This window comes from Hemitrygon akajei, chromosome 10 (assembly GCF_048418815.1).
Source record: "Hemitrygon akajei chromosome 10, sHemAka1.3, whole genome shotgun sequence".
In the NCBI taxonomy this organism is placed as follows: domain Eukaryota; kingdom Metazoa; phylum Chordata; class Chondrichthyes; order Myliobatiformes; family Dasyatidae; genus Hemitrygon; species Hemitrygon akajei.
Window position 1 is genome coordinate 37,459,064 of NC_133133.1, and position 129,839 is coordinate 37,588,902.

The following is a 129,839-nucleotide window of genomic DNA, read 5'->3' on the forward strand; positions in this document are numbered from 1 at the left end:
TTTTTCTTTTCTCCATTCTCTTCCTGAATGTCCTGACCCCTGGCTCAGAACATGGTCTTTTTTAATGTCCCACTCAAGGGGCCATTCTTCATGTTTGAATCTTGACAGTAAGCATTAGTTAGTATGCTTATCAACAGCAGAGTAATATATATGCTAAATTCTGTACTATTTCATCTCATGGCCACACATATACACTTTCTGGTGAAGGTTACTAAATAGGAGTTGGGACCAAGTATTCATGGGTTTGAGCCTATGACCATCTGCAGTGGTGTGGATGCTATCCCAGCTGTGATAAACTAATGTAGCGCAATACTTGCTGATCCGAATGGACAAATGCACCTGTCCACATGTTCAGCTTGTGTGTTAATACAGTCCTCTTGCTCCCCCTCGTGGAATCAACAAAATTAATTAATATTTTCCCTGGAGTGTTCCAACTGTTGGAGAAAAGAGAGGACTAAAAGTACAGTATTCAAATTTTGTAATTAGCTTTGCATTAACTTTTTAAACATTACCGATGAAGGCCTATTATTTTATATTTTAAACATTTATTTCATTCATGTACTATACTGAAACCCTAAAACCAAATTAGTTTCTTCTTTAATTAAGACTATATTTTCAAAGGAATTGCCTCCTGAACATACCTGAGCCCAGCTTTCTACTGCAAACCCTGGATCAGCCCTCCTAACAGCCACCTGTCATCCCTGCTGCCTGATTCTGTCAATAACAATCCCACACGTTGATCCTACATTCTGCAGCATCAGCAGTATTCTCAAATCATCCTTGAGATGCACTAAAATTTCTTGCCTATAAGTGAAATCTAGACCCAGTAATCTGTTTTTTTCTTAAATTTGAAATGTTCTTTTGACTCCTTGTATGCTAATATGTGTCCCTTTGTGTCTCTGAGCATTGTTTATGTATTTGGTAGCAGAATCATAACTTTGATAAAATTCACTGTAAAATATATAGAATGATTTAAGCTTTACAATGAACTTGTAGGTGTGTGTATACACACACACGCACGCACGCATCGGCATCCGTTAGTCTCGTGAGCCCATGGATCTGCGCCTGGATGGTTTCCGGGGGGGAGGCCTGGGCAAGGTTGTATGGAAGACCAGTAGATGCCTGTGCAGCAAGTCTCCCCTCTCCACGCCACTGATGTTGTCCAAGGGAAGGTCGAGAGCCGATACAGCTTGGCACCAGTGACATCACAGGAGTTGCCAGAATGAGGTTGAAGACAACGTCGGACTGTCTTAGGGACTCCAGCTCCGGATTTGTCCTCAGGGTTTACTCCCGAAGCCTTTCCCATCACTGGGTATGGCCGCAAGGCAGTGGAGATTTGAAATCAGAGCTTTCCCTCTCTTAGATGGACTGCCTTCCCAGGCTGACGAACTCCATCTACCCGAAATATATATACATTTTGGGTAGATATAAATATATATATATTTTTTCGATATATCATTTCACACGGGCAATCATGGTCTTTCTATGATCATTATTGTTGTTAGGAAGTTTTTACAAAAGTGATTTGCCATTGCCGCTTCTTTACAAGACAAGAGACCCCAGTGTATGTCAAGACTCTTCAGAGAACATCTGCCTGGCATCAGTGGTCACATGACCATAACTCTGATATGCACCAGCCGCTCTTTCTTTTCTTCACATGCTCCCATGGCTTCACATGACCCTGATCGGTGGGGGGGGGGAGAAGATGGGGCAGGGCTAAGCAGGTGCTACACCTTACCCAAGGGTAGCCTGCCGGCTAGTGGAGGGAAGGAGCGCCTTACATTTCCTTTGGTAGAGACGTATCTCCATCCTGCCACTATCTATCTCTATCTCTATCTCTATATATATATATATATATATATATATATATATATTTATAATAGAAGAATTTCTCAAAACACACACGAAGCGCTGGCAGAACTCGAAAGGCAAGGAAGCATCTATGGAAAAGATGTTTTGAGCTGAGACCTTTCAGCAGGACTGGAGAAAAAGAGAGAAGGAGTGAAGTTAAAAGGTGGGAGGAAGAATTTCTCTTCTCTAATTTTAAGCAACAGTGTTCCACTCACAACTCTCAGATGCCACCACATAACTGGGAAAATAACATGAAGGAGGATTAAGGATTAAGATTGCTAGAAAAAGCCAGTAGTAGTGTGATCACTTGAGTCAAGTACAACATTCTTGCAACGGTTTATTCGTTATTCTCTTAACGGAGAACACCTATGTGTGACTTTGTTTGATATGGGGAGGCTGATGCACTGGCAGCCACCGCATGGTCCTTGACAGATTGGGGTCAGGGTCCAGTGGCATGGAGTGCAAGACAAATGGGCACCACTCATTGCTGCAGCCTTTCTCGGCCTTCGCCACTATTGTGATGTGTTATCTTCTTCCACCAGATCCACTGGTTGGATTACTCTTCATCTGGATCCTCGACCCTTGACCGTACTGCCATGGGTAATCCTACCTGGAGCTAAGTTGCAGATGGCATCTCAGGAACTCACAGGCCTCTCCACCTTGACAGGGTGATGATCCTTGGAGAAGATATCTAGAGAAAGTTATTACTGTAGACAAAACAAGGCTTATAGTTATAATCATAACAGATTATAATCTGTTATGCTAAATTTAAAATGCTTTTCTAATAATGTGTAAATAACCTGAAACTTTAATTCAAGTTGTCTCCACTCAGATGCTGCCTGAATTGCAGGCTATTTCTTTTTACTATTTTTTAATGGATCTTGCGTGTCTTGAGATCATCGAAAGACAACATTTTAAATGACATTTTAAACCCACATTTTTGATCATATGTTTTGGAATTAACATGTTAAGTATTTTGTATTTTAGATTCTGAATGGGAGAATAGTATTGGATTTTTTTTTGTGAGGAACTATATGGTACATAAACTCGAGATTCTACAGATACTGCGAAGCTTGAAGTACACATACAAAATTCTGGAGGAATTCAGCAGGGCAGGCAGCAGTTATCAAAAGAAATGAACAGTCGACGTTTTGGGCTGAGACCCTTCATCAGGTCTGGAGAGGAAGGGGGAAGAAGCCAGTATAAGAAGGTAATTGAGGTATTGAGTTCAAAAGTCATAAATTTATGTTGCAGCTTTATAAACTCTAGCTAGGCTACATCTGGATTATTGCATACAGTTCTGGTTGCCCCATTGTTGGAAGGATGTCAAGGCTTTGGAGAGGGTGCAGAAGAGTTTTCCAGGAAATTGCCTGGTTTAGAGGGTATGTGATATAATGAGTAGACAAACTTGGATTGTTTTCTCTGGAGCAGCGGAGGCTGAGGGAAGACCTGTTAGAGGTTTATAAGATAATGAGAGGCATAGATTGAGTGGACAGACAATATCTTTTTCCCAAGGCTTGAAATGTCGAATATAAAAGGAAATGCATTTAAAGTGAGAGGGGATAATTACAAAGGATATGTGATGGGCATTTTTTTTTTACACAGAGAGTGGTGGATGCCTGGAATGTGCTGCCTGGGGTGATGGTAGAGGCAGAAACATTAGAGACTTTTAAGGTATATGGCACATGAATGTGAGGAAAATGGAAGGATGTTGACATTGTGTAGGCAGAAAAGATGAGTTAGCTATCTTATTACTAACTTAATTAATATGACACAACATTGTGGGGCAAAGGGCCTATTCCTCTGTTGTATTTTATGTTCTAAGGTAGGGGGAGGGGAAGGAGTACAAAATGATAGGTGATGTGAAACCAGGTGAGGAGGAAGATGGGTGGAGGGATTAGGGGAGATGAAGTTTGAAGCTGGGAGGTGAAGTAGGAAATCGGGAAGTGATATGTGGAAGAGGTAAAGGGCTAAAAAAGTAGGATTGGTAGGGAAGAACAGTGGACCATTGAAGAAAAGGAAGGAGGAGGGACACTAGACGGAGGTGATGGGCAGGTAAGGAGAAGAGAAGGGGTAAGAAGGGAGCCAGAATGGGGAATGGAAAAAGAGAGGGAAGGGGTGGAGACATTACTGGTTTGATAATTTGATGTTATACCATCAGGTTAAAGGCTATAGCACAGGGGTTTCCAGCCTTTTTTATGCTATGGATTCCAGGTTGGGATTCTCAGACAGAATATGAGGTGTTGCTTCTCCAGCCTCATTGTGGCAGAATGGGAATGGGAAGTTGAACTGAAATAGGGGATCATTGGGAAATCATGCCTTTTGTGGCAGACAAAGTGAAGGTGCTCAGCAAAGTGCCCCAATCTAAATCGGGTCTCGCCAACATAGGGGAGCCCGCACCATGAGCACCAGATACAGATGGCCCTAAAAATCTCACGGATAAAGTGTTGCCTCACCTGGATGGACTGCTGGGGCCCTGAGTTGTGGTGAGGGAGGAGATCTAGGGACCGCTGTGGCACTTGTCATCTTTGCAGGGATATGTGCCAGTGGGGAGGGACGTGGACAAGTGTTCACTCTTTTTAAACTAGTGTAATCCAAACTGATGGACTAAGAGGGTAATAACAGTTTACATGAAATAAACAACTGCTCCTTTTCAGTATAGAATTACATCATAAAACTTCACAGTTAATTAATATTAAGTATAAGGTTTAAATGGGCACATTGTCACTGACAATTTGACAGTTGTTTCCATATTTTATGTTCTAAATCTATTTTAGGATGCGAGTATGAGTCCATTAGCAGAACTAATCTTTGAAACAATATATAAGCTGCACAATTGAAACAGCTTCTTATATATTTGGTCGCCAAAACCAACTTCTACTTGTGGAGAGAATTTAACATGGAAATGTATCAGAGGCAAGTCACAGGTGCAGTATCACACAGAGTTTGACACCATGCTGTCTGGATCTGTGACAAAAACTTTGTGAACTACATTATGATCTCCTAAGGAGGAGCAAAATGCAGTTTGGTAGAGAACATAAGGGAGAAAATTGAATAGCTAAGGATGCAGGCAACTAAGAGAATGGCCAACATCTTTTGAAACAATTAAAACTGATGACATACAAGAGGCCATAATTGGTAAAATGCAGAGATCACTTCAAAGTACAGGTCTGATGAAAGCTAGAAATGTTTCCCAATCAATCAACAAGAAATAAACTGGTTTGATCTGGTCAACCATGGTCTGTATTTTGTTGTGGGGCGGGGGGGGGGGGGCAGAAGTGATAGTCTGGTATGCTTCTGTAAATCATTGACTTTTAAATTAAGTGTAAATGTGTAAAATGGCAGAAAACATGCAAATGCTAAATACCGACCTCCATCAACTTTTTTTCCAATTTCAATTATATACATCATGCAATCAGCAGTTTGTAATTATCACATTCTAAGTTGAGATGAGATTTAATCATAATCTTAAAAATAGTTTTATTGGTTTCTAATATTTCTCAGTTTCATCTATGGACTTCTACACTGCATCTTTAATATCTTCAATTTTTACTAGTCTCATTGCTTGATTCAGAAATATTACATATGTATTTTCAGACACCCACTACACATTACTGTTTGATTTTTATATATGACTGAGTTGTAGAAAATTAGATTATCTTCAACGTCAGGATCTCCATGTAATATACAATCCAAATATATATCATGACTATACTTTCAACCAAACTGTAAACTTAACGTTCAATTAATTTACTTGCAGCATCTAAGAACTGGCTGGCTGAATTTTTTCAAAATCACATCTCTTGTACAGCTACTCTTGTTACTGACATTAATTGATAATTTGGCAGTCTTTGAGCTTAATTGGATGTGCCAAATATATTATAGTACCAAGATTTTTAGTTGAAAAGATTGTACTTAAATTTTGTGCTTACAGAAGTATATTGGAAATTAATGGAAATCTCCCAAAATAATAACTCAGTTTACACTTACAGGGACCAATAGCTTTTTATTTCTACAGAATTATGACAAGAAGTTGGTTGTTAACTCATCATTTCAAAGGGGGCCATTTGTAATATCAGTGGTTATTCAAGTTTGGTATCATGAGGGATAGAAAGCTTCTTCTAATTAAGACAAAATTTGTGCAAACCAAGAAGGTATTGGATGGGACAGAATAACTGGTTAATAAGTAGAGGCACTTTTAACTGGCACTAGAATCCCTGGATTGTGAAAAAGTCTTTGACATTTCCTGAGCCCTGCGCCTAGTTATAGACCTGCTGAAAAATACACCCGATTTAATGGAAACAGTAATCCATTCATTTTAAACAGGCTACCTTTAACATTGCAATAATATTCTTCACATCCCCAATCACATCTCTGGATGAATGTGCAATTATTAAGCGCGCAGGGCAATAATGGAAGTATCAAAATGAATGGTAACACCTTACTCATGTGGAATTGAAAAACATCTCCAATTTTACTGAATGCATCATATAGCAGCTGACATTTCAACAGCAGATTTTGCACACTGTTCTCTGATGACTCTCTAGTAACCATGTCTGATGTGAGTCAGAATTTGAAATAGCGAGTGAGAGTGACATCATTGCAGAGCAGGAGCCATTTGAAAAGAACAAGTCTTGTTCGGAGTGAGTTTTATTTCAGTGCCCATTCCCGACACTCGGCTTCCAGATCATCTGCGCCATTATTTAAACTGTCCAAGCACTGGGTAGTACCTCACTCTAAGACCCAGACCCTAGTGCCACGATGTTTGGGCCGCCCAGCCTGAAGCCATTCTTGATCACACCAAATCAGCTCGGTGCTTGGAGAAATCCAACCTCGCACTTGGGTTAGGTGGCCAGGCATCGAAATTCTTCTGCACTGACTCCTCTCCAAGTCATTCGCTCCATCTCCAGCAGTGACCGAAACCCTATCTGCGACCCCAGTTCAAATACATTGTGCCTTGTAATGCCCTAACATAGATCATCACCCAAACCAGCCTCGCTTCCACCTGCCTTCTCACTGTGTACAGTGATATCCCTCGTGCTTATGCTGCATCTGCCTACACAAGCCACCAGCTGAAAATGACAATAACAGTAAGATTCATGCTGGCTCGGGCGTCTCCTGGATTAACAAGGTAAGCGCCATTGCTTGGGGAGAAATTGGCTACTGAAACAAACCCTAATGGATGAGACTGGACAACATGGAATTAATGGAATGCTACTTTATCAACAACCCACATGAAAGAAGGTACATCAAGCACATGTGAGGACTCTGGTAACAATGAAGACCACCACCCACATTCATAGAAAAACAACTGGTTACCCAGCAAACACTGTCAATGTTTGCTATCACAACTTAAACTGTAAGACATACAATCACGATGCACCACAGCAACATCACTGCAGAAACAAGCCAATTGGGAAATACAAGTTCAAACCTCACCTCCACAACTCACAGATGGCGTAAAGGTAATAGCATTACCTTGAACACAGGAAATGGAAATCCAAACCTCTCCTCGGGGCATATCGTGCTGGCTGCTGCAATCAAAGAGATCATTGCTCAACTAGCCACTGTCAATCAACAAACCAGACTTAGTGATAAAATTCCATAAGGCAGCATACTAGAAGCAGCCAATGAAGCACTACTCACAAATGCAACCTCCAACATAACTGAGACCAATAACCTGATGCATCGGCAGCTGCAGTCCTAAGAAAAGCTGGGCAACAAAATGAAATACAGAGATGATGATTGGAAGCCAAGATGAAAACCACAAGGATGGAGGTCGGCAGACTAACTGAGCTGCAGAAAGGTGGGAAAACCAGACTCATCTCGGCTACTAAGGAAGTACAGAGATATGTCCATAGCCGAAGCCCTGGAAGCTGCCAAGTAGCAGTTAACAGTTCTGACTACAAGACTACAGAGATACACTGAAGACACAGAGGCCAAGCAAATAAATGCACTCTTCTCCAAATAGGAAAAGTATTTGCACATTTCCAGAGCAACAGTATGCCAGTACCTGTACCTACCAAAACAGCAACTGATGAGAACTGGAAGAGTACATGGGAGAAAGAAGCATCACATAATACAAGTGCCCAATGGCTGAAAGACCTACAAGCAAGCCTCTACAACCTCCCAGAGGAAGAACTAGTCATCATCACAGCAGCAGACATCCAGGAACAGGTAGCAAGTATGAGGAACTGGACATCAGCAGGGCCTGACATGATTCACACCTATCGGCTGAAGAATCTAAGAGCATTACATACAAGCCGGCAGCTCAAATGAGCCGGCTGCTTGAAGCAGGCTCCCATTCTGACTGGCAAACTCAAGGAAGGACAGTACTCATAATGAAGGATCCTCATAAAGGAGCAACACCATACCATCCTATAACCTGCCTGTCAATAACATAAAAGCTCGTTTCAGGCATCATAGCCACCACACTGAAGGAATGTGTGTAAACTCCTGAGCCCTGCTCAGAGAGGGATTGGTAATGAACCAGAGGCTCCAAGCACCAGCTACTTGTAGACAAAGCAGTCATGTGAGACTTCAAGACCAGACAAACCAACCTAAGCTCAGCCTGGATCGACTACCAGAAAGCATATGACTCCATGCCCCACACATGAATCCTGGAATGCTTGTCTTTGTACAAGGTCAACAAGACACTAAGGACCTTCATCAAGAACTCAATCAGCCATTGGAGGACAATGCTAGATGTGGAATATACCAGGGTGATGCCCTATTCCCACACTGCTGTTCTGCATAGGCTTGAACCCCCTCAGCCAGATCATCTCAAAGAGTGGATATGGGTACAGGCTCAGGAGTGGAGTGACCATCAGCTGCCTCCTATACATGACATCAAGCTGTATGCCAGAAATGGAAGAGACACTGACTCACTATTCCACCTAACAAGTGTGCACAGCAGAGACATCAGAATGTCATTTGGACTTGAAAAGTGCAGCTGGATGGCAGTGAAAAGAGACAAACTGATCAAGACAGAAGGAATCGAGTTACCTGAAAGCCACATACCAGATGTACAGGACAGCTACAAATACCTGGGGATCCTGCAGGTATACGGAAGCCATGATGAAGACACAAGTAAGGCCTCCACATCCAAGTATCTCCAAAGAGTGAGACATGTCCTAAAAAGCCAGCTGAATAGGAAAAAACAAGATCAGAGCCATCAACACATTTACCTTACCAGTCATCAGATACCTAGCCACAATAGTGAGCTGGCCAAGGAACAAACTGGAAGTCGCTGACATCAAGACCCAAAAACTACTAACAATACATGGAGGATTCCATCCAAAGTCCAACCTTGAGCAACTGTACACCCACCAGAATAAAGGAGGACGGGGACTTGGAAGAGTCAAGGACACAGTCCTGGAAGAAATGCAAAATTTCCATGAGTATGTCGGGAAGATGGTCCGAGGATGACCTGCTAGAAGAATACCTCAGACAGCAGTAGGGGATATGGAAATGGGGAATGGGTGAAGCAGAGCACAGGAGCAATAGAACCAGGAGTCTGATTTAGCCAGCCATTTCTGCTTTGTTTTATTATGATTATCACCCCCCAATACTCGCTGTTTATGAACCTGTGAATTTCATCCATTTTCTGCCTTTATTTTAACTCAACCTCATGTGAAAAAAGTATGCTGCGTTTTTTTTTTAAACTCAAACGTCTCACTGCACTTTGTTTTTTAAACTGGAACATCTCGTTGTTCTTAAACAGGCAGAGTTGGCTTTGTTTTAAAACTTACTCATCATCACTGTTTGTTTTCTATTTCCAAAACATAAAATTGAAAAAACCATGGAGCCAGAGATGCATGTCTTAGCTTTGTTTTACTTTAGTGAGGACCACAGTTATGTGTTGCTGTAATGACATACGTCATCCATGTACAGTTCATTACATAAAATCTGTAATGAATTATATAAACAAAAAGAATGTTTAATCAAACAATACATTTACAATATTACTCAATTATTACTGAAATATTAAATACACAGCAAGGACCACTTAAGAACAAAGGGAGGAACATTAGACAAAATGTGGAAGATGTGGGTGAGGTCCTTAATGAGCATTTTACATCAGTATTTACCAAGGAAAAGGATGTGGAGGATAGGAAGATCTGTGATGAGTGTATTAATATGCTCGGGCATTTCAAAGTAAAGGAGGAGGTTTTGTTGGGTCTCAAAGAGCATTAAGATGACTAAGTCTCTATGACCTGATGGAATATATTGCAGATTACTGAGAGAAGCAAGAGATTGCTGGGGTCTTGACCAATATCTTGGTGTCACTTTTAGCCACAGGCATGGTCCTGGAGGAAATTATTAGGGATAGGAAGAAGAGTTATTCAGGATAGGATTTATGAGCATTTGGAAAACCATGGCCTAATTAGGGAGAGCCAACATAGCTTTGTACAGGGCAAGTCATGTCGCACTAACTTAGTTGAATTTTTTGACAAGATGACAGGAGTGAATGATGAAGATAGAGCTATCGGTGTTGTCTTGATGGATTTTAGTCCAAAAGATTTAGATGCATGGGGACCATGGTGAATTGGCTTAATTGGCTATTTGGATTCAGAACTAGCTTGTCCATAGAAGACAGAAGATGGTGGCCAAAGAGACTTATTCCAGCTGGAGATCTGTGATTAGTAAGTGTTCTGCAGGGATCTGGGATCTCTCCTGTTTATGATGTAAATATGAATGATCTGAATGAAGATGCAGATGGGTGAGCTAGTCAGTTTGCTGATGATATGAAGATTGGCAGTGTTGTGGACAGTGTAGAAGACTGGCAAAGAATATCATAAGACATAGAATCAGAATTAGGCCATTTGACCTATTAAGTCTGCTCCACCAGTCCATCATGACGTTTTTCTTATCCCTCTCAACCTCATTCTCCTGCCTTCTCTCTGTAACCTTTGATGGCTTAACTAATCAAGAACCAATCAACTGCCACTTTAAATGTATACAATGTCTTAACCTCCACAGCCGTTTGTGGAAATGAATTCCACAGGTTCGCCATTTAGAAAATAGTCTATGCCTTTATTTCTACTACCAAAGTGCATGACTATACACTTCCTCACACTATATTCCATCTGCCCATTCTCCCAATCTATCTGAATCCATCTGGAGATTCTCTGCTTCTCCAACACTACCTGCCTCTCCACCTGTCTTCGTATTATCCACAAACTTAGCCACAAAGCTACCAAATCTGCCATCCAAACCATGTCATATCATGTGAAAAGAAGCAATCCCAATACTGACTCCTGTGGAACACTACTAGTCTAACCAGCAGCTAACTAGAATAGGCCTCTTTTATTCCCATTCTTTGCGTCCTGCCAGTCAGTCAATCTTTTATTTATGCTAGTATCTTTCCTGTAATACCATGCATGGGCTCTTATTAAGCAGCCTCATGTGGCACCATGGCTAAGGCATCCTGAAATTCTAAGTAAACAACATCCAACGACTCTATCTATTCTGCCTGTTATTTCCTCAAAGAATTACAACAGATTTGTCAGGCAAGATGCCCCCTTAAGGAAACCATGCTGACTTTGGCTCATTCTATCATGTGCCTCCAAGTACTCATTCTTCATAATGGACTCCAACATCTTCCCAACCTCTGAAAGTAGGATAATTGGCCTATAAGTTTCCTTTCTGCTGTCTCCCTCCCTTCTTAAAGAATGGAGTGCCATTTGCAGTTTTCCAATCCTCTGGAACCATTCCAGAATTTAGTGATTTTTGAAAGATCATTACTAATACCCCCACAATCTCTTCAGATACCTTTCAGAACCCTGACGTGTATTCCATTGGGCCCAGGTGACTTATCTACCTTAATGCTTTTCAGCTTCCCAAGCACCTTCTCCTTAGTAATAGCAACTGCTTTTACTTCTGCTCCCTGACACTCTTGAAATTCTAGCATAGTGCTAATGTCTTCCACAGTGAAGACTGATACAAACTACATAAGTTTATCTGTCACTTCTTTGTTCCCCATTGCTACCTCTCATGTTCAAATATTCACCCTTCCCTTCTTTACTCTTCATATTTCTAAAAAAACTTTTGCTATCCTCTTTTACATTATTGGATGATTTACTTTCATGTTTCATCTCTCCTTTCCTTATGGCTTTTTTAGTTGCCTTCTGTTGGTTTGTAAAAGCTTCCCAATCCTCTCACCTCCTGCCAATGTTTGCTATATTATATACCTATATTTATTGTATGTGGTTTTTGACTTTGTCAGCCACGCTTGCCTCAACCTTTTAGAATACTTCTCAAACATGGAATGCATCTAATTTCTGCCTTCCATATTTGCCCCCAAAACTCCAGCCATTGATGTTCTGCCATCATTCCTGATAGTGTCCCCTTCCAATCAACTTTGGCCAGCTAATCACTAATGCTTCTGTAATTCTCTTTACTCCACCATAATAACGCTACATCTGACTTTATCTTCTCCCTGCAGGAATAATTCTATCATATTATGATCACTGCTTCCTAATAGTTCCTTTACCCTAAGCTCCCTAATTGAACCTGGTTCGTTACACATCAAATCCAGAACTGCCTTTCCCCTAGTGAACTAAACCACAAGCAGCTCTAACAAGCAATCTCATAGGGATTCTACAACTTGGGATCAAGCACCAACCTGGTTTTCCCAATGCACTTGCATATTGAAATCCCCCATGACTATCATAACATTCCCCTTATTACATGACTTATTTTCTCCCTTTGTAATTTATATTCCACATCCTGGCAACTATTTGGAGGCCTGTATACAGTTCCCATCATGGTCTCTTTACCTTTGCAGTTTCTTAACTCTACCCACAAGGATTCTACATCTTCTGATCCCATGTCAACTCTTCCTAAGGATTTGATTTCATATTTTACCATCAGAGTCATCCCAACTCCTCTGTCTACCAGATATCATACAGTTATGCAGCTATGGGCAGGTCAAATGTAAAGAGGCAGCAAGTTAAGGCAAGACCGTTAACACCGCTGAAAAGTAGATGGATTTTGGAGCCAAGTTCATAGCACTCTGAAAGTAGTTACACAGGTTGATAGGGTGGTTAAGAAGGCATTTGGCCTGCTTGCCTTTATTAGTTGAGGCATTGAAGTTAGATTGCAGCTTTATAAAATCTAGTTAGGCCTCATCTGAAGTATCACATACAGTTCTGGTTGCCCCATTATAGTATGGCTGTCAGGGCTCTGAAGAGGGTACAGAAAAGGTTTACCAGAATGCTGCCTGGATTAGAGAGTATGTCTTATGAAGATGGGTTGAGCAAGCTAGGGAATTTCTCTTTGGAGCGAAACAGGATGAGAGATAACCTGATAGAAGTGTTCAAGGTGACATAAAAATTCAGCGCTATTCATCCTTCCAACATTCCTTTAGCATGAATGTTGGAAGTAAGGATGATTCTGCATTGACACTCTAACCCACTTGCTCCTTATAATCAAGTAGGCTTAAACAGATCCAAGACAAAATGAAATACTTCTGAAGATTTTACAGACAGCTAAGAAAGGACAGTGACTGATCCATTGGCATCAACGGAGATTTCAACACTGGAGCAACTGGTGTACAGTGGAAGTCGTGAACCCAAGAGCTCCAATTCCTTATAATTTCACAAGTTATCCAAGAATGGATAAGGTAGGATCAAAATGGAATTGTTAGCAAAGCAAACTTCATAAAGAAAACCCACCAATTTTTTCAGAGAAATATTAGTACAAAAATATGATCTTCCCAAATGCATTGTGCATTAGAGAATATACAGTATACACTGAAAGAATATTCCAGTTCAGATATATGTTGCTTTCCCTCCAATAGACAGCATTATGTTATTTTACATTTAAAACTGCACAATAAGAGGGAAATATCCAAGAAACAAGTTTTATTTTTTCTTTTAAATGATGCAGGTTTTGAAAAACCAACCCAGAGATCCAAACAAATACCTTGCTGAGTATCCCAATTTGCTTCAATTTCCAGTCATGTACAAACACAGGCTCCATGATTTTATCTTAAACAACCAATATATTAAAATGCATGCCAGTAGATTACTGTACAGACAACTGCAAGACAGACATAAAATATTGGAATGACACAGACATTTAAAAACAAAAATAAGCATTCACTGTTTGGCACAAAAAATCGTGTTTCCAAATGTATTTAAAATTCTTTGAGATTACTGAAACTGCATCCTATTTTTTCCAATTAATATACAAGGCAGAAAAGCAACAGAAAAGAAACAATAATGTTTAACCAAGATGCAGTCTTCATTTGAATACTGATTTAATTCTTCATTTTTTTCCAATCTTTTCGTCCAGAAGTTTCTGGAGTTGGCTCTGCTTTTCTCTTCTGTGCCTAATAATAAAGAAAAAGTTATATTTTATTAAAAGAATAACAGTATAAATATTGATATAAAATCATGACATTTTGCATGGAAACAAACAGATTAAAGTATAGATTGTAGATCTTGTTCTGACGAAAGGTTTCTGCTCATCAACCTGCCTTCCTCCATTAGTACTAAAAGAATTTCAGAGTATTTATTTTGTTTCTCTCACCAAATTAAACTGTACATTACAACATTCAAATCTTAACTTTTCTATACAGGTTAAATGGACAACATGAGTGCAGCATCAGTGCTTAAAAAAACAACCCCCATTCCAAATTTACCATTTCCATACAAGCATTGGGTTAACTATAACCTAGAAAATCAATCCCACTCATTTTTGTTGTGATAAATGTATGTTTTGACCATGATACACAATCAGCATGATCCTACCACCAAAAAAAATTACTAGCTCTGTCTTTCAAACAAACTTTATGGTAATTCACTCCTGTTTTGGTGCAGAATATGTGATTCCTAATGGCAGTTGTCCACAGAGAATGCAATTAGTAACACAGTAACTAGCTATACTACATTTCATATGATTTCATATACTCACCTATTTCCACACTATATGTAGCAACAAGCTATTATGAGTTATACTTCCAGTGACCAGAAGTGTGTTCTCTTCGGAGAAAAGCTACCACATTTAAATTCACAGAACAGATTTGATATGTAACCATATCTGCAATCAGTGAAGCTGGGTGAATGGACAATCTAAGTATTTATATCCCATTTGAGGCATTTTCTGTGGTTAAGGATTCAGTGCAATGTTTCTTCCTTATTTTGAGCAAAGTTACAGAAAAGAGAAATCTCTACCTCAACTCATCTCTGCTGAGCGATTTGCCTACCTGAGCTAGTCTCATTTACCTGTCTATGGTTCATATCCCTCAAATCACTTCTCATCCATGTCTTTTACATGTAATTGTATGTGCCTCTACCACTTCCTCTGGCAGCTCAATCCTATGCCCACTACTCTCTGTGAGGAAAAAAAATGTACCTTAGATGCCCTCTAAATATTATTCCTCTCACTTTAAACCTATGTTCTCTAACTTTAGACTCCCCTTCCCGGGGGTGGGGGGGGGGGGGGCTGGGGGAAAGACTATAATCATTCACATTATCTGCACTCTTAATTTTTTAAACCTCTCTGAGGTCACCCCTCAGCGTCCTTCACTTCAGGATAAACAGTCCTAGTCTCTCTTTATAGGTGACCAGAACTGCATACATTACTCCAGGTGTAATCTCACCAACACCGTGTACAACTGTAACATAACTCCTGAACTCAATGCCCCAACCAATGTGGGCAAGCATAGTATGCACTTTCTTCACCACCTGTGTCATCACTTCAGAGAACCATGTATTTGTAACCCCTAGGTGTTTTTGATCTACAACACTCCACATTCACTGTGCATGCTCTGACTTGGTTTAACTTACCAGAATGTAGCACTCTGCATCTGCCAGAGTTAAATTCAATTTGCCATTCTTTTACCCACTTTTTCCAGTTGATCTAGATCCTGCTGTAATCTTAAACAACCTTCTTCACTGTTCAATACACTACCGAATTTGGTGTTACCGCAAACATTAAAAAAATGTGAAAAATACAGGCTATGGGTTGTACACTTTTGCACTAATTTCAGTTGTTAATGAGGAAAGAAGCATCATGTAGCTTGATGACATTATTGTGAATAAATGGCACCACAGACAATGAACCTATTCTGGTTGGAAGAGCCCAATACAACTACTTGATGGGCAGGATTTCAAGAGGAAGCAGAATAATTGAGTTAAAACATAAGCAAATCAATATGCTTAAAAAAAGCAACTGCAATTGTGCTCAAGTTTCCAGCAGTAATCATTAAAAAGGATTTCAGACCCTTTTCACTGATCTCTATCAAGTGACTAGTTTTGGGAGTAGCAACTAATCTTGGCATAAACTAGAACAGAAATTGCTGAGTATTCTCAGTTAGAGTGAAAGATCGCCAAACTGAAATATTCCCCATAGGAGTGGCTCACCTCCTCCACATTTCCAGGATTATCTACCCTTATGTCAGATTTTCAGCATCAATAGTTTTTTGTTCTTGTACGATCGATCTTGGACCTCAGGTCAAAGAAGGTAAGATGAAAAAAATACATTTTCCACAGTTCTTTTGCCAGATTGTTATCCAAGAAAGAACAATGGGAGGAATGAATGCTTAAATAGAACCAAATACATTTGATTCCATAGATTGTTCCTATCAACTGGATTGAATACCATAATCTCTCAGTGACTGCATGGACTTTCCCTGAGGTGGATTCCTCCTACACCCCAAAGACAGGCTTCTTTATAGGTTAATAGGCCCCTTTAAATTACCCCTTATAGTAATGCTGGATGGAGAGTTGAAAAGTAGCTGAGAGAGAATAGATTGCAAGGAATAAGTGGCGAACACTTCAAGATGGTGGCGCGATGCAGCGCGCAGCGGCCACTTTGGAATGAATATCTGTAATCTGTCAAGTAGGGAGCCGTCTACAATCCTGATTTGATGGAGACGGACGTGTGAAGCACGGAGGAACATCTGGTTAAACTTTTGAAATGCCTGTTTCGCTGCCGCTGCTACTGTGCAATCCAAAAATCTCTAGGAGGAAGGCCCCAAATCCTCAGCTTTGCCTGTTGCTTGGCGGCCGGTGCCGGGGTCGAAGCGCTCAGCAGAGATGGTGCTTGGTGCTCGGTGTCGGAGGCCTGAAGTTTTCAGACGGACTCAGAGTTGGCTGTCGTCGGGGCTCCCAAAGTCTTGCATCGGCAAGCTGCGGCACTGGAGGTTCATGGCAGGAAGAGTTTTTCTTCCTTCTACCGGCTGCGTGAGATGATGGGCTGTCGGGACTTTGAGACTCTCTTTTAAACCGTGCCATGGACTGCTCTTTATCAGATTACAGTATTGCTTTGCCCTGTTGAAACTATATGTTAACTATAACTATATGTAACTATGTGGTTTTGTGTAGGTCTTGTAGCTTTAGTTTTGTCCGATGGGTTTGTAGTTCCTTTCCGGGGAACGTGCTAAGACAGCAGTGCGATATCGATACGCAGCAGCCTCTCCGGATTCTGGATTGGGGATTACCAAACATAATGTGGTTTTTCTTGTGTGGTCTGTTTTGTGCTTTTTTGTGATATCATTCTGGAGAATGTTGTCTCATTTTTAACTGCATTGTATTTGTGGTTATAAATGACAATAAACTGAATCTGAATCCGAAATGGAATTGTACTGCATTGATTTAATGGGTCAAAATCCCCCATTTATAAAGAAATAATTATCTCTAAACACTTACAATCATGGCCCATACGTCATGAATGGTTGTTTTATTGCCATACTGTAAGGCAAACATCAAATAGAGAAAACCAGATCAAATAGGATTAGCAACTTGAAAATAATGTAAAAAAATTGGGGAGAAAATATAAAAAATTTGTGCAGTAGAGATCATCATTTAAAAATTGGCCTTTTCTCATTTATCTCTTTAACCAAAAAGTGAGTACTAACAAGCCAGCTGGGATGTATTACTGAACCAGATGGTGTGTGGAGGTAGAATTAACACCAAAGAAATTCAATCATTAAAGGTATTACAAATGAACAGCAGGATTCCTCCTTGTCATAACACCTCTGTTGCTGCAGAGGCACACCAGTGATACTGTATAAGACTGCTATAAAAAGTGACTCTCCGCTGAAAAAGAAAGTCTATATTAACTCATCAAAACTGGATATTTGAAGGTGGCAATTCATATTGGCTTTCTCATATTAAATGGACATTGGATATTAGCCCCAACTGCACTCTGTGTCTTCCATCTCAAACTAGTTCTTTGACATTAAACGGTCCTAATGGCCAAAGATATATTTTTATATATGGGCAAAAAAACAGCAGATGGAATACAGTGTTGGGAAATGTATGATAATGCATTTTGGTAAAAAGAACAATAGTGCAGACTATTATCTACATAGGGAGAAAACGCAAACATCAGAGGTGCAGAGAGATCTTAGAGGAGTCCTCGTGCAAGACTCCCAGAAGGTTAATTTACAGGTTGAGCCTGTGGTAAAGAAGGCAAACACAATGTTGGCATTTACTTCAAGGGGAATAGAAATTAAAAGCAAGGAGATAAAACTGAGGCTTTATAAGACATTATTTAGGCTGCACTTGGAGTAATGTCAACAATTTTGGGCCCCATATCTCAGAAAGGATGTATTGTCATTGGAAAAAGTCCAGAGGAGGTTCATGAGGATAATTCCAGCAATGAAGGGGTTAACACATGAGGTGCATTTGAAGCTTTCGGCCTGTAACTCACTGGAATTTAGAAGAATGCAGGGTGGGAGGGGAGAGATCTCATTGAAGCCTACTGAATGTTGAAAGGACTAAATAAGATGGATGTAGAGAGAATGTTTCCTCTGGTGGGGTTATCCAGAACTAGAGGGCATAGCCTCAAAATTGAGGGGTGACCCTTTAGAACAAAGATAAAGAGGAATTTTTTTTAGCTAGAGAGTAGTGAATCTGTGAAATGCTCTGCCACAGACTGCAGTGGAGGCCAAGTCCGTGGGTATATCTAAAGTGGAAGTTGATAGATTCCTGATCGGTCAGGGCATCAAAGGATATGGCAAGAAAGCAAGTGTATGGAGTTGAGTGGGATACAGGATCAGCCATGATGGAACGGGGAGAAGACCTGATGGGCTGAATGGCCTAATTCTATTCCTATGTCTATGGTCTACCCATTTATTTCTCTCAGGTCTATATTTGAAATGGAAGAGAAATGGAGATTTATGGCGCATAACCCTGAAGTGTGTTCTCTCAATCATTTTCCAAAACATTAGTTTGGGTAATCAGAATAAATACTGCACTGAGATAGATGACACCTGGTTCCTGCCTAGAAATTACTTTTTTCTCTAGAATCCACTCGAGAAAATGTGATTCAAACATTGTAAAGTTCAATTTTATTCCAAATTATTTATCCAAATTATCCAAATTAAAATCATCCAAATAATTTTAATTATTCACTTTTTAAAATATAAGATCTATTTTATTCATCAATGGTGATTTTCCTGCTTTTATTCAATCAAGTAAATGCAACAACAGTGGAAACCTGATGTCATATTCAAGCCAATTTTTTTCTTAGTAGGATTATCAATATCATCATTATCATATCTCTGGAACACGGAAACAACAATTTTTTGGTGTGTTGATTTATATGAACTTTGTATGAGAGAACTGAATACTTCTGTTTACCAAATGTGTTCAAAGTGGCCAAACTAACATCTCTCTGGCATTAGGGGGAGGGAGATTAATAGCCTTATAGTCCTTGTAATCACTGGCAACTGTAATCCCTTTGTAATCAATGCTGAGTCAGCCTGCTTCAGGCAACAGAAAGTTCGGGCATGTGATAGGAGCTCAATTGATATTGTTAGAAGTAGTTAGAACATAGTAATCAGCAACAACCAGTGAGGGAATCCTAAGTGTCAAGCTTATCATCTATTGAAGATGTTTTTGTTATATAAAATGCAACTGTCCCATAGCAGAAGTAAATAAATTAGTTCAAATGTTTTCAGGTGTTCTGACAAACATTAGTCTAGAAGTCTTTTATTAGTCTATATATGATTAAAAGAGCCAACAGCTTACTATATACAGTGCACAAAAATAATCAATAATAAATTATATGCACAATCAGAGTGGAAAGAGCAGGATCAAGAAACCCATAGCAAAGGTTTAGTTGTTGATAACCTTGTATGATATAAGGTCCCATTGACTAATGTGATTGATTCTTAAACACCCCCTGAAAAGGCTGAGCAAGCTATTTGGTTTTATCACACCTGCTACATTGAAACCAGAAAATGATTAAAACAGATGGGCCACCAGGCATCAGTTCCTAAAGAACACAGTCAACAACCACAACAAGACCTAGTATGCGAGTTGCAAAGCCAACAGCACCAAGTAAGTAATTTTCCTCCTAAGACCCCTGATACAGGCTGACTCAGCAACACAGAGACTCTGTGTTGAGCAAATTCAGGAAATGGCTGAAAGTGCTGGATACAGCATCGAGCTAGACAACATCCTTAATGCAATGGTCTTTAACAAACTGTCTTTCATTGCTTCACCAATGTCTTTCCTTCCATCTAAAGGTCAGAAGTGAGGAATGTTTGCTATTGATTGTACAATATTCAACCTCATTGCAATTTCTCAGCAAATAAATTAGTCCATACCCTAATTCAGTAGGACCAAGATGATATACAGTGCCGTGTAAAGTAATCAGTTCCCAATTCTTTGTTCACATAAATGAGTATTATAACCAGAGATATTGATCAATTTAACTGAGAATTTTTATTTTTGAATCACGTGCTCCTTTTTTTCCAAAGCAGAACCCCAAAACAAAGAAAATTGTGAAGCATGAAAAACTAAACAAACAAATACTGAAGTATCAGTAGTTCAAAAGTATTCATCCCTCTTTGCTCACTACTTAGTTGAACCACCTCTCGTAGTTACTACAGCTAGATCTGCCCATTTCTCCTTGCAAAATTTCTCAAACTATGCTATGTTAATTGGGAAGTGGCAGTGGACAGAGACACTCTGTCGGGCTAAGGTCAAGACTCTGACTGGGCCACTCAAGGACATCAATTTTCTTCACGTAATCAACTCCATGGTTGCTCTGGCAGTGTGTTCTGGGTCATTGTCCTACTGAAAGACAAGCTTCCTTCCCAGTTTAAGATTTCTGGCAAATGCTAGCAGGTCTTTACCCAAAATCTCGCTGTATTTAGCAGCATTCATCTTTCCATCAATCCTGATGTTCTCAGTCCCTGCTGCTGAAAAGTATTTCCACAGCTTGCTGTTACCTGGCTACTACACAGTATTAGATTTACGCCACACATACTGCTTCATGTTGAGGTCAAGAAGTTCTATTTTAGTCTCATCCAACCACATCTTTGAAGTATCTTCTAAGTGACACTTTCAAAGTCTTTACAAGCAAAGATTTGCTTTTTGTTTAGCTAGTGCTTCTTTCTTGCCACTCTTCCACATATATCCTTTTTGTGCAAGGCCTTAAGAGATTGTGGAGCCATGAACTTCATCTTCAGTTGCAGCCACTGACTTTTGCAGCTCACTCAGAGTGACTGTTGGCGTCATAGTAGCCTCTCTTCCGAGTGCCATTCTTCTCCAGCGACTAAGTTCAGAAGGGCAGCCTGATCTAGACAGTGTGGCTATGTTTTCATATATTTTCCACGTTTTCATGATGACCCCTAAAGTATGTTCAGTGTTTTTGAGATGGTCCTGTTCCTTCCCCAACTTTGTGCTTTTCTGTTATCATTTCCCTGACTTGTCTTCAATGCTCTTTTGACTTCATTTTAGTTCGGTTTGGAGCTTACAGAAAGAGGGAGTATTTATTCCTATGAATTCGTTGAAAACAGGTGATCCTCCAATTTTCTACATCAACAGACTGGGTGAGTTGATAAGGTAATATATTGCACCTGAGGAAAGTTAGTGTAGTAATTATAAAGGGGAGGATTATTTTTTCAGCCTCACAATTTTGGTTTTTAATTTTTAGTAAATTGTTTACAGGTTTTGAAATTTTACTTTTGATTTGATATGATGCACAAATATTTAATTCAAAATCCTACTTCAATATATTTTAACTTTAGAAAATAGGACAGTAAAGTGTGAAAATAGTTGAGGTGGCTGAATACCTATTCAAGGTACTGTACAGACATAAGCAAGTAATGTTAATGTTGAGTCCTCTACCATCAAAATCCTGGAGTTACTCCATTGTTCTTAAACTGGACCAGAACTATACTGCAGATGCAAGAGTAATCAGAGGCTCATCTGCTGAGACCTCAAACGTTTTCCACCATCTACAAGGCATAGGTCCAGAGTCTGACAGAAGTGATCCTGGATGTGTGCCATTAGAAGCTCAACTATACCAGTAACAAACTTGATTGGTATTATGATAACGGCTCATTTTCTCTATTGTCACACCATGGCTGGAGTGTGTAGAATGCACTGCAATCATTTGTTTAGGCTACTCCAATAGGAGCTGGCAAATCTCTGTCCTCCAGCACAAAGGAGGACAAGAGCTTTATGCCCATGGGATACCATCACACACATGTTCCTCTCATCACAAACCATCTTAACATAGAAATATAGTTTCTACCACCCACATGTTTGTCCTTACCAGCAATGGCAGATCCTGCAAAAAAAAAAGGCTATATCTGATGTTTCATAACTATACCAGAAAATTGTTCATTAATGCATCAGTATAACTTAAATACTTATTTTCCAGATCAGTCATTCTATAACATTTCTGAATGAGATTAAAACCTAAACATGGTACCATGTCAGGAATATGACTAAAATAGAAATTATATCAAAATTACAAGGCTAGCTTCAGAGAGGAATCATACAGCCAGTAAAAAGAGGCAGAGATCAGCTGTGAGTGGGCTGGATTCAAAATCTTGATGTTGAAGTGACCTTTTTAGCAAGCATGAGGTGCTCTATTGTGGCTTCTGCATGTGAAAGCAGCATCTGGCTAGAACTGCACCTGTTTGTCAAAGCTTCTAAAACTCCTCATCTAGTTTCTCCCAAAAAAAAAGAACTTTGAATACCGTTCCTATCTTTGGTCCTCGCCGTTTCTTTTCAGCACGCTCCTTTTCTTCAAGTTCTGAGTTTTCTTTCTCTATCAGTGATATCAATGTATTGCATCGCCTCTGAAGTTCCTGATTTAAAAATAAAATGCAGAGACAAAAGTTTAGTCAACAATGCCAAAAGGAGGATAGGAAGACCCCAAATGTGCAAAGCCAGTGCCATGCCTACGCTTCATATTTAGCTGTAGTAGCCTAAACCCTACAGCAAATTGCTGTCTCTAAGAATAGTACTCCAATACTTGTCTTTACGAGTCAACTTCTGCTGGTCAGAAGCAGCTGCTTATCGTATATACATGTGAGCAGTGGACTGATTCTGGCATGAAACAGGAACACCATATTTACACACCGGGAAAGAAAGGTTTGCACTCAAAAATATCGAAAAGTATTCTGCTTAAGATAATTTACTTTACACACCTATTTCACACCTGTCAGTCTTAATAATCCAAAGTGTTAAATACATTTAGTATGAATTTGTAAAGTATTATGTTTCCAGGCTACTTTGCCAAAATAAGCCTTAAACCCATTAATCATGAAAATTAATAGGGGGGAAATAACTGCACATAGAAATACAAAACAATTTACCTTAAAAAGGCCAAATATGCATCCAAACATTAATGATGGACTCATCCTTTACACCCAACATTGAATTCCCTCACCACCACATCAAACTGAAAGTCCATTTCTTCTTGCAGGCGCCCCTTCTATGATCCTTGTACCTGACATCATTCCCATACATGCTGGTGAAGATCCCCAATCCCCACTTTAGGATGTTACTGCAACTCTGCCCCATAAATGCCATAGCCTTGACAACCAATCAGTCTTGATGCTCAGAAAAATAACCAGATCCTAAACACCAGGACCTGCCAGTATCCAACTAACTGGCTTCAGCTCTAAGTCCTACAGAGACAGAAAGAGAAGGAGAGTGGGGAATATAGGAGAGAGAAGGTTCGTACGGGGGAATAAGTGAGGAGTGGAAAGAGGAAATGACAGATTGGTAGAAAAGGGTTGTTCATCAGGGGAGTGGGGGAATGAGAGGAAATATGAGAAAAACAGGTGTGAGGGGAAGGCGAAGAGAAGAGCAAGGGGAAGGGAGCAAGTTCAGCAACATCAGACATGCATAATTGTCTCCTATTCAAAGCCATGGCAATGTTTCAGAATCAGGTTTAATATTATTGGCATATGCTGTGAAGTTTGTTGTTATGCAGCAGCAGTACATTGCAATACATAATATTTTTATTAATAATTACAGTAAGTATATATATTTAACAAGTTAAATTAAATAATAGTGCAAAAAGAGAGGAAAAAAGTAATGAGGTAGTGTTCATGGGTTCAACGTCCATTCAGAAATCTGATGGCAAAGGGGAGGAAGCTATTCCTGAATCATTGAGTGTGTGTCTTCAGGCTCCTGTATGTCCTCCCTGATGGTAGCAATGGGAAGAGGGAATGTCCTGGGTGATGGGGGTGCTTAATGATGGATGCCACCTTTTTGAGGTATCACTCCTTGAAGAGGTTTTTAAATTTTTTCTTTTGGGTTGATATGATGCACAGATATTTGGGGATGTTGGGGAGGCTAGTGCACATGATGGAGCTGACTGAATTTACAACTTTCTGCAGCTTACTTCAATCTTGTGCAGTGGCCCCTGCAGACAGCGATGCATAAAGACTAAAGATGGCGGCGCGACGACGCAGGGCGCAGCGGCCACTCCAGTAAGGAATATCCGTTATCTGTAAGTAGGGGCCGTGCACAATCCTGATTTGATTGAGACGGATGTGTGAAGCACGGAGGAACATCTGGCGAAACTTCTGACATGCCTGTGCTGCTGACGCTGCTACTGAGCGATCGGAGAGATCTCCAGAGAGGAAGGCCCCGAATCCTCGGCTTTGCCTGTTGCTTGGTGGCCGGAGCCGGGGTTGAAGCACTCGGCAGAGATGGTGCTCGGTGTCGGAGGGCTGGTCGGAGGCACGAAGTTGTCGGAAGTTTTCGGACGGACTCACAGTTGGCTGTGCTCGGGTGCTTCCAGAGGCTGCATCGGGAAGTTTTGCCACGTTGGAGGTTTCTTCCTTCTGCCATCTGCGTGAGATGATGGGCTATCTGGGACTTTGAGACTTTTTTTTACCGTGCCCATGGTCTGCTCTTATCAAATTATGGTATTGCTTTGCACTGTTGTAACTGTATGTTATAATTATGTGGTTTTTTTGGTCAGTTAGTCTTGGAACTGTATGTTATAATTATGTGGTTTTTTTGGTCAGTTAGTCTTGGTCTGTCTTGTGTTTATGTGATATCATACTGGAGGAACATTGAATTTCCCCTTGGGGATGAATAAAGTATCTATCTATCTATCTATCTATCTATCTACCAGATGTATTGCAGCTAGTTATAATGCTCTCCATGGTACATCTGTAAAAATTTGCCAGTGTTCTTGGTTACACACCAAATCTTCTTAGACTCAATGAAATATAGCTGCTGTTGTGCCTTCTTTGTAATTATATCGATAGGTTGGGCCCAGGATAGATCCTCAGAAATGTTGACACTCAGGAACTTGAAATTATTCACCCTTTCCATTTCTTATCCTTCAATAAGCACTGGTGTGTGTTCCCTCATCTAACCCTTCCTGAAGTCCACAATCAATTCTTTGGTCTTAATGACATTGAGTGCAAGATTGTTGCTATGACACCACTCAACCAGCTGATCTATCTCGCTCCTGTACGCCTTCACATCACCATCTGAAATACTGCTAACAACAGTTATGTTGTCAGGAAATTTATAGATGGCACTTGAGCCACACAGTCATGGGTGTAGGGTGACTAAAGCAGTGAGATACACATAAATCCTTGAGGTGCACCAGTGTTGATTATCAGTGAGGTGGAGATAATATTTCTGATCCAAACAGACTGTGGTCTTATGGTGAGGAAGTTGAGGATCCAGTTGCAGAAGTCCAGGTTTTGGAAATTTTTGATCAGAATTATAGGAATGATTGCATTAAACGCTGAGCTGTAGTCAATAAGCAACAGCCTTACGTAAGTATTATTGTTGTCCAGGTGATCCAAGGCTGCGTGAAGAGCCAATGAGATCACATCTGCTTTAGACATATTATGGCGATAGGCAAATTGCAGTGGGTCCAGATCTTTGCTTGAACAGGAGTTGATTTTAACCATAACCAACCTCTCAAAAAAACATTTCAACACCATAGATGAGTGTTACTAGACATTAGTCATTAAGACAGCTCACCTTGTTCTTCTTGGGCACTAGTATGATTGTTGTCTCAATATAGTTTGTGTCTCTATCTACCCAGCCACTGGTCTATGTAGCATGGCCTTGTTCCTCTCTGAACAGCACCTCTCTTTCATTACTCTTCACCCCCTCCAATCCTTCTCAACCTTGATCTACCACCATCCCTCTCTTCTCCCTTTTTCTTTCTCTATATTCCTCTTTTTTTTTATAGCCCACTTCCTCTCCTCCCTTTCCTCTCTCATTATTCCCTTTTCTCTCCCACTAAAAAGCAAAGAATTTTCCTTCAAAAAATACTGGGAACTGATTATGTGTTTAACCATATAACTATATAACCATACAACAATAGACAATAGACAATAGGTGCAGAAGTAGACCATTCGGCCCTTCGAGCCTGCACCGCCATTTTGAGATCCTGGCTGATCATCTACTATCAATACCCGGTTCCTGCCTTGTCCCCATATCCCTTGATTCTCCTATCCATAAGATACCAATCTAGCTCCTTCTTGAAAGCATCCAGAGAATTGGCCTCCACTACCTTCCGAGGCAGTGCATCCCAGACCCCCCACAACTCTCTGGGAGAAGATGTTTTTCCTGAACTCTGTCCTAAATGACCTACCCCTTATTCTCAAACCATGCCCTCTGGTACTGGACTCTCCCAGCATCTGGAACATATTTCCTGCCTCTATCTTGTCCAATCCCTTAATAATCTTATATGTTTCAATCAGATCCCCTCTCAATCTCCTTAATTCCAGCGTGTACAAGCCCAGTCTCTCTAACCTCTCTGCGTAAGACAGTCCAGACATCCCAGCAATTAACCTCGTGAATCTACGCTGCACTTCCTCTACAGCCAGGATGTCCTTCCTTAACCCTGGAGACCAAAACTTGTCACAATACTCCAGATGTGGTCTCACCAGGGCTCTGTACAAATGCAAGAGGATTTCCTTGCTCTTGTACTCAATTCCCTTTGTAATAAAGGCCAACATTCCATTAGCCTTCTTCACTGCCTGCTGCACTTGCTCATTCACCTTCAGTGACTGATGAACAGCACTCCTAGATCTCTTTGTATTTCTCCCTTACCTAACTTTACACCATTCAGATAATAATCTGCCTTCCTGTTCTTACTCCCAAAGTGGATAACCTCACACTTATTCACATTAAACGTCATCTGCCAAGTATCTGCCCACTCACCCAGCCTATCCAAGTCACCCTGAATTCTCCTAACATCCTCATCACATGTCACACTGCCACCCAGCTTATTTGCTGATGTTATTCTCAATGCCTTCATCTAAATCGTTGACGTAAATCGTAAACAGCTGTGGTCCCAATACCGAGCCCTGTGGCACCCCACTAGTCACCACCTGCCATTCCTAGAAACACCCATTCACCGCTATCCTTTGCTTTCTATCTGCCAACCAGTTTTCTATCCATGTCGATGTCTTCCCCCCAATGCCATGAGCTTTGATTTTACCCACCAATCTCCTATGGTGGGACCTCATCAAATGCCTTCTGAAAATCGAGGTACACTACATCCACTGGATCTCCCCCGTCTAACTTCCTAGTTACATCCTCGAAAAACTCCAACAGATTAGTCAAGCATGATTTACCCTTGGTAAATCCATGCTGGCTCGGCCCAATCCTATCACTGCTATCTAGATATGCCACTATTTCATCTTTAATAATGGACTCTAGCATTTTCCCCACTACTGATGTTAGGCTGACAGGTTGATAGTTCTCTGTTTTCTCCCTCCCTCCTTTCTTAAAAAGTGGGATAACATTAGCCATTCTCCAATCCGCAGGAACTGATCCTGAATCTAAGGAACATTGGAAAATGATTACCAATGCATCCGCAATTTCCAGGGCCACCTCCTTTAGTACCCTAGGATGCAAACCATCTGGACTTGGGGATTTGTCAGCCTTCAGTCCCATCAGTCTACTCATCACCGTTTCCTTCCTAATGTCAATCTGTTTCATTTCCTCTGTTACCCTATGTCCTTGGCCCATCCATACATCTGGGAGATTGCTTGTGTCTTCCTTAGTGAAGACAGATCTAAAGTTCTTATTAAATTCTTCTGCCATTTCTGTTTCCCATAACAATTTCACCCAATTCATTCTCCAAGGGCCCAACATTGTTCTTAACTATCTTCTTTCTCTTCACATACCTAAAAAAGCTTTTGCTATCCTCCTTTATATTCCTGGCTAGCTTGCGTTCGTACCTCATTTTTTCTCCACGTATTGCCTTTTTAGTTAAGTTCTGTTGTTCCTTAAAAACTTCCCAATCATCTGTCCTCCCACTCACCTTAGCTCTGTCATACTTCCATTTTTTTTTAAATGCTATGCAATCTCTGACTTCCTTTGTCAACCACTGTGGCCCCTTTCCCCCCTTTGAGTCCTTCCTTCTCCGAGGGATGAACTGATTTTGCACCTTGTGCATTATTCCCAAGAATACCTGCCATTGCTGTTCCACTGTCTTTTCTGCTAGGATATCCATCCAGTCAACTTTGGCCAGTTCCTCCCTCATGGCTCCATAGTTTCCCCTGTTCAACTGCAATACTGATACCTCCGAGCCGCCCTTATCCTTCTCAAATTGCAGATAAAAACTTATCATATTATGATCACTACCTCCTAATGGCTCCTTTACTTCAAGATCGCTTATCAAATCCTGTTCATTACATAACACTAAATCCAGAATAGCCTTCTCCCTGGTCAGCTCTCGTACAAGCTGTTCCAAGAATGCATCCCGTAGGCACTCTACAAACTCCCTATCCTGGGGTCCAGCACCAACCTGATTCTCCCAGTTCACCTGCATGTTGAAATCCCCCATAACTACTGCGACATTACCTTTGCCAAATGCCAATGTTAACTCCCTATTCAACTTGCACCCAATATCCATGCTACTGTTTGGTGGCCTGTAGACAACACCCATTAGGGTCCTTTTGCCCTTACTGTTCCTCAGTTCTATCCACACAGACTCTACTTCTCCTGATCCTATGTCCCCCCTTGCAAAGGACTGAATCTCATTCCTCACCAACAATTACAACACAGAAACGGGCCATCTCGGCCCTTCTAGTCCGTGCCGAATGCTTACTCTCACCTAGTCCCACCGACTTGCACTCAGCCCATAACCCGCCATTCCTTTCCTGTCCATATACCTATCCAATTTTACTTTAAATGACAATATCAATGGAATTATAATGGAATTAAAATTACGCTGTGTGCATACATCTACTGATGCTTCTGGATGTTCCTGGAATCATTGGGTGTTTCAGGTCTTTCAACATCATACACCCTTCTCCAGGCGACCCAGCCGGGGCTGATCAGACCCCAGCTTGTGTCCAGATGGCTAGCTACACATGACTCCATGGCTCCCCTCTCTTGAGCCACAGCCATCTTGAGGCTCTCTCTACCGCATCGGTGGTACTGTAGATGGCTCTCCTCTTCCTCTCTCACTCAATGCCCAAATTGCTGTAGGCTCTGGCTAAGGAACGGGCTGCGAATCCCCCACAACCAACTTCCACTGGGAGACACCTCGCTCTCCATCCAGCCTGCTGGCAGTTGCTGACCAGTCCTGCATACTTAGATAGCTTCCTTTCAAAGGCCTCTTCCAAGTGATCTTCCCATGGGACTGTCAGCTCCAGCATCACCACCTGCTTCGTAGACTCAGACACAAGGACAATGTCTGGTTGCAGGGTGGTGGCTGCGATATGGTCGGGGAACCTCAGCTGCCTTCCGAGGTCCATCAACAGCTGCCAGTCACTTGCAGAGGACAGGATACCTGCCGATGTTCTTTTAGCGGGTATTGACTGCTCCCCAGCTCTTACAAAGGCAATGGTCTGCTTGGAGGGTCGAGACCGCTTTGCCCACTCCACTCCTGCGCTGATGGCTTCAGCGATGGTCTTCAGGACCTGATCATGCCTCCATCGGTACCGTCCCTCACCAAGTGCCCTTGTGCAGCTGCTGAGGATGTGCTCCAGGGTTCCTCGCCTGGAACACAGTGGGCACACTGATGACTCTGCTTCGCCCCATGTGTGCAGGTTTGATGGGCTTGGAAGAACATCGTACACTGCCTGGATGAGAAATTAGATGCGGTGTGGCTCGGCTTTCCAAAGCTCAGCCCAGGTCACTTTCCTCTCCACCGCATTCTCCCATCTTGTCCAAGCTCCCTGTTGCTTCATTCCCACCACCTTGCAGGTTCTCATCTCCTCCACTGCTGCTCTCACCTCCTCCTGAACTAGATGGTGCCTTTCCTTCCATCTGATGGTGTCCATTTGGGGAGTTGGAAAGGATCCTAGCCCAGCTCGGCCCCGTGTGACCACTCCCAGCAGCCTCCTGTGATGCAGCCTTTCCTCTGCTTCCTGACCAGCTTCCTCTGCCCTCCACTTCCTGCCAGTCCTCACTTGGTTCCCTGCTCTAGCCACCTTCAGATCACTTGAGTCCCTGTACTGTACCACTTCTCTGGCTCTTGTAACTTTGAATTCCTCCTCCAGGGATATGAAGGGCAGTTGCAGTTTGTTGTGGTGTCCATACAGTGTGATGCTGCTCAGGCTCCTTGGCAGCCCCAGCCATCTTCTGAGGTGCTTTACTGACCTTCCTCTCTAAGGTTTCGACTGTTGGGATCGGAACTGCATAGACGAGGAGGGGCCACAGGATTCTGGGAAGAATGCCATGCTGATACACCCAGGCTTTGAACTTCCCAGGTAGGCCAGACTTGTCCATAGATTTCAGCCAGCCATCCAACTCGTTGCAAGTTGCCTGAATGGATGCCGTGTCCCTTAGAGAGCTGTCAAAAACCTTACCTAAGCTCTTGACTGGCTTTTCTGTGATGGTTGGGATGGCTGAACCAGAACTTGTTTTCCACCTTGCCTTTCCTCAGCACCATTGATCTTGATCTGGCTGGTTTGAAACGCATCCGGGCCCACTCCACCAGCTTTTCGAGCCCCTGCAGAATCCACCGGCAGCCGGTGACTGATTCTGTGGTGACTGAGAGGTCATCCATGAATGCCCTGATAGGTGGTTGCCGTTGAGTGGAATTCATTCTGGGCCCTCTGCACTCTGTTTCAGCAGACATAGTGAGCATGTTCATGGCTAGGGAGAACAGCGTCACTGAGATCGTGCACCCTGTGATGATGCCGATCTCCACCTCGTGCCAGCTTGATGTAATTGCTCCTGAAGTCGCTGTAATAATCAGCGGTAAGGTCTCTGATTCTGCTGGAGATGTGATACTTGGTCAGTGTGAGTTGCACCAGCTTGTGCAGAATGGAGCCATATGCATTTGCCAGGTCGAGCCACAGCACTGACAGGTTGCCCTTGTTCTCTCTGGCCTCCCTGATGAGCTGAGTCACCACACTGGTGTGCTCCAGACAGCCCGGCATCCCTGAAATGCCACCCTTCTGGACTGATGTATCGATATAGGTGTTCTTTGCTAGGCAGATGCGCAGTCTATTGGAAAGGGCGCTGAAGATTTTTGCCTCAACACACAGCAGGGAGATGATACGGAATTGGTTTTATTTTTAATAGATAGTTTAAAATCTTTTGACAGCTATAGTTAAAATAAATTACATGTAAAGAGATCTTGCTAAATATTAAGCTTTTGTTTAATATTATTGAGCAGATTGAAGCTGTGTTTCTAGTTGCAGGATCTGCTGTAAAGTTGTAGATAGTCTATAGTTCTTATGAAACCATAGCAATTTTCTCTTCAGTACTATCAGGATCACCATGAACAGTGAATTATTTCATTAATTAGATATGAACTAATAATTCTTCCCCAAAATAACTTAGAAGGCAGATGCTTCATTAGACTTCAGTGAAGTATGTATGTGTTGCCTTTATGGCATTTGTTTAGTTTATAATATTTTCACTTAGTAATTCATTTGTTAGCATTTTCTAGTTAAAGTTAGGATTGTTTAAAGTAAATTAGTTGTCTGTGATATATCGCGGCATGCGATGATGTCACATCCGGTTTCGCCGCGTCTTGTGGGAAAATACCGGTTTGGAGAAACGGGAAGGAGGGGGCTCACAAGTGCAAGATCAGCGCAAGAAAAGTTGTCTTCTACGCATTAGAAACATAGTGAAGCAACGCCGTAAGTTCATGAGATAATCGATATGTTGAATTAAAATGTTAACGCTGATTCCGTTAAAAGTAACGACGGTTGATAAGGTTTATGTTTTTGTTAGTTAAAGAGTTGCGGATAGTTTGTGTTGAAGTGTATTTAAAGCAGTCAATGGCGTAAGTAGATTCTGACTGCATGCTGCACTTTAATGTAATGTAGTTGTTGTAGTTTTACTTTTGCAAGTATTCACGATGTAAATGTGATATCAAGAAGGAAGCAAATACTGTACAAATCTTGTATTGTTTTATCAACAGTTTTCACCATACGTTAATGTGGAAGAGTGAACAGTAAACGGTTAATCTTACTGAGATCCTGTTTTCATTGACAACGGTTTACCTCAGTGTTTAGTTCAGCATTCCCTAACACCTGAGCGAGAACACTACAATGTATATTCTTGATAATGAGCCACTTCCCATTTTCTCGATTGACTATCAATATCAATCACTGACCATCAGTCATTCACAGGATACTTGTCAGCAATGACAAGGGTTTGCAGTTAATAATATCCTCCAAAAGTGAGAAACATGTCCAATTCTTAAGAGATATTTACTAGGATTTCATGCAAACTGAAGCTCCAGCCTCAGAGCAGGCTCCCTAATGCACAAAAGTAGCACTTGAACATTTCCAATACCAGCCACAAGAAGCAAAATCTTGAGTTTAAAACCAGTTTTTCAACCAGGGCAGCATTATATCTAATAACATAATGATAACAGGTCATTGACCCAAAACATTATCTCTTTCTAGGCTCCATATGCATGTACTTCCCGCACTTTCTTTTGTTTATACCTAACCCACTGCATTGCCACGATTGCATATGGGCCACTTAAGAGACTTATGTTGAGTTTAAAACATAATTTATGTCAATTTAAAAATCTTTTGAGTATCTTGTAATTAAAAGGTTTCATACCATTGCAGTCCTGGACTTGATAAACCAGTCAAATCTAAATTGTGGTGCATTGCGCACACACTGCCGCAACTCCTCATACACATTTTCTTTATCAAAGCCCATCTTGTGCAGCATGCAGATCAGAAAGCGGTCTTCCTCCTCTGTGTAATTCTTTCCTTTGTTAGTTCCATACTGAATACGCAGCTGATGGAACGGAGCTTTATACCTTGCCATCTAGAACAGAGCAAAAGGGGATATAAGTTTGTACAACACACACAGATGCAAACATGTGACACAGCAGAAACTCTCAATTTTCCAGTGATATTAAGATTTAGATTGCATAATGAGAAACATGGTGAATACCTTGATAGTATCTCTAAATCAGCATTCAGCCTTTAGAAAAAGATGCCAAATGAAGGCCAAAATGTTGAATTTTTTGCTTCAACAATGGTTCATAGCATCATTGAAAAGTTTATACAAAAGCCAGGAAACCAAGAATCTAATGGCCTTCTTCTGCGGAGGTCCTCATTGTTAACCTCATCTTGTTACACCGCAACATACTAGAATGTTAATTTCCATTATGAGTTCTAATTCTTGCTACAGATTCACACTCACAAACTTCCAACTGAGATATTATCACTATAAGTGTGAATTATTCAATTGTTCTGTATTTCATATTCCTAACCATATGTACGTATTTGGAGATACTGAACTAAAATCACCTTTGCATCTAAGGCCTTCTTTATGCTAATCCGTCGTTGAATTCTTGATTCTCCACGCTCAATTTGGGCCATAATCTTCTCAATATCCTGCAGTTCATTACAACGTTCCCAGAAAACAGCTGAAATAAACAAATCAATGCTGAACCATGGCTTTGAAACAACCTGCAGTAAGTAGGCATATGTAATATCACAGTAATTATCACTGCTCCCATTACTAATTTTCCAACTGAAAAGCATATGTGGTATTTTTTAAAGATAGCTTGGTGACTCTAAAACTACTTTTCATTTGCTATTTCTATTCAGGAGGGGGGTGGCAGGAAGACCTGCTACCCTGGTGACTAAGATTCCACAACAGTTAAGGGGTTTATTTTGAAAAAAAATCATTTTAAATTGGAAGAAAATGAAGTTCAATGAGTGGAGGCAAATGCAAATATTTATAGAAGATTGTTTAGAAGACTTTATTCTGATCTAGCTTTGATTAGGTTTAAGATCCACAACCAGAATTTAAAATACACAGGGAAAAGATTTACCTGAATACTCAATGACCTCTTCAGGGGTCTTTCCCTCAACCTCACGAGCAATATTATCGATGTCATCCCGGCCGTACTTCTCATTGGCTTTGATGAATTGGTTGAAGTCTCGTTTGTTCCAAGTTGTGAAGCCCTAAGTAATATGTCAGGGTCAATTTGAGTAATGCAATTAACTCTTAAATCCAGACAGCAAATACATTGTTAAAAACAACTAATAAATAATCATTAAATGTAGCAGTTAGTTTTACTAGAAATTATAGACAGGAAAATTAAGGTAATTTATCATGACTATAAGATATCATTAAATATGGACATTTATGGTTTCCATCAACTTCAGTTAAATATTAATGAGCCTTAATCAATCTTATTGACAATACAAATAGATTACTTTCTAAAAATATATTTAAAATCCGACAGAATTGTAGTAATGGAAATCCAACCAAATGCATTACCAATATGGTTTGTAATTACACACTGCATTCTGATGGCAAGCTGGAAACTACATTCATCAGATGAATGAATGGTGATACCCAATGCAGGCATCTTGGAGGATTCGCATCCAAGATGCACTTAAAGAAACAAGAGTAATCCTCTGTTTAAGTCCACGCAAAATAACAACATAAAACACCTTTAAAGCTGTTATATTCCTTTCTGAGGGAGACACTCAATCCTTGGTCAAATTTAAGCCTTGACAGAGACAACGCATTCAGATCAAACATCACTGAAGGAATTTCCAACTGAAATTGAGCAATTTAATATTTTTGGCATTTTTTTACACTTTTAATGTTATTAGTGGTATTGGCTATCTCCCTAAGAGTCTGGAAATCTCTGTCTGAAAGGATAGATTTGGCAAAAAAAATCATATTTACAAAGTATCCAGATGTGTCTTTACTTTGCCTGCTGACTGCAAGCTGTTTCTTTCTTGATCTCATACCATGCCATAAATTCCAATCATAGATACACAAACTATGAAACCGAATTAACTTGCTTATACGAGTAATCAGTTTTTGTGACAATTTTATAGTGATTTTGTAATGCACAAGGTAAACATGATTTAAGATATTCCAGTAACAATGATGAAAGGATCAATACTATCATACACCTAAAAATTGAAGCAAACTTTGGTGCAAACCTGTGTTAGGAGCCTTTCTTTTTCTTCAATTTCCTTCTGATTCAGAGGGAGTGCATCATCGATCTTCCGCTGTTCTTCCTTCTGTACTTGTGCTGCATTATGCAAGTCAGGATTTCTAGGGACCTACAATCATATCAAGTCACACTTCAAGTTGTATTTAGAGAAACTCAGCTCCACTCCAAAGCAAATTTGCTCTAAATTACAGGAAAATCTGCTTAAGCCAGGCTGATACATTTCCCAGAAGAGAAAACATTCAAGAGTTACAAAGTAAAAATGCTATTGATTACCGCAAAATAGCCTTAATGGCCCCAGTACTTTTCTAATTTTAATAATTTCGATCCAGTTTTTCTTTGGCTATCTGGTTCTTTGCAATTCTCCCAATTAAAAAAAAGTCACATTCTACTGGTGATCCAGACAGTAACAGATTGAACAGATGAGTAAATAAACCTTCCAACTGAATGAATTGCACTTCATTACAGAGGTTGCTGGTTTATAATCGATCATTTTTAAAAGACCCACATTTTGAGCTCCGAGCACTAATATTTGTAATATACATAAAACGCAGAAAAAATACAGGGAACAGGGCTCCATCTTTGAAACTCGAGGACATCTGCTATGCTAAAATGTTTCCCAGTTCCTCTTAATATCTAAAGCAAGCTGAATAGGAGCCACCTGCATCAATTTAACCAAGGACCATTATTCATACATTAGTCTTCATGAGGAAGTTAAACAGACAATATTCCATGCAGGACAAATGAGGACACAAAATCACGCACTCTCCCCACACAACTGCACATTTCCTTTAAAATGGAAGATGCAGTCAAACTTTTGATATAGAAGCATCTCTCAAGTGAGCTTGAATGCTTCTCCATGATTTGCTTTCCCCGATTTAAGATTCCTACATAGATATAAAGGAATTTTTAGAGGGGAAAAAGATTTGCTTTATGCAGTGCTGCTAGGGCTGATTATACTACAGTAACTAACATTTCCAGAGGCACTGCAAAAAATGTCACCATGCCCATGAATTATGCATTCAATAGCACCTTTCAACGTGCTTTGGCCTGAGTCCATAATAACAGACATTTGCACTGCAATACCTTGTAGCCTATGCTTTTCCTGTAGGAAAGGATTTCTTTCTCCAATAGTTCAAATAGACGTGGTGGAAAAAACTGGAAATCTTGAATACTTGGCTGCTTCGGAGGTCGAGGTGCCTATAATAATAAATGATTACAGTCAAACAAAAACTTATAGCATAAGAGACTGGAGCTTTGATTTTCTCAAAGAACTTTTCTTTCATATTTGTTTCTCATACCTCTGCTTCTTCTGAAATGCTTCTGGTTCCACAAAAAATTGCCTTAAAGGTTAATCCTTACATTTTTAAATTACAGTAAAGCAACTAACTAAATTAGATCACAGTTCTAATCATTAAATATTTAATACATCAGAAGAGTCATCTACATTTTTAATGCAATTGGATATATTCTTCCTAGCAGCACTCTCCAAATCTCGGTGGCATGTTATAACTCAAGGTCTTCCCTGGATCACTTTGTGTTTGCATGAAGCAGCAATGGAAAACAAGCTAGATAACAAACTATTTACATAATACAGTGCAATGAACAATAATATTTTTACCAAAAGTAAAAAGGGGATGGAGGAATGGGCAAATTTAAATAAGCAACTACATAGGAAAAAAAATACATCATAAGAAGGTGAAACTGGTTTAAAAGAACGAGAGGGAGCAGATTTCTTGACTGGGACAGGGAACAAAATCTCATTTTCAGGACATGACACTTTCCATCAACATCCATTCCTTAGGAGCACTTGTACATCATCAGGGAGGTGTGATTGGTCAATGTATTAATGTGTGCAGCCAGACAGTAGAGCTGGTAATTGATCCCAGGATTCTTCCCTCAGGGCAATAGTAAGCTTTAAAATGTCTGGCAATGTTGCATTTCTTGAGTGTTGAGGTTATGAAAATATGTCATTGAGTAATATGAAATTCATCTCATGATTGACATACAACTGTAAGTTGAAGAGTACGTATCATCTGTTAATTAAAAATTCTGGTTATTAAGAGAGACCATGAAAGGCACAGGAGTACACTCAATGCTGGCATATTATAATACCCAGAATGCCACTCCCACTTTACTGAAAACAAGATGAAATAATTCCTACACACGTACAGTGCCTCACAGGCAAGTAAAAGCCTTATATTTATCAAAGCAAGTTTATGTTACCATATGCTATCAAGAGATTCATTTTATGTAGGCATTTACAGGGAAATAAAGAAATACAAAACAACTTATGAAAAAGTATACATAAACAAAGTCTGAAAAACAATCAATGAGCAAAAGAGGACAAACTGCAAATAAAAAAATGAAAAAAAAAGCTGAGAACATGAGTTGCATGGTCCTTGAAAGTGGATGTGTAGATTTTGAAATCAGTTCAGAGTTATGCTGAGTGAAGTTATCCACGCTGGTTCAGAAGTCTGATGGTTGTAGGGTAATAACTGTTCTTGAACCTGGTGGTGTGGGACCCAACCTTCTGCCCAATGATAGTAGCGAGAAGAGAGCATAGCCTGGATGGTGGGGGTCTTTGATGAAGAATGCTGCTTTCTTGTGGCAGCGCACCATGTAAACGTACTCAAAGAAGCAGTAAATTTAGAAAAACAGCAGCAGTCACTTGGAATGATCCTGGAGGGAGGAAGGAAGATTGGCGTTGACATGACCAGCATTCATAGTTCAGTCCAGGCATGAGAGTAGAGCTGAAGGTTCTGCCACAAAATGCCGTATACCTCTCTGATGACAGCCTTGAAAACCTTAACCCTATCAATGTATTGCTCATGAGGCAAGTCCAAAAAGGAAGCAGCATCCCTGAAGACTCATTAGGACTAGGGTCCTTTAATCAGATAAGCATCTGACAATGAGGTCATACTTATGCCTCAAGTAATGGAATGTTGTCAGTGTGGCCATGGGGACATTGACTTGGCAGCAGGATATTGGAAAAAAAATCACTCCCTCTTAGTCTAAGAATACTATGGAAGAAAGTTGAGCAACTGGCAGTGAGCCTGAAATTGTCCCTGTGCTGTCTCTTTAAATATAATGAACACAAGAACCTGTTTCTAGTTTGAATGACACTTCTTTCCAATACACACTATGTGGAACTTTGACCTCTAATTTATGTCAATACAGGCAGAAATAGGCTCTATACGAATAACGACATTGCAAAGCACATGGGAAAACATCAGGTGTGCTAAAGTGAAGTGCCCGGTTCAATTTTGTGATTGGCATGACTTTACCTTGAAATAATTACTCATTTGATTTGCTCAACGTAAAATTGAACACGGACTATGTGGCATTAAAAAAAGTGCTATACAATACAGTTTATAGACCTACTGTATATGTGGCCCCAGGCATTAAGCCTACATTTAGGAATGATCAAAAAAAATATTGAAGAATAATTTAAACTTTATTGTGCAAAATAGTCAGTTTTGGATCAGTCACTTGTTACTGTAGCTAACACAACCAATTTGCTTTTCTAGCGCAATCAATGGGTACTTTAATTCAAGTAAAACTCCCAGCATTTCACAGCAGGAGTTGAGCAGAATACAGCTCTAAAATATCACTGAAGTAAAATTAAAAGGATATTATAGGACAACTATTTTATGAGATTCGGTAATATCAGGGATCAGGAAAACATAAGAAACAAAAAGACTAGAGAGCAGAATATAGGAATAAACACAATCATTAAACCAATAGTGCAGTCAAACCTAATAAAGCAAGGAAAGATTTGAAAGAAGCGAGGCATAGCATGTAAAGATTTTGATGAGTAATTCCAAAGAATAAGATTGTATTAACCGGATTGTTTTACTAATATTATTTTGCTCCAGTACCAGCCACAATCTATTTCAAAACAGCAAGAGCCGTATAATGTCAAAACATACCATATAGGTGTTGAACTCCATTTCCAAATAAAATGCTACTGATTTCAATGGAACTACATTTAGGAAACAGATGGGCATGTGAGCATACTTTGTTATGCCAAACAAAGGTAATTTGCACACATGACTGAGGTAAATTTCTTAGTTTATTTTTGTCTAAATTTCCAAGCCCTGTCTGGAAATACATCAGGATAAAATTTTTCTTCTCATGTGTCAAATATGCAACACACTTGACTTTCTGCATAATATCCACTTCCAAAATTCAGCTCCATTAAATAAATGGAAATTAATTTCAGTAGCAGGCATGAAAAGCATCAGCTTTAGTGTCCTGAGAAATATTTCAAACTGCCATCTAGTGACGCAAAGGAAGATAGTCCTTTGTGCTTCATCTAACAAAAGGACGAATATAGTTTTTATAAAAGAGGACAAGTTTTTTTTTAATAATGGTTGGAATGCAGATGGAAATACCGCTTATCATTGGAAATTTATGATAGATGAGTATTCTTCTTGGAAATGCAGGGGTCATAGAGATCCAGAGCTACATTATTACACTGCAAAACATTTTCTTTATTTATTTCACTTTTGGATTACTTTGTGATTTAAATTATTTCCCAAAATTTGCTCGGCTGAAGTAATTTTGAATTTTTAACTCCCTTAAACAAACCTTTGCAAACTCTGTTTTATATTCTGCTTTACCTTTGGGGCCCTCGGTTCACTGACACGTAAAGCCTCCCGGAAATATGCATCCACTGCATAATTGGCTTTTCGTTCTCGTTTGGGCGGTTCGATCCATTCTGTCAACCCAATCTGTTTATCACAAAAGTAAGCCTTCAGTCATGTTGTGCATTTAAAAGGAACACATAATCATCAAATCATATATGCTAGATAATGCATTTGCAAGGATAATATAACATTCCAATTTTCATTCCAATTGTATTGCTTGTTTGCCAGGTGCCCAACATGATGAGCAATTTTTAATTTCAGTTTAAACTGACCACTAAATCTGAGCAGTAGCAGAATACTTTAAATATTTCCAGATTCAGGCATTACTTGAATTTAATTGACACCAATTAGTGGTAAAATCTAACAATGCTGGAGACACTCAGCATGAGACACTCAGCAAGTAGCATCTGTGGAGAGAGAAACAAAATTAATATTTCAGGGTAGAAATACAGTTCCACTAGCAATTCAGTTTGGGTGGAACTGCTGAACCTACTTTCCTTCCTTAAAATCAGAACTGTGGATGTTTACTGGTGATAGCACAATGCTCAATTTCATTTGTAAGTCCTTAGAAAATAAGTAGGCCATACTTGCATGCAGCAAGACCTACACATCATTCAGTAAAAGGCTGATACACAAGTCAGGTAATGAACATCTCTCATAAGAGATTGGATAACCAGCTACAACTGATATTCAATAGCATTATTATTAATAAATTCCCCAATATGAGGAGACATTGAACAGAAACTCATCATACACACTGTGGTTGAACCAGCAGATCATATTTTTTTTCTGCAGTGAATAATTCTCCTGTCACTCAAAGCCATATCCAAAAGTAAATATTCAGGTGTGAATTCTGCATATTCTGCACCAGTCTGTTTTAGTGCACTCAGATAACACGCAACAATACAGTCTAAGGAAGGAATAAGCTATTTGATTGGTACTCAACCCCTTCTCCATTTGGCAGACCTAGTCTTCACCCTCAACAACTTCTCCTTCAGCTCCTCGACTTTCTCCAAACTCAAGGGGTAGCCATGGGCACCCACATGGGCTCAGCTATGCCTGCCTTTTCGTTGACTACGTGGAACCGTCCATGTTCCAAGATTTCTGGTAATGCTCCCCAGCTCTTTCTGCGCTACATTGTTGTCTGCATTGGTGCTACTTCATGCCCCCATGCTTAGCTCATTAATTTTATTAACTTTGCTCTCCAACTTCCACCCTTCTTTTAAATTCACTTGGTCCATTTTTGACACACCTGTCCCTTTTCTTGATCTCTCTGTCTATATCTCTGGAGACAAACTACCTATGGGCACGATTTATAAACATACCAATTCCCATGACAATCTTGACTATACCTGTTCCTACCCTGTCTCCTGCAAAAATGCTATTCCCTTTTCTCAGTTCTTTTGTTTCCACTGCATCTGTTCCCAGGATGAAGTTTCCTTTCCAGGACTTCAACGACGTCCTCCTCCTTTAGTGTACATGGTTTCCCTTCCTCCACCATTGATGCTACCCCCACCCGCATCTCTACCATTTCCCAAACATCCATGCTCACCCCATCTTCCCGCTGCCTTAACAGGGATAGAGTTCCTCTTGTCCTCACCTACCACCCCATGAGTCTCCACATCCAACATATGATTCTCAACACCAGGCTTCACTTATCACCATTTAGCTTGTTCTCCTCCCTTCCACCACCTTTTTATTCTGGCATCTTCCTCTTTCCTTTCCAGTCTTGAAGAAGGTTCCTGGCTTGAAATGCCAGCTCTTCAATCACTTCCATAGATGCTGCCTGACCTGCTGAGTTCCCGCAGCATTTTGTTTGTGTTGCTCTGGATTTGCAACATCTGCATTATCTCTTGTGTTTCGCATAAACATTCATCCACTCAACAAGAAATACAGGGCTCATTCTGTACCCGTTACCAGCCTTGGCTATTCTGACAGCATATCCCAAAACTGTCACCTCTGCCACTTAAAGGAAGGAAAGTGTATTATATTCATCATCTACAGGTTTCCCACCAAGTCACAAAAATTCTTGACTAGGAAATAAATCTCTATTCTATATTTGGCATTCAGAGTACATCTTTAAACACTTTACCTAACAAAATTTCAATGACAGGAAAACGTCAATGGGCCCAGAATGTGATTTCTTATCAGATTCTTAAGAGAAATTGAAGATGGACCATTACTGGCTGATAAATCACTAACCACATTGGTTTTTCTTCTGGGCAGATTTTACATCAAAAGAGAAGAATAAGCAATAATCAAACTGAAGTGCCAATCTAAAGGCTGCTCTCAACTCAACTCTCGACTTCGAGAAGGTTGCAGCCACTCAACCATGGCAGTCATTAAAAACCATGAAATACTAAACAAAGATTCAACTCGAGGCAATGTACTAAAGTAAGCAGAGAAAAAGCACTTAAAATACTATTAAAGCATATGCCAAGTAAAGTTCCCCATAATCTAAAAAGTTCAATGGAAATAATGAATGCTATGTTTAAAACCTATGCCATTAGCTAAAATTTTCATATTTCTTCCAATCCAAGTAAATTATGTAAAGATGAGTCAATAATGCTGTGGATTTTATAATTCCTCGTTTTCTAACTAAAGAGCTACACTGTGAGAATGCACAGCTGCCAACTGGCACATGACATTTTAAAATCCCTTTACTTAACATCATAAGAGTCATTATCCTGTCTATTAAATATTAATTCTTCCACTAAAACTAAAGGGAAACATTGAGTATCTAAATATTTACACAAGTATCCATCCCACAATAGCAGTTTAAGACTATGAGTAAGAGTCCCAGTCTTGAAGTTGAGTTTGCATCACTTGGGGTTGGGAGCCAAATGGAAGCTATGAAGCAGGGGGACTGTGTTCAGACCCTTCATGGATGGAGTCCTTAATATACAACAGCACTGGGGAATGAGATGTGGTACCAGAGAAAGGGACCGTCCAAGTGGGAGTGGGAAAACAATCTAGTGGTAATAAGAGTAAGAATGGGATTAAGTACTGAAACAGCACCAAGCATGAGAAACAACAGCCAAACAACAACAGAACATCAAAGTGGGAGGCAGCAAAAGGCACAATGTGAACGGGAAAACAAACAAGTGTGGGAATAAGAGCAAAGTAAGGCCAGGATTTATGAAAACTGAGGGAATTCCCAAAAATTGTGGCGCAAATTTCAAATGCTAATTAGTAAGGTTGACACAAATTAATTGGGCAGAAATAGAAGACAATTATAAATGGGATTCAGAATGCTGAGGGGCTTGATAAAATGCATCATGGTGTTGAGTGGGAAAACTGAAATTTCCGGAGCCCGCTTTAGAGTCAAGTTTGTTGATGCTCTTATTCAATTTTTAATGAGTGTAATAACTTCGAGTGACAATCTTTTGGCATTGACCAAAAAGATTGAGCAACATGGTTTTGTACAGTTTACCAGATAAGAAGTGATATGTTTGAAAAATAATATTGAGGAATTGATCTTGGTCATTAACATCTGCTACAAATAAAAGCAAATAAAGTATTACAGGATTAATTGAACTTTAGACTACTTAATTTTGGCAACTGACACATAGACCTGAGTCGATAGAAAAACTCAGTGGAAGAAGTGCCAGCAAAATGCCACTTCACCTGGAAAACTTTGGGTCACGGGTTGATGGAATAAGGCAGACATTGCATCTTCCATGGTTGCTTAGGAAAATACATTGAGAAGGGGAGTGATGGGTGAAGATGAAAAAGCAAACCAGTCACCAAAGAAATGGTCCCTTTGAGATGCTGAGAAGGGGCAGGAGGAGAAGATGTATGTGGGACCATCCCACTAAAGACAACAGAAATTATAGAGTTCAATCCAAGGATTGTGAATGCCAAAGGGGTAAAAAGTGAGTCAGTGGAATTCCACACCTCCAATTGAGTAAACTGTATTTAGTGCTCATAATACTGTTTACTCAAAATGTGGAGAAGTCTGATATAGAGTGGGTGAGCACCTTGCTGAAAAACTTAATTTTTACCGCAAGGACAATGGTGAGGTTCCAGTTGCCTGCCACTTTAATTCTCCATCCTAGTCTGACCTCTCTGTCATTTGCTGCCTACGCTGTTGGATGATCCCCAACACAAATTTGAGGAACAATACCTCATTGCCTGAGTTGGTCATTTTGCAGCTTTTTGACCACTAACCTGAAGTTAACAATTTCAGGTAATAACACTTTCTTTACACTACAGATGAGGCTATACTTTTCTGTGTCAATTTATTTTTGTCTTCAACGGCATGTTTTCAAAATAATTGTCAAGTTGATAACTTTGTCTACTACAAAATCAGTATACTACCCTTCTTTTCTTCACTGCAACCTAAATATGTTTTCTCATTTTTCAGAAGAGACTTTGATCTGAAATGTTGACTCTTATCTCTTGCCAGGTTACTGGTTGACATGCTGAGTGTTTCCAGCATCTTCTGTGTTTGTTTCAGGAATTCCAGCATTTTGTAGTTTCTTGTTCCTCTTGAAATAACTGGCAGCACCTTACTTTGTAGCCCATTAATGAAATGGGCATCCACAAATGTGACAAATTAGAACAGGTCAGGTTTCTGAGAATGTTCATGGTAAATGCAGATAAAACGCTCCTGTTTGAATACTACATCATTAATTTTCCAGATACCACTCTTGTGTTGCCTTTATGGCATTTGTTTAATTTATAATATTTTCGCTTTAGTAATTCGTTTGTTAGCATTTTTTAGTTAAAGTTAGGATTGTTTGAAGTAAATTTGTTGTCTGTGATATATCGCGGCATGCGATGACGTCACACCCGGTTTCGCCGCGTCTTATGGGAAAATACCGGTTTGGAGAAACGGGAAGGAGGGGGCTCACATGTGCAGGATCAGCGCAAGAAAAGTTCTCTTTCTAGGCACTAGAAACATCAGTGAAGCAACGCCGTAAGTTCATGAGATAATCGATGTGTTGAATTAAAAATGTTAACGCTGATTCTGTTAAAAGTAATGACGGTTGATAAGGTTTATGTTTTTGTTAGTTAAAGAGTTGCGGATAGTTTGTGTTGAAGTGTATTTAAAGCAGTCAATGGTGTAGGTAGATTCTGACTGTATGTTGCACTTTAATGTAATGTAGTTGTTGTAGCTTTACTTTTGCAAGTATTTATGATGTAAATGTGATATCAAGAAGGAAACAAATACTGTACACATTTTGTATTGTTTTATCAACAGTTTTCACCATATGTTAATGTGGAAGAGTGAACAGTAAACGGTTAATCTTACTGCGATCCTGTCTTCATTGACTATGATTTAACTCGGTGTTTAGTTCAGAGTTCTCTTACACCTGAGCGAGAACACTACAACGCTGTATGGGACTCTCACAACTATTAATTTATCTCTGCCATAACTAAAGGCAAAAATAATGTTGTCTGTTGGATTTTGTGTCCAGAAGAGAATAAATTTTAACTATCTTAGGATGGCAGAACAAGCTATGGAAGCAACACCATGGGCAAAATGTGTTCTGGTAGAGCAAAAACAGGATTGCTCAGTTAAGAGGATATTCTTCACAATCTTTTTGGGTAATGGGTGATTAAAAATCTAAGTTCTTTCCTCAGTAAGATTCCAGCTACACATCCCTGCTGTACATCAGAAACCCAAAGGTGCTAGACACTTCTGTAGGGAATCCAGTGTACAGTGAAGTAGGGCAGGAGCAAGGTTTAAATTTTAAAATGGGACCCAAAATCCAGATTAGAGACCGATCCATTTGATAGCTACGAGAGGCTGATGAATAAAGAGTACAGGCAGGGAGAAAAAGCAGGGAAGTGTGACTAATTAATTAACTCTACAAGAAAGAAGCACATTGAAAATGCTTAATAACTCCTTTTTATGTGAATTATATTAAAAGATACACAAAAATAGCTCAACTGGTCTCAGTGCAGTCACTAACTGGTTTGAGGCCAAAGCACAAACTTCTTATTGCTTAATGTTGTGTGATTAATTTGGTTCCTGACGGAAACAAGTTGCATTTGCTGGTATATAAAGTAAAAACCAGGCAACCTTTTGGAACACGTCTCCACATATTGTGCTGTTAGAGAACCGAGTCTTTTCTGAGAGTTCCAATGTCCCACCTCTTTCCTTTAAAGGGCACCTTTGTATAAGACAAACAGTAGAATTGCCCACATCTTGGTCAAAATGTATCCTTCTACCAATACCACCAAAATAGATTGGTCTTTGTCACAAAGCTGTTTGTGAAAATTTGTGGCTGCTTCATTCCCACGTTACATTAACCACATTTCAAAGATCCTTTATTGACTAGGAAAGGTTATACATAATTCAATTTCTTCTTTGTATTTTAATCTATAAACTGTCACTTCATGTATATGCAGTCACTTTGGAATAATGTACGAATGACAATACAACTGTTTCCTTAGAGAGGTTGTAGACTATCCACTGCAGAAAGTGGTTTTGGATTGGTGCTCATGGGAGAAGTTTTATACCACTTTTAGCAATGCTCTAATGGAGTCTTAAATTGAACCCAATTAAAATGTTTTATTCTGCAGAATTGATACCAAGGAAATAAAACTTACAAATTCAACACATTGTCAAATGGAATAAAATTGCAAATCCACTGACAACTAAATTCAAAACGAATAAAACACAGCCTTACCTTCTGTTTTCCTCTATAATCTTCTCCTTCAAAACTATACAAACTTTCTGTTTCCATTGTAAATGATCGAAGAGAACTCTCACCAAGATTTTGCAAACGTTCTTTCAGTTCAGCAGTCTACAACAACAAAAAATTCACTTAACAAAATAGTTCAATGGTATAAAAGGATGGATTCAGAGAAAAGATAACGACCACAAAAAGGATAAGGAACAATGGAAATATGTAATGCCAAAACTAAACTATCTTTCCCTTGATAGCCCCGTTAATTAGATCAACTCTGCCATTAGTGAAGAAGGCCTCAAAATTTGATTCCTGACTTATGTTAGTTGGGATGTCAGTAGGGCTCAACTATTAACTTCAGTACTCTTGCATTAGAAAATGGGAAAAGACTAGTCAGGGTTTCTGAATATTTATCATCCAACCAATAATATACATAGACGATGTCAAAATCAAGCTAGGAAATGGCATTGTCTATCTCTAGTCAGGAAACATGCCCAAGTTATCTATGTGTCATTTCTCAGCAGCTTTGTGAGGGAAAAATCTCAATTTCCAACCATTAATATCCCTTTACATTATGACGACATTCATCCAGTCAAAAAAAATGTAACTCTCATTTGAGTCGTATAGCACAGAAATAGGCACTTCAGTCACCACACCTATGGTGGCATCAGATACCTATCCTGGTCCAGATCAAGCACTCTGCCATAGTCTTTAAAGCTATGGTATTTCAAGACCTTCACCATCCCCCTCAGGCAGTTAAGGTTCAGGTTTTAAGAACCACGTGTGTAGGAAAGGCCTTCCTTGAATCATTTCAAAATCCCTTACTCTTTATCTTAAAGCTTTGGTCCCTGAATTACTAACTGGTCATACATAAAAGAGCAGAAACACAAACTCATGAAATGAACAGGTTATTCGTACCTTCTTTTCTCCTCTCTCTAGTATAGTGTCGATGTCCTCATCAGTTAACTCGCTGTCTTTGGTGGCAAACACATGGGTCGCACCGTGACGAATCATCTGCAACATTTCATCCTTGCCGAGTTTGTTTGTCTGTTGGTCAATAAGTCTCCCTAATAAAGCAACGCAGTGCCAAAAGCTGAAAATGATACGTAGAAACAGACAATGCCTTCTCTACAAAATCAGTTCTTGTGCCTATTTGATATTAATTAAATAATAATCAGCTGAAATAAATAAATAAAAGCTGAATAAAAAACAGTCAACTACTGATGCCCTCTGCATGCTGCCATTAACTAATCTGAATGTAACAGAATGTGGATAACTTTCTGAACTCAATTGTCACCAATTAGCACTTAGCATGTCTATTTTATTCTCCCTTCTTCCTGCCAGTGCTGTGTTTATTTTCCCTGATTGTACAGGTATTGATTAGGATCTGGTTTCATGGGCAGAAATACCCCTAAGCAATGACAGCCCAAACAGCCATACTGTATTAGCATTAACATTGAATGCTGATCCAGCTCTCATAGTATGGAGCAACACATCATTCCGGATTCTCACCGGATAGCAATTGGCAGGAATATTCTGATTTTCATGCTCTGCTTTACCTTAGCTTAAGGCTGGAAGTAATGAGGAGTGGAATAGAGAAATACCATCACTGACTATCAGGACTGAGAATAACTCATTTAGTACAGGCTAGCTACAGCAGATTTCGAAAATCTCCATCAAATCCCCCAAAGTGCAGGTTCTCTTTTCTATCCAGGTACCAGTGATGTCTCAATCCTGCAATCTGTTTCCATGTGTACTGGCTATTAATATTTATCAGTTGTTCTGATACTCAACCTGGGAGAACACAATGATATACTTTTCTTCAATTCAAAGATCAAGCATACACCATGTCTATTTTCTAACTACCAGTCAAATCTTGTTTCTGTGCCGTCAAAATTATATTCAATTATGCCAACCAGCTTGCTAACATAACTATTATCCAATAAGTTTTAAGAATCACTGTGACTATTAAATGCAAGATCATCCAACCTTTATGACATCATCAAATTAGTCAAGCATGGCTATATATAAAAAAAGAGTATAATACTGTCAGAACTCAGTGGGTTAAACAGCAACAGAATCTGTGGTCCAATTTTTCCACTGTGTGTGACTTTATTTTACTCTACATTCCAGCATCTACAGTCTCTTTTGTCCTGGCCATGTTTAGTATTAACTTCATTAGTTCCCCATAAAAAAATGGCAACGGTTGTCAAAAGGACATCTGAATGGTCATTTAATATGAGAAATCAACAAAAGTGAAACTTGGGTTTAAATCTGTTGTTCTGTGGATGACTATTCAAAATGTTTTTTAGGAGACCCATCTCTCTGCATTCCCTGATAGTCCATGCTCCAAATGCCTCCCTCCTTTGTTCAACTCACTGGCAAAAAGAACTTTCTGAATTATATGTTAACATTTTTGAATTGCTTCCACTTTAATGTTTTAAATTATTTATGTGTTTTGAGGGGATGTTACTATTGTTAAATTTTTAATGATTTAAACATTTAAAATCGATGACCTTTTATTAAAAAAAAAACAGCTAAGCTTGCTCCAGTTTGGGCAGCTATCAAAGTCTGCATCAGGGTTGTTTCAGGGATGGGGTCTAGTCGCAACTCCAGATGAGGCTACTATGTATCAGAACAGAAGTCCAGCAAGACTGGTCCAAGCAAAGGGACCTGACCAGCAAGATCTCACCCTTTCTTTCTAAGCAGCTCCTGATGCCTAGACCCTATTGCAATGGATAGTTCTTCATGGAAACTGACAGTCATCATTAATTCAAGAAATTTCATGGATGTTCAAAGGAATTTTGAATGAGTATTAGCACCATACAGAGTGCATGTCTGACTCATCATAAGAGGGCAAAAGCATACTTCTCGGCATATGCTTTTTGATCGCAGAATAATGGGGATCTAATATTTTGATGTTGGTGGGTCTAATGAAATTTTTCCAAAGCAAGTTGAAATATGTGTATTCTGGTCACCACATTATAGGAAAAATGTGGAGATTGAAGAAGGTACTGAAGTAGTTCACTGGTACGGTACTGGATTAGAGGATTTAAGCTTTATAAAGGAAGGCTGGACAAACCTGGGTTGTTCTCCCTAGAGCATCAAAGGTTGAGGGGAGACCTGATAGAGGTTTTTTAAATTATGAGAGGATTAGATATGCTAGACAATCAGAATCTTTTCTTCAGAGTAGAAATGTCAAACATCACATCAATGTTTTTAAGTTTAGAGCAGATAAGTTTAAAGATGGCATGAGGGGCAGGATTTTTTTTTTAAAAAAGAGAAGTGCTGGGTCCCTAGAATAGGTAAAAGGGATAATTGTGGTAGCAGGCTGTTGATAGAGTTTAAGAAGCTTTTAGATTGACCTATGATTATGAAGGCAATGGATGAAATATGGATTATATAAAGAAATAATTCACTTAGTATAAATTATTATCAAGAGCTACATATCATCATGGGCAGGTGTATTGTTCTATGTTCTACATATGATATGCATTCATACCTTGCTGTATAACAATAGAATCAAGTCGCAGCTTCATCTCAGCCCTTTCCACAATCCGTTCCTCTACTGTGTTATCAGTGATAAGCCGAAATACCCGAACTGTCTTTTTCTGGCCAATACGATGAGCACGATCCTTTTAAAACAGAATTGTTATTTTTTTTAATCCTCTGGATATAGATTAAATATATTAAAAAATCTTTGATCAATCTCTGAAATTGGTATGCTTTACAAAAATAAACATAAAGGTCATATAAAATCATCCTAAAACTAACTTCTTAATAACACAGACAAGCACATTTCAAATTGTCCACGTGGGTTAAAGCAAAATGATTTGTAGCTAGGTATGTCAGATGGTTCCAAATTCAAATTGTAATCAAAACCATTGGCTAGAACAACATTGAGGATACCACAAACAGCTTGTGCCCTTTCAAACAATGGCAAATTTTTCCTAGGAGATATCTATTTATTGCAGTGCAGCAATTCTCTATCAGATTCGGTGCATATTGATTAGATCAGGACCTGGAAGGTTGGGTACTCTCTGTTGACTATAAAGACTTTAACATACAGAGATCTTCTGGAAATGAATAATATTCAAGGCTTAATATGTCAAAAAAAGACAATGTTTTAGGCCAAGAAGTAAATAAAGGAGGAAGGAAACACCCTTAAACAATAACAGTTAATGTAATTTTGGTTTCATTTTCAAAGTTCAACGTAAATTTATTATCAAAGTATTTATGTACAACCCTAAGATTCATTTTCTTGCAAGCATACACAGTACATCCAAGAACCACAATAAAATCAATAAAAGATCTCACCCAACAGGATGGACAAACTACCACTGCACAAAAGACAACAAACTACAAATATCAAGAACATGAGATGAAGAGTCCTTGAGAGCGAGTTCATAGGTTGTGGGAACAGTTCAATGATGGGGCAAATAAAGTTAAATGAGGTTATCCCCTTATTCAAGAACCTGATGGTTGAAGGGTAATAACTGTTTCTAAACCTGGTGGTATGGGTCTTGAGGCTCCTGTACCTTCTTCCTAATAATAGCAATAGAAAGAGAGTATGACCTGGATGGTAGGGGTCGTTGACGATGAATGCTGCTTTCCTGTGACAGCACTCCGTAGATGTGTGCTCAATAGTGGGAAGGCCCTTACCCATGATGAACTGGGCCAAAATCAGGATTTTTTGTTCAAGGGGATTGGTGTTTCCATACCAAATCATGATGTGACCAAGTAAATATACACTCCACCACACATCTATAGACGTTGGTCAATGTTTTAGATGTCATTCCAAATCTTCACAAACTTCTAAGTAGAGGTGCTGCCATACTTTCTTCATAATGGCATTTACGTGCTGAACCCAGGACGGATCCTCTGAAGTAATAACATCGAGAAATTTGAAGTTGTTGATCCTCTCTACCTCTGATCCCCCGATGACGACTGGCTCATGGACCTCTGGTTTCCACCTCCTGAAATCAATAACCAGCTCATTGGTCGTGCTGACAATGAGTGAGAGGTTGTTGTGGCAACACTCAGCCAAATTTTCAGATTCCCTCCCACATGCTGACTCGTCACCTCCTTTGATTCGGCCAACAACAGTGGTGTCATCAGCAAACTTAAATATGGCATTAGAACTATGCCTAGCCTTACATTCGTAAGTATAAAGTGAACAGAGCAAGGGGCTAACCACACAGCCTTGTGGTCCACCTGTGCTGATAAAGATAGTGGAGGAAACGTTGCTGCAAATCTGAACTGACTGGGGTCTGCAAGTGAGGAAATCGAGTATCCAATTACACTAAGGAGATATTGAGTCCAAGTTCCTGAAACTTATGTTTTGAGGGGATTATAGTACTGACTGCCAAACAGCAGTCGATGAAGAACATTGTGATGTATGCAGCTTCACTATCCAGGTGATCAAGGGTTGAGTGAAGAGCCAGTGAGATGACATCTGGTGTGGGCCTGTTATGCCTGTAGGCAAATTGGAGTGAATCCAATTTGCTTCTTAGGCAGGAGTTGATATGTTTCATCACCAGCCTTTCAAAACACTTCATCACAGTGGATGTAAGTGCTATTGGATGATAGTCAGATTATCAAAAATTATTTCATTCATGAATCCAATTTTTTTGTGATTAACAGCATCGTTATGACAATATGACTATTAGTCCAACTTCATCATGTAGTGCTTTATATATACAAAAACAGCAGTCATTATGTGAGGAATTAATATTAACAGTCCAAAGTCCAGCAAATTTTTCAACACATTAATTAGACTGGAAATCTCTTTGGTAAAAAGCTAAATTCCTAATAAAATTTCTTACAACGGTTTCTCAGCAGAAATATGAACCCAACCTATCCCTTTCAATTGCTAGCAGTTTGCCATTTACAGTATGGTGTTTTAATCTCAGGTTTGCATTAATTGCCCCGAGTTTAATGAGGAGCTGTTTAAAGAACAAAAAGAAAAGCACAAAGAATGAAAAGAGGAAGAAAAAGAAAGCACAAGAAAAAGGAATTTATTATGATATTTCATTACATCTCTCAAACACTTGCTCTACACCAAGCAAACAATATCTTTAAAATGCAGTGGTTATATCAATACTTAACACTGTCACAAAAGGGCAAAGCTACTTTTATAATCACCCAATATTCATTGGCCCAGTAATGCATATTTATCCAGTCATTAAGTTTACTGCTGTATGTGACACCTTGCTAACTTTCACACATTGAGGTGCCACATACAGCAATAAGTTTAATGATGAGATAAATATGTAATAATACTGGTGCAATAAATATTGATGGGACACAGCAATTATCCAGCTAATCATGGAATACCCACCTAAGTATTCAGACCTTGCCTAAAAGACAGCTAGTCTACTACTATTGCACCCATTCACTAGCACACTGAAATGCCATGCTAGATTACATGACTAAGTTCTAACTTCAATTCGTATGCTCTGTTTCAAAGGTGAGAACGTTATCCAGTGAGCTCAAAGTAGTACAAATTCAACTTTTTAAAGTAAGATGACCCACTACCTACCATAGCTTGCAAGTCCACCTGTGGATTCCAATCCGAATCGTACAAAATAACGACATCTGCGGTTGCAAGGTTGATGCCCAGACCTCCAGCTCTAGTGCTCAGCATGAATATGAACTTCGTACTGTTGACAGCATTGAAAGAATCTATTGCTCGCTGTTTTAAATAAAGGCACAAAAGATAAAGTAGCTAGATTCATTCAGTTAAGTCTTTCCAAACAATGCAATATATCAATTGATTCTTAAAGCTTTTATTCTAACAGAGAAACTGCCAAAAATGTTGGCTTGGATATTCCTGAGATACGCCATTGTTTTTCTTCATTAGCTATCAAGAAGCTCAAGATTTGAGCAAAAGTGAGATCCAACTTCCTACATTCAATAAGACCACAAGATATAGGAGCAGAATTAGGCCATTCAGCCCATTGAGTCTGCTCCGCCATTCCATCATGGCTGATCCCGGATCCCACTGAACCGCATACACCTGCCTTCTTGCCATTTTCTTTGATGCCCTGACCGATCAGGAAATGATCAATTTCTGCCTTAAATATACCCATGGTCTCCCTCGTGGTTACATTGAGATATCTGCCCATTGAACTGTGCTAGGCTCAGTGACTCCAGTAGTTTTGAAGTGCAAGAACGGTACGGAAAGGACTGAATGAAATAGTAAAATTTTAAAAAGTACGCATGAACAGCAAGTTCAATGTAAATAAATTTCTGAAGGTGGACAAATGGTAAGCATTTCAATAAACTCCAGTTGCAGAAACATTTAAAACCTTACCTCAGGAAGTGAATAGAGGAGGGAAACACATTCTAAGGCAAGTTTCCTTAATGCCTTGTGGAATTCTCTTAAGTTGGGTTCCCACCCAACACAAACAAAAGCCTTCTGAGAGGAAGCCTGCTTCACTGAGCCTAAACCTATTCTCTAAATTGACGCCTGGGACAAGTGGACCATAGTTTGAATTAGACTGACTTATATTCACTAGAGTTTAGAAGAATGAGCACTGATCTCAGATCAAAGACCCAAAGGATTGAGAGAAAGTGACAGAACAGATGTAAAGAAGCTGTGCCCTCAAACTTGGATAATGTGGAACAAGGAGCCAGAGGGTAAGGGTGAAGTGTTGACCATTTAACGAATCGATAAAGAGATACCTTTTACCCCTCAGACAGATGTAAATCCATGAATACTCCACCACAAAGGTTCTACGGGTGTTCAGTCTTGAATCTATTCAAGTTGAAGTCAACCGATTTTTGCATTTTGAGATAAGAAATATGGGGATTGGAGAGGAAAGCAAATCTCAGTTCAGAGTCACCCATGAAACTGCTTCTATTTCTTATGTCCTTTTGTGAGCAGAGAAATGCATTAGGGATGAGAGTGAACTTTTAGGGTGTCTGATGGTGGCTGGGAGATCTGAAGGGCATCAGGGGAGCAGAATTATTGAAAGGGATGCTTTGGGAAGATTCCTGGTCATGGAAAAAGGCTCCTGCTCCTCCTGGCCCATACACAGTGTTGTAAAGACACTTACCTAAATGGCTTCAGCCCTTCTTGCTTGCTTTCAGCTGCCGAGTTTCCCAAGACCCGGGAAACCCAGCTGCCTGTGGTTGAAAATAGAAAATAAAATGACTGTTAAAGGCAGGATTTAATGACCAACCCACTTCCTGTGAGCAGATTGGTCACCCACTTTTCATCCTGCCGCTACAAAATCCGTACGTGGGTGATTTTTCTTTCCAATTTTAACCTCAGACCTTTCATTCCAAGACCACGACGAGCTGATTCATTCAGCCGCTGAGTTTACTGATTTTGTCTTCAAGTCACTGAGCCAAAAGAGCAGGCAAAAATAAAATCAACCAAGATTTTATGGCCAGCTGAACAATTCAAGGTTGTTGATATCAGATGATGACAGAATGGAGGAAGGGTATGTAACAGTATCACAAGCTGGCTCGATACTATTTTATCTCCAATTCTACATAGGTGCACTGCCTAAAGGGCCCGATTTTTGGACAGCCATACCACAACATAAAACAAGAATCAAATTATGAATTTTCTGTTTCTTCTCACCCAGTGCTACACTAAGTAATGCTAACAATTGCTAAACATTAAAGGAATCTCAAAAATCATATTTTACTCTAGGCAAGGCAAACATCATTACAGACCTCTCTTTCTTCATGCTGAGTTTGCCCATCAAGACGACAGTAGTCATAGCCACGCCACATACAGTAATCTTCAAGAATATCCATCAAACGGGTCATCTGGCTGAAAATGAGGACTCTAGAATCTTTAGAACAAACAGTCATTAATAAAACATGGAAGTCAAAGTAAATGGGGTTTTAACAGCTGCTTTGCAGGTCCACTATTTTGGTGTCCACGTAGGTAATAGTTTGTTACAGAAATCTAAAATAATTTTTGATCCAAATAAGCCATGCAGGAGAGATAAACAAATTCCATTATAGATATGCAGTTAATCCCTTCCAAGCCTTCTGACCTGAACAGGAATTTTTCTATGTCAGTGAGTAAGGAGCTGTTTAGGATGATAGGAAAACAGGATTTGAGGGGAATCGTGACAAGATACATCATTTATTTTTGAATGTGAGTCATAGCATAGGTAGTGAAAACTCGTTACAAGTACAGAACTAATAACAAGGTTTTAAAGCCACATGGGTTGAGGCAGGGGCAGAATTAAGCAGTGTTATGAAGGTCAAGTTCAGTCATCTCGGTCAGGGCACGGATATATTTTCAGTATTTTAAAATCACACAAGGTCACACTAGGCTTAGTTCAATATTAATCAGTTGTCAGATCAGTATTTTTACTTAGAATACTGCATGCCCACTGACTACTTCCTCTGTACCCGTGTAAGAGAAAAAAAACAAACTCATAAAACAGTGGATTGCAATGAAACACAGCACACACTTACATCATAACTGCTAGTGCACTTCTGTGCAGTTTTTTTTAGGCATCAACCATACTCCTTAAAAGTAAAAATATCAACGTGCTGAAAAATTGCTTAAAGAAACTGCTGTCGGGTTAATCAGATTTATCCTCAAGATTTTACTTAGTCTCCACATTACAGAAGAAAACCCAGGCGTCTTGAGGCATGACAGATGTTACAGGGACAGAATCACACTGAGTGGTCAGCCCTCTCAGGCCGGAATTAGAAAATACAGAGGAACTGAAGCAGCAGCTGTTTCTGTGTACCTACTTTGTTCTTTGAGTTTCGGCAGCAGTTTATCTAGAACCACCATCTTGCCACAGTTGGAGACGAGGTGAGTATCTGTAGTATAAGGAGGGCCAGGCTCAGCGCCATCAAAAAGGTACGGATGGTTACAGCATTTCCGCAATTGCATCAAGATGTTCAAGAGACGCATTTTGTCCATTTTTCCAGCAGAGTTTAGAATATCTATATCCTTCATTAATATTTTTGTATACCTGAAGACACCAAAATCAATATTAAAAAATTCAATAGCATTAAGAAATCTCAGTACTTGCTCACAATATGAAATGTCCAGCAGATAAAGCATAAATGGTTACTACCAGATCGTGTAAAAACCAGACCCACCAAGATTCAGTAACTCAAGGGAAAAGGGTGTAAAATGTACCATCCATGAGGCTGCTAAATATGAGCAGAGACTGTGGCACTGCAGGAAAAATATCAGCATTGCATGGATAGCCATTTGGCTGACTGGCAGGAAACAAAGAGTGGGAATAAAGGGGCCTTTTCTGGTTGGCTGCTGGTTACTATGGTGCTCCAAACGGGTCAGTGTTGACCACTTCTTTTCACATTATATGTCAATGATTTGGATGAAGGAAATTGACGGTTTTGTGACCAAGTTTGCGGATGATACAAAGATAGGAGGAGAGGCAGGTAATGTTGAGGAAGCAGGGAGTCTACAGAAGGGCTTAGACGGTTTAGGCGGATGAAATATAGTGAAGGGAAGTGTATGGTCATGCACTTTATAGGAGGAATAAAGCCTTAGACTATTTTCTAAATGGGTAGAAAATAGTCTATTTTCTTGGAAGTCCTTGTGCAGGATACCCTATAGATTAACTGGCAGGTTGAGTCAGTGTTAAGGAAGGCAAATGCAATGTTAGCATTCATTTCACGAGGACTGGAATATAAAAGCAAGGATGTAATGCTCAGGCTTTATAAGGAAAAGGTCAGATTGCACTTGGAATATTGTAAGTACGGTAGTTTTGGGACTTTTATCTAAGAAAAGATGTGTTGGGATTGTGGTGAGTTCAGAGGAGGTTCGCAAGAATGACTACTGGAATGAAAGGGTTAATATATGATGAGTTTTTGATGGCTTTCAGCCTGTACTCACTGGAGTTTAGAAAACTTAAAAGGGGGGGGCATCTAATATTGACAGAGTGGATATGGAGAGGATGTTTCCTATAGTCGAGGAGTCTAGGACCAGAGGGGACAGCCTCAGAATAGAGGGGCATCCATTTAGAACAGAGATGAGGAAGAATTTCTTCAACCAAAGGGTGGTAAGTCTGTGGAGTTCATTGGCACAGATGGCTGTGGAAGTCAGTCGTTGGCTATTTTTAAGGCAGAGGATAATAGGTTCTTCTTGTAAGGGTATCAAAGGTTACAGGGAGAAGTCAGGAGAATGGGGTTGAGGATAATAAATCAGCCATGATGGAATGGAAGAGCAGATTCAATGGGCCATATGGCCTAATTCTTCTTCTCTGTCTTATGATCTTATCCATAAATTCTTAATCCAACATTTAAATAAAACAACATACAAAAATGTTTTGCTGGAGGGCAGAGAAATAATTGTTATGGGACTTGTCAGTGTGCTGAGCAACTCCATTTCTTCCCATGAGAACATTTTAATATTCAGCTGAACTAACAGATAAACAAACTTCCCTTACAATATGCTCAAAGGGTTGCACCACTGACTCATAAGACTGTCAGTTTAGATTTATGTCAAATCCAACAGTGGACCAAATCCATTAACTGAGTCCATGTCAAACCCCATAACTAAACAGTCACCCACCATTCTCCTTCTTTCAGTCTCACTGCAGTATTTAACCAGCTTACCAACAGTAAACAGAAAGGATGCACTTTATAATGATCCAATTGGAGCACTATTTTTATATAATTAGTAAGACCAGATCTCATACAAATATAAGCAAACAATTAAGCAATTATAGCATATGTAAAAGGAGAAGAAAATATTGAGCTCTTTGTCAGGGCATTGGTGGTCAAGTCAATGGGTAGATTTAAAGTGGAGGTTGATAGGTTTTTGATTTGCAAGCGATTCAAAGGTTATAGGGAGAAAGCAGGAGAATGAGATTGACAGGGATAATAACAGCCATGATAGAATGGCAGAGCAGACTCAATGGGCTAAATGGCCTAATTTTGCTCCTACAGCATGTCTTATGTTCTTATGGCATGCTTGCTGGAATAAAACCTAAGCTGGATAACTGGTGTCAGTCAAAGTAATTTTACAACCAGAACCACAAAGATTCTTTGAAACTGACCCCAAGAAAGTTTACAAGCTTCAACAGCAATTGTTAACTTACCATTCCCTCTGCATTTTGCTAAGACCAACATAGATCTTGATTTCCTTTTTAGGAGGCAAGCTCTTTTCAACCTCTGCTTTTATTCTCCGAAGCAAGAATGGTCGAAGCACCTGGAACATGTACATGAAGAAGCACTCTTAAATTATATAGTCCATGAAAGAAAGAGGCCCTTTCAGCTATATTGTCAAGAATGGAGGAAAATATGATGGGCTTTCTGTAAATGGAACTGGGATCTAAGAAAAAAAAGAGAATCAGTATGCTCTCTGTGTGAAAAAGAATTTGTGACTGTCCATTCAGAGAATCAGCACGTCTTTGAAGATCAAGATTTCTTATTTACAGGTAAATTAGATTAGATATTGAATTCAAAGCCACGAATTGGCAGTAGATGATTGCTTCTCTGACTAGTTGTGTATTGCAGGGATCATTACAGGTGCGGTCATCTATAGCAGCGATCTGGATGATAACGTGGTAAACTGGTTCTGCAAATTTGCAGATGACACCAAGATTGGGGAGGTAGTAGACAGCAAGGAAGGCTATCAAAGCTTGCAGTGAAATGTGGACCAGCTGGGAAAATGGGCTGAAAAATGGCAAAAGGAATTTAATGTAGACAAATGTGAGATGTTGCACTTTGGGAGGACAAACCAAGGTAGGACTTACACAGTGAGCAGCAGGACACTGATGAGTGTGATAGAACAGAGGAATCTGGGAATACAGATCCACAATTCCTTGAAAGTCGTGTCACAGGCAGGGTCATAAAGAGACCTTTCGACATACTGGTCTTCATAAATCAAAGCACTGAGTACAGGAGGTGGGATGTTATGTTGAAGTTGTACAAGACATTTGTGAGGCCTAATTTGGAGTACTGTGTGCAGTTCTGGATACCTACTTACAGGGAAGATATCAGTAAGAACAGTGCAGAGAAGATTTACAAGGATGTTGCTGGTTCTTGAAGACCTGAGTTATAGGGAGCTGTTGAAAAGGTTAGGAAACATTTCCAAATGATGTGTGGCTTGAAATAAAGCTTCCAAGTGTTAGCACTTCCATGAATCAGCTCCCTTTGACCTTCTGCAAATTGGAGACTGCTGAGACACTGATGAAAAAACTTCTCTGGGGCAAATTCTAAATGGTAAATATTGAAGCTGTGAGGTCTCAGTGATGGATGGAGTACACATGTAGGTAAGTAGGTGTCTAATCAAGCTGCTAGCTTTGTCATGAATAACACCAAACACCTAGTGATCATGGAGCTGCATTCATCCAGGCAAATGGAAGGAAGAATGAAATTGCCAATTTTTTTTCCCCAAGTGGAAAGGACTGCATGTTTTCTTAGTGGTACAAAGGGTTCTGAGGAAATATTTGCACATGAAATACAATTGTTGCAAGTACAACAAGTAACAATGAATATAAAATCAACAAATTTTGATGCACCTTTGCATCCTTGGAACGTTATGTCCCCATATTTATGGAAATATCTGCTTACCCTTCAGGAAATACAAAGAAGGTTCACTATGGTGATTCCTTGGATGAAGAAGCTAATGCAAAAAAAAAGAATTGGACAAATACAGCCTGTACTCGTTTTTATTTGGTGGGTAGAAAGTGATTGTTTTGGAGCATAAAGATCCAGAGGGGATACTTGGGTGGATGATTCTCCTTGTCAGAGTACTTAGAATTAGGAGGGCATATATTAGAAGGGCCATCCATTTCAGATAGGGAGAAAGAGAAAATTCTCATCTCAGAGGCTTTGAAATTTTCTGTATTAGAGGAACAGTAGAGGAAAAGTTATTGAAAATATTCAAGGCAGAGATTACCAGGCCATTAAATACAAGGAAGTCAAAAAGTATACAGAAAGTTGTAGCCATGATTCAATCAGCCGTAACCTTACTGATTGCCAGAGCATGCTTGAAGTGCCAACTGACCTACTCCTGATGCTTTTTTTTTTAAAAAACGTTTTTAATTCCAAGTTGTGGCTAATAGAAAGGCTTTTGTTAGGAACAAACCACAGGACATCCAATCTCTATCTCATGTTTTTATGTGGCTGATTCATTTAAGTTTCCCAACAATGGTATCCTCCCTTCAGATGTTAAAGGTGGAGGACTTGGCAAGTTTAATGTCAATGAGAAGATTTTGAGACTTAATGATTGTCATTGCAATTCAAACACATTAATGTTACTTGCTTCTTTTCAGTCGAAGTCTAAAGGTAACCTGCCACATGCAGACACAGGCTGCTATGCTGGACAGTGAAAATCAAAAATGTGAGTTAATGCTGAAAATCTGAAATTGGAACAGAAACTGCCAGAAAATTTCAGGTCTGACAGCCTCTGTAGAAAGAGGCGCGGAATTAACGTTCTGATGAAGGATCTTTGATCAGAAATTTTAAACTGTTTCTCTTTCTAAAGCATTTTAATATTCTGCTTTCATTTTAAACATTAGCAGCAAATATGTTTTTTTCTGACCTGGTGTGGGCTCACTGATGAGAAAAAGGTCATTGATATAAAGTCTACAATCGTTGGGCTTGGGGCACTGACCTGAGGAACAGAACAACTACTACAGTTATTCACACTGCTTCCATTTTTAGTGAATCCATTTCCATGCAGTAATTTCAAGGTTACATTGACAATACTCAATTTGAACTTTTAAATATATTCTGTCATTAAATGGGATTGTTTATGTTTAATGCTACAAATTCCTCACCACAAACAAGATTGATGATAAACTTACAGCATGTAGACGTTCCACTAACTGCTGATCACCCAGACAGTTGTTTGTGTCAAACCAAGAGTCAAAATCCTGTTTAGGCAAAGGAAAAATTTATTTTCTTCAGAGAGACATGAAAACAATACTGAAAAGTTGATTTTCTGCATGAAAATTACAGTGAACATTGAATTATTTCATTCTGCACAAAGCCATATGAAGTTTTATTTTTCTTTCCCATCTTAATTCCTTAGCCAAGTCCTCTATTATTTACAAGTCTTTGCTTTGAATCAGTTGAAAATTATATGTCAGTTCTAGTTCAGTGCTAAAGAAATTCTTCTTCACAAAGTTAAGTATATTTGGGATTTACAGTAATGCTTCACTCAGAACAGTTGGTTGGTAGGTGGTGGAGGAGTTAGCAATCGAGTCTGGATGTGATCACTATGGCAATCACACCAATGTTAGACAGTGCTGAAAAGAGCCTTTGGGAATGGAATTTTGGACTTATATTTTAATTTCTCATACCCCATCCTATATTAAAACATTGAACTAACATGGTCTCCCAAGAACAAAACCACACTGCATCGCCATTTTTTTTCCAATTGCACTATATATTCTGCAATTTTTGTCAACAAGTTGAGGGCAAATGAAACAAGAGAGGGGACATTGTGGAGCTGTACCAGCCTCCAGAACTACTCTGGAGCCAGAAAGGTCATTACTGTTCATCCCGTACTGAGCATTCAATCAAAAAAAGTTTTGTTTCTTCCATGTGCTATTAGTCTCTCTACCAATGGGAACAGCTTGTATGACTGTGTAAAACTTCCATAATTTTTGTCACATCCTGTCTCACTGTTCTCAGTTCTAAAGAGAACAAATCTGGCTTCTTCAGTCTATCTACGTAAAACAAAGTTTCTCTTTGTTTTGTTGATAGAAGAAAATTAATGAGAACTTAAAAGAGATAAAGAGAGGTTATGGAATGGACAGATTGGTGACAAATGAAAGGTAATGCAGAAAATGTTAAGTGTTACATCTTGGTAAGAAGAATAAGAAGAGTTAATGCAAGCTAAAGGGCATAATGGATTGATGGACAGATACTTTATTGATCCCGAAGGAAATTACAGTGTCACGGTAGCATTACAAGTGCACAGATATAAATATTAGAAGAGTAGAAAGAATAAAAACAAGTTACCACAAACAGACTAACAGTTGGGGGGTCACTATAGATTGACTCTTCTTTTTTTAAAAAAAACTTTTTTATTGCATTTTCAAGTAATTACAGAAATAAAAGTATATGAAAAAAATATATATATTACCCATCCCCCCTCCCCTTAACCCCTCCCCCCTAAATTCAACCTTTTTGGACAAATTTAAGAGTTTTATTGGAACAAATTATTGGAACACAACTTCCACATAATCCAATATTATTTTTACTAGGCGATATTGAAGGGATAAAACCGAAACCCAAATTGAATAAATATCAGAAAGAATTTATAAAAATTGCACTGGCAGTAGCCAAAAAGGCTATTGCAGTTACTTGGAAATCGGATACATACTTAAGTATAGATCGTTGGAAGAAAGAAATTTATGGCTGTATTCCACTTGAAAAAATTACTTATAATTTAAGAGATAAATATGAAACATTTTTGAAAATTTGGCACCCTTATTTACAAAAGACAGAATTAAATATATAGGTGCTCCGAAGATGAAATAATTGGTTATTTGGGGAAAGAAATAAATATATATACTAAAGTTATTATGAACTCCATGGAGCATGTGGGGATCTTCCAATATCCAGGCACTCTTTCTTTTTTTTTCTTTCTTTCTTTTTTTTTCTATAGATTGACTCTTAAAGAGCCTAATGGCAGAGGGCAAGAATTACCTCATATAGCGCTCTTTGGAGCAGTGCAGTTGTCTTAGTCTACTACTAAAACTGCTCCTCTGTTCAGCTAAGGTGGTATGCACAGAAGGTAAGAAATGTTGTCCAGAATTCTGAAAGGGTTCAAGATCAGAGATGGGGAGGGTGCTGGAAATGCACATAATCATTAAAAGTGACAACGTAGGTTGCGAAAATGACTTTTAAAAATGTGCAACTTCATGAGCTTTATAAAAGAGGATTTAAGTATAACAGCATGAAAGTTCGAATAAAACTCATAAAACACGAGTTTATCACAACTGGAATACTGCGTCCAGATCTCAGTGTCACATTTTAGGAAAGGAAAAAAAGCTCTGAGAGTTCAGGAGAAGTTTCCTAAAGTAATTCTACAGAAGAGGGCCTTACGTAGATAGACTGAAGAAGCCAGATTTGTTCTCTTTAGAACTGAGAACAGTGAGACAGGATGTGACAAAAATAATGGAAGTTTTACACAGTCATACAAGCTGTTCCCATTGGTAGAGAGACTAATAGCACATGGAAGAAAAGCAATTAGCTAAAGAATGAAAAGCAATGTAAGAAAAAAAATACGTTTAGGCAACAAGTGAATAGTGAATATGGGAAAACCTGGGTCATAATTGAGTCACATTTAATTGTAACATTCAAAAGGGAGATAGATAAGTATCTGAAAGAAAAGAATTTGTAGGACCATGGAAAGAGGGCAAGTGGGGGGAACTAAATGGATTGTCGTGGAGCTAAATGAGTGAGTACTGTCAGTGAGCCAAATGGCCTCTTTCCACAGTCTAACCATTCTATGAATTTTAAAATTATTTTACAAATGTTAATTTAACTTTATTTCAAGAGGATGTTTGAAGTGTATGCCTTTACTTTCTATTGACTTTGTAAAATATAAGGACACAGCAGTAACATGCTGAGTGAAATCCCGTTTTATCTCCTTACACTATACCCGCTAACTCTGACCACCCATTTTGACTATAATGATCGACACTGGACAGTTTTTCCAAAAATCTGAACTTACATCAGCAGAATTAAATACATCAGGCAAAAGAAAGTTAAGTAAAGCCCACAATTCATGAAGATTATTCTGTAAGGGTGTTCCAGTTAGTAGCAGGCGATTTGTTGATTTAAACTCTCGAACAATTTCAGATAGCTACAAAGAAAGAGAATAGTGCCAGAATTGGATAAAAGCAGGACTGAAGAAAAAACTTTAAAAAATATACTCTTTAATTATTTTGCACAAAGTACAAAAAAATTACCATTCAAAATAGGCTATTGTATTAAAACAATGTTAATTGGTGCTTATATTCCAAAGAAGCAATAAATTCTGATTGGACTATTCCCATTTGCCTTCAACACATTCTTAAATGCTAGTATGCTTGGTAATTAATTGCCAACTCAGGCAGTACATTTTCTGACAGATAAAAATTACATCTCTGTAAAACATCCCTTCATTTGCTTGCAAACATTTACCTTTCCATTGCACTACATCAGCTACTTAAATGTGGACGTCCTCTCCACATTCACTTCAACAGATAACATTCCTACCTTGGACTTTTCATTCTTGATTCTGTGAGCTTCATCAATTACCAAGTATCTCCAGTTAAACTTCTTGAACACAGACTTTTCCTTTATGACCATTTCATACGATGTAACACAGACATCCCATTCTCCTGGCATCATTATATCCCGAATAAAGGCAGCCTGTTATTAAAAAAAAGTATTGAAAATTTAGTCAAGATATGATGTCTCCTTTTGCACTGAAGCACGTTTTTGTAGGTTACAAAACACACAACTAATTTGTTTGAGCTCTTCAATTCCAATATTTCTTCTCTTGAAGATACAAGATTTTGCCAAGAGACAGTAGCACAAGTCAAGCTGATTGCTCTCCTGCATATGTTCAACTGAGTGATCATGTCTGCAGTAAGTTATATGTCATAGCATGACATCCCATGAAAACCTCCACAAATTACTACACAATCTCCTGCTTGGCTTGCACAATTTCAAATTAAAACTCTCAAGAGACATTGAAACATCTGTTTCTGAACCATCTAGGCAATTACAGTGGCTGGCAATCTTTGAATACTGTTTCCATTCAATTATCAGTCTACTTTAGTGCAAGGATAAGATGATGAGACACAAATTGATATTTTTCTCCTCTCCTTTTTAGCCATGGAATATTAAAGCCTACTATAGGCATTCTTGCCACACTAACAACCAACGCACTCAAGATAAAACACAATTCAACCTAGAATCATCAATATTATTTATATGGTGGAAAATCATATCGACTAATTATACACATAGCACCGAATGTCTGTGACCAATGGTCCTGCCATTTTCTTAAATTTCTAATTGTTTCTGTTCTTAATGGTGTATACTATCCTTTCAAAAATGTTATTGATTCTACTTTGATCTCCTCTGAAGAACCATTCATATCTTAACAGCACTCTACATAATTGAATTTCTCTGTTGCTCTGCCATTTTGTGAGTGTTTTAAACTTACATTCACTAATTACACACTCAATAGATTTTTGATTTCTCACTTATCAAGTACCTTTGTAATTTGGTAGCTTGACCATACTTGCTCACAGCGTTCATTGTTCTTGTCTTATACTGTAATGTAATACCTTTTGTCTCTCTGACAACTAAAACAGCATTTCCATAATCCCTTGATGCTTGGTGCATCCTTTGAGGATGGTAAAGTATTCCAGTTCCAGCAAAATTAATGGGTTATATAAATTTATTACATTCTCCATATGCAACATTATTTATAAAAATTAGTTCATTTTTGTTTTGCAATACAACCTCATTTTGAAAATTTGAATATCTGTAGCCTTATCCCAATCAGCTTATCAACTCCATTTGAAAGGTTAACATTTAATTAATTATTATGTCTTATTATCCTTCCTTATTTTATATCCCTTCAAATAAATTTCATCAGATTTGCCCAATTTATTATTTTATGTCTCCCTAAAGTTCCCTACATTCTCTTTGAGTAAACAGTCCTTTCTTGGTGTAAATTATCTGCAAAATCTATATCTGAACCTACTTCCTTCTAAGTGCCGATAATTAAGTGCCGAAAAGTGCCAAAATACTGAAGTGATTGAATGGCTTCACCAAAGCTTTGGTGAAACTAATGTCTAAGCTTCTGTCCACAATTTCATGTACACACTTACTCAACAGGCTGTGTTTGCAAGGTTACTAAATGCATGATTCTGTTCAATCTTTAGTTTCCGCTGAGTGATTCTGCTTATACCTTCCACAGCCTCAGCCCAGATCACCAGCAGGCTTGCTCGCCACGGTGTCTGACTGGCAAATGAAAGTTGATCTCAGCAAGCAATTAAAGTTCCCTGACTTTATCACATTATCACTGAGTCCTGGCATGGTCATTCTGTCAGAAACCTCAAAGCAGATGGTCATAGTAGAACTGGTAGCACCTCAAGAAGACTCAATTGAGGAGATGTTCTCGTGCAAGAAGGCTAAAAACCAGGAGCGGGTAGAGCTGTGCCAAAGACAGGGGTGGAAGTTACGATGTGAGCCAATAGAGGTGAGGTGTAGAGGTTTTGCTAGCTGATCACTGCGCAGAACCTACACTCTTCATGGCATTATGGGGGCTGCAAAGAGCGATCAGGACTATCACAGAAACTGCTGAGTGACGCTCCAGATGGCTATGGATCAAGAGATGTGACCCATGGACCAGTGCTGCTGGGGCCTGATGAATCCTGGGTGGATCATCTGGGCAAGTGTGTATGAAGACCTAATACACTCGAAGGCCCCAGGTTACATTACTGATGATGTGTCCCACTACACCCTAGGATGTAATTCAGCATCCTCAATAAAGCAGCCAGTATAATGAAAGAACTCACCTCTGGACATTCCCTCATTTCATCTCCCCTCTTCCATTGGGCAGAAAATATGAAAGCTTGAAAGCACGTACCACCACATTCAATGACAGCTTCTAACCTGCTGTTACAAAACTATTAAATGCTTCCCTAGTACAATAAAACAGGACTCTTGACCTCACAATCTATCTTGTTATGATCCTGTTCTTAACTGTTTACCTGCGCTGCACTTTCTCTGTAGCAGTTACACATTATTCTATATTATTATTGTTTTACCTTATTATACAAACGTTTGTACTTCAATGCACTGTGTAATGATTTAATCTGTATGAACAGCATGCAAGGCAGGATTTGCACTGTATCTTGGTATATTTGACAATAAACCAATTCCATTTCCAATTTTGCTTAAGGGGTCCTTGCACCATGAATGAACTCATCTGCTTGGACCCACAATCATATTACCTTTTGGACAATATAGTCTCCAATATCCTGCAGGCATATCTGTTGTAACTGGTGCATTTGTTAGTTTGGCCCAAGTGGTGACCAGGCATCAGGTAGCAGAACCCAAGGACCTAGTGCTGCACCACTTTGACTATCTTCTGACAGTTCATACTGTCAACAGCCTCTAATATTTCTCATATCTTAACTAATATAACAAATTAAAAATGATTATAATCCTGTTTACTGGAAATGTATCACAAAAAAAGTTTGTGATTATGATGAAGGAACAGATGTGCATATATTCATGCATGCAAACTATGTTTGCGAAAGTTACAAAATACAAAATGATTAAAGCTCATCTTTCAGTTTCTGCTGAGTGAGTTCTCAGCTGGTCTAGTAATAGAAAAAGGCATAATTAACTTTAAAGACCCGAGTTTAGGGAGGAGAAATAATTACTACATTATGCTAGCATTCAATATATCTGCCTGTCTGCTGAGTGTTTTCACTATTCTCTGTTCATTTCAGCTACAGATGCTGCCTGACCCGATTCCCAGCATCTGCAGTTAATTACTTTTCTTTAGGAAGGGATAAAAACAGGCACAGAACTGTCATTTGTGGACCTTTTAATGCCCATGTGAATTTTGAACCTCTGAATTCTGGATGCAAGCACAGAAAATGCTGTGAATATTTAGCAGGTCAGGCAGCATTTGTTCTCAGAAATAAGTGATCAACAACACAGTCAGTTATGATCAGCAACAATGTCTTCATCACAAAAATGGATAATATCTGTCACTTCACTCCTTTATGAGGAATGATCTACTGAAGTTTAGCTGAGAAAGGCTGATAAAACCCTGAAATCACATCTCAAAACCTCAGAAGGGAACTAGGAGAAACACTCATTTTCCCCAGATAATAACTATTCTCAAATCTTCTATGTAAAGAATGCCCAAATATTAATTTCTATACCATAAGACAGACATACAGACAAGTACTCTTAAAACATTTTCCCTACCCTTTGATCTTTGTCTCCAATAAGGCAAACTGCACGTAGTGATGGAACCCAGCGTTTGAACTCCTTTATCCAATTGTGCAATGTGGATTTTGGCACCAAAACCATGTGTGGCCCAGGTATATTCCTGTAGTGTTTTAGGTAGCCAAGCAATGCAATGGTCTGTAGTGTCTTACCAAGACCCTAGAATTATGAAAAATAAACAAAACTTTAAAAGCAGAATTTCTTAATTTAATAATAGAGTTCTGACTTGTTGAAATGGCTAAACAAATTTGCTTTTACAACAGTGCAAGATGTACAGCACTACGGTGATCTCTGGTCTCAAAATTAGTGGCACTCTATAGTAGGAAAAATGGATGCTCCCATTTAGTGGTTAACTGCCTCTGTATCTCGACAGTTTTGCTTTGGATTCCAAACAGCTGATTTCTGGGTTTCTTTTTATACAATTAGAGGAAAATTATCAGTGACTTTAGTTTGAACAAAGGCGGCAATTTGAACACATAAAATGTTTGCAACAATTTTCACATAGAGTATTGTTAAAGAGAGGAGCTAATATCACAACATGGCAAGCATCTTGTTTCCTTCTAGACTCAGTTCGGTGGTCTTCATACAACAGGAATGGGACTTCATTCTAACAAATTATGAAGGGCTTCTGGACTAAGAAATTGAGCCTCTGGTCAGATTCTGATGTTTTAATCTAAGGTTCATTCAGAAGTCAGGAAAGAGGCACAAAACATTGTTTCATTATTGTTTTATTAAGTGTTAATAGAAAAAAAACTGTTGAAAATGGACAGTGATAGAGATCTACTGATTGAAGAGAGAGAGAGAATCAAAAGATCTAAGAGACTAAGATGGTGCTGCCTTGTGGTCCACTTTTTTTTAAATATGCATACATAAGGAAAATTCCATTTAAATTTGCAGATAAGAGTCAACCAATGAGAAAACTTATTCAAATAATGCAGCACCAAGAAAAGCTTCCAGAAATTCCCAGAATTATATCAATATACAGAACTGTGCAAGTCTTAGGCACATGTAAAAAATAATCTGTAAAGCAAAAATGCTTTCAAAAATAATGAAATTTAAAGCTACAAAATATCAAAATATTTACCATAAAATCAGTAAACTAAATCGTATCAATATTTGGTGTGACCACCCTTTGCCTTTAAAACTGCAATTAAATTTTCTTAGGTACACAGTCGAGCAGTTTTATAAGAAAATCGGCTGGTAGGTTGTTCTAACCATCTTGAAGAACTTGTCACAGTTCTTCTACAGACTTTAGCTATCTCACTTACTTCTGTCTCTCCAGGTAATTCCAGACAGCCTCGATGATGTTGAGATCAGAGCTCCATGGAGACCCTATCATCTGTTGCAAAATTCTTGTTCTTCTTTTCATTGAAGATAGTCCTTTATGACCTTGGTTGTGTGTTTGGGGTCTTTGTCCTGCTGCACAATGAAGTTTGGACCAATTAGGCGCCTGCCTAATGGTATTGTGTGATGGATGAGAAACTGCTTGTACTTTTCAGCATTGAGGATTCCATTAATTCTGACCAGATCACCACATCCATTTGTAGAAATGCAGCCCTAAACTTCCTTGGAACCTCTGTCATGCTTCACTGTTATCCACAATCATCCATGTAGTGCTCTCCAGCTCTTTTACATACAAAATATCTGCTTGAACCAAACATTTCAAATTTTGATGTGTCACTCCAGAGCACTTGCTGCCATTGTTCAGTATTTTGTCCGTAGGTGGGTCTCTTGGTTTTGTTTCCACTTCAGAGGACTTGCTTTTTAGCAGCAAGACTACTAGCACTGTGAAGACTACTTATGACAAGACTTCTCCAAACTGCAGAGCGGTGCACTTGGGTTCCAGCAGTTTCGATGAGTTCAGAATTGATAGCAGTGCTGGACATCTTCCAAGTTAGAAAGGACATCAGTCTGACGTATCTCCCATCTGCTGCACTCGGTTTCTGTGGCCAACCATTGAGCTTCTGGTGTGCCCATTTTTTGTGCTTCTTCTTTGACAGCATACCTTGAAACACTATTCTGCCAAGTAATTTCTCCTTGGGAGAGACCTTGCTGTTGCAGGATTGCCACATTGTGTCTTGTTGCTGTGCCCACTCTTACGGTGGTGTAAGAATTGATGATTTGAGCATTAACCTGTCACATCCGTACCTTTTAGTTGCTTGTCCTTCTAGTTTTATTCCTTCTACACCTATTTCTGTTTCAGATAATCAGTACAGTTTATTCAATTCATTATGTCATTGATTATTAGCACCTGGTTGTTATCTGTTTAATCATGCACTGAGCTATATACCTACAAAGTACTCATGTTTTTATTTGAAAAGTGGTCTATTAATGGTATGTTAAGTGGTATGTTAATTTCTTTAATGAAGTACAAAAATTTCACTGTAACATTTAATTTTTTTGGAAAATTATTATTTGGAAATCTAAAATGTGCTCTTTTTCACTGACACACTACTGTAGAAGACAAAAAAACTAAATCTATTATTTAAAAAATCTAGGGTGCCCAAGGCTTTTGCACAGTACCGTACACACTGGAGGACATGTTTATCAACCGCAAATACACACTGTGACCACTAGAGAGCACAGTAAGCAGTTAACTTTTATATAGGTAATTATATGAAATAAAAGCAGATAATTAATTGTTAAACTGTAAAGAAAATAACAATTAAACAGTCTAATCTAAGAATAAACAGTTGGATCCAACAATATCCCCTTTGATTCTAAATCACACATTTAGAAATGAAAATTCACAGGAAGAAAAACTTATAGTAACAACAATAAGTATAAAATAATCAAAAAACTATCTAAGTTGAGAAATATCAAAGGGTATATATTCTTCAAAGTATTTATAGGATTATGTCATGGTCAGGCAGATTAGTAGGCACACAAAGTAAATTTGAACTATTCTATTAATGATCATCTTTAAGCAAGAAAAAAAAATTAAGTTATGAAAAGGCATATTGGCATGAATAATATGACTCATTATAAATCGCAGAAATTGGCAAAAAATATAACAACTAATATTAGAATAAACAGCATAATGTCCAGTAGTTGTCGACTTGCTTGAAGTCTTCTGGCTGGTTAGTGATTTATTCCAGCAGTGTAAGCACTAGATCTAGAGGTTTACTCCTTGTAGCCCAGCAGTGTAAGCACTAAATCAAGAGGTTTACTCCCTGTAGCCCAGCAATGTACACATTAGATCAAGAGGTTTACTCCCTGTAGCCCAGCAGTGTACGCACTAGATCAAGAGGTTTACTCCCTGTAGCCCAGCAGTGTACACACTAGATCAAGAGGTTTACTCCCTGTAGCCCAGCAATGTACACACTAATCAAGAGGTTCACTCCCTGTAGCCCAGCAGTGTACACACTAGATCAAGAGGTTTACTCCCTGTAGCCCAGCAGTGTACACACTAATCAAGAGGTTTACTCCCTGTAGCCCAGCAGTGTACGCACTAGATCAAGAGGTTTACTCCCTGTAGCCCAGCAGTGTACGCACTAGATCAAGAGGTTTACTCCCTGTAGCCCAGCAGTGTACGCACTAGATCAGGAGGTTTACTCCCTGTAGCCCAGCAGTGTAAGCACTAGATCAAGAGGTTTACTCCCTGTAGTCCAGCAGTGTACGCAGTAGATCAAGAGGTTTACTCCCTGTAGCCCAGCAGTGTAAGCACTAGATCAAGAGGTTTACTCCCTGTAGCCCAGCAGTGTACGCAGTAGATCAAGAGGTTTACTCCCTGTAGCCCAGCAGTGTACGCAGTAGATCAAGAGGTTTACTCCCTGTAGCCCAGCAGTGTAAGCACAAGATCAAGAGGTTTACTCCCTGTAGCCCAGCAGTGTAAGCACAAGATCAAGAGGTTTACTCCCTGTAGCCCAGCAGTGTAAGCACTAGATCAAGAGGTTTACTCCCTGTAGCCCAGCAGTGTAAGCACTAGATCAGGAGGTTTACTCCCTGTAGCCCAGCAGTGTAAGCACTAGATCAAGAGGTTTACTCCCTGTAGCCCAGCAGTGTATGCAGTAGATCAAGAGGTTTACTCCCTGTAGCCCAGCAATGTACACATTAGATCAAGAGGTTTACTCCCTGTAGCCCAGCAATGTACGCACTAGATCAAGAGGTCACGAGCATGTTAACTTCACCGTTTGCTGTCCTCGTCGGGTACCACTTTAGTTCTTCTGCAGCAGTTGGCATGTTTCCACTTACTTTTGCCTTCACCACTGAATTAGTAATTAACAGCACTTCATAAGGACCTTCCCATCAAGCGCCTAGCGGTTCCTTAATCAGGAACACTTGCCAGGAACCAGGGAGTGTCCTCCTTCTGGTGGATCATTGCAAGTGGCAGAAACCTGTTGAGAAGCAGGCTGGAATGCTTGAGTTAATTTCACACGATAATTGAACTGTCTACTATAATGTGTACATCAGCCTCTCTGAGATTGAGGGCTCCCAGAAGTAACAAATATATCCAAGGGATTGTATGTGCTGTGCCAGATAAGAAAGCAAACTACCAGCCTGTGACTAATGTCACATCTCCATATTCCATCACTGTTTAACTTCCCACCATTCTCCATTTAGAACCACTTTTCCTGGCAGGTTCACTGAATATGTTCTTGGTAATTTTATTTATTTTACTTCAGTTACCCCTTTCCATGCTGCAGTTTTTGCAATTTCACCCGCAAATGCATTTCCACGGTTTTCCATTGTGGTCATTTTGGAGCGGCTTTTACATTTTAATACAGCAACTTCTGACTGCAGATCTACACCACTCATGAGTTCTTGTACTAGTTGGTCATTCTTGATTGGAGGCCCTGTAGCCGTAAGAAATCAAGAATCAGTGTAGTTAGTAGCTCATCATTCTTCTCCCAACTTACAGGCTTCAATCAGAGCTTTCAGATTTGCCTGTTGAACAGAGGTACCAGGAGCATTGCTTCCTGACGCTGGCACTTCAGTTCCAGAAACTATTATATCTTCAGTTACAGTATCAGATCTTTAGCAGAGTAATAACCAACAGAACTCTGTCAGTCTCCATGTTCTTGAGTTAAGACTGCCATCACATGTTTCTCATTGACATACAGGGTAAATGATTTACCTGTATTAGGAAATTTTAATGCAGATGCAATACACAATGTCACCTTTAAAGTTTGAAACACATTCATTTGTTCTTCATTAAGAGTCATAGGGGCATCTGAGAATTTACTGCCTTTCAACAGATTGTGTGGTTGAACAATAGTTGATGTATCTGCCATTAGATTGTCAATACATTGATTAGCAATGGTTTCATCTTCAGTCCTGTGTGCCTTCACTCCCTTGGTCTTTACTGGAGCAAGTTGCAACATAGCTTTTAAACACAAAGTACACTGCAGATGCTGTGGTCAAATCAACACATACAAACAAGCTGGATGAACTCAGCAGGTCAGGCAGCATCCGTTGAAAGGAGCAGTCAACGTTTCCAGCTGAGGCCCTTCGTCTGGACTGAAGAAGGAGGGGGCAGGGGCCCCATAAAGAAGGTGGGGGGAGGGTGGAAAACCAATCAGAGGAACGATCAAGGGGTGGGGGACCAGAAGCAGGGAGGGGATAGGCAGGAGAGGTGAAGAAGGAATCTAAGGGGAAAGCACTATGGGTGATAGAAGAAGGAAGAATCATGAGAGAGGTGATAGGCAGCTGGAAGAGGAGGCAGAGTGAAAGTGAGATGGGGGAAGGGAGAGGGAGGGAATTACTGGAAGTTGAAGAATTTGATGTTCATACCAACGGGCTGATGACTACCCAGACGGTACATGAGGTGTTGCTCAATAATCTATTGCATCCGGTGCTCCCGGTGCGGTCTCCTCTACATTGGCAAGACCCGACACAGATTGGGGGACCGCTTCATCGAGCACCTCCGCTCCGTCCGCAACAACAGACAGGATCTCCTGGTTGCCACCCACTTCAACTCTGCTTCATATTCCCATTCAGATATGTCGACACTGCCATGATGAGGCCAAACTCAGGTTGGAGGAGCAACACCTCATATACCATCTAGGTAGTCTCCAGCCCCTTGGTATGAACACTGAATTCTCCAACTTCTGGTAATTCCCTCCCTCTCACTTCCCCTATCACACTTTCACTCTGCCTCCTGCCTTCTGCCTTCTTCTACTATAGTGCTTTCCCCTTAGCTTCCTTCTTCACCTCTCCTGCCTATCCCCTCTCTGCTTCCCCTCTCCCACCCCTTGATCTTTCCTCTGATTGGTTTTGCACCCTCCCCCCACCTTCTTTATGGGGCCCCTGCCCCCTCCTTCTTCAGTCCTGAGGAAGGGTCTCGGCCCGAAACGTTGTCTGCTCCTTTCAACGGATGCTGCCCGACCTGCTGAGTTCATCCAGCTTGTTTGTATGTGTGAACACAGCTTTTAATCGTGTTGTTTCATCACTGTCATCCTCAGTTGAGTTGATAGGGGTCGCTGTAGAGTCCATGTCATGCCCATCCTATTATTCCTTGGGTTTCAGATAGTGTCACTGTGTCAGGAGACTGTGAGCTGTTTCCCAGCGCAGAACGCCAGATCTTACCTATAAATCACAAGCAGCCATTCCTGGTTTTCCGTTTCCCTCAATGATTCTCTACATTTTATTGCATGGCTTCTTATTCTTAATAAACTTAACATTGCTGGCATTTTTTGTCCAGACTTTTCCATTAATTTTAATCAAACTGAAAGTTTTATTCAGATAAGAGCTCTTAGTAGGTTTCACTACTTTGGCCAATGTTTTGATTTGATCTTATTTCCTATACAATTTATAATTTTTTGACCGCAATCTCAAATTACTAACAGGTTGTAACTGAAATTTTAAGCTTTCTCTGTGCTCCACTTGCACATATTTAAGTTTTCTGACAAACTCTACTGGCTTGCACACATTAATTTTTTTTATTCATGCTCTGCTGCTTGTAAGATTTAATATTTTTTGATGCTCTACCATCTTGTGTATTTAATCTGCGCCCTACCAGCTTGCACATTGCTCTACTGGACTTCCATATAATTTTTACAGATCTGTTATTCTTCAAAATAGCCATGCAGTATTTTCTGATGTACAGGAGCCAGAACAAGTTGTTTCTCTTTGACAAATTACATCAGATGAAGTTCTTAAATTCTTTTGTTGAGTGTTAAAAATTCCACTTTTGCTGTTATTATTCTAAGCCCTTAAACTTTGCAACCATTCTTCGCTGACCATGCCAATTACTGGGTTCTGATGTTTTAATCAGAAGTCAGGAAAGAGGCACAGAAGTTGCTGCTTCATGATTGTTTTATAAAGTGCTAACAGAACAAGGAGAGTTGGAAACCGACTATGATAAAGGTGTACTGATTGAAGAGAAGGAAAGTCAAAAGATATAAGAGACAAACATGGTACTGACTTGTGGTCAGCAATTTTGATACCGACAGATAAGGAAAATCCCATTCAAACTTGTAGATAAGATTCAACCAATGAGAAAGCTCTTATCTAAATAATACAGCACCAAGAAGCTTCCAGAACTTCCCAGAATTATACAAATATAATCACTAGGGGACACACTGAATAACTGCATATATGCACTGTGATCACGAGGCAGCAATTACTTGTAGATAAGTAATAATATAAAATATAAGTAGATAATTAATTGTTAAACTACAAATGAAATAACAATTAAACAGTCTAATCTACGAATAATCATTCGGATCCAATATACCTCAGTTGCAATCAAGTCACTGTTTTCAATCATATTGAGGACAATTTATCAGGTGTATTACAATACTGAAGTGGTTTATGCATGGCATCCCAATACATCAGCTAAATATTGACATTTTGCACTGATACAAAGGTGAACTGAATAAAAATGCTCTTCCTTACCATCTCATCAGCAAGTATACCATTAATTCCATTTTCATAAAGAGAAATCATCCAGTTCAATCCACGTATTTGATAATCTCTAAGGGTTCCTGATTTCACATCTAGAATTCAAAGAAAATTTGAAATGAAATGGTTGATTTGAATTCCTTTTTTTACAAACTAGCAAATTCAGTGCAGCTTCCAGTAGATGAAAAAACTTGTATGATGATTAAATCCATAAAATAATGTGATTTCAGCAGCCCTCTGTCTCAAATGACTATAACAACACACTATTTGGACTACAGAGCCAAAGAGCCCCATAATTTTCACAGAATTATTGGGATTTCAACTTTGTCTTGGCAATGTTTCGAGAAAAGTATAAAATAAGATTTCAAAATAATTACTCGCACGAGGACTAACCTTACTTCAACAGCTCTTTAGATAGATATACTCTGACCTTCAGCAAGGACTCTATCGAGTGGAAGTAACAATGAAAATAGTCTCCCATAAAATGACAATCATTCACCTTTACAGTCAAGAGAAAGCAAGAGAAGTATATGAATGGTACAATGTTCACCAGCTTTGAGAGCTGACAGCAATTTTATCTCCACTGAACAAACAGGTTGAAACCCGAGATGAGATGAGTGGACCAAGAATGGTATGCGAGTTCTCAACTTCTAGTTAGGGATTCAATACTTACAAGAGCATAAGAGACAGAAGCAAGGGTAGCCCTGACATACTAGGCAATAAGATCATGACTGACGTTTTACATCATTGCCACTTCCCTTTTACAATCACATATCACCCTCTCCCTTAATATTCAAAAAAAAACTACCGTAGATTCCGGATTTTAAGCCGCTACTTTTTTCCCACATTTTGAACAGCTTTGAACTTTGCGGCCTTTAAAACGGAGCGGCTAATACATGATTTTTTTCATGCCGCCTCGTAAACATTTTGCCTCATAACAGTAGACCAATAAAATTGATGAGTAGTTCACAGAGGTCCAATGAAATTGTACGATAAATCAAGCGCACTTTCACAATTAAATTATTGTAAATCAGTCATTTGTACTCACCCTCATCAACATGGAAAACACTCGAAGAAAAGCATTGTGCTGCCTTTATGGCAGTTATTTAGTTTATAATATTTTCGCTTAGTAATTCATTTTCTAGTTAAAGTTAGAAGAGTTTTAACTATATTTGTTTTCTGTACTACATCGCGGGATGCTATGACGTCACACCCGGTTTCGCCGCGTCTTGTGGGAAAAATGCCGTTTGCGATAAAACGGGACGGAGGGAGGGAGCACATTACGCGAGCGGCTTTGGATCTGAGCGAACGCTGCTTTTAAGTTAAAGGCGATCAATAACTTTTCCTGGTAGGCTGCAGTATATATATTTTTTACCAGTCGTTAGGAGATATTGGAATGTTGTTCAGTAAAGAAGTATACGCAACGTATATTTAAAAGTAGCCGCGTTACGGGCACGGTTCGAAAAAAAGCATTTGCAATATGTATTTGTTTTTGTTACCATATGGATTTAATTAAAAGTTAAAAAATCCTCACGTGTAATATCTTTCTGTGTAAATATCTCATATTACAACGTGGGACACCTGCGGCCGAAAATCCGGTGCGGCCTAAAATCCGGTGCGGCCTGTACAATTAAAAAATTGATTTTATTTCTAAAATTAGAGCCAGCGGCTTTTAATCAGGTGCGCTCTGTAGTCCGGAATCTACGGTATTTATTTCTCACTTTAAAACACTGACTGAGCTTCCACTACCTTCTTGGGTAGTGAATTCCATCTTCACTCTCCTCTGTGAAAATATTTCCTCTCATTTTGCCGTCAAAATTATTTTTTTCTTATTTTGACAACTGCTTCTAGAATCACCAACCTGGTTTCTTGTATCAAACCAGCCAAACTCAATAAGAATTTTATACATTTCAACAAGATTATACTGTATATAGTCTTGCTACGACTCCCATATTCTATAATATAGTAATTCCAAAGTTTGTGCTTTGTTTCAATGGACAAACTTGTGTATATGTGTGTAGTGTACACAGCTCTCTGATCTGTAAGTGGTATATTCTCTGCAGTTAAAATGACACTGGATTTCACATATGGTCAAAAATTGATTACGTTACTGAAACTATTAACCTAATGTGTTCAACATAGAGATTTTACATACCTAAGCTTTAAATTGTGAAAAATATCAGAGGGAAAGTGTGGGGAGAATAAAAGAATATGGAATTAATGTAGAATTGATGGCAGTGGATGATTGATGGTCAGGTCAGTATTGAATCAGTGGGTCAAGGAAGCTGATTCTGTATTGTACAAGTACCTAATAATTAATACTGGTCAATTATTTTACAAGGGCTCAGGCTAGATACTCATTATTTATGTTCAAATCATTTTCAAGAAAGACCTTCTGTAAAAATTTGAATAGCAAAGGCAGAATGAACAAAATGACTGTAATTGGGCCAGGTTGTGTTTCACAGTATCAATGGCCACTGTAAATGCAATAGCACCACTCACAGGAACCAAAGGGTTTTGCAACTGCACAGTTAAATTTCTTTCAAACTGTTTTTCAAAAAAACAGGATTTAATTCGATAGAAATATATAATGTTTGTAAAAGTAGATTCAATGTACAACAAAAAAAACTTGCAACACATTTATGAATACGTGATCCCTAAATCTAATAACACCACTCAGCAAATCATGGTCATACTTACAGGATGGTGATTCTTCAAATCGAACACACACATTCGATGCCTTTTTACTTTCAGAAAGCAGTTCTTCATCCTCCTCCTGTTCTGTACGTCGATGACGATTGCTTAATGTTGGCAAGATCAGAATCAGCGTAGAAATATAATGAATTTTAAAACTACAACATTTATAATATATCAATATATATTTTAACTGGAGTATAGTAATGCAAAAAAAAACGTGAAAGATATAACCAGACGTGTGGTGGAGGAGAAGAGTGATGGGTTGATGGTGATAAATTGAATGCCTAACACATGCACAAAACCATCACTCGACTTGCAGACTATTGGAAAACAGACATGAGTTTTGGAAAGTTTGATTTATAAATTCAAATTATTCATTGGAAGATGTAAACATGTTCATGTCTTAGATATTTTAAATCCCTGCCACAGAAATGTGGCATCTATAGAAATCAGCTAGTACAAATTTACTTTTTTAAACAGTTTTGATGCCTGTGTTTCTTCACAACCCAAATATCTCTCAGCTTTCATGATAACTGAATATTAAGAATAATATAACACACACTGACATGCAAAAGTTTGGGCACCCTGGACAAAATTTCTGTTGCTATGAATAGCTAAGCGAGTAAAAGATGACCTGATTTCCAAAAGGCATAAAGTTAAAGATGACACATTTCTTTAATATTTTAAGCAAGATTACTTTTTTATTTCCATCTTTTAGTTTCAAAATAACAAAAAAGGAAAAGGGCCCGAAGCAAAAGTTTGGGCACCCTGCATGGTCAGTACTTAGTAACGCCCCCTTTGACAAGTATCACAGCTTGTAAACGCTTTCTGGAGCCAGCTAAGAGTCTTTCAATTCTTGTTTGGGGAATTTTCACCCATTCTTCCTTGCAAAAGGCTTCTAGTTCTGTGAGATTCTTGGGCCATCTTACATGCACTGCTCTTTTGAGGTCTGTCCACAGATTTTCGATGATGTTTAGGTTGGGGGACTGTGAGGGCCATGGCAAAACTTTCAGCTTGCGCCTCTTGAGGTAGTCTGTTGTGGATTTTGAGGTGTGTTTAGGATCATTATCCTGTTGTAGAAGCCATCCTCTTTTCATCTTCAGCTTTTTTTTTTACAGATGGTGTGATGTTTGCTTCCAGAATTTGTTGGTATTTCATTTAATTCATTCTTCCCTCTACCAGTGAAATGTTCCCCGTGCCACTGGCTGCAACACAAGCCCAACGCATGATCGATCCACCCCCATGCTTAACAGTTGGAGAGGTGTTCTTTTCATGAAATTCTGCACCCTTTTTTCTCCAAACATACAGCCAAAAAGTTCTAGTTTAACTTCATCAATCCACAGGACTTGTTTCCAAAATGCATCAGGCTTGTTTGGATGTTCCTTTGCAAACTTCTGATGCTGAATTTTGTGGTGAGGACACAGGAAAGGTTTTCTTCTGATGACTCTTCCACGAAGGTCATATTTGTGTAGGTGTCACTGCATAGTAGAACAGTGCACCTCCACTCCAGAGCTTGCTAATCTTCCTGAAGGTCTTTTGTAGTCAAATGGGGGTTTTGATTTGCCTTTCTAGCAATCCTACGAGCAGTTCTCTCGGAAAGTTTTCTTGGTCTTCCAGACCTCAACCGTTCCTGTTAACTGTCATTTCTTAATTACATTACGAACTGAGGAAACAGCTACCTGAAAATGCTTTGCTATCTTCTTATAGCCTTCTCCTGCTTTGTGGGCATCATTTATTTTAATTTTCAGAGTGCTAGGCAGCTGCTTAGAGGAGCCCATGGCTGCTGATTGTTTGAGGAGTCAGGGTATTTATAAAGCTTTGAAATTTGCATCACGTGGCCTTTCTTAACGATGACTGTGAACAAGCCATAGCCCTAACAAACTAATTAAGGTCTGAGAACCTTGGTAAAAGTTATCTGAGAGCTCAAATCTCTTGGGGTGCCCAAACTTTTGCATGGTGCTCCTTTCCTTTTTTCCCCCCACTCCAAAACTGTACAAAACACAAATAATACACTAATCTTGCTTAAAATGTTAAAATGTTGAAAAGAATGTTTCATCTTTAACTTTATGACTTTTGGAGATCAATTCGTCTTCTACTCACTTAACTATTCACAGTAACAGAAATTTTGACCGAGATGCCCGAACTTTTGCATGCCACTGTACTCTATATGTTAACTGTTACTCAGCCGAAAATTTCTCTGCGATTTCAATTCATTCCAAACCTTTTTTATTACGCAGACATATGTCAGTCTTCTGTACTACCAAACAGAATTATGTTAGTACAGAAGTATGTTACTGGAGTACTAATGACTTCAGTAACTCAAGTAAAATAACTTTATTAAAATCAATGTTAAAAATTGGATTCATAGGTCCCATGGGACTATTCAAAAAGAGTACAACCTGGTCAACATTCTTCTCTAAATCAACAGCATTGAAAAAGAGACTTATTAGACAGGCATTCAACTTGCTACTTGCTACCTTGTACACAACAGAATTACTGCCATCATTCATTTAAAGCAAGTTACCCCATATGTAACAATGGTAGCACCGGAGAGATGAAAGGAGGCTTTTTTCGTATGTTATTTTTCTAAACCTTTGCTTTCTAAATGATTCTTCAGCTTTTTGCTTTCTCTACCTTTCAATTACCTGTTCTTTAGAACCGCAGCTCTGATTTTTGTTCTGCCTACATTTACTTGATTTTTCCAGTTTTGAAAATAAACATTTATTATCAGTTGTCAATGTTGTGGGACTGCAAATCAGTTCTTCATATTTCTCCACAGCATTGCATGCTGCCATACTATTCCACTGTTCAAAGGCTAAATGAGAATGCTACCTCAAGACTTCAGACTTGGCTTCCATTGGCAATTTAAAATTTATTTCACACCACCTACCCTAACAGCAGTATCTGACTAATAACAACAGCAACTTGGGAGTAAAGCTGAATGTCTCAGGAAAAAACTGTTATGAAGCAACACTGCAGGAACAGAGTAACAGCAGAGAGTAACATGTGGGCACAGATCACAGCTGTTAGGTCCACTATTTTAAAAGAAATTAATTTCACTGAGTGGTTAATTTCACCAGATGGAAGATGTGATCTATACAAGACCGATATCCAATTTTAATTTCAGAGACAAACATTTTTAATCTTAGTTATGATTTTACAATGTAGCTTGTCAATTAGTCACATTTGAATTTAAAGATGAAACCCTGAATAAAATGAAGCACTGTAATAGTAACACCTTGGAAATTTTCAGGAGGAATAACAGTTTTTTTTCCAGCATTGGGTGTTATGATAGAAAAGGCAGGATGTTCAATACAGGATTTGATACCGTCTCTGTCTCTATAGTAACTAATTTGAAATCTAGTGTTTCTACTTAGCTCAGGTAATGAACAAATAAGCCTCAGGTTTCATGATAATTGAATATTAAGGATATTAGTACATACTCCATATGTTGACTGTTACTAATCTGAAATCTTCTCTGAGATTTTAATTCATCCAATACCTTTTTTTAAGTTATGTATACATATGTCAGTCTTCTATACTAATGACTACAGTAACTCAAGTAAAATAACTTAATTAAAATCAATATCAAAAATTGGATTCATAGATCCCATGGGACAATTCAAAAAGAGCACAACCTGGCCCCTTCCCTAAATCAATACCATTGAAAAACAGATTAACTAGACAGACATTCAACTTGTTACCTGGTACACAACAGAATTATTGCCATCATTCATTTAAGGCAAATTACCATATTTGTAACAATAGAAGTGCTGGAGAGATGTAATGTTGCATTCTCTTTTTGCATTTTATTTCTCTAAACCTTTGTTTTATTTGAAACAAGTACTTGCTTTCTCTACCTTTCAATTACCTGTCTTTAGAACTGCAGTTCTGATTTTTGCTCTGCCTACAGTTACTTAATTTTTCCTGTTTAAAAATTCAATATTTATTATCAGCTGTCGATTTTGTGGGCTGCAAGTCAGTTCTTCATACTTCTCCACAGCACTGCACGCTGCCATACTCTTTTACTATTCCATAGCTAAATGAGAATGCTACTCCAAGACTTCAGTCTTGGCTTCCACTGACAATTGCAAAATTTCTTTCACACCACCTACCCTAACAGCAGCCTCTGACTAATAATCAACAGCAGGAGCCTGGAGAAAAGCTGAATGTCTCAGGAAAAGACTGCTATTTTGCAACACTGCAGGAACAGGGTAACAGCAGAGAGGAATATGTGGGTGTAGATCACAGCTTAAATTAATGTCACCAGATGGAAGATGTTCAAAGCAGTGACTGTTGCTTTCTATTATTGTATAGTAAATAATTAGGTCCACAACTCAAAGCAGAATGATGGATCATTGTTCTAGGTAACTAAAACACATTTGCAAAGATTTACCATTGGACAACCAATGAATTTTCATGGTCCCAGAAACTCTCTATTTGTCTAGTCTGGTGGTATGTATAACCCCATCATCCATCCCTCCTGTCTGGTCAGTCCTCATCCACTCAGGTTTCTGCCGTGCCACCTTGCTTACATTGTACGCTGAGGACAAACCAATCAAGAGGGACAGACAATAGGGGTATAAATATCACCATACTAGACTTGCCCAGACATCATCATTGATGAAAATGGCAGAATTGGTCATTGAAACTTCGGTTAAAATCGATACCTATACCTGGCTGGAAGCTCGAGAAGAGTTTATTCACCACATATGCTGGGAAAGCAGTAGATCCTTTTTTTTTATATTCTCTACTTGGCTCATTCTAAAATTCTGCCTTTCCAGGCAATCACTTAAATTCCATGTACCCTTCGAGCTTAATGGGTATACTGAAACATGGATTATAGTACTACATATTACCTAAAAAGGTGTGCTAAAGATGTGTTGCAACATCAATTGTCCAGAAAATCTGCCACTCTGACACTAACAAATTCTAAAGCATTCTAAATAAAATTTTTACACTGATTGCTCAAAAGAAAACTAAAATGCAACTCATTTTATGAATGCAGAACAAATTTAAAAGTCCTTCACAGCTTTTCCAACACCTGTTTATATTCATGCCACACACAAAACTAAATTAACCATAGCAATATACTGAAAGGCTCACATCAACATTATATGATGAGGAAAGATTTACGGAATTATAATAATAGGTTATAGAGTTATATAACACAGAGACAGGCTCTTTGGTCCAACTCATTAATATTGACGAGGATGCCTACCTGCACTAGTCCCATTTGCTTGTGTTTAGGCAATATCCCTCTAAATCAGGAGTTCCCTACCTGGAGTCAACAGACCCTTGGTTAATGGCAGGGGTCCATGGCATAAAAAAGGATGGAAATCCCTGCTCTAAATCCTTCCTATCCATACATCTGTCTAAATAAAACCTTTCTAAATATTGCAACTGAAATTGTTCCTGCCTTTCCTCTGGCAGTTCATTCCATATACCAATAAACACAAGAGATTTTGGAGATGCTGGAAAATGGTGGAGGAACTCAACAGGTCATGCCTAATGAAAGGTCTCCGTCCAAATAAAGAAAAGATGGGAGGTGGGGGCACGGTAGCGTAGCAATCAGCATAATGCCAATTTAGCACCAGCAACCTGGATTCAATTCTTCCACTGACTGTAAGGAGTTTGTATGTTCACCTCGTGACTGTGTGGGTTTCCTCCCACATTCCAAAAACATAGGGGTGAGTAGGTTAATTGGTTACATGGGTGTAATTGGGCAGTGTGGGTTCGTTGGGCCGCAAGGGGCTGTTTCCATGCAGTAATCACTAAATAAATAAATAAACAAGATAAAAAACAGCACCAATACTCCTCATCCTTTTTACAAGAAACAATCTGCTCAAAGACCTCAGTGGGTCAAGCAGCAATTATAGGAGGAAAGAAATTGATGATAGTTCAGGTTCTGATTCAGGGTTCCGGCCCAAAACATGGACAACTCCTTTCCTCCCATAGTTGCTGTCTGACCTTCTAAGTGCATCCAGCAGATTGACTGTTGTTTCAGATTGCATAATCTTCTGAGGGACACATCATCTTGTGTCTCTCTTCTCATCTTTTCTCATTTTGGATCTTATTGAGCTCGTCTGAAATATACACCAGATTCACGACTAATTGAAAAGTAAAATGATAACTTGACTTTTTAGCCATCATTCATCAGATTCAGGAAGTTAATAAACCCTTTTCTATGAAAATAAAATGGGGAAGAGCATTTAAAATTAAGAATCACTTGATCATTATAGGTTCTAAATATTTATGACAAGCAAATCTGAGGTTGGGTTGATTGGTGCTCATACTGATTTGCTCTTGAAAAACTATTAAGAGATGAAAAGTGTTTGATAACACACAGATTCTGTCATATTTTAAAAAGACATTAGAAAGGTCAACGTTTCTTTTTAAATGCTATGGTTTTGAATGTTGCTTACTCTCCAACTGAAAGCAGTGATTGCTTTTCATCCAGTTTTGTTCGAGGCCTTCCCAGTTTCAACTTTAGTGGAGATGATGGGGCTTTTTGAGCAGCTGGTTGGATAAAATGCGCAAAAAGCTCAGTCTGTTTTAAAAGAAATTCAAATCTTTTGGTTCGGTCCATTTTCTGAAAATGAAAAAAAAACACAAAATAATTTGCAATTAAAACTTGATTCTTGGCATTTCAAATAAATTTTTCTTTGATACAATGGAACTTCCACCACAAACAAGATGCTTCCCTCTTAAAAACATCCAATATTTGTCTTTAGTTATGAAGTCTATGTTACCCTAGATACACAGAAGAAACCATATTTATATGTGTATCACTCATCACCTTTGAAAGTAGGTTCAAAAAGAAACCAGTCCATTTCATCAAGACTAAATTATAGCATTTATAATAAAATTAGTTGAATATTTCCAGTTAGCTTTAACACACTGATGCACTGGCAGGTCTGGAAAGACTAGCTAAATTGCATGTTGAGTGTGCTTTTGGATTTCCATGCCCATGCATTAGAGTATAAAAGTAAAGAAGGTGTTAAGACCAGATGTGACTGCCTTAATCCCACCACAACATCCTGAGTATTTCTTCGTATCTCGCACCTGAAAGCATTCCGCTAGTGGTCATTCACATGAGGCTGTGAGTTTAATTAATAAAGCAGGATTCGTTAATTTTATTGCTTCCACATCTTTTCACCATTTGATCTTAACATGCCTTAACTCATTTACAAATTAATTTATTTTCAATTTTTACTTATTCTGAACATTTTATTTATATAAATTTCAACTGGTTTTATGTCCCTGATTACCAGCCTTATAAGGCTACTAGGGCCTCTTCAAGTGGTGGGACCTGAGGATGAGATATCTTGAGGGCTAGGATGGCTGCAGCTCCAAGGCCTTGTGATTGGGAAGATGAACATTAGGATCACATCAACAAGAAGTAACACATAGTCTTAATCACTGGGAAAAGTACTCATATGGTATCTGCTACTGTTGTTTCATCATAGCTATTGAAGTTGCCAGCAAATTAAAATCAATAACCACAGAGCCAGCATTCTGAGAACAACATCATATATGTTAAATAACTTTACAAGTATGATTTGAACAATATGATGAAAGGAGAGGAGCACAAACTTCACATCTAGTTTAGGTCTGAAATAAACAGTTTTCCAATCCAGCAAACAATTAACCTGCTTCCAGAAAACAGGTTGTACTTTTAAGTTTGGCAATGAGGTGCATTAGATCCTTTTTTTCCCTCTAGAAGGACAGGTCCCCAGGGCAAAGAAAACCAGCAGCTAAAAGAAAGTGAGGATTGTTGTGCCATACTGCACCTTTATAACATTATAATCAAGCCAGTAAGAGTAACAACATATTCAAGATATATGCAAAATCCCAGACTACCTATTGTCCACCCCATTCTCTACAAACTGCTGTCCTCTTGTTCTCCACAATCCTCCGCCATCCAATCCAATCATTTTGAGCCCTGATCTCTCCCGGCAATCTCAGCTATCCCACTATGCGCCAACTGACTTCACAAAACACACCTTCTGCTATCATCCCCACTTGACTTCTGCTCTTTGTGCCTCACTCACTGACCAATATGTCTCTCAATATCAATGACAAACTGGAAAGAGGATCTCAAAAGTGACCTACAGTAACTCTCAGTAACATTCTGTTGAACCTAGGTTACACCCAAAGTTAAAACTGCCCCTACCTCTTTTGATACTGGCCCAATGGCTCACATAGATTTTATCCTAGAAAAACTCTGATAAATGATTTGCAATAATATGTACACATAAAATACAGGCATTACTGTTTTAGATCCTCCGATCAATTCTTACCATTTTCTCTTCGTATTCTGGATCCATATCAGTTCCAGTATTTGAACTTTTTGGAGGTTGTTTACTTTGCAAAATAAAGCTCTGCAAGTTAAAAACAAAACAATATCAGCCATGCCTACAGGTTCTTTAACTTAAAAAGTTCATCAAACCTTTTCACATCTCAATGTTTCCACTAGTCATCAAGATAGTCAGGTCTGCAAATGTATCACAACAAAGATAAGTGGTGCCTTCTCTATGGGCTCCATATGCTTGTAATAACCAATATCTTACTATGGATTGCAACTAGCTTTGTCTGATTTTATGCCAGATTCTTTCTTATTGGTCAGAACATTTTCATAGGGTCATATCTATACTTATACCAATGACCTGTATCTTTATTCTATTATCTGCAAATTTTAACAATATTTTACCAGCTCTCTCTCTCTCTCCAGAAACTGACTCCAATCCTTTTGAAACCAGTGGTGTCACTTCCTCAAAGCACCCATTTCCAACCATTCTGCTCTTACAAACTACCAGTTTATGTTCCTCTGCCATCTTTTCCCTCTACAGCATTTTGAATCTCTCCTTTCAGTTTTCAACCCAAGCTATAGCACAGTAACATTGTTCACTGAAATCATGAATGAGTCCTCTATGGTCATGATGCACTTTTTCCCTCCTTCCCTTTTGACCTCTGCCAGTCCTTTTCAAAGCCTTTTGTCATCTCAGGACCTGAGGCACTGAAAAAAAAATCACAATCTTTGTTAAACTATTAGAGCTCACTCAGATAGAATAACAAAAACCAAAATTGAACCTCTTATCTTCTGGCATATATGACAAGATGCTGCACCTTTTCATACTGTGTCATATGGGAAGCTAGTAAAGCCTATTGATGTTTTGTTTTAAAGTCACACATAAAGAAATACCCCATGGAAAAGAAATATAATGTATGAGGAATAGCATTATCTTCTGAAGTTTCAATTCTATTTCAATGGAAAGAAGGGACCAGTGAACTTCACCACAATTATGTTAGAGATTTCAGATTGTATACATAGAAATATATTCAATTTCTATGTATTTGCATTTCAGGACTAATCATTTGCTTTGGCTTTATGCTAATAAGATATTTTTTTCCTCTCATGTTATGTAGTTAGGGTGCAGATTTGAAAACCAGTGAGCACGGCTCGTTTTTAACAAGAACATGTATATTATTAAATGATAATGTTATGCCCTGGGAAAGGTTTCACTGCTAATGTAATGGTTTCTCTGTAGCTGCAGTGCTTGGGTTATGACTAGACATAATGGGAGCTTTGGAATATGCACTGTCCAATGAGGGGAGTGTTTTCTTTCTTGAGTGCCCGAGAGAGAAGGATTCCCAGGCTTTTGTTCGGCAGAAGATGGAGAGAGAAGATGACAGAACGGAGAGGTCGTAGACTGCAGGACAGAGTGCAAATGGAATGGGGCTGGGAGTCGACAACGCCTGGGGGAAAATTGTGAGTTCCAATGTGCACATTAGACTGTTTCATTAAAATGGGCCTTTTCCTTTTTGTTTTCATTACTAACCCTCTAGTCAAATTAAGAATTAAAAAGCTAAATTGTTTAATTGCATTTTGGTTTACTGTTTGTTATTTCATGGTACTGATTTATAATAAGGGAAAACATCACACAGCATCCGCACAAAAAAGATTTCACAAATTTGTCGGGGCTGGGAACTGTCTTCCCCTAGACTAGCGCCACAGGTTGAACTCGAGGGTTATAATTGTAGGGGTTTTGTTCCGGTATTGATTTCATTGGATACTGTGTGATTGCCCTGAGCATTGAACCAGTGGGTTGTGTGTTTTAAGTCTGTGCTAGCATGGATGCTGCCAGGGTGGAGCAGTGGTGTTCATCCACAGGGTTACCCGTATCTAATGCGTGCGTGTTGAGTGGGGTAGATACTCGTACTCCGGACAAATTGTTATTCGCCTATTAAGTACTGTTAAAGTTGGTGGCAAAGTTAAGATTGCGAAGCATACCGAATCACAAGTCGATACTTCAAAGACAAGGTTTCTGAGGAGTGAGGGATAGGAGTGGTCAGATTTATAATGTCTAATTAGTCCCCGCCCCGCAGGGAAGAGTGAGAATTATGAGTTAGTATCTGCCCTTACCTCTCTGGTGAATAAATGGAAAAATACCCAGGTCCAAAGTCCCAGCTATGGTAGTTTCCACTTATTCTTGAGAATGAAGCCCACCCCTAAAGGCGAACAGGAGTATGAGACTTGGGCAGAGCAGACCTCTCAGTTGTTATATGAGTGGCAGTGCTCTGTTGATGTAAAACGACAGAGATTGGTTGAAAGTTTGAGTGGGCGGGCTGCTGCCAGAACCTCTTCCTGCAGTCCCAGAGTCAGCTCATACAACCACCACAGAGGAGGTCACAAAACCTGAGATTGTTTCACCTGCTAAGCCCCCTTGTCAAGAAAGACATTATCCCACTAGAGTAAGAAAGCCTCCATAGTAATTAAATCTTTAGGCTTGATGGAACAATTTAAAATTTATTATGCTGTGGATGTCTATAAAGTGGTTGTATTATATACTATATAAAATGTACTGTATATAAATTGAGATGCATTCTATATTGTGTTTGACTTCATAGCTAAGCAGGAATTAGGGTTGTGCATTTAATATTTTAGTAATATTGTGAATATATCATTTGATTAAACATTGTTGTTTATATAATGTACTGCATCTTATATGTAAAGGACATAAATGTCATAGATCATTATGCTGGCACGCCACTGAGCACACCTCGCTTAAAGTGAAAGACAAAGTTAAGTCTTGCATTACTGGCACTCTTGCTTTTCTTTCAATTCATTTTTTATGTTTTGCAGTTACCAGACACAACATAAACCATCCACCAAATACCAAGCAATTCTTCCTTTCATATTTTCCAACATCTGCCAGCAATAGCCCTTATGTAAATAAAACAACTCCCACTATCAGTTGAAGGAGCAGATAATCATCGGCTACATTTAAAGTGAGGTTGATAGGTTCTTGATTAGTAAAGATGTAAAAGGTTATGTGGAGAAGATTTCTTGGAAGATTTCAAGGAAGGTTTCTTGACACAATATGTAGATATGCCTACAAGAGGAGAGGCTGTACTTGATTTGGTATTGGGAAATGAACCTGGTCAGGTGTCAGAATCTCTCAGTGATCATAATTCTATCTCCTTTACAATAGCATTGAAGAGAGATAGGAACAGACAAGTTAGAAAAGAGTTTAATTGGAGTGAGGGGAATTATGAGGCTATCAGGCAGGAAATTGGAGGCTTAAATTGGAAACAGATGTTCTGGATTGGGGAGCATGCCTTATGAGAATAGGTTGAGTGAATTCAAGCCTTTTCTCCTTGGAGCGAAGGAGGATGAGAAGTGACCTGATAGAGGTGTACAAGATGATGAAAGGCATTGATCGTGTGGATAGTCAGAGACTTTTTCCCAGGGCTGAAATGGTTGCCACAAGATGAGACAGGTTTAAGGTGCTAGGGAAGCAGGTACAGAAGAGATGTCAGGGGTAAGTTTTTTACTCAGAGAGTGCTGAGTGCGTGGAATGGGCTGCCGGCAATGGTGGTGGAGGCGGATACAATAAGGTCTTTTAAGAGGCTTTTAGATAGGTACATGGAGCTTAGTAAAATAGAGGGCTATAGGTAAGCCTAATAATTTCTGAGGTAGGGACATGTTCGGCACAACTTTGTGGGCCGAAGGACCTGTATTGTGCTGTAGGATTTCTATGTTTCTATGTTTATAAGACTGGAGAATAGGACAGGGAGATAATAACCAGCCATAGTGGAATGGTGGAGCAGACTGAATGGGCAGAATGGCCAAAATCTCCTCCAATGTCTTATGGAATTGGATTTGGGAATTTAGTGAATCCTCACTTTATCCATGTTAACAATACTGGAAAATTAGAAAATAAATGAATCTGTCATTGTAACTATTCCAACAGCTGCTGTCCAAAATCAAGAACTTAATTTCAGATTTCAAATGCCCTGATTATCTGTTTCATCTGGGCACCACAGAGCTCTTAAATGTTTAGAGCTACATAATTACAGAAAAAATCAGCAAAATAATTTCTCTACCCAGGTTCATCTCTAGGTCATTCACAGCCAAGCATTGTTAGCAAAACCTACAGTTCAGAAAGAAGACTTGATTGGTCTACAAAGTGCAGCTACAAAGCCGCCAAGTTATTGGGAAGCTCAGATTATCAATAACAGATACACATCAGGATTTTCCAAACTAGTCTTATGTTACTGTCCTATATATTTTATAATAATGCCACAAACATCTCATTATTAAGTAATCAGAACAGATATTCCTAACTCAACATTGCATGAAGGAGAAAAGACGCAGTAGCTCTTGGACAAATTAAACTGTTGCAACCAAGGGTCTCCACCTTGCAAGTTCGGCCTTTCATTAACATTTTCTCTTTCTGCTTTAGATTATCTATGGCCACTTTAATTTCCACTGCTATCCTTATTATAGATAGCTCCAGTTAAAACTTCCCTTACCTCTAGACCTAATACAATACTAATATGATTACCTACTTTGAATAGCTCAAAGATTTTCCAAGTAAAAGTTCGCATCTTCTCTAAGCTGTTCTGGAATGGAGAAAAGGTCAAAAGAAGCATGCTTACTATCGTAAATCTACTTGGTTTCTTTTAAGTAGCATGAAATATGCTCTATTCCTGAGTTAAACACTTACCTAACAGCAATTACTCTAAAATCAATAAGAACATATACTATTTGAGATTTACTGGTCTGATTCTGCAGCTTACCAAGGGATTATGCAACAAGCTAAAAGGGAAGACCTGGATTTAATAAATTATATTTTGGAACTTGTTTTCTGTCAGGATCAAACTGTACAAGAATTGTACTGGTTTATGAGCCATCAGAGGTTATCAGATCACACAGTTCAGTTCTAAACTCCAAATAGTTTAATCCAGCATGTTAGGATAACTGTTCCTTTAACATTGATAGCTGGCTCTAGTGATCTGGGAATATGCTTCGTAGCTAAATATTGTAATTTAAATGCACTATAACATGTGTGCAATTGGGAGAAATGTAATAAGCTTGGCTAAAACCTGAGTAAAGTATTAAAACAAAAGCAAAAATATTAAAAAGGAAACGTCATTTAAATAGTGTAGAGAGCAAAAAAAGAACAAAAACACAAAAAAAGATACACTAACTTATGAACTTGATTCCTCTGAGTAGAGAGATTTATCTGAAGCACAAAGAGATAGTTAATTTGAAATCCGAAGCAACAATCTGCTGGAGGAACTCAGCAGGGCCAAGCAACGTCTGTGGGGATTGGAATTTGAGAGATTTCAGGGTAATCCTGCAATACAATTAAGAATGGAAAGTGGAGATAAACTCTGTTCCAACCAAGGGATGACAAGAGGTAATTGGTGAACTGAGGGGAGGGGAGGGGAGAGGAGGGATGGGGTGAACAATACACACAAAATGCTGGAGCAATTCAGCAATTCAGACAGCATCTATGGTGAAAAATGAACATTCGACATTCAGGCCAAGACCCTCCATCAGGATAGATCAAGCCAAGTAGGGGGCAGGGAGCAGTGGAGCTGAAAGACAGAGGCAGGCAGATAATAAATAGAGGCAAACAAAAAAAAATAGGAAGAGGGAGCTAAGTGGATGGAGGGAAGAAAGAAGATAGTGACAGCTAGAAAGTGATATACAGGATTACAAAAGCTACCAATATTGGAATCTGAAAAGTAATGAGAGTGGTAATGGTAACAATTAGCAGAAAGAAGAAAGCCAGAGCGAGGATGGAGAGCTAATAGATGAAATTTGTGGTTTGGTAGAGTTAGGGGTCAGGTGGGGGAAATGGCGATGTAGGGCTGGCTGGAAGCAGGGTAAGGGAAAAGGGACAAAAAAGGGGGGGTGGAGGAAGATTGTGGGGTTGGTGAGGAGGATGGAAACACGAGAAGTGAGAGATGGGAGATTATTTTTAATTGTACACATCACAAGACCATAAAATATAGCAGCAGAATTAGGCCACTTGGCCCATCGAGTTTGCTCCACCATTCAATCGTGGCTGATTCTTCTTTCCCCTGCTCAGTCCCACTCCATGACCTTCTGCCCATATTCTTTGATGCTGTGTCCAATCAATAAACTATCAAGCTCTACTTTAAATACACCCAACGACTGGGCCTTCACAGTTGCCTGTGGTAATAAATTCCACAAATTCACCACCCTCTGGCTAAAGAAATTTCTCTGCATCTCTGTTTTAAATGGACGCCCCTCTATCCTGAGGCTGTGCCCTCTTGTCCTAGTCTCCCCCACCATGGAAAAATCCTTTTCACATCCACTCTGACTAGACCCTTCGAAAGGTTTCATTGAGATTCTGCACCATCCTTCTAAATTCTAGCAAGTACAGGGGCAGAGCTATCAAATATTCCTTGTATGATAACCCTATCATTCCTGGAATCATCCTTGTGAACCTCCTCTGAACCCTCCCCAATGCCAGTACACTTTTTCTTAGATGAGGAACTGCTCACAATACACAACATAAAAAGAAATGGTCCAAATACTGACCCCTGTTAAACACCACTAGTCACTGGCAGCAAACTGGAAAATTATCCTTTTATTCTCAGTCGCTGCCTCCTAACAATCAGACAATGTTGTAACCATGCCAGTAACATTCCTGTATACAATGGGCTCTTAACTTGGTAAGCAGCCTCATGTATACAACATCTACCGCATCGCTTTATCTATCCTCATTGTAATCTCATCAAAGAATTCCAACAGGTTCGTCAGGCAGGATTTCCCCTAAAGGAAACCATGCTGACTTTGTATTATCTTGTCCCGTGTCAACAAGTACCGTACTCCATCACCTCATCCTTAACAATTGACTCTATAACATCTTCCCAACCACTGAGGTCAAGCTAATTGGTGTACAATTTCCTTTCTGCTGCCTTCCTCCTTTCTTAAAGAGTGAAGTGACATTGGAATTTTCCAGTCCTCTGGTACCATGCCAGAGTCCAATGATTTCTGAAAGATCATTTCTAATGTCAACACAATCTCTAATGCTACCTCTTTCAGAACCCTAGGATGAAGTTCATCTGGTCCAGGTGACTTATGTTCCCTTTAGGTCTTTCAGCTTTCTAAGCACCTTCTCCCTTGTAATAGTAACTGCACTCACTTCTCTTCCCTCACACCCTTCAACATCTGGCATACTGCTAGTGTCTTCCACAGTGAAGACTGGTGCAAAATACTCATTTAGTTCTTCTGCCATCTCTTTGGCCCCGTTATTATTTCTACGGCCTCATTTTCTAGCGGTCCTATATCCATTCTCATCTCTCTTTTATGTTATAACCATATAACAATTACAGCACGGAAACAGGCCATCTCGACCCTTCTAGTCCGTGCCGACGCTTACACTCACCTAGTCCCACTGGCCCGCACTCAGCCTGTAACCCTCCATTCCTTTCCTGCCCATATACCTATCCAATTTTACTCTAAATGACAATACCGAACTTGACTCTACCACTTCTACTGGAAGCTCGTTCCACACAGCTACCACTCTCTGAGTAAAGAAATTCCCCCTCGTGTTACCCTTAAACTTTTGCCCCTAACCCTCAAATCATGTCTTCTTGTTTGAATCTCCCCTACTCTCAATGGAAAAAGCCTATCCACGTCAACTCGCTCTATCCCCCTCATTATTTTAAATACCTCTATCAAGTACCCCCTCAACCTTCTACGCTCCAAAGAATTAAGACCTAACTTGTTCAGCCTTTCCCTGTAACTTAGGTGCTGAAACCCAGGTAACATTCTAGTAAATCTTCTCTGTACTCTCTCTATTTTGTTGATAATTCCTATAATTCCGTGACCAGAACTGTACACAATACTCCAAATTCGGCCTTACCAATGCCTTTTAGAATTTTAACATTACATCCCAACTCCTATACTCAATGCTCTGATTTATAAAGGCCAGCATACCAAAAGCTTTCTTCACCACCCTATCCACATGAGATTCCACCTTCAGGGAACTATGCACAATTATTCGTAGATCACTCTGTTCTACTGCATTCTTCAATGCCCTACCATTTACGATGTATGTCCTATTTGGACTATTCCTACCAAAATGTAGCACCTCACACTTATCAGCATTAAACTCCATCTGCCATCGTTCAGCCCGCTCTTCTAGCTGGCCTAAATCTCTCTGCAAGCTTTGAAAACCTACTTCATTATCCACAACGCCACCTACCTTAGTATCATCTGCATACTTACTAATCCAATTTATCACCCCATCATCCAGATCATTAATGTATATGACAAACAACATTGGACCCAACACAGATCTCTGAGACACACCACTAGTCACCGGCCTCCAACCTGACAAACGGTTATCCACCACTACTCTCTGGCATCTGCCATCCAGCCACTGTTGAATCTATTTTACTACTTCAATATTAATACCTAACGATTGAACCTTCCTAACTAACCTTCCGTGCGGAACCTTGTCAAAGGCCTTACTGAAGTCCAAGTATGTTTTACATACTTGAAAAAACTTTTACTATCCAATTTGATATTGTTTGCTTACTTGCTTGCTTTCACATTTCATCTTTTCACTCCTAATGATTCTTTTAGGGTTTTTAAAAGCTTCCCAATCCTCTATCTTCCTACTAATTTTTGCTTTGTTGTATGCCCTCTATTTTGCTTTTACATTAGCTTTGACCTCCTTGACAGTCACGGTTGTACAATGGTGCTGTTTGAGTTTATCTTTACTTTTGGAATACATCTATCCTGCATCTTCTTTATTCTTCCCAGAACTCACACCCTTGCTGCTCTGCTGTCATCCCTGCCAGCAGCTCCTTCTAACTTACATTGCCCAACTCTTCTCTCATACCACTGCAATTTCCTTTACTCCACTGCTACATCAGATTTTACTTTCTCCTTATCAAATTTCAAGTTGAACTCAATCATATTGTGATCACTGTCCAAGAGTTCTTTTACCTTAAGCTCCCTAATCACCTCCAATTCATAACATAACACCCAATCAAGTATAGCAGATACCCTAGTAGGCTTAACAACAAACTGCTCTAAAAACTGCTCTCATAGGCATTCAACAAACTCACTCTCATGGGATCCATTTCCAACCTGATTTTCCCAATTGACCTGACTATAATATCTCCCATGACTATAATAACATTGACATTTTGACACACCTTTTCCAGTTGTAATCTGTGGTCCACATCCCAGCTACTGTTGGGAGGCCTGTATATAACTGCCATCAAGGTCCTTTCACTCTTGCAGTTTCTTAACTCAATCCACAAGATTCAACATTTTCCAATCCTATATCACGTCTTTCTACTGATTTGATGCCATTCTTTACCAGCAGAGCCACACCAGCCCCTCTGTCTACCTACCTATCCCTCCGATACACGTAACCTTGCAAATTTAGCTCCCAACCAGAACTATCCTTCAGCCATGATTCAGTGATGGCCACAATATCAAACTGGACAATGTGCAACAAGATCATCCACCTTATTTCTTATGGTCCTTGCATTGAGACATAACACTTAACCCAGTCTCCGTTACATTCCCCAGTGAAGTCATCCCCCACAACAGTATCCAAAGCAGTATTCTTAATTATGAGGGAATAGCCACATCACTCATAAACATCCTGTACAAGAAACTAAAAATTGTGATCTCTAAATATTAAATATACCTGGCAAAATTTCTATGCTGCGGTAACATAGTCAATGGATTATAATTACAGAAAATTATGTGAACCTCCAAGATGATAAATTTGTTCACTCAGACATGGGGTCATCAGGTGAAGGGGAAACAAGGAAAGATGAAACCTTTGTCCTACTCAACCCAGCAAGGAGAATGCAGAAAACAGAGTACACGCCTTTGTACTTTGTTGATCCCATTTTATTCTTTAAAAAGGCAGCAAAACACTGCTGCTATATGAAATTTGTACTACCCACTTTACTACCTGGATAAGTTATAATCTCCTTTTCAGAAACAGTTCATTGCTACTCACAAAGGACTAAAATGGTGTCATTAGAATTTCAGCAAAATGTTGCAAGTGGTGTATTCATCATAAGCAATTCTGCGGATGCTAAAAATACAGAGTAACACACATAAAATGCTGGAGAAACTCAGCACGTCAGTCAGTATCTATGGAGAGGAATAAACAGTCGACACTTCAGGTTGAGACCCTTCATCAGGACTGGAAAGGAAGAGGGAAGAAGCCAGAATAACAAGATGGGGAAAGGGAAAGGAGTAGAAGCTGAATGATACGTGAAGCCAGGTGAGGATAAGCGAGGGGGGAATTAAGTGAAAAGCTGGGAGGTAATAGGTGGAAGAAGTAAAAGATTGAAATCCGATAAGAGGAAAGAGTAGACCAAGCGAGAAAGGAGGACGGGCACCAGAGGAAGGTGATGGATAAGTGAGGAGAGGAGAATCGGTAAGGGGAGCCAGAATGGGGAATGGAAAAAGAGAGAAGGGGAGGGGAAATTACCAGAAGTTAAAGAGATCAATGTTCATGTCATCAGGATGAAGGCTACTAAGACAGAATATGAGGTTTTGCTCCTCCAACCTGACAATGGCTTCACTGTGGCAGTAGAGGAGGCCATGGACCAAAATGTCAGAATGGGAAGTAGAATTAAAATGGGTAGCCACTGAGAAAATCCACCTTTATCTACGTAGACAGAGTGAAGGTGCTTCACCTTTGAGTGTTAATGTTTTCAAGCTATTTGTATATCAAACTCATCTCTGAGACATCACATCACTGCAATAAAATGGGGGTTCAGGAGATAATTTGAGTTGTGATATTGACAAGAAATAAAGAGTTATTACATCTATGAAAACTATCATAAGTATGAATTACTTTTCTCATATTTGCACATGGTCAACCACATGCTGGTGATAGGCTATTGAAAATACATAACAATTGTGTAATTCTCTAAGAGAAAAACCATGAAGATAGAAGAAACATCAAGGCTTTAAGGAAACCGTAGCTAAAGTGTCACATGCCCGGATAATTGTGTTTGTATATATTACTTCCTATTTATAATGGGAGGTAGAAATGCTGATGCAAATTTTAACTTGAAAGTTGTTATTTTTATGTTTAAATCAAACATAACTATTCACCAAAAAAATCTATTTACTTTATATATCTGATGTTACATTCATTAATAAAAGTTAATAAAAGCAAAATATAAATACTGAATCTAAGGGAATTAAAATCCAAAGTAAATTGCTTAAGAACACAGAACAGTAAGCTCAGGTCAAGCCTTCTGGCCCATAATGTTGTACTGATCTTTTAACTTACTCCAAGATCAATCTAACCCTTCCCTCCCAAATAGCCCTCCATTTTTCTTTCATCCTTATGCCTATCTAAGAATCTCCCAAATGACCCTAAGACAAAGAAAGTAACAGCAGCCTGAGCATAAAACATTAGCAAGTGCAGTCAACAAATTTTGGAAAATATTTTAGAATCTGAAACAATTAGGTATAGTTCAATATTCAAGGCACAATTTGTTGTTTCTTATCATTGCTTGTGGATCCCTGGTTATAAGGGACTCAAAATAATTGGCATTTATAAAAATAGACCCTGAAAAAATGGGAAGAAGGAAAAGAAAAAAATGTTTCTTAAACTAAATTTCCTCTGCAGTCAAAACCTGGGAACAAAAAAGTAGACCAAAATCAGAGCTAAATTTCTTTCAAAGATCACAACTTCAGATAAAACTTGGGCATCCACAGATTAAACAAAAGTAAAAAATCTAACATATTTGTATAAATCAGAATGCACGTAGTCTCAGAACAGATTCTGACAATGTACCTGTGTATTTGAAGGTTCTTGTTTTGGTCCAGGGCTGGTCTGAACATAGAGCTGCGGTAAAACATCAGAATTTTATTATTCCAGAACTATAATAATATTAACATTATACAACAATCCAAAAGAATGTCTGGTTTAGAATTCCTCAGAATGGGACAGCACTGTAGCACAGCGGATGTCGTAATGCTTTACAGTGCCAATGACCCAGATTCAACTCCCACTGTTAATGTAAGGAGTTTGTACATTCTCCCAGTGGCCACGTGGGTTTCCTGCAGTTTCCTCCTACATTCCAAAGACATATGGGTTACTAGATTAGTTAGTCACATGGGTGTAACTAGGCAGTGTGGGTACGTTGGGCTGGGAAGGCCCCTTACTGAGCTGCATCTCTAAATAAATAAACATACAGTGCACCAACTGGCGCTCTGGTGCAGTCGGAACAATCTGGAGCTGAACACGCTCAAGACAAAGGAGATGATAGTGGATTTCAGGAGACATCCCCCCGCTATGTCTCCCCTCACAGTCCTCAGCAGTCCTGTGTCCACCGTGGAGAACTTCAGGTTCCTGGGAACCACCATCTCTCAGGATCTGAAGTGGGAGCAGAACATCAGCTCCATCCTGAAGAAGGCCCAGCAGCGGATGTATTTCCTGCGGTTCTTGAGGAAATACGGTCTGCCTCAGGAATTGCTGCTGCAGTTCTACACTGCAGTCACTGAGTCTGTCCTGTGCACCTCCATCATTGTGTGGTTTGGAGCCGCCACCAAGCAGGATAGAACCAGACTACAGTGCACAGTGAGGACTGCCGAGCGCATCATTGGAGCCTCCCTGCCCTCTATTGTGGACCTGTACTCTTCCAGGTTGAAGAAGAGGGCGGGGAACATCATAAAGGACTCCTCCCATCCTGCGCATGGACTGTTTGATCTGCTTCCGTCTGGTAGGCGCTTCAGATCCCTCCAGACTAAGACTAATAGGCACTGGAGAAGATTTTTCCCTACTGCGGTCACTTTGCTGAACAGTTAACTGCCGGTTAACTGTCGGCTAACTGTTACTTGGATTGCACTACCTGTATGTATAATCTATATTTTCATTTATATTTATCATTATTATTGTTATGAGCAGAGAGACAACATCTGCCGAAAGTAAATTCCTTGTATGTGCATAGGTACTTGGCGATTAAAGTCTGATTCTGATTCTGAGTTGTACACTGCTCGGTCGGGGTGGTTCTGATTGCTCTAAATACTTCAACCATGTGGATTACTTTTTCAGACAAAACTTACAAAATCAGGGTATGTTCATGAGGATATTCCTGGTACACGTTTCCCCTGCTATCCGAAGGTAGAGCATTCCTATGAAACCGTTTGTAAGCCAAAATGTCGTGAAGCGAAGAAGCAATTACCATTAATTTATATGAGAAAAATTTTTGAGCATTCCCAGACCCAAAAAATAACCTACCAAATCATACCAAATAGCACATAAAACCTAAAATAACACTAACATATAGTAAAAGCAGGAATGATATGATAAGTATACAGCCTATATAAAGTAGAAATATTGTATGTACGGTCTAGTTTCACTTATCAAAATCGGGAAGACAGCAAGCCAAAATCAATCTGGAGAAAAAAAATCGGCACGTACATGCATACATATGTACATGCGTACACACGTACACGCATGCGCACACAACTGCCCTCACAAGGCTTCACGGTCATGGTAGTCTTTCTCGGGGTAAACACACGTATAAAGCGGGCGTCTTTTTTCCGTAAAAGCAAAAATCCTCTTTGGTTAGCGAAAACACGTACTAATGTAGGTCTTTCATAACAGCAAGCTGTCGTAAAGCAAACTTTCAAAAAACGGACGCCACCTGTAGTTGGTAAAGGATACTTTCTCACTATTTCCCAGAAATGATTGGGACTGTGCTAGTTTGCCAAGTACTTATGATGGGAGAATAAGACCAGACCATAAGAACAGGGGTAGGCTACTTAGATTCTCCTGCCTGCTCTCCCATTCAATAGGATCATTTCTGATGTGACATTTACACATCCACAATACTGTCCTCTCCATAATCCTCAATTTCCTACTAATCTATCTGAGCCTGAAGTTTACCCAATGACGAACACTATAACAGAACTACCTGCTCACTACATGTGACCTAATTGGTGCCTTCATTGTTGCATCAACTTTCCTGCTGTTATACTCTACAGCCTTGAAATAAGAGCCAGCTTTGCATTATCCTTCTTGTGTACCCATTGCACTTATGTACCAAAGTTGCAAAGTTCCATAAAGTCAGTGAAAAAATTCCTCCCCAGGTCAGTTGTAAATCACCAGAGGAGTTCACTTCACTCAAAACATTACTGAACTGTTCCCACAACCTATGGTCTCTTTTTCAAGGACTCTTCACCCAATGTTCTCAATATTTATTGCTTATTTATTATTATTCTCTTTCATATTTGCAGTTGGTTGTCCTGTGCACATTCAGTGTTTGTCAATCCTTTTGGGAGTGGGAGTGGTCTTTCATTAATTCTATTAATTTTATTATGTAGTTCAGTCTAGTTTTTTATACTGTGTCACCATGGTCCTGAAAAAAATTGTCTCATTTTTACTATGCACTGTACCAGCAGTTATGGTCAAAATGACAATAAAAGTTGACTTGACTTATGTTTCTTGGATTTACTGTGTAGGCTGACAAGAAAATGAATCTCAGGGTGACATATAAGCATTTTGATAATAAATGTACAGGTGTCCCCCGCTTTACGAATGTCCGCTTTACGCCACTTCGCTTTTATAAAAGACCTACATTAGTAACCTGTTTTCACATTACAAAGAGGATTTTCGCTTTTAAGAAAATTTTTCCCATATAAATTAATGGTTCTTCGTTTTACTCCATTTCAGCTTAAGAAAGGTCTCATAGGAACGCTCTACCTTTGTAAAGGGGGGGACACCTGTATTTGAACTTTGAATTGATGAACTCTTATTGTGATTCTCTGACCTTTGGCTCTCCCATTACATGGAATGAGCAGTGCCTGTTTGGAGGTGAGGGAGAGCGAGATTTAAAAAGCTGAGCCTTTGGAACTTTTCCACGGGTTTGAAATATCATGAACATTCATTTATTTAGAGCTGAGTGAGCATGAGATTTAAAAAGTGAATGCGACCTTGCAGAACTTTTTGAGATATCATGGTTTATTAGGCACTTAAATGCTATAAAAAGGTGAGGGTTAAGCAGAGCAGTCAGTGTTGGAGTGGGACAATGCTAGACTGGAGAGCAAGAGGCTTTGAGAAGAAGAGGCCAAGATAAAGGTAAGTTTCTACTAAGTTTTCTTCCTTTATTAATGGCTAGCTAGAGCAGTGAGAATAGATCCAGGGTCAGCAGTGTGCTCTTCTTCCAGATTTAGGAGATCTGGGAGATATCCAATCTCCCTGATAACTACACCTGCATGCTCCAGCTGCAGCTCCTTACAGAACATGTTAGGAAACTGGAGCTACAGCTGGATGACCTATGGCTCAAATGGAAGAATGAGGAAGTGATACATAAGAGCTACAAGAAAGTAGTCATCTATAATCTGCAGGAGTCAGGAAGGGCAATAGGCAGATAGCATAGAGCTTCTCTGTACCTGTTCTCCCTTCAGCAATAAGTATACCACTTAGATAAAGTTGAAGGAAAGCCAGAGTGACTAGGTCTAGCTCTGTGGCTCGGAAGGGAAGGGGGAGAAGAGGAGAGCAGCAGTGATCAGGGATTAATTAGTTGAATTGAATTGAATTGACTTTAGTTCTTACATCCTTCACATAAATGAATAAAAATCTTTACATTACGTCTCCGTCTAAATGTGCAATGTGCAATTTATAATTATAATAAATAGAATAGTCAATGTAACATAGAATACACTCAAATCAGTGTGAGTTAATCAGTCTGATGGCCTTGTGGAAGAAGCTGTCCTGGAGTCTGCTGGTCCTGGCTTTTATGCTGCAGTACCGTTTCCCAGATGGTAGCAGCTGGAATAGATCGTGGTTGGGGTGACTCAGGTCCCCAACGATCCTTTGAGCCCTTTTCTCACACCTGTCTTTGTAAATGTCCTTAATAATGGGAACTTCACAACTACAGATGCGCTGGGCTGTCCGTACCACTCTCTGCAGAGTCCTGCAATAAAGGGAGGTAGAGTTCCCGTACCAGGCAGTGATACAGCCAGTCAGGATGTTCTCAATTGTGCCCCTGTAGAAAGTTCTTAGGATTTGGGGCCCATACCAAACTTCCTCAACTGTTTGAGGTGAAAGAGGCACTGTTGTGCCTTTTTCACCACACAGCTGGTTTGTATAGACCATGAGGTCCTCAGTGACGAGCATGCCGAAGAACTTAAAGCTGTTTACCCTCTCAACCCCAGATCCATTGACATCCATAGGGGTTAGCCCATCTCCATTCCTCCTCCAATCCACAACCAGCTCCTTTGTTTTTGTGACACTGAGGGAGAGGTTGTTTATGTCAAAGAGATTACTTCTTCCCTGTAGGCCACCTCGTTATTCTTTGAGGTGAGGCCAATCAATGTAGTGTGGTCAACAAATTGAATTAGCAGACTAGAGCTGTAGGTGGCGACACAGTCATGGGTATACAGGTAAACGAGGAGACTTAGTACACAGCCCTGAGGGGCTCCTGTGGTGAGAGTCAGAGAGGTGGAGGTGAGGGAGCCCGCTCTTACCACCTACGGCAACCTGACAGGAAGTCCAGGATCCAGCTACATAAGGCAGGGTCAAGGATAAGGTCTCTGAGTTTCCTGTCAAGCCTGGGTGGATTTATGGTGTTGAATGCTGAATTGTAATCGAAGAACAGCATTCTCACATAAGCATCTTTCTTCTCCAGATGTGTAAGGACAGTATGTAGAGCAGTGGCTATTGTGTCACTTGTTGATTGGTTGTGTCGGTAGGTGAACTGTAAATACACTTGCCAGTTGTGCTACGCATATCCTGAGTACTCACTCTGGGATGCCGTCCAGTCCTGCAGTCTTGCAACTGTCTGCTCGTGGGAAACATCTGCATACCTCAGCCTCAGAGATGACCAGGCTGCAGGATGTAGTGGTGGCTTTCCTCAGAGGCTCAGTTAGCATCAAACCAAGAATAAAAGCAATTGAGCTCATCTGGGAGAGAGGCCACGATGTTGGCGACACTACATTTGGTTCTGAAGTCTGCGATGGCATGCAACCCTCGCCACAAGTCACTTGTGCTATTAGTTAGAGGAACAGACAGAGCATTTTGTAGATGTGAAAGAGACTCTCAGATTGTATGTTGCCTTCCAGGTGCCAGGGTCAGGAATGTCTCAGACTGGGTCCACAGCATTCTAAAGGGGAAGGGCGAGCAGCCAGACATCATGGTACATATTTGTCCCAGCAACATAGATAGGAAAAGGGATAATGTCCTGAAGTGAGAATATAGGGAACTAAGTCAAGTCAACTTTTATTGTCATTTCGACCATAACTGCTGGTACAATGCATAGTAAAAATGAGACAACGTTTTTCAGGACCATGGTGTTACATGGCACAGTACAAAAAACTAGACTGAACTACGTAATAAAAAAAAACACAGCGAAAGCTACACTAGACCACAGACCTACACTGGACTGCATAAAGTGCACAAAAACAGTGCAGGCATTACAATAAATAATAAACAGGACAGTAGGCCAAGGTGTCAGTCCAGGCTTCGCGTATTGAGGAGTCTGATAGCTTGGGGGAAGAAACTGTTACGTAGTCTGGTCGTGAGAGCCCGAATGCTTCTGAGCCTTTTCCCAGACGGCAGGAGGGAGAAGAGATTGTATGAGGTACAATCTAGTATGAGGTACTAGGTAGGAAGCTGAAAAACAGGATCTCAATAATAGCAATCTCTGGATGGCTGCCTGTACCACTCAACAATGAAACAAGAATATAATGATCTGGCAGAGGAATGTGTGGCTGAGGAATTGAAGCAGGGGGGCAGGGTTTCAGATTTGTGGATCATTGGCATATCTTCTGGAGAAAGTATGACCTGTACAAAAAGGATGAGTTGGAAAAAAACTCTGGAAGGAATTATGGCAAAGCAGCAATGAGTGGAATTTCTGGAAGCAATGCAGAAGGGACAGGATATGTACATCACAAAGAGGAAGAAGTTTTCTAAAGGAAAGATGACATGACTGTGGCTAACAAGAGAAATTGAAGCCAACATAAAAGCCAAAGAAAGGGCATATAATAGAGAAAAAATTATTGGGACGTTAAGAGGATTGCAAAGCTTTTAAAAACCAACAGAAGGCAACTAAAAGAGTTAGTAAGAAGGTAAAGTTGGAATATGAAAGTTAGCTAGCCAATAATATTAAAGGAGATACCAAAAGTTTCTTCAGATACATAAAGTGTAAAAGAGAGGTGAGAGTGGATATAGGACTGCTGGAAAACTATGTTGGAGAGATAGTAATGGGGGACCATTACTAAACCAGAAGAAGAGGGCCTTTAAAGATGGTGATCGGTTGGAGCTTAAAAGAGTTCAGAAGGAACTCAGAGTACAGATAAGGGGGGCAAAGGAGCAGTATAGGAGGAAGCTAGAACAAAAACTGCAGAAAAAAAGCATGAAGGAGGTGTGGGATGGGATGAAGATCATCACCGGATGCGGTGCAAAGCGGGGGGCGAACATAAGTGGAGATGTGGAGAAAGCGAACCAGCTGAACAACTTCTTCAACAGGTTCGACAGCTCAATCTCATCCTCACCGCAGAAATCCACACCAGGCTTACTTCCCTCACAGGAAAATAGCCACTCACAGGAGACCTTGCCCACGCCCAGGATTACGGCTGCACAGGTGGAAGGTCAACTGAGGAAGATCTGTACCAGCAAGGCGGCTGGACCGGATGGAGTTTCCCCACGATTACTGAGGGCCTGTGCGACTGAGCTGGGAGAACCACTACAGCGCATCTTCAACATGAGCCTGGAGCAGAGAAGAGTACCCAGACAGTGGAAAACATCCTGTATTGTCCCGGTACCGAAGAAACCACAACCAAAGGAGTTGAATGACTTCAGACCTGTTGCCTTGACGTCGCACGTTATGAAGACCATGGAGCGGCTGATAATACAGAATCTGAGGCCACAAACCAGGCACGCCCAGGATCCTCTTCAGTTTGCGTATAAGGAGAAGGTGGGAGTGGAGGATGCTATCACGTATTTGCTGCACAAATCACTCTCTCACCTAGAGGGGGTCAGTTGTGCTGTGAGGATTACATTCCTTGACTTCTCTAGTGCCTTTAACACCATCCAGCCCAAGATCTTAAGGCACAAACTAACGGAGATGGGAGTAGACTCTCACATGGTGGATTGGATAGTGGACTACTTGACAGATAGACCTCAGTATGTGCGGTTGGGAGACTGTAGGTCTGACACGGTGGTCAGCAGCACAGGGGCGCCGCAGGGAACCGTACTCTCTCTGGTCCTGTTCACCCTGTACACATCAGACTTCCAATATAACTCGGAGTCCTGCCATGTGCAGAAGTTCGCTGATGACATGGCCATAGTGGGGTGTGTCAGAAATGGACAGGAGGAGGAGTATAGGAAACTGATACAGGACTTTGTGATATGGTGCAACTCAAACTACCTGCGTCTCAATATCACCAAGACCAAGGAGATGGTGGTGGACTTTAGGAGATCTAGGCCTCATATGGAGCCAGTGATCATTAATGGAGAATGTGTGGAGCAGGTTAAGACCTACAAGTATCTGGGAGTACAGTTAGACGAGAAGCTAGACTGGACTGCCAACACAGATGCCTTGTGCAGGAAGGCACAGAGTCGACTGTACTTCCTAAGAAGGTTGGCGTCATTCAATGTCTGTAGTGAGATGCTGAAGATGTTCTATAGGTCAGTTGTGGAGAGCGCCCTCTTCTTTGTGGTGGCGTGTTGGGGAGGAAGCATTAAGAAGAGGGACGCCTCACGTCTTAATAAGCTGGTAAGGAAGGCGGGCTCTGTCGTGGGCAAAGTACTCGAGAGTTTAACATCGGTAGCCGAGCGAAGGGCGCTGAGTAGGCTACAGTCAATTATGGATAACTCTGAACATCCTCTACATAGCACCATCCAGAGACAGAGAAGCAGTTTCAGCGACAGGTTACTATCGATGCAATGTTCCTCAGACAGGATGAAGAGGTCAATACTCCCCAATGCCATTAGGCTTTACAATTCTACCGCCAGGACTTAAGAACTTTTTAAAAGCTATTATTAATGCTTTTTGAGATAGTGATTTAGATGCATATCATATTTTTTACTGTTAAGTATTGTATGTAATTAGTTTTGCTACAACAAGTGTATGGGACATTGGAAAAAAGTTGAATTTCCCCATGGGGATGAATAAAGTATCTATCTATCTATCTATCTAACAAAATGGCAGACTAACTGAATAAGCATTTTGCATCAGCCTTCATGATGGAAAACACAAGCAATATGATGGAAGTTCCAGGTATCAGGGGTCATAAAGTGAATGAAATTACCATAACCATAGATAGATAAGTCACTTGGACCAGCTGGTATACTTCCCATAGTTCTGAAAGAGGTAGCTGAAGAGATCGTGGAGGCATTAGTAATGATCTTTCAAGAAACACTAAATTTTGGAATAGTGCCAGAAGACTGGAAAATTGCAAATATTACTTGACTCTTCAAGAAGAGAGAGAGGCAGAAGAAAGGAAACTTCAGGCCAGTTAGTCTGATCTCAGTGGTTAAGAAGATGTTGGAGTCGATTATTACAGAGAAGGTCTCAGGGTACATGACAAAATAGGCCAAATTCAGCATGGTTTCAAGGAAAATCTTGCTTGACAAATCTGTTGGAATTCTTTGAAGAAACAACAAGTAGGATAGACAATGGAGAATTGGTTGACGTTATGTACTTGGTCTTTCAGAAGGCCTTTGACAAGGTGCCGCATATTGAGGCTGCTTGACAAGCTAAAGGCCCATGGCATTACAGGAAAGATTCGAGCATGGATAAAACAGTGGCTGATTGGCAAAGGCAAAGAGTGGGAATAAAGGGAGCCTTTTCTGGCTGGCTGCTGGTGGCCAGTGATGTTCCACAGAAGTCTGTGATGGGCCCTATTCTTTTTACCTTATATGTCAATGATTTGGATGATGGAGTTGATAACTATGTTGCAAAGTTTATAGACGACATGAAGATAGGTGGAGCAGAAGGTAGTTTTCAGGAAGTAGAGAGGTTACAGAGGACAGACAGATTGGGAAAATGCACAAAGAAATGGCAGATGGAATACAGTGTAAGGAAATGTATGGGCATGCACTTTGGTATGTTATGAGTGATGAACAGACCTGACGGACAATGGGGTGCAGAGTTAACCATTCCCAACCCCCCTCCTGAGAACTACAAACTATTGCGGTTGCTATGCTGCTCATGAGAGAGAGAGATGAAACACAGGCAAGAACATCTGCTACAAATAAGAGGGAGAGAGAAACTGTTGATTTACTGTATTCTGACTCTTCCTAGATTATTCACCCTCCACTACAAGGACTTTACTTTGCTCGTTAACATTCCTCAGGAGATAGCAGGAGTGGCCTGATTTGATGGACACGGTCATTCAGAGTTGATAGATAGCTGAGGCCCCGTGAGTGGGGATAAAAGACAGGTCTGGAGAGACACCCTTCTGACACACCAGTGGACACTGACTGAGTGTTGTGAACCCACAGAAAGGTGAGGGTTTCGGAGACCGAACCAGGAGATCGGTCAGTAAAGCTCACAGTGTTACAGCAGGGCCGGTGGGGACTTGTGTGTGTGTCCACTCATGCCAGAGTGACGAGTCCACCACAGGAGAACGGTCTAGCAGAAGGACGGAGGGGTCATAACTGAATGACCACAACGATACGACGGATTAAGAAAGCAACGGAAGGTTTGCCTGCTGTAGCTGTTACATCTTGCTTGCTCTCTCTCTCTCTCTCTCTCTCTCCAACGATTTCAACACAACCATAAACTACCTCAGCATTTATGAACTGAACTTCATACTTTTCTATGACAATTCATTTACCCCTAGACATCGATAGAGCTTGTTTATTATTGCTTATTATTATTCCTACACTTTTAGGTTTATTACTGCTAACTTGTTTTATACGTATATTTGCATTTTTGATACTGTATTGTGTAGTTTACTAATAAACATCTTTAGTTTTGGTACCACCAGACTCCCAACAGATTCTTCTTTCTCTGCTGGTCTGACACCCAGTTACGGGGTACGTAACAGGTAGAAAAAATGAAAAGGTTGACTATTTTCTAAATGGAGAGAAAATACAAAAAAAAACCTGAGGTGCAAAGGGGCTTTGGAGTCCTTGTGCAGGATTTCCCTGAGGTTAATTTGCAAGTTGAGTCTATGGTAAGGAAGGCAAATGTAATGTTAGCATTCATTTCAAGTAGACTTGAATATAAAAGTAATAATGTTATTCTGAGACTGTATAAAGCACTGGTGAGACTTCACTTAGAGTATTGTAAGCAGCTTTGGGTTTCTTATCTTAGAAAGGATGTGCTGAAACTGGACAGGGTTCAAAAGAGTTTCACAAAAATGATTCCAGGACTGAATAGCTTGTCATATGATGGCTCTGGGCCTGTATCCACTGGAATTTAGAAAATGAAGGGTGACCTTATTGAAATCTATTAAATGGTGAAAGGCCATGATAGAGTGGACGTGGAGAGAATGCTTCCTCTGGTGGGAGTGTCTAAAACCACAGGTCACCTACTCAGAATAGAGGAGCATCCTTTTAGAATGGAGATGAACAGGAATTTCTTTAGGTGGTGAATCTATGGAATTCTTCATCACAGGCAGCCATGAATGCCAAGTATTTATGTATATTTAAGTCAGATTCTTGATTGGTCAGGACATGAAGGGATACGGGGAGAAGGTAAGAGATTGGAGCTAAGAGACAAATTGGATCAGCCATGATGAACTGGCAGAGCAGACTTGATTGGGCCAAATGGCCTCATTCTGCTCCTATATTTTATGGTATTATGGAGTTACACCTAAACTTGAGGTGGACCAATATCCTTGCAGGCAGATTTGCTAGAATTGATTGGCAGGGTTTCAACTAGTTTGTCAGGAGTATGGGAACCAGAGTGATAGATCAGAGGGTGGGGCATTTAGCAGAGAAACTGTGAGTAAGGATAGGCAGTTGATAGGGCAAAATTGTAGTCAGTGAGATGGGTTGAAGTTTGTCTATTGTAATGCAAAAGGCATCAGGAACAAGAGTAGGATGGCAAATATTATTCCTTTATTCAAGAAAGGGAACAGGAAGATCCCCACATGCTCCATGGAGTTCGTAATAACTTTAGTATATATATCTTCCAATATCCAGGCATTCCTTTTTTTTCTTTCTTTCTTTCTTCTTTTTTTCAATAGGGATGTTAGGGGGGAGGGGGGATGGGTAACACATATTTTCTTTTTCACACACTTTTATCCTGTAACTATTTGAAAACACAATAAAAAAAGTTTTTTTTAAAAAAGGGAACAGGAATAACCTTGGGAACTATAGATGAATGATCCTTACTTTAGTATTAGGAAATTATTGGAAAGTCATGTGTATTGTTATTTAACTATATACATGTATACCATCAAACGAGACAAAATTTATGAGCATTTGGAGAAACCAAGTCTGATTAGGGATAGTCATAATGATGTTATGAAAGGCAGGTCATGCCTCATGAGCCTAACTGAATTTTCTGAGTTTCTGAGATACTCAGACCACCCTGTCTGGCATCAACAATCATTCCACAGTGAAAGTCATGTAGGTCACATTTCTTCCCCATTCTGATGTTTGGTCCAAACAACAACTGAACCTCTTGATCATGTTTGCATGCTATTATGCATTGAGTTGCTGCCACATAGGATGTGACACTGAAGATGTGACAAAGCACATTAATGAAGAATTGAGCAGTAGATGTTGTGTATATGGATTTTAGTAAGGCTCCCCATAGTGAGCTCAAGCAGAAAGTCAGGAGGCATGGGATCCAAGGAAAATTGGCTGTGTGGATTCAGTTCAGCTTGCCCATAGAAAACAGAGGGTGGTTGTGAAAGAAGCATATTCTGCCTAGTGGTCAGTGACTAGTGGTGCTCCACAGGGATCTGTTGTAGCACCACTGCTATTTGTGATTTTTATAAATAACCTGAATGAGGGCAGGTGAAGAGGTTTGCAGATGACACACAGGTTGGTGGAGTTACGCATAGTGTAGAATGTTGCCATAGATTACAACAAGATATTAACAGGATGCAGAGCTGGGCTGAGAAGTAGCAGATGGAGTTCAACCCAGAAAAGCATGAAGTGATTCACTTTGGAAGATCGAATTTGTAGGCAGAAAATAGAGGTAATAATAGGATTCTTAGCAGTGTTGAGCAACAGAGGGATCTTGAGGCCCATATCCATAGATCCCTTAAGTTGCTGTACAAATTGATAGGGTTGTTAAGAAGGCGCAAAGTGTGTTGGCCTTCATTAGTCAGGAAGACTGAGTTCAAGAGCCCCAAGGCAGCTCTATAAAATCTTAATTAGACCACACTTGGAATATTGTGTTCAGTTCTGGACCCCTCATTAAAGGATGGATGTGGAAGTGTTTGAGAAGGTGCAGAGGAGATATACAATGATGCTGCCTAGATTAGGCAGCATGTCTTACGGGGAAAGGTTAAGTGAGCTAGGCTTTTCTATTTGGAGCAAAGGAGGATGAGACATGAATTGATAAAATTGTACAAGAAAGGAGGCACAGATAGAGTGGACAGCCATACACTTTTTCTGATAGAAATGGAAAATATGGGGGGGGGGGTATGATTTTAATTTTATGGTGATAGGACAAAAGCATACGGGGATGTCAAGTTAAGAGTTGTTTTTTTTTGTTGTTTTTTTTTTACAGAGTGTGGGTGCCTGGATGATTGCCAATGCACTGCCAGGGGTAGTGGTGCAGGCAGGTACATTAGAGACTTTTAAGGAATTCATAGGCACATGGATGAAAGTAAAATGGAGAGCTAAGTGGGAGAGAAAGATTAATGATAGAGTAGGTTAAAAAGTCAGCACAGCATTGTGGACTGTGCTGTAATGTGCCAGGTTCCATGAAACATCCACTCAGTGGTTACCCTGTTTAGCCCTAAAATGATCACCACCTTCTTTAGTACTCCACCTAACAGAATCCAAACCAGTTGTTGGATAATAACTTCATAATCCAGAGCATCCTTCTCTGAATTGCTTCCAAGGAAGTAATATCTTAAATAGGAAAATTAAAATTGTTTATAGTTCTGCTATAGCACAGTTCCCTAGAGCAAAATGGATATGCGTTCACTGCCCACTTTATTAGGCACCTCCTGTATTGAATTACTGTCGCTTTCCTGTCAGTGTGAACCAGTTGGGCCATTCTCCTCTGACCTCTCATTAACAAGATGTCGTCACGCACAGAACTGCCGTTCACTGGATTATTTTTTCGTTTCTTGCACCATTCTCCAAAATCCCAGGAGACCAGCAGTTTCTGAGATACTCAAACCACCCTGTCTGGCATCAACAATCATTCCACAGTGAAAGTCATGTAGGTCACATTTCTTCCCCATTCTGATGTTTGGTCCAAACAACAACTAAACCTCTTGATCATGTCTGCATGCTATTATGCATTGAGTTGCTGCCACATAATTGGCTGATTAGATATTTGTATTAATGAGCAGGGGTACCTAATAAAGTGGTCACTGATTGTATAAAGCAGTTAATGAATTAGGAACACTGTTTGTATTCCACAGGACAAATCTGGAATAATCTGAATTTGATTGGGAATAGAGAACCACTTGTTTGGAAACTAACAAGCAAGAAAAAACTATTGAGGGAAAAAAATCTGTTCGCATGTAACCTCTCTGCAGTAATCGAACACCTTTGTCTCTTAAGAACAGAGGCTGTAAATTTAATGGCAGAAAGCCATTAGAAATTGAAAGTAATGGCTTTCTTTGACACAATGCAAGGATTTTTTTTAAACAATGTAATATACATCCTTCAGTATTTTTAGCTTGCAACAAACATTGTTTTTAAAAAAAACATTTATTTTTGAAAATCTTATGGGAAAAATAACTTACTGTAAGTCTGTATCTTTCTAACCATTAACTCCCTCTTCCCTACTGACACAATTGCTTTTAGCATGGGATCTTATACAGTGTGAAGCTTCTTAGGAACACGATGTTATCAAAGAACTAACTGAAATGTCGGGCATTACAAGACTACAGCTCAGCATTTAACACAATTAATCCAATAGCTCTGATCAAAATGCTACAAAACCTGGGCCTCTGTACTTCCCTCTGTAACTAGATCCTTGACTTTCTCACCAGAAGACCACAGTCCATGTGATTGGAAAAACAACCCCGCCTCACCATAATTGACACTGGTGCACTTCAAGGATGTGTGCTTAGCCCACTGCTCTACTCTCTCTATATCCGTGACTGTGTGGATAGGCACAGCTCAAATGCCATCTATAAATTCACCGATGACACAGTTGTTGTTGGCAGAATTTCATATGGTGACAAAAAGACATACAGGAGTGGATAGATCAGCTGGTTGAGTGATGTTGCAGCAACTACCTCGCACCCAATGTCAGAAAGACCAAAGAAGTTATTGTGGACATCAGAAAGGGCAAGATTAGGGAACACATACCAACCCTCATTGAGGGATCAGAAGTGGAAAGGATGAGCAAGTTCAAGTTCAAGTTCCTGGGTGCCAACATCTCTAAAGATCTATCCTGGGCCCAACATATCTATGCTATTACAAAGAAGGCATGACATCAGCTATATTTTATTGGAAGTTTTGGAGACTTGGTACATCACCAAAGACTCTCTCAAATTTCTATAAATGTACCATGAACAACATTCTAACCGGCTGCATCAATGTCTAATATGCCTCAGTGCTGGGGGGGGGTCACCGCATAGGATCGAAATCAGTTGCAGGAAGTTGCTAACTCAGTCAAATATCATCATGGGCACTAGCCTCCCCCCGTATCCAGGACATCTTCAAGGTACAATGCTTCAAAAGGGCACCATCCATCATTAAGGACCCCCATCATTCAGGACATGTCCTCTTCTCATTGCTAACATCAGGGAGAAGGTACAGGAGACTGAAGGAACACACTCAATGATTCAGGAATAGCTTCTTTCCCTCTGTCGTCAGTTTCCTGAATGGTCATTGAATCCATGAACTTATCTACTTTGTTTTTTCTCTTTTTGCACTAAATTTTTAACTATATATACTCCTTACTGTAATTTGCAGTATTTTTATTATGTACAAGGTACTGTTGTCATGTGACATTCAGCCTGATTCTGATGTGATCTCATTGGTGTCTTTGCAGCTGCATTAAGCTTTACTAATTTTACACTCCACCCCCTTGAAATTGGGGCCAGCATTCCATTACCCTTCTCTAGTTCCTGCTGTACTTTTGTAGAGGCCTTCAGTGTTTCACTCAAAGGCCCTCCCCCCAAACAAATTACTCATAAGTCTTATTTTCCTTACTATTTGTGACCTCCATCCAATAAACTCAACATACTTACAGCCCTATTGCCCTGTTTATTATTTATTGTAATGCCTGCACTGTTTTGTGCATTTTATGCAGTCCTGGGTAGGTCTGTAGTCCAGTGTAGTTTCTTTTTTCTCTGTGTTGTTTTTTACGTACTTCAGTCTAGTTTTTGTACTGTGTCATGTAACACCATGGTCCTGAAAAATGTTGTCTCATTTTTACTATGTACTGTACATAGTACATGGTCGAAATGACAATAAAAAGTGACTTGACTTGATATGGCCAAATGATGATTAGATCACTTGATGTATCAGAATCAGGTTTAATATCACTGGCATATGTCATGAAATTTACTGTTTTGTAGCAGCAGTACATTCAATACATAATAATAAAAAGTATAAATTACAATAAGTACATATGAAAAAGAAATTTTATTTAAATAAGTACTGCAAAAATAGAGGAAACATATTGCAGTAGTAGTCAATCTTATAAACCTAATGTGGAAATGTGTTTTTATAGTGAGTCTTGGCACAGTGATCATTGAAGTTGGGAATAGGTTTGCTGTGTGACAGTCAAGCATTTCTGAGAGAATTAAAAGAGCATTGACACCTAAAGGTCTTGTAATACATAAATATGCTGGTTGTTGAGTAAGGATCTGAGAATCTCAGGGGGATGAAACCATTTATAGGTCAGAGGGAAAAAAAGAGGCTCCAGTGTACAGTACTTGATCAACAAGTATCAGCTGAAAGATACAACAGCTGGTAACCAATTCAAATAGTTGAAGAAATAATTCACAAGTGTTAATAACAATGTATCCCTTAAGGATTGACTGAAATGTGATATGAAGATGGTAACCACATAAATTTAAAAACTCTTTATCAGATTAAAAGTGTGACTTAAAGTACAACCAAAACGAGTTGTCAGCCTGAGGACATGAATCACTGAACAAGCACGAAAAGGCCAAGGAACTGAAAAAGGAGAAAGGCAGCAGGGGAGTAAATACACAAGAAATATAGAGACAGATTTGTGTTTTCATAAAAATAGTAAGAGATTAGTGACAATAAACTCTCGTCCTTTATTGACAAGAGTCCTAGAAAACTAGAGAAGGGAGCTTAAGAAACATTTACATGTGAAAACAAAAAATAAGAGCATGTGATCTACGTTCTCCGGCAAAGGAACAGGCCTACGATGAACCAAACTAATTACTCTAACAACTATTCCCTTCGGCTTACATATGGTTCAAACCCCGCCATTCTGTGTCTATCTGAGAGCACCTTCTATCGTATCTTCCTTCCCCACTGTGCATAAATAATTGCCCCGCAGGAGGAAATCAAACCTTCGTGATCGTATGGAATCATCTATACCTATTTGCATCCTCCACAAATTTTATATTTTTCATATAACTTCTCTCTTTAATTCAAGCACATAATATAGAGAAATTAAAAATACAGATCTGGGTAAAGTTAAGAAACCATTTTTTTTCTGGCGGGGTGTTCAGCCTGCTGTCTAGCCATTTCAGTTATCACCGCCCCCAGTACAAACGTCACACAATGCAGCTTTGTGGCCGGCGGTTGGACAACCGTCCTCCTCCTCCTCCTCCATTCCACCACCTCCGCCACTCTCTTCCACGCCATCGCAGGCGGCGCAGAAACAGGGCCCAGAGGGCCGCGAACTGTCCTCCGGACCTCAGGGTGTCCACGGCGCGCTGAGGAGAAAACCTCTCCCGCCGCCGACACAATCAACACCCCCCCCCACCCCCCACCGACGCACGCAGTGCTCGGCGGGGGGAAATGTCGCGCCCTTCCTCGGGGCGGCGGAGGCCGAGGTCTCCGCCGTCTGCCGCGTCCCGGCATCAGCCGGTACAAAGTTGGACACAATGCACGGTCCCGCTTGCACACTCACCCCCACCTTGTCGGGCTGCCCGGAGGTGCCGGCTCGCTCGTCCTCACACATCGTCGCTTCCCCTGGCGCAGGAAAAGCCCCACCATGTAACGCTGGGGGTTTTATTCACGCACCGATTATCATTCTACTGTTATTTTAAAAATACTCTCCTCGCCGTGTTGTCAAAAAGCTATCGCGAGATTTGTCACCACTCCACCAATCATCCAGCAGACGCACCTCTGCCACTCCGTGACATGTTGCCCCATGCGTATGATCAGGCACATCTGTCACTTTAGCCTTGCTTGTTGGGGGTAGGACAATGGCTTTTTAAGGTAAAACTCTGCAGACGCTTTTAATAAAGCAGAAAAGGCTGGCAGTTGTAGCAACAAAGGGAAAGGCAAACAAAATCATCAGAACTGGGAAAGGGAGAAAACAAGTTCGTTTTAAAAGCAAGAGGAAATCTGCAAGATGCTGGAAGTCCAAGCAACGCACACAAAATGCTGGAGGAACTCGGCAGGCCAGGCAGCACCAAAGGAAAAGTACTCTTTTTCCATATTTGCTGCCTGGCCTGCGAGTTCATCCAGCATTTTGTGTGTGAAGTTCGTTTTCAATTGCGGATTATGGAAGGGAGGAGAAGCGTATCTCTGATATGGTATTGTGATGTCAGTGTTGTTGTGGGGGCAATAGCTGTTAACGAAGTTATCTAGCTGGTAAGTAAATGACAAGGTTAGGGACAGCATGAACAAAGGAACATAAAACTTGTGAAGTTACAGCAGTTAATGAAAGAGAATACAAGCAAAGGTCCAGACAGAGTGGATGTGAGGAAGATGTTTCCTATAGTGGGTGAGTCTAGGATTAGAGGGCACAGAGGGATGCCTATTTAGAAAAGAGATGAGGAGTAATTTCTTTAGCCCGACGGTAGTGTGAATTCATTGCCACAGACTGCTATGGAGGCCATGTCATTAAGTACATTTAAGTGGAGGTTGATAGGTTCTTGGTTAGTCAGGGCTTCAAAGTTAGTGCGGAATAGGCAGGAGAATGGGGTTGAGATGGAAAATATATCTGCAATGATGGAATGGCAGAGCATACACAATTGGCCGAATGGACTAATTCTGTGATGGTCTCATGTAAAAGCTGTTAAATGTTAAGCTATGAAAAAGGCCCAATGGTGAGAGTAAACCTGAGCAACTGAAGATGACATACAGCAAAACTAATCGTTTCTGATACAAATGGAGAAAATATTTGGAGATCTTAAATACATTCCTTGCATCTTTGCATCAAAGCAGCATCAGCTTCAAGTACTCTGTTCAGATTACAGAGTTGGATGTGATTGCTACCCTGAGGTAAATCAGGGTGGGTAAATCTCCAGGACCTGACAAGGTGTTCTCCTGGACCCTACAGGAGGCAAATGTAAAAATTGCTGGGCCCCAGCTGAGATAGTGAAATCATTCTTATCGACAGGAAGGGTACCAGAGAATCAGAAGATAGCCAATGTTGTTCTGCTGTTTAAGAAAGACTCTAGATAGAAACCAGGGAATTATAGGCTGGTGAGTCTGATATCAATTGTGGGAAAGTTATTGGAAAGTATTCTAAGGGACTAGTTATATAAGTATTTGGATAGACATGGACTGATTAAGGATAGTCAACATGGCTTCATGTTGTAGTACATCAAACCAATCTTATACAGTTTTTTGAGGAAGTTATCAAGAAAGTTGATGAAGACAGGGCAGTGAATGTTGTCTACATGGACTTTAGTAAGGCATTTGACAAGATCCCATGTGGGAGGCTGATCAAGAAGATTTAGTTGCTTGGCATTCAGGATGAGGTAATAAATTGGATTAGACAATTACTTTGTGGGAGAAGCCAGAGAGTGATAGTGGAGGGCTGTCTCTCTGAATGGAGGCCTATGACTAGTGGTGTGCGGTAGAGATTGGTGCTGAGTCCTTTGTTGTTTGTCATCTATATCAATGATGTGAATGATAATGTGGCTAACTGGATCAGCAGATTTGCAGATGACACCAAGATTGGGGGTGTAGTGGACAATGAGGAAGGCTGTCATAGCTTGCAGAGGGATCAGGATCTGCTAGAAAAATGGGCTTAAAAAATGGCAGATGGAACTTAATGCAGATAATTGCAAGGTTTTGCACTTCAGTAGAACCAACCAGGGTAGGCCTTACACAGTGAACAGTAGGGCACTGAGGAGTGTGGTAGAACAAAGGGATCAGAGAACATAGGTATATAATTCATTGAATGTGCCATCACAGGTGGATAGGGTTGTAAAGAGAGCTTTTGGCATGGCACATTGGCATTCATAAAACAATGTATTGAGTTCAGAAGATGGTATGTTATGTTGAACTTCTATAAGATGTCAGTGAGGCCTAATTTGGAGTATAGTATGCAGTTTTAGTCACCTATCTACAGGAAAGATGTAAACAATGTTGAAAGAGTGCAAAGAAAATTTACAAGGATTTTGCCAGGTCTGGAGGACCAGAGTTGTAAGGAAAGATTGAATAGCTTAGGACTATATTCTTTAGAATGTAGAAGAGTAAGAGGAGACTTGATAGATGTATACAAAATTATGAGGGGTATAGATAGGGTAAATGCAAACAGGCTTTTTCCACTGTGTTTGGATGGGACTACAACCAGAGGTCATGGCTTAAAGATGAAAGGTGAGGTTCAAGAGGAACATGAGGAGAAACTTCTTCCCTCAAAGGGCCAAAAGAGTGTGGAATGAGCTGCCAGCACAGGTGGTCCATGCCAGCTTGATTTCAATGTTCAAGTGAAGTTTGGATATGTACATGGACAGTAGGGATATGGAGGGCTATGGTCCCACTGCAGATTTATGGGAGTAGGCAGTTTAAATGCTTTTGGCATGGACTAGATGGGCCAAAGAGCCTGTTTCTGTGCTGTACTTCTCTATGACGGTATTGATTTCAGCTTTCTTTGTTCATATCAGACTTGCCCATTTCTGGTACAGATCATCCACATTTAATAGTTAATCATAAGCACAAGAAAGTCTGCAGATGTTGGAAATCCAAATTAATATATGAAATGCTGGAGGAACTCAGCAGGTCAGACAGATTCTAAGGAAGTTTATAAACAGTTGACATTCCAGGCTGAAAACCTTCTTCAGGACTGAAAAGGAAGGGGATAATGCCGGAATAAAAAGGTGAGGGAAGGGGAAGGAAGGTAGCTAGAAGGTGATAGATGAAGCCAGGTAAGTTGAAAAGATAAAAACTGGTCAAGGATGAATCTGATAGGAGAGGAGAGTGGACTATGGGAGAAAGGGAATGAAGAGGGTCCTTCCAGGTGAGGCAACATTTCAGCCGCAAATCTGATCTGGTCGTCTATTGTGTCCAGTGCTCCCAATGCACGCTTTGTCAAGCACTTCTGTTGCTTCTGCCAAAAACAGGTCTCCCCGTGGCCAAACATTTTAATTCCAATTTCCATTCCCATTCTGACAGGGTGGAGGAGCAACACCTTATTTAGGTAGCCTCCAACCTGTGGTCGTGAATATTGAATTCTTCTTCCAGCAAAAAATTCCCTCAACTCTTCTATTCCTTACTCTGGCTTCTTACCTCTTCTCACCTGCCTATCATCTCTCCATACGTCCCCTCCTCCTTCTCTTTCTCCTATGGTCCACTCACCTCTCCTATCAGATTCCTTCTTCTTCAGCCATTTATTTTTTCTACCCCGTCTGGCTTCACCTATCACCTTCTAGCTAGCTTCCCCCCACCCCCCCACCACATTTTTATTCTGACATCTTCCCCCTTCCTAAACAGTCTTGAAGAAAGACCTTAGCCTGAAATGGCAATATTTTATTAATTTCCATAGATCCTGCCTGACCTGCTGAGTTCCTCCAGAATTTTGTGTGTGTTGCATATATCTTAGTTGTTTAGTTCCTTTCCCTCTGCTAGCCCATATGCAACAACAATGTATTGTTTCCTGCTCAGCATTTCACACCTTTTGTATTGTCACCCATCTCTGCCCGCTGTCATTTCAGAGCTTTCACATCCCTTTGTGTTTTCTCTCTCTCTCTAACTATTCTCAATGAGATCATTTCATTTGCACATTATCTGCATGGCGTCATACCATAGATGTTTCATATTTGCACTTTTCATCTCCCCTCCAATTCAAAACAAATATACTCTCCTTGATAAGAAAAAAAACAGAAACTGCTGGGAATGCTCAATAGGGGATGCTGTATCTATAGAAAAAAGAGCAGTTAACATTTAGACTAAGGCCCTTCATCAAAACTTAGCAGTTGTTTTCTCTCTTTTCTAGTTTGGACAGAGGGTGTTCATGATGCTAAGTTAATCCTGTGTCTCTTTCCACAGATGTTGTCCAATGTTCAAGTATTTCCAGTATTTTCTATTTTTTTATTGGGACAGAGATTTGTGTGTAATGCTGGTTCATTTTTTTCCCAGATAATGACTCAAAGCTTCACAACTTGCCATTAATTATATTTCTGTATTATAGGCTGTTGCAAGAGTTGTTTAGGTCAATGTTCTTGATTGAAATTGCCTTGTTTCAGCAAGTATCTCTCCATAATCATAAGCTCAGAAAAGAGAATGTTTGTCTTACTTTTGGCTTTCTGGAAGCAGTGGGCATCTCCAAATATTAACATCTTTATGAAAGTAAAATGTACAAACTCTGATAGTAATTTTTTTTTTACTACTGACTATCTGTATTTTTATTTGTGGTATTCTGATGGTTGAGGAGTATCTCTAACATTGAACAGAAAGTAGAGAAGAAAGGTCTAAACAACCTTTCCATAACAGGACAATACATGCCAGTTTTGCCTGCCCCTGAAGAATACAGGAACTTATTTTGATAAAGATTACCAATGAGGGTAGCAAAAAAGGGCTTAACACAGTGTTACTACCAGTAAAATAAGTCACTTGTATTGTCCATTTCTGTAGACTGGAAATGGAGTCATTATAGTTCCTGTCTTTCAAAAAGCAAGCTCAACTACTTATAGCCCACTGAGAATTCAAATCCATAATACTTTCCATTGCAGCCACATTGTTTTATTGTATGGTTTCCAACACTAATTTTTAAAAACTCATGGTACTTGCTACTTCTTGTTTGTGGAAGTAATGTTGCCTACAACAGGTAACCGTTACATCATGTATGCAAGAGATACTGTAGATGCTGGAAATAAAAAGCAAAACACAGAAAGATCTGGAGAAGCTCAGCAAGACAGGCCAAATCTATAGAGGGGAATAAATTGCCAATATGTTGAGCTGATACCCTACATCAGGACTGAAATGGAGGGGAAAGAAGGCAGAATAAGAAGGTATGGGGAAGGGAAGAAATACAAGCTGGCAGCCGATAGGTGAAGGCAGATGATGGGGATGATGATGGGGGGAATGATGTAAGAAACTGGGAAATGATAGATGGAAGCAGTAAAGGCTGAAGAAGAAGGAATCTGGGGAGAAGACAATGGTCTGTGGAAGGAAGGGAAGGAGGAAGAGCTCCAGAGGGAGGTGATAGGGAGATGAGAAGAAGAGAAGGAGTAAGAGGGGAGCAAGATGAGGAATAGAAAAAGAGAGAATGGGAGGGGGGAGAAATTACAGTAGATTAGAGAAATTGTTTATGCCATCAGGTTGTAGGATCTCCAGATGGAATATGAGGTGTTGCTCCTCCAACCTGTGTGTGGCCTCAACGGGGCAGTAGAGGAGGGACCAATATGACAGATTGGGAATGGAAAGTTGAAACATATGATAGTTAAAATATCAAATATCCTGTACTTTCTGAGGAGGCTGAAGAGAGCTGGGCTTTGTACATTCATACTCAGATCATTCTGCAGATGCGCAGCAGAGAGCATCCTGACAAGTTACGTTACTACTTGGTACAGAAGCTGTACTGCAGTGGTTAGGAAGGCTCTACAATGGGTGCCAAAACTAACCAAAGCATCATCTGCACCAGTCTATCTGCTGTCATGGGCATATATACAGAAAGGTGCCAGAAAAAGGCCAGTAACATCATGAAGGATCCCACCCACCCTACTCATAAACTGTCCCACTCCCATTAGGGAGGAGGCTAAGTAGCATCCATGCCAGAACCATCAGACTCAAAAACAGTTACATTCCCCAAATAGTAAGACTGATCAACACCTTCATTCACAAACTCTACTACTACTTTATTATTTCCTATATACCTTATATACAACCTAATGTCACTTTAAGGACATACATTCAATATACATCTTATGTATTTACATGTATTTATTATGTTTCGTAATCATTATTGTCTTTTTTATCTTTTATAGGGTTTATTTGTGCTGAGAAACGTAGAGAGCAACAATTATTTTATTCTCCTTTAGACTTTCATACAGGAAAGAACATTAAAACAATCTTGAAACTTGGATCTTTTTAGTGGTTTAAAAAAAAGACACTCACTCATCATAGTAACATCAAAATGTCAGATGATGTCAAATGTACTGGGGATTGTAAGTATTTGTAATTGAACTTCACAGGCTTTCTCAATGGGTTAAGCAAATTACTATTGAATATTTCTTTAGTAGTGATGCAGCTAATGTATTTCAACATCATGCTAGTTTTTACACACTTCATATGTGCAGTATTTTAACACCAAACAAGGATCAATAAACATATTTTGTGCATTTTAGTATCAATCATTTGTTCATGATGGCTGGTTACCTCCCTCGTTTGTGAATTACATAAGAATATTTTGTTATTATTGTTTTCCATATTACTTTTATTATTTAGGCAAGAGTAACAGTGCTAAGAAATGCAAGGTGATTACAAGTATCTATGCACTTAAACAGGAATATAATCATAATTTTCTGACTGCTCTGTAGTGTTCCACTCTCTCAAATATATAACAAAGACAGTAAGACCTAGATTGACAGTTTCTTTTTCTTTCAGAAGTATTTTACTTACGGGAACAAAAAAAATCAGTGGATCATTCTGCCCATTTTAAGATCTGTTCAGGTTCTCATTTGATATTATCGATGATATACTATATGCCATTGTGATTATTTGGCAAAGGTACAAATATGTAATCCAACATATTTCCATTAATGATTGTAACTACATCATCAAAATTCACAGAACATATCTCAGGGCCATAATAACTATTAGGCAAGCCTAACTTGTGATCAGACAAATCAAATAAATAAGTTTAAAGAAGAATTTTTAAAGTAGAGAACGCTATGTTTGTGGTGGATAAAAGAATTGCACACTGGATTGATGTCAGGGAAGCATAATCGGTGGTGAGAAGTTTGAATAGATGGAGAATATATTGAGCTATTTTAAGTTTTGGTGGGTTTAGGGAGTTAAAATTAAAAAAAGACATTTGTTACCTTCTGCCAAGAGATCAGTAATGCAGAATGCAATGAACCAATATGAACTAATGCTTGAAATCATACTGGCAGCAGCTCTAGCTGAGATAATGTTTACAGATTAAATTGGTTGCTCTTGGCCAAGACCCCAGAAACAACATCCAGGATTCGCATTACATCTCTGCAATTGTTCAGTGCCTTGCACTCCATTTATTGTGATGCTTTGGGAGGATAAAGAAAGAAAGATACAAATTTTTTTTTTAAGTATATATCTGTTTGGTTTCTATTTGGTCCAGATCCCCACAATGAGGAGATTTTGTAAAATTCAATATTGTCACCAGTCACTGAAGCTGAGCCAAATGTTCCCACAGACCAAAAACGGCAGATGATCTACAAGCATCCACTCTTTAGTGCACCTGAGTTAATGGTAAAAGATGCAATTTCTGCAGGGCTGAATTTCTCAAAAGGAAACTCAGTACTCTGTGTCAGATATTATTCTGTGGAATGAATGGCATAGTGAAAACTCATTGCACTGGCCATGTGGTGGCACTACTGGGACATGCCACTCTCAAACACAAAGCTCTGGAATGCATTCACAATTATTCAATACACATTCCATTCAAACTGAAATAGTTATTGACAGTAGGAGCATAATAACTATTCAAATGATATTATTTGAAATTATGCCTCAGGACTCACTTTACCAGGTTCAGGAAGAGTTATTACCCCTCAACCTTGAACCAAAGGGCATAACTTCACTCAGCTTCATTTGCCCCATCACTGAATTTCCCACAATCTATGGGCTCACTTTCAATCTCATCTTCAACCTCACGTTCAACCTTCATCTCCTGTTCTCGATATTTATTGCTTGTTTATTTATTTATTATTATTACTATTTCTATATTTTCTTTATATCGTATCTGCACAGTTTGTTGTCTTTTGCACATTGGTTGGTGAGTTCTTTCATTGATTCTGTTATGGCTATTAGATTTATTGAGTATGCCCACAAGAAAATGAATCTCAGGTTGTATACGGTATCATATGTACTTCAATGACAACTTCGAACATTTTAAAATAAATATGAGTTTAAAAAAGCAAGATAAAACTGAAATTAGTTTGTTGAACTTTTGAGTGTTGTAAATGTTTGATGTCATTGATTAACAATTGGCATTGGACAAAATTATATTGATTAAAGAAATAACTTGAAATTACATGGTGCCTTTCATGTCCTTATTAGATCGTATGGTTATAAGATATAGTTCCTGTTTTAACAGCAGAATTGTAGCAGACAATTTGCACATAACAAAGTCCCATAAATAACAATACAAATCTCATCAGATGATCTCAAAAGTTTGAAAGGTACATTTAATGTCAGAGAAATGTATACAATATACATCCCGAAATTATTTTTCTTCACAATCATCCACAAAAACAGGAGTGCCCCAAACAATGAACGACAGTTAAATGCTAGAACCCCAAAGTCTCACCCCAGCTCCCCCCACCCACGTATAAGCACCAGCAAAGCAACGATCTTCCCTCCCCCACCAGCAAAAAAAGCTTCAGCGTCCCCCACCCTGCATTCAAGCATGCAACAAAGCATCAATAAAGACACAGACTTGCAGTACCCCAAAGACAACCTGTTCACCCAGTAATTCAACATACGACAGGCTCTCTCTCTCTCTCCTTAATAAGGGAAAAGGAGGTGTTCCTGTTTCACGGCGATCTGTTACAATAGCGTTGATTAAGAACTACCTTTCCACCAGGACAAGCTGTTCTAAATGAGGCCTTAGAGGCATTGATATAAGACCATAAATTTTAGGCGCAAAACTAGGCCATTTGTCCCATTGAGTCTGCTCGATCATTTTGTCATGGTTGATAAATTTTCCCTCAGCCCCAATACCCTGCCTTCTCCAGTATCCCTTCATGCCTGACTCTACATAGCACCATCCAGAGACAGAGAAGCAGTTTCAGCGACAGGTTACTGTCGATGCAATGCTCCTCAGACAGGATGAAGAGGTCAATACTCCCCAATGCCATTAGGCTTTACAATTCAACTGCCAGGACTTAAGAACTTTTTTTTAAAGCTATTATTAATGCCTTTGAGTTAGTGATTTAGATGCATATCATATTATTACTGAGTTAAGTATTGTATGTAATGAGTTTTTGCTACAACAAGTGTATGGGACATTGGAAAAATGTTGAATTTCCCCATGGGGATGAATAAAGTATCTATCTATCTATCTATCTAATCAAGATTCTATCAACCCTGCCTTAAATACACCCAATAGCTTGGTCTCCACAGCCGCCTGTGGCAACGAATCCCACAAATTCACCAATCTTTAGCTAAAGAAATTTCTCTTCATCCCCCTATTCTGAGTCTGTGTTCTCTGGCCTTGGACTCCTCCACCATAGGAAACATCCTCTCCACATCCACTTGACTGAGGCCTTTCAACATTCAATAAGGTTCAATGAGGTCTCCCTCCCTCCACCGCTCATTCTTTTGAATTGCAGTGAGTAGAGGCCCAGAGCCATCAAACACTCCTCATATAACAAACTTGTCAATCCTGGAATAATCTTTGTGAAATTCCTTTGAACTCTTTCCAATGCCGGCACATCCTTTCTCGGACAAGGGGCCTAAAACTGCTCACAATACTCCAAGTGAGTCCTCCCCAGTGCTTTATAAAGCCTCATCATTGCATCTTTGCTTTTATATTCTATTTCTCTCAAAATGAATGCTAGCGTCAGATTTTGGTCTTATGGTGACCAAATTAACTGCTCAAATTACCCAAATTATTCTGCTCCTATGGTCTTATGATGGCCAAGTGACCTAATTCTGCTCCTAAATCTTACTTGTCTTCCTCACCACCAAGTCAACCTGCAATTTAACTCTTAGTGAATCCTACACAACTGCCAAATCTCCTTGCACCTCAGATTTTAAAAATTTTCTCTCCATTTAGGGAATAGACTGCTTTCACTTTTTTTTTTACCAAAGTGTATGACCATACACTTTCCGGCACTGTATTCCTCTGCCCATTCTCTTAATCTGTCCAAATCCTTCTGTAGACACTGTTTCCTCAAAACTACCTGCCCCTCCACCTATCTTCATATCATCTGCAAACTTGGCCACAAAGCCATCATTTCCATCATCAAAGTCATTGGCATATAACATAAAAAGAAGCAGTCCCAACACAGACCCCAGTGGAACACCACTAGTCTCCATTAATATACACCAGTTATCCCCAGTATATTGAACTTATTGCAAGCTCATCCCAAAACCCTGTCAGAAAAGAATGTACTTTAAATGCAATAAATTATGATTTCAATAAAGAAGGCCATGATCTGAGCCACCAGAAAAAGGTGACACATTAACAATTTATTTCAATTGCTTGAAAACAATGTATGGTTTCCAGATGCTGGTAAGCATGAACTTAATGAACTTTGTTGTACTAGACTTTTGGAAAGTTTTAAACAAGTTTTGAGGTTTGCTAAAGTTTGCACAAAGGTATTTCAGCAATAGTTAAATTATTGTGGATATATGTTATCAATTCCAGCCCAAATCATTTTGGGCTGTGAAACTAGAATCTTGTGAGAAATAAACAGAAAGGAATGCCTTGTAATGGCCAAAAACATAACTATCACAGATGGGTCAAAGTTCAGCTATCCAAAATGTGTTGACTGATCATAAAATAATAATGGATATGGCAATTAGGAATTGTTCTGAAACAATAAAGAGGGGAAAAAATTACATAAAGCTGATGAGTGTCCTGTATAATCACAGGTATATTCAACTATCAGCTATCATTGTTTTACAAACATCTTATCCTAAAGGACACAAATTAAACTAAGTTAATATTAATTTACACATTGAATAGTATAAAGGTCATGTACACTGTAACATCTCAGGAAACTGATCTAGTCTAGGCCATATTGGTCATTGGTCAGAAAATATTGTTGACCAACTCCTGGTTACAAAGTTGGCAACACTTTCCTAGCTTTGAATATGTTGTGTTTATTGTGAATAATAAATATTGAATACAGGTATTAACAAGGAACCTGAATTGCACCAATAAATCTCATCTGCATTGTTAAACCATTTGGAATTAGTAACATTTGCCTGAGGGGGATTAGGAATTAGCTTAATCAGTGTAAGCAGAGCGGCCATGGTGGGAGCGGCCATTGTGTGAGGGGCAGTGTTAGAGTGATCAAGCTTTGGCTCAACAGACTTCAGAGAGAACAGGCACTGACAGTATTAGTAAGTTTCTAGTAAGCTTTTTCTTTCTTTTTCTTTGTCTATTAGTATATAGCTAGTGCAGTTTGAATGGGCACAGAGATAATCATATGATTATTGTGTGAAATGTTTGCATTGATCGTGTGGATAGTCAGAGGCTTTTTCCCAGGGCTGAAATGGTTGCCACAAGAGGACACGGGTTTAAGGTGCCGGGGAGTAGGGACAGAGGAGATGTCAGGGGTAAGTTTTTTACACAGAGTGGTGAATGTGTGGAATGGGCTGCCGGCAACGGTGGTGGAGGCGGATACGATAGGGTCTTTTAAGAGGCTTTTAGAAAGGTAAATGGAACTTAGTAAGATAGAGGGCTATAGGAAAGCCTCGTAATTTCCAAGGTAGGGATATGTTCAGCACAACTTCGTGGGCCGAGGGGCTTTTATTGTTCTGTAGGTTTTCTATGTTTCTATGTTTCTGTGTGAGAACTCTGGGCGATTTCCAGTCTCACTGATAACAACATCTGCATGAAGTGCACTGAGCTACAGCTCCTGAGAGACAATGTTAGGGTACTGGAGCTGCAGCTGAATGACCTTTGCCTCATACGGGAGAATGAAAAGGTGACAGACAGATACAGGGATGTAGTCATGCCTAAGTGACTGTCAGCAGAAGTAAAGGGAATGAGCAACCAATGCAGAGTACCCCTGTGACCGTTCCCCTCAAAAATAAGTTTGCTTCTTTGGATAATGTTGGTGGTGACAACCTACTGGGGGAAGCTGCAGTGACTGGGTTGCTGCCACTGAGTCTGGTTATGTAGCTCAGAATAGGAGCGGGTGGGGGAAGCAGAGTGCAGTAATGATAGGGGCTTCAATAGCTAGAGGAGCAGACAGAAGATTCTGTAGATGTGAAAGAGACACCCTGGGTGGTATATTGCCTCCCAGGTGCCATGGTCAAGGATGTCTCAGATCGGGTCTACAACATTCTAAATAGAAAGGGTAAGCAGCCAGATTTCATGGTACATATTGGTACCAATGGTATACAGTAGATAGGAAAAGAGAAGAGGTCCTGAAGAGACAATATAGGGAGTGAGGTAGAAAGCTGCAAAGCAGGATCTTCAGGGTAGTAATCTCTGGTTTGCTGCCTGTGTCACGTACCAATGAGGGTAAAAATAGTACAACTTGGCTGATGTACGTGTGGCTGAGGAATTGGTGCAGGGGGCAGGGTTTCTGATTTCTGGAACATTGGGATCTTTTCTGGGGAAGGTATGACCTGTACAAAAGGGATGGATTACACCTGAACCTGAGGAGGACCAATATACCTGCAACACACACAAAATGCTGGTGGAACGCAGCGGGCCAGGCAGCATCTATAGGAAGAAGCACAGTCGATGTTTCAGGCTGAGACCCTTCGTCAGGACTAATTGAAAGAAAAGATAGTAAGAGATTTGAAAGTAGGAGGGGGAGGGGGAAATCCAAAATGATAGGAGAAAACAGGAGGGGGTGGGGTGAACCTAAGAACTGGAAAGGTGATTGGCAAAAGGGATACAGAGCAGGAGAAGGGAGAGGATCATGGGACGGGAGGCC

The 129,839-nt window shown here is 39.7% G+C and overlaps 1 protein-coding gene across 3 annotated transcripts; it reads right to left on the bottom strand.

The window, feature by feature from the left end:
• Nucleotides 1-9,665: 9,665 nt before the first annotated feature.
• Nucleotides 9,666-116,927, bottom strand: smarca1 (SNF2 related chromatin remodeling ATPase 1). Of its 3 annotated transcripts, none has more exons than XM_073058036.1 (25): nucleotides 116,750-116,927; nucleotides 99,379-99,429; nucleotides 87,559-87,639; nucleotides 85,681-85,847; nucleotides 79,259-79,359; nucleotides 76,553-76,653; nucleotides 68,693-68,872; nucleotides 64,943-65,098; nucleotides 64,416-64,547; nucleotides 61,534-61,602; nucleotides 58,819-58,928; nucleotides 56,492-56,718; nucleotides 55,448-55,569; nucleotides 53,301-53,453; nucleotides 50,262-50,394; nucleotides 47,678-47,826; nucleotides 46,760-46,876; nucleotides 40,092-40,202; nucleotides 36,553-36,666; nucleotides 35,456-35,578; nucleotides 34,324-34,456; nucleotides 33,794-33,912; nucleotides 33,093-33,305; nucleotides 22,808-22,918; nucleotides 9,666-14,188 (listed from the first exon to the last, which is right to left on the bottom strand). In XM_073058036.1, exons 1-25 carry the CDS (start codon nucleotides 116,798-116,800, stop codon nucleotides 14,117-14,119), a joined length of 3,096 nt encoding a protein of 1,031 aa, XP_072914137.1. In that variant the 5' UTR covers nucleotides 116,801-116,927; the 3' UTR covers nucleotides 9,666-14,116. The 3 variants fall into 3 exon arrangements, with proteins under 3 accessions (XP_072914137.1, XP_072914138.1, XP_072914139.1); XM_073058037.1 differs by having other exon boundaries at nucleotides 116,756-116,926; XM_073058038.1 differs by lacking the exon at nucleotides 99,379-99,429 and having other exon boundaries at nucleotides 116,756-116,926.
• Nucleotides 116,928-129,839: the final 12,912 nt, after the last annotated feature.

What these genes read in the sequence shown, in the direction of transcription:
- smarca1 (XM_073058036.1), bottom strand. Translation starts at nt 116,800, where the DNA reads ATGTGTGAGGACGAGCGAGCCGGCACCTCCGGGCAGCCCGACAAGGTG. An exon ending in CTCAGCATGAAGAAAGAGAG is followed by an intron (nt 53,454 to 55,447) that starts GTCTGTAATGAT and finishes TATTTAAAACAG; the next exon opens with CGAGCAATAGATTCTTTCAA. An exon ending in AGAGGTCATTGAGTATTCAG is followed by an intron (nt 33,913 to 34,323) that starts GTAAATCTTTTC and finishes TGTTTATTTCAG; the next exon opens with CTGTTTTCTGGGAACGTTGT.